The sequence below is a fragment of the Lepisma saccharinum genome, chromosome 3 (genome assembly GCF_977018435.1).
Source record: "Lepisma saccharinum chromosome 3, izLepSacc3.1, whole genome shotgun sequence".
NCBI classification, from domain to species: Eukaryota; Metazoa; Arthropoda; class Insecta; order Zygentoma; family Lepismatidae; genus Lepisma; species Lepisma saccharinum.
In genome coordinates this window covers 136,231,022-136,375,200 of record NC_139231.1, presented here as the reverse complement: position 1 = coordinate 136,375,200, position 144,179 = coordinate 136,231,022, and the positions used below count along the sequence as shown (strand labels likewise).

At 38.2% G+C, this 144,179-nt stretch overlaps 1 protein-coding gene across 2 annotated transcripts; it reads left to right on the top strand.

Moving 5' to 3' along the window:
- Positions 1 to 28,655: 28,655 nt before the first annotated feature.
- On the top strand, positions 28,656 to 83,009 carry LOC145986017 (uncharacterized). Of its 2 annotated transcripts, none has more exons than XM_083120188.1 (5): positions 28,656 to 28,790; positions 76,207 to 76,414; positions 78,623 to 78,807; positions 80,984 to 81,071; positions 82,852 to 83,009. In XM_083120188.1, the coding sequence occupies exons 2-5, from the start codon at positions 76,232 to 76,234 to the stop codon at positions 82,867 to 82,869; spliced, it is 474 nt and encodes a 157-aa protein (XP_082976314.1). In that variant the 5' UTR covers positions 28,656 to 28,790; positions 76,207 to 76,231; the 3' UTR covers positions 82,870 to 83,009. The 2 variants fall into 2 exon arrangements, with proteins under 2 accessions (XP_082976314.1, XP_082976315.1); XM_083120189.1 differs by having other exon boundaries at positions 28,674 to 28,785.
- The last annotated feature ends 61,170 nt before the right edge of the window (positions 83,010 to 144,179 follow it).

Below are 144,179 nucleotides of genomic sequence, written 5' to 3'. Positions count from 1 at the left end.
GTTTTGCACAGCATCAATGTTTTCTTGAACAACAACTGATTTTGGACGACCTTCGCGAATCTCGTCGGTGAGCGAATGGCGGCCACGATTGAATTCGTTATACCAGCGTTTCACAGTGGCAAAGGATGGGGCTTCATCGCCAAATGTGGAAGTAAGTTGATCGATGCACTCTTGTCTTGATAATCCACGTCGAAAATCGTAAAAAATCATCGCACGAAAATGTTCACGAGTTAATTTCATTTTATTGTTGTCGCGCAATCTCCAAGGCAACATAAACAACACAAATGAAGCTATTGACAAAACATTTGAAGTACATTATGGTCAATAATGCCAGACGATTCCGTGCAAACTTCAAATCGCGCCTAACTTCAATCAGTGTTGCCAAGGCTCAAAATATAAATAGTCGCCCTCGTACGTTTTGTCGGGACACCGAAGTGAACTTGGCGTAACTTGGGGCTTAACTATTGGAAGGAAAATCTTCCAGTCCAGTACCACATTGCTAAATAACTTTCATTTGTTTGCACAATCATAAAAATTACTCTTTAAATCGCGATTTAAATCAGGTGATTTAAAAAAGTCCCTGATTTAAATCACTTGAAAGAAATAATTTATAGAATAACGTACATATGGATTTTATAGATATCAAAATCATATTTGGTAGAAGTACATTAATCTCGTAATCATTTGATGGCGTTTATTAGGTTCTAAGAAAGGAAACAAAATAGGATTTCTGATGGGGTGAAGCTCATTCGAAAGGAAATGTAATATGCAAACTGCACACATACTTAAATTTCTCTTAATTTAAAATTCAATAATATTTATAGGCAAAAATAGCAAATATTTTATGTAGAATAACATACATAATACTAATCATGTTAAAAAGTAAATAAACTGTAAATAAACATGGTAGCTGATATTTTGCAAACTACAATTAAAAACTGCCAAATTTAGCTACAAGGGCTATAAAAAATATTTTAAGTTACAATTATATAGCACATCTAGAATGTTATAATTTCACTAGAAGAAAAGTTACTGAAATTATTGTATAAGGGCGGTTCATTAACACACTCAACAAACATTTCCATAGTAAATTGGGTAAATTCATATAAACAGTATCAGAAACATAAAAATGCATATTTACATATATTTTTTTATTGGCTTTAATCAAACTGTTCAAATATTTTACAGGGCCGTTACCGGAAAAAGCATTTATAAAAAAACATATCTATATGTATGGTGCCAAAAAAAATACAAGTAATTTTAAGCGTGCTTTTTTTAAAAAAAAATCTATTTAAATAATAAAATCATCATAAATGAGGTTTTTTAAAAAAATAAGAATCAATTTTTATCCACCCTGCTGGTCCCAGGAAGTTAACAAAAATACCTGTAATTTGCAAACTTTAATAAACCTGAAAATTAGGCGGGAAAGGGGGGGGGGGGAGTTGCTGTCAGCCTTCCTTGCAATCTTCACCCCAAGGCTCTCACTTATCGCATGTAAGCCAAACACCTTACAAGTGAAGCGCCGTATATCGTCGTCTGACGTCAGGTTAAATGGTTTCGTTGTTAGGCTAAAAATGGTATTTATGCTAAGAAATATACCTGACAAGCCTAACCTAACTACGAAAGCATTATGCACTTGCGTCAGAAGATGAAATACGACACTTCACCGAGAAGGTGTTTGACTTACTTGCGATGAGTCATATCTTTTTCGTCAGAGATCAATTTATCGCAGCCATCCCCTCATTTTTTTTCGACTTCGACGCGTAAAATACTTCGTTGCGTTGACGAACAGGCAGAAGCAGCTAATACGGTACCTCCTATCAGGCTAACTAGATTAATAATTATAATTAATATATCTGACAGTTTCCCTGTGAAATCGCGATGGAATTGTGTTCCAGATTACGATCATTCTGGACTTGGCAATCCTGGTAAATATGAGACACAACACCATTTGTGTTAGAACATCAAAGTACAGCAGCAAATATTGACAGCCTTGTCCAGATTAGTTTCCGATAATGTTGGTAAGTAAATACTTTGATACAACATTCTTCTGTGCATAATTTTCATGTCATTTTTGATAAACCGTTCTTGCATTTTATTTTGCGGCTGGGATTATCTTGAAGAAGTTACCAGTGACGGCGCCAGCCTGATACGTATAAGTGCGGGGGCTACAGAATTCCGTTTCAAATTCTCGGGGTGCTAAGTAACATGGGTGTAATTTGGGGCCTAATTTTTGAAGCTGTGCAGAATCGAAAAGTTTTCCATTCCCCCCCCCCCCCAAAAAAAGTGTCAGAGATCTATTTTGCTAAATAACTGTTACACACAATTGAGAAATCATAAAAAAAATATGTCAAGTAAAATACGATTACTATGTATTTTTTCTTTTCCTAAACCATTATTTAGTGGAATAATATTACAGACTTACTTTTCATATTGGCAGTACATAATACACTATAAAATAACTACACTCACTCTCAACTCTCTGGATATACCACATGTAACATTTTTCTGTGTAAAGAGTGTGAATACTTCTTTGCTGAAATGAGAGAATTAACCACAGCAAGAAACTACAATAAGATACCTCTGTTTTTATGAACAGCTGCAACATGATCTAGAACCTTGTTTAAATCCAAGTACGTTGCAAGATGTTTCTAAATGGGCAGTATAGACGGACTCTCTTTACCAATCCTATTTCGAAGATAACACTTGATTTTCCGAAATCTAGGAAATGTTATTTCACATCCAGCTGTTGATGTGGTATGCATATTCAAATGACACAAAGCTTATAAAGTTTGTAAAAGGCAGTTTTTAATGTTTCAACCATTGCAAGCAGCTGATAAAGGGTTTTTATTTTGAGTTTTCTTTCTGCGTCGTAGCGTACCAACTGTTGGCCATAATTTTTCGTAGGGAAGTTTGGTTTAATCCATTCGGACTTTAAACTGTCCAAGACTAGTAGACTTAGATGTCGTAGTTCAGAAAAGCAGCACTTTCTGAATTTAACTCAAATTAACTGTCCTTAGTAAACCTTTCCTTTAATTTTGAAATTAGGTGATCAGGAACTGGAAAATACACTAGTGTCCAAAATTAAAGCAACAAACAGAAATCCTTTCCTCGTGTGATTTTTTTTGTTGAAAAATTTGCCAAGTTTAACCTGTTGCTATCGTGATTTTTTTTGTTGAAAAATCCTGGCAAGGGTGCCCACAGGGGGGTTTTATGGACCAGGTTGCGCCATCGAGATTTTGGGGAGGATCTTTTTCCCTTCAAATAATATAAAATTCAACATTTACATCTTTTCCAAAATATATGTAAAAATTTTACACCTTAAATGCACCATATTTAATCCATTAGATGAAGAAATGAAAGTGTTTAGGGCATTATCAAAGGGGCCCCGTATCGAACTCCTATATATTAGGCCTTAATTGACACGTGGGTTCTGAGGGGGATTCTAAATTAAACTTTGAGGGGGGACAATATCGAACTCTAGGTCTTAGATCATGGCGAGTACTTTAGTTAGAGGGGCATTGAGCATTAAATTGAAGGGGGTATCCAATTCTTGTGTATTACTATTGTCTTGACTGTTGCGGAAATTCTGGTGTGGAGACTGAGAATTAATTTTTTGGAGGATGCAATATCCAGTCTTCAATATCAACAGTAAGTCTAAAATTGGCATGGAAATTTGGGTGCTAGGATTGAGTATGAAATTTAAAGGGGGAGATAGAAAGCTCTTGATAAAGTGTTAAATCTTAGATTGTCAAGGGATTTCTGTAGTGGAGAGAGAGTTCGAACATAAAATTTGGAGACTGGATTTAGCGATAAGGCATCCACACGTTTTCGACCCCGAATGTGCCAAAGGAAAAGCTGGAAAAGACTAAATATCTCGGGATCTTAAGAAAGTATTGACACCCCATTAAATTAATATTCTTCAATGTTAAGGGTACTGATTGATTTATTGATTTGGTGTTTTAAGTCCACTTTATGCACTCTAAGGCTAATCGGGACTGAACCCACAGTTTAAAAGGGATCCACGCGATATTCTCGATTATTATGAACGATTTTAGGGGTGGTCTTAAGTGATGGCACGCCTGTTTAGGGAAGAGGGCAGATCAATTATGATGTTCAGTAAAGCTAAAAAAAAAGGTTACTTTCGGTAGACAAGCTGTCGTAATTAAATATTTTGTGGGGATTACGATATGGTTTAAGGGTGCGAATGATATGATTTGGGGGAAACGCATGACATAATTTTGGTGGGATGCGCCATTGGCCTTGGGGGGGATGGGCACCCCTGAATCCTGGCACATTAAGGTTAGTTTATTTTCTATCTTAAACCAATTGTCTATGACATCATAAATATTACTATCACCTGATCGTATTATGTGGTCAAATGGACACACGGGAAAGAATTTCCGTTTGTTGCTTTAATTTTGGACATTAGTATATATACCTAGGTATATATATATATCTCTAACTTTAATATTCTCTTCACATGTAGCTTTCTTGCTTTCACGTGCTATAATCGAAATGGGCTACTATGATGACAGTACGGCAGAAACGATTTTCTAGACCCAAAAATAATAATTAATTAACATGTACGTCTAAGCCTACGGGAAATAAAATTGCCCAAGTGTGCAGGATTTTGCACCATATTCCTGTGTTTACTTGGTTGGGTTTGTATTAACATCCACTACATAGGACATTTTTGTGATTAACAGGCGATAATAACTTTCGCTTAGTTCCTTTAATTAATTACACAGAGGCTAGTCGAGACGAGACTTGCAGCTTATAGTGGAATCCGAGCCACTTAATGAACTGTGCCTCCACACGAACACGGGCGGGGAAAACTTGATTTCAAGGCAAAAGGCTTTCAGCTAGACTACTGTGGAAGGGGCCTCCCCCATGGCGCAGTGGTAGCGTCATTGCCTTGTAATCGCGGGGTCCCGGGTTCGATACCCGGTGGAGGCACAAGTGGTTCGGATCCCACTTTAAACTGTAGGTCCAGTCCCGATTAGCCTTACTGTGCATAAAGTGGACTTAAAACAACAAATCAAACCAAACTACTGTGGAAGGAGGGGCAATATTAATATTTAATTTGTCTACTCCTTGCTTCCATACCTCTCGGATATTTGGAATGATAAGGATATATAATGAAACGAATAAGAGAACATTGCTAATACTCATGCCATTGCCAGTACTCGAATGAGGAACTAACAAACAGAAATGAAACTTGACGGTTCTTCAGATGTTGAACGTCCTCCTACTTATAAAAAATCATTTTTCACACTGTAAAACCTATTCTTAAAAATAGTGATTCGATTTATAGGGGCTAATAAAGATATACATTTAGGTGTATACGCATATATATTTTTCGCTTGGACCTCCAACAACCACACATGCACTGAATGCATTCACCTTCCAAGCAGGCAGCAGAGTATCATGTCAAGTAGCAAGTTTGGCTGCTCATGATTTGTGAATTACTCAGTATAAAATGATCAGTGGCCGTTGTTGATCTAGTCAGATGTACCGGTGCCCCTCCCCCTTACGATTTTACAACCCCTGGTAATAAAGTAATCTTGCGATCTTACTAAAGTAGGAAATGTGCTTGAACATTGTAATGGTCTTGCCCAGTTTTATAAGGGAAAATATTATGTAAGAAAACTTCTAATTTTTCTTATTTTCGGTCGACACGTACAGTTCCTGGAAGTTACACAGTATCAGACCCTCGTTAGCTTGCCTTCGCCTTGCCCCAAGTTGCACAAGCCTGACCTAGATCAAAGCCTGCAGCCCAACAGAAGAACTTCTTTCAACTTGTGTTTGCAAACAGACTACTACAAGCACATAGCCACGAGACTATATGTAACAACAGTGCGGATCCAGATTGATTTGATTTGATTATGACACAAATAAAAGGGTTGAAATCCGTCCCAGGACCCAGATACTGTATTTAGATTACCAATAGAAGCCAAAACGTGTACGAACTAGAAGATAACTTTGAAGGAAAGGATTTCGCAGTGTTATAAGGTAAATCATTAAATCTTCCATATAAACCAGTAAAATTAAATATGGAAGTGATTTCAGTAACGACAGTGATCACACACACACACACACACACAACAACAACAACAAAAACAAACACCCTGGCGATTAGAATGTTAAAAACTAGTGCAGCTTTCGAATAGCTTCGTGCTGAGTATGAAATATTGAGAATGAAAATTTTTTTTTTTCGAGACTCAAAGGAACTTTACGTATGCGTACATTGCGAAACCGATTTTATACACATTTCTATTCAAGGGAGTAAAGATGTATGTGAAACGTGGCAACACCGCTCGCAGTAACAGTTTTCACGATTCAACGGACATCACTGAGTGCCATGTTGCCACGTCCCACATAGTACATCTTGACTCCCTTGAATAAAAATCTGTATAAAATCGGTTTCGCGATGTGAATTGACAATGATTGGATTTTAAAAGCCTATTCAACACTAATATTGTATTTGTAGGACTATTCAATGCTAAGAAAACGTGGTTTCGCAAAATAGATAAGAACTGTTTTTTGACAAATTTAAAAAATCTGAAAATTGAGATGAGTGTTTAAAACCTTTCTGCCTGCACAGTACTAAAATTTCATCACGATCGGACAAACCGTTTTTTATTTATATTATATAGAATTTCGAAGAGCGATCGTTTGCAAAACTAAAAAAAATCGGTACTTTTCTTGTTCTCACGGCAATCAAAAATAGAAGGCATACTCGAAAAAAAATCAGTTAGCATAGATTAATGCAGAATTTAAAAAACTAAATTTTGGTGTAACTTGTTTTTATGTAGGTCTAGTGGTTAATTTTTAATTAAAGTAAAAACTCGAGTATCTATAATTTTTAATCCGGCGGTAGACGGGTAGTGTTGGTGGTGCGTAATGTATTGCTAGGGATACCAGACGTTCTGTTTTTGCAGTATTTTTCCTGTATTTCACCATCTGTTTTGTGCCTGATCTACAACCCGCAAACCCCACAGTGCGGCAGGGCCCGGAGACAGGTAAGCCTCTAGGGGGCCATCAGCCATTGACATAGTAGAGGGTTCGGATATGTGTATGTAAAAAAACTTAGTTATTCAGGGGTACAGAAACTAATACAATATATACAGGTAAAGGTAAAGTTCCCTGTGCATATAGCACCGTGCCATGAAGGCACATCTAGAGAATGTGGGGGTACCGTCGCACGTATTTTCGATTTCTGCCATCTTGGAGGTGATGTGATCAGCACCACGTTATCGCCTTTACTCCCCCGCCCCGGATACCATTTAATTTGAGGCTGGATGGGCCCTAGAGCCGCTTTATGCTGGGACTAAGCCGGAAAAATTCCGACCTTAGATCACCCATCCCAGATTGCGTGGCAGTCAGACTAGAATAAAATCAGGCTAGAATTTCACGAGAAATGCCGGGTTGACGGTTTCTTCAACCTATCTTTAATCAGGAAAACAACATGACCGTGATTGTAACAAATGTATCATTTTCCAGGTGTGAGAAAACAGTGTACTAGGCCTATGTATATCACATAACCCTCTTCCCATTTAAAAAAAATCGAGTTTGTGTGTGTGTGTAGGTAGAGGGGGGGCCTTTGGAAATATTTTGCACGGTGGCCCAAGGCTTGTAGATCCGGCACTGTTCAAGGTGCCCATTTTGTCCTATATTTGGCTACTAGCAGTTTAAAAATATATTTCCCACGAGGGAATGCAATTATAAATGCACAAGTTGACTATTAATGATAATTCCCTTAAACTCTAATTGACCTAGAAAGGGATTTAAGTCGTGGTTGTCGCCAAGAATTTTGTAGGAGAGATGTCAGTTCATTGATGGTTTAACGATAAAAAATATAATGAATAATTGATATTATTTCAAACTGGAAATTAACATCAGAAAACAGAACTGAAGATAAAGTGACGAAATATGCAAGTTCAGGCGTGGTTTATACATTTTTACTCTACTTTCAAGATAATTTAAATGTTAATTGACTGAAATTATATCTTTTAATCCCGACTATTAAATAATAGTACTACCTGATTTCAGTTTTAGCAAACCAACAGCAAACCAACAGCTCACGGAAGTTATACATTTACCATGTGGCATATTACCAGCAGTTCTATAATAGGGCATAGTGACAGGTTGGCTGTTTTCATAGTCACTCATACTTTTACCAGGAAACGTATCGAGTTTCAATAGTAATTACAAACCTGCGACAAGAAAGTTGGAAAGGACAAACACACACAGCAGAGAGCTATTAAGACAGAGAGAAGTTATTCAGACACACGGGCACCATGTATCTATATAGCATCGAAACAAAAAATAGCCCATGTAATTTTACAGAAAGCATGTAATTCCTCTATGGATGAAATGCTTTGAATGTAGAAATCTTTTTTATTATACGTTTGTTACGAGCTTTTAAACACGCGTTTGGATGTAACATTTCGGATAGTTTGATCAGTGTTAGAGAAGATGATGGCTTCGAATTAACCGGGTGACATCTAGGATTTACAATTATAATTTGGTAGATTTTTAGTCAAAAAATTGTGTCACGTTTCATAGTTAATTTAGTTGTTAGGCGTCAAAAATACCGTACGTCCATTTCGATCTGCAGCCGAGAGATCGGGAGAAACGTGGCGGGCGGCGCTGACGGAGATGCCGACATTTGCGGCCTGTAATGCCCGCATATTTTTATGGACATATGCAGACATTTATATAAATATTGCAAAACTAGCACTAACCTGTGTTATAAGAGTTGTTCAAAGTGATGTCCACCTACATTCACACATTCCTGGCATCGTTTGATGAAATTTTGATTCACACGCAAAAGTTCTTCTTCCGTAATTCTTCCTAGTTCTGCCCTTATATTGTCTTTTAGTTCGTCGATGCAATGAGGGTTATTTCGGTAGACTCTATTTTTCAAGGTTCCCCACAAGTAATAGTCACATACGGTAAGATCTGGCGAACGTGAAGGCCATAAACCTCTTGAAATTATTCTGTCATCAAACACCTCCCTTATAGCGTCCAAAGAATCAGCGGCGGTATGGGCTGTGGCCGAATCTTGTTGCAAATACCCATATTGTCTCTCATTATCTGATAACAACTGAAAAAACGGCGCGAGTATTTGTGTGCGGTACCTCTCTGAATTTATTGTGTCTTCAAAAAATATAGGCCCTATTATTCTTTTGGCACTTACAGCACACCACACACCAATTTTTGCATCTTGTAACGGAACTTCGTGTATTATTCGGGGATTTTCAGTGCTCCAGTATCTATTGTTCTGTGAACAAACATGACCACGCAAGTGAAACCGTGCCTCATCCGAAAAAATTATTAACTGTGGATCAACAATACCATCTACAATATTCTGCAAAACCCAATTACAGAAATTTACTCTACTTACGTTGTCGGGGGGCCGTAATTCTTGCACTATAGAAACTCTGTACGGTTTTAATTTTAGTAGCTTAGTGGCTGTATGTGCTGATGATTTTGACACGCCCATCTCCTGTGAAACACGGCGTAGAGGTTTGTTTGGAGAACGTTCTAACGCTGCACCAATTTCATCGAGTTTTGCTTCGGTTAGAATCCGTCGTTTTTGCTTAGGTGTTTTAAAATTTAACGATCCAGTTTCTCGTAATTTAAGGACAAGACGTCTAACCGTATCTCTATGTGGAGGTGAAACGCCTGGGAATTTCTGTAGAAATTACCTACACACGTCTCGACACGAGTCTGTTTTCACGTAAGTGTCATACATAAAAATTCTTTGTTCTAACGTGAACCTTGCGGCTGGCATTCCAATCGTCTGACTGACACAACACACATACACACTGCAATAACACAAACAAGTAACGGCAAGTAACCAAGAATAACACTCTTACGCACAGTACGAAATTAACACGCTCTTGGTTACATCTGCCTGCCACTATATTCACAGCTCTGTAGTCGCGAAGGAACAAAAAACTTGAGCTAGGAGATTTCGGATTGCAAGGAAGCTCACGAACACCATTAGCTTTTAACGGTTCGTCTGCAGCGTAATCTTGATACAGTGTTGCACATTCGAAACCTCCAAACGATCCCCATCGACACAAAACTCTTTCAAGGATATAAACTTAAGCAGGACGTTACTGGTCAAAACTATGATTAAAATGTTTACAGAGTATTATCTGTGGCTCTTAATATAATTTCTAAAGCGTATTTATTTGTGTATATAAGGGTGGAACTTGGAAGAATTACAGAAGAACTTTTGCGTGTTATAACACAGGTTAGTGCTCGTTTTGCAAGATGTCCACAAAAATAAGCGGGCATTACAGGCCTCAAATGTCGGCATCTCCGTCAGCGCCGCCCGCCACGTTTCTCCCGATCTCTCGGCTGCAGATCGAAATGGACGCACTGAATAACATTACTGACAAGATTCATTTTATAATTATTTCTTTAAATTTATCCTGTTATAATTGAAACATTGATTAATTGATTACGATCATTGATCGTAAAATTTCTGACACAAGATTTGCTGTGTTTTCTTTGAAAACTTAAAATATTGTAAAGGATGTGAAAGAGCAACTTTAAGATATTCTTGGATATAATATCATAGAATTAGTCATATTCTTATGTATTCTTTATATTGCACATTTTGAAAGCAATGTACAAAATTAAACACATGTTTAATAAAACATTTATTCAAATTGATTGAAAAATATTAGGGTCTCTGGGTCCGATGAAAATTCATTTCAAACGTACAACTTTCATATTTGTCCAGAAATAGGTACTTGGTGAAACTCCGCCTACAAAATTCGCTTGCTGTACGTGTACAGTTGGAGTAAACAAAGCAAATGCTGTTACCAAAACAAAGTAGAGCAAACTAAACACAGAGTAAATTAATTTTTAACTTTTCGCAGGGACGTAGCTAGGTTGATCAGTTTGGGGGGCCCAAACATAAGATTTTTTCTATCAAACTATTATAAATTAACAAACTATTTATACACCATATGGACCTATGCTGTATACATACATTATATATGTATATATGTGTATATAGTCTTGGAAAGAAAAGGGTGGTAGCATCGTCGCCTGGTAATCAAGGGGTTCCGGGTTCGATTCCCGGTGGATGCTCATAGTGGTTCGGATCCCACTTTACACTGTAGAACCAGTCCCGATTAGCCTTACTGTCTATAAAGTGGACTTAAACACCAACTCAATCAATCATTAAATTGGAAAGGAACATCATTTTCTTCTGTAGCCCCGAACAGTCTACGGATAGCTATACTCTCGCGAAATCCACAGCAATTATTCGGGAAACTAAATGCAGAACGAACTCATTAGCTTAATGGTTGATACACCAAGAACAATGTTATTAGTTTTTAGATTTGTAAATTTGCTGGAAAAAAATTGAGAAGTAGATAAAACCTTTTTCTGTGGTTTTAGATATAAAGTGCTGGAACTATGTTTACAAGTATTGGCAACAGTGCAAATATGAAATGTGTGCGTAATGAGTTCAAGCTAGGCATCTCATGTATACAGTTCATACCGGAATCGAATCCGGTATCTCTTAGTTCAAGGGTGGGCCCGAGTCTTCTATGGCATCTGATTGTTCACTTGGGAAATGACGACGATAAGAAATTATATGCACACGTCTAATTTCTTAAAATTAATCTTATTTGTGTGTGGAAAACTGATTTTATGATGGCACTGGATAAAACAAAGTTCCCACACGCTCAAATGATTTCACTCTCGTATTTGGTTCGGCAGGTTCAACAACCTGCCCGGGTTCGATTCCCGATGGAGACACATAGTTGTTCGGATTTCACTATAAACTGTAGGTCCACTCCCGATTAGCCTTACAGTGCATAAAGTGGACTTAAAACACCAGTTCAATTAATCAATCAATCGAAAGGTTCAACGTTCGATCCCTGGTGGTCAGACCGGTAGCCAAAATTTGATTTCGGAAGGGGCTTATCCCTTATCAGCAGCCGCCATCTAAAGGCGAAAAGGTTGGGGGGAGGAGTAAATGCGCTGAAGATGAATTTCTATATGGTATATTGCAACTTACCATATACAAGATGTTTAATCCTGTTAATGAAGTAAATTTAATTACTACTACACATTATTAAAATCAGATATTTGTAGGATTTCGGGAAAGGACTGCACCCCCGAGCCCCTTCCCTGGGTATGTGCCTGCTTGTATTAGTTCGAAAATTTCTGTGCTGTTCCAACATCGTGAGGACAATTTGGGAAATACTTGAAAGCGGTATGGAAGCAATTCTGTTCTCTGAAACTATGGGACTCGATGTGATGACCACGTGCAACCGAATGAAAGAACTCTTCGCAGGCCTTGTGCCTCAATATTAATTTTACTGACTAATTGTAAGTTTTTCTCGTCCTCCTCGATGACGCAGTGGTAGCGTCGTCGTCTTGCAATCAAGGGGTCCGGGGTTCGATACCCGATGGAGGCACATAGTGGTTTGGATCCCCGATTAGCCTTATTGTGCATACAGTGGACTTGAAACACGAACTCGATAATTGGAAGGTTTTAGAAGAACTAAACATGGCTTTTTATGCATCGTACAACTTTGCTTCTTTTCACCCTACTTTTACAATTTTTTTCCTAAGAATTCCACTGACGTGAGTATAACACGCTACCAAACCAGAGGTCCAAGGTTCGGACCTTGGACAGGTATGGTTGTATCATGTCTGTCCCATCGCCATTCCTTCGGCTCGTCATTCATCCTCATCGTCGCATTTAACCGAAGAAGTAGAAAAGCGGCGTAATATAGAAATATATATATAAATGATTGATTTGGTTTATTTTACTTCGCTTTTGTGACACTTTTTGGCTAATCGTGAAGATGAAGATGACGATGAGTGATGTGAAATTGATGAGAGGACCAACATAAAGAACACACACGCCCAGTCCGGGATTCGAACCCAGGACCCCTGGCATCGTAATGCACCTTGTTAACCACTGCACAACAAATAGAAACAGAAAATGCTTGATAAGGTATTTGCTTCTCCATAACTCATGATTATATTATAAGTATTATTCGCTGTATGACTAGGGATTAATTATATTTGTATGTCTAGCCAACCTTGCCACCTAAGCAGCAGCAGCTTCCGCATTTGCAGGTGGAGGCTAAATGAAGAAAAATCACAGAAAGTCAGAAAGATATACACATTTTGTAACATAATACTTATAGAGCATGCAGACGGCTGTAAAAACAATTGCTACATACCTAGTTTCCTTCCTTAATTGAAACGTGGTTTATTCTTCATTATACATGAGATCAACCACCCTGGGAGTCGAACCCAGGATCTTGTGTGGTAGTCAGACTCTCTTTTAGAATGCCAATATGTTGGATATTTGGTCGATCAGTCGATCCTGGTCCATTGTTTCCAGAGGAAGACAATCTGGCAGCTTATCATTCGAAAGTTTACGCGCGATGTAGGAAAACGAGATCGCAAACACTTCGTGATGCTATCTTCTCGCGTTTACAGAAGTTTATCACCGCTCGGACAAGAAATCCTACTTCAAACTGACAGATATCAACTATCCACCAAATCAACAGATGAACCGACCGCTTCGATGTTTCTCCGAATTTTCTGAAAGTGGCCTTTCCCCCCTTGCAGGGCAGGTCATTAGCAGGAGGGTTGAGTGCATGTGAGAAGAACCGCTACATCATTCATTCCCGCGCCGAAAAGGGACAAGCAATAGAATTCTGTTCTTGGAATTTGAAACGCATGGGGATATCTTTTCTGAACCATAAAATAATTAACGCAGAAAGTTCTAGCCACCCGTAGCTAAATCTTCCTGTTTGTGTCGTCCATTCGGCGCCCATGGAGCCAGTGCAGGGCCAGATGAAGAGAAAGTGCGGGTTTTGGGGGGATCCTGGATCTGGTGTACAGCGGGGAGGAAAAGTACATTTTCAATAGGTCTCAGACTTCCCTGACCGGGGCGGACCACAAAACCATTAACTGCATCCCCTCCCAATACATATGTTTGTGTTCAACAAGCAAGAAACAGGGAAATAAGAAAGAAATGCCTTGCTTGGGTTCGTGCTACTGAAAATTGAAGACGTGTTTCAAACTGCAAGCAAAATTTACTGAAGAATTATTTTGCAATATTTGTCATCAAAGCAAAATTTCCAGCAAATACAGAACAGTTTCCCGGGGCCACGTGGACGTTTGCCGGGGCGAGTGCCCCCCTAACGACGTCCTTGACTTTTCGCATTTTTCGTTTAGTCCTCAACGCTCTGTCCGGATGATAGAGCGTTTGGAGAAGCCACACAAAGCTTTAGTAACAAATACTGGAGCGAAATACAAAAAGTTCGTCGCGCAACAATTTACCCGATTCTGTACTCGAGCCCAGCGTTCGAATGATAGAGAACGTGCTCTCTCCTCAACTGTAATGACCACAACGTCGGTGTTCATTTGTTTCTATCTGTGGCGAAATTTAGCTACCTCCAGGCACCCACCTTCGTTGAGAATATTTGATTTTCTGGCCAAGGTGAGCAGGGGCATATTCTCTATATTACCACGTTCACCACTGGTAAACTACAGTGTGTCCCAAAAGTCACTGTGCACACACGTTTCACTGCCCAGAGATTGTCATGGAACATGGATCCAGGAAATGTCAACGTACCGTGATGGGTAAGGGTGTGGTAACTAGAGGAGATTTTAGAAATGATGCAAACAGGCGATTCTCCGGAAAGTTATTCTAAAACTCACTGTTCATGGTAACTCCGTTCGGTACTGTGCGACAATAAACGGAAACGATTTCGAAGTCGTAGGCAACAAGAAGTATCACTTCGATGTTACCGAGTGGTGCTGGGTGGAACTTTAGTGGTCTTGGCAAATCAGTATGACGAACCACTGTTAAATATGGAGGTGCCCATTGACACAAGATCTCTGTGACACTCAACAACATTTCTTTCGCATACAACTTGAATTTTGATGAACGCAATTCGTTCTTTCCGTGAGAAAATTGTTTTAAAGCCGCCCGCCCACTACTAAAAATTTCTGCAGTCAGCATAGTGCTGCCGCCACACGTCAATCTGTGAAACTACGACGTGTCACGTGCAGAGGCGCGAATAAAACCACTATCTGAAACCACGATTAATTTTCGCTACCAGTAACAAACAATTAACGTATTGTTCAGTAATCATTTTTTTAACGATCCTCGAACATTTAATTTTAATATGTGAGAAATTGCTCTATGCATATCATGCAAACTAAAAAACAAGCTTTGAAATCTGATTTTAAGTAAATTATTTTAATAAACTTAGTACGGCACTTATTGTTATGCAACGCAAACTGTTGACGACCGTGTTTCAACCATGGCTTTAAGCGGGGAAGGAGAGTGAGCCCACAAGAAGGTGGGCGAGTGGCAATTTTAAAAACACGCGCGCTACGAATTCAGTTCTACAGCTGCAAACAACGTTGTCGGGAGACAACTGCTTGTTCCTTCCTGTTTTCTATGTCATGCTTGGCAGAGGCAGTGTTGCTACACGAAGGGAAATTTCCTTTGGTGAAGGTAAATCCAGGTCCAAATTTCTGTGAAAAAGGAAATCGAAATTGGCGAAGTACTTTTGTTTCTTTCCTCTTTTTGTTTTACTTGCATGCCTGCATTTGTTTTTTCTCTTTTTTATATTTAATTAATCTAGATGGGGTGTAAAAGTGCTCGAGTTATGGCCCCACACTTTCTTGATCACGGCCGAAGGAGAGGGGATGTGATCAGCACCGCGCTCCTGGCCACCTTTACCATCCAGGTACCCAATTTATACGACGCTGGGTGGGCACCGGAGCCGCTTGAACAGGTGGAAGTATCCCGGTTCTCCCCCTCCGGGGATCGAACCCGGGTCTCTCGCATGGTAGTCAGACGATGGAGGTGTATAATAAATAAATACAATAAATAAGAATTGATACGGTAAACCAGGTTAAACCTTCTGGATACGCCACTGGAGCAGACATAAAATCCACCCCATAAATGATTTCGTTGACCTGGTTGTATTACCCCAACAATCGCTACAACGTAACAATGATCTCTGTTGGTCTCAGGTGACTGATTAACTACACGAACACAATCAACTATATGGCCACTAATGCTGCCCCCAAGTAAGAAGAAACAATGTATTTGGGACATATATTGTAGAGCACTTTCTCTTGATTTCCTTTGCCATTAGTGATATGCATTCATGATAAATCAATCACGCAACGTTCCTTTGGTTAATCATGCACAAAAAGAGATTCGACCTATTGTTGGTAAGTGTTATGTCGGTTATCTGCTTCAGGACGGATAGTTCGGGCAATAGCGATGTACGCGCGTATTCTAATCCAATATATTTACGGACATGGACGTCCGTAGGATTTTTTCCAGGGAGGGGCAAGGAAGGTATTTTTTTCCAGGGGGGGCAAACAAGGTAAATTTTCCCCAATAATAGTGTTTTTCCCTCAAAAAACATTGCTTAAATTTGAATTTATCATATTCATGCAATAATTAAGACATATAATTGTGGCTGAAATGAAATTATATATAACGCCCATGTTTACGGATATATTGCCATGAGAAAGTAGAAAGTTTTTAGTAACATAAATATGATGCTAAAGAAAAAAGTAAGGTTTACAGGGATGCCGGATCAAAACATTGAAATAAATGAAAAGAGGCTATTGGTGGACTAAGAATGAGCCTCATATGAGTAATGTTCATCACTAGAGGAAGCTATTTAATGATCTAAATGCTAAAAGGAAATGCCCAATATAAATATATTTATAACCTAAAGTAGTAAACAAATACCATTTAAAAATGCTCAAAAATGTTAGAAACATTTCCCTATTATTCTTTGACAGGCAGTGAGTTAATTTTAGGTTAATTTGAGAAGGGGGTAGTGCCCCCTTTACACTCCCTGTTAGAAAAAACAATGCTTATTGCAGAACTGTCTAATAACTATATGCAATTTAAATTAATTTACAAAAAAAATATATCCTCTATTGTTCCTAGAAACACGAATTCCAGTGGCTTTTCAAAACAAATCCTCACTGAAATAAACAATAAACATTTAGATTATCAAATAAAAATGATTGATTGTCTATTGTCTGCTAGTCAAGACTTGTACCTTTAGAAGGTCCTCTCTATTTCTACTGAAACAATTGGAACATTCTGAGAGCAAGCAATATCTCCTGGTTTTAATTCAGTCAGCAATAGATAAACTTTCAACTAACATAAGTTACGTGTGCACATGCATTAAAACCCTTAGTCCGCCGCCGTTGCATATATGCAACAAAAAAAAGTATGTCTCTTGTAGCTGCTGTTGCAGATATGCAACAAACAGCTTTAGATACAATTATCGAGGGTTTGCCACATTTATATTTGTATATTGAGGTTGAAACACTTGACAGTTCGTTCGGGAACATGTTTTGCAATCGTGTTTACGAAAATTCTAAAATTCCTCCCCCCCCCTTTTCTCGGAATATGTCACGTGTTTCCGCTCCATAGTTTGACACACACAATAAATGCTTGGTATTTAGGATGCTGTTTTCTTCCAAGCTTTCACCGCTGTGATTTAGCACTTATAAGGCACATATTCTTCTTCGTGTTTGGACTAGGGATGGCCAAACGGATCCGGATCCGAAAAATCCGGATCCATTCGGATCCGGATACAAAAGTTACGGATCTGGATCCGGATCCGAAAATTCCGGATCCGGATCCGAAAGTTTCGGATCTGGATCCGGATCCGAAAGTTCCGGATCTGGATCCGGATCCGAAAGTTCCGGATCTGGATCCGGATCCGAAAGTTCCGGATCTGGATCCGGATCCGAAAGTTCCGGATCCGAGAGTTCCGGATCCGCGGATCCGGATCCGGGTCTGAAAGTTTCGGATTTGGATCCGGATCTGAGAGTTCCGGATCCGCGGATCCGGATCCGGGTCTGAAAGTTTCGGATTTGGATCCGGATCCGAGAGTTCCGGATCCGCGGATCCGGATCCGGGTCTGAAAGTTTCGGATCCGGATCCAAAAATTTCGGATCCGGGTCCGAAAGTTTCGGATCTGGATCCGGATCCGGATCCGAAAATCCGGATCCGGATCCGAGAGTTTCGTATCTCAATCCCATTATAATATTACCACACCTTAGTCCTACAAGAATTTTTTTCAAGTGTTGTTCCTAAAATACTTTGCTACGCATCGGCTAACACACTCGTGCACAAATGTCCGAGGTGATTTTGTAAATGCCATTAAAACGAATATGTATTCATTCGAATGTATTGGAAATGAAAACACACATAAATGTGAGACATTCCATTCGAGGATGAAACCTTTAACACATATAACAAGATAGAAATGTTATACAAAAATTATACAATTGTTCTACAGTTACAGTTTTACAAATTAAAATAAAACATTATAATATATGCAGTGTTAAATAATTACAAAGTGTAAGACTAACAAGGGAGGTTATCTAAGTATCCCCCTCCGATTTCCATGAAACTTGGCAGTAAAGTGGGGCCCAAAGGAAGAATTATGTGTTTTTATTGTTTCAGCTAAAAAACGGTTTTAGGGGGCAAAACCCCCTCAAATGTCAAGATGAGGACAAATTGAAGTGAGGATCTGACCTCTGTGTCTTTCCGATTTCCATGAAACTTGGCAGGTGTATAGTAGGGCCCAATGGAAGAAATACGTGTTTTTTTGTTTCAGATAAAAAACGGTTTTAGGGGGCAAAACCCCCTCAAATGTCAAGATGAGGACAAACTGAAGTGAGGATCTGACCCTGTGTCCCCCTCGGATTTCCATGATACTTGGCAGGTGTGTGTATAAACGGGCCCAAATGAAGAAATACGTGTTTTTTTTGTTTCAGCTAAAAAACGGTTTTAGGGGGCAAAACCCCCTCAAATGTCAAGATGAGGACAAATTGAAGTGAGGATCTGACCCCTGTGTCTTTCCAAATTTCCATGAAACTTGGCAGGCGTATAGTGGGGCCCAATGGAAGAAATACGTGTTTTTCTGTTTCAGATAAAAAAACTGTTTTAGGGGGCAAAACCCCCTCAAATGTCAAGATGAGGACAAATTGAAGTTAGGATCTGACTCCTGTGTCCCTCCCATTTCCATAAAACTTGGCAGGTGTATAGTGGGGCCCAATGGAAGAAATAAGTGTTTTTTTTTTGTTTCAGCTAAAAAACTGTTTTAGGGGGCAAAACCCCCTCAAATGTCAAGATGAGGACAAATTGAAGTGAGGATCGGACCCCTGTGTCCCCCTCCGATTTCCATGATACTTGGTAGGTGTGTGTATAAACGGGCCCAAATGAAGAAATACGTGTTTTTTTTGTTTCGGCTAAAAAACGATTTTAGGGGGCAACCCCCCCTCAAATGTCAATATGAGGACAAATTTAAGTGGGCATTTGATTTATGTGTCCCCCTCCGATTTCCATGAAACTTGGCAGGTGTATAGTGGGGCCCAAAGGAAGAAATACATGTTTTTTTTGTTTCAGTTAAAAAACGGTTTTACAGGGCGAAACCCACTGAATTGTCAAGATGAGGACAAATTGAAGTGGGGTTCTGACCCCTGTGTCCCCCTCAGATTTCCATGAAACTTGGCAGGTGTGTGTATAAACGGGCCCAAATGAAGAAATACGTGTTTTTTTGTTTCGGCAAAAAATTTGTTCTAGGGGGCAACCTCCTCTCAAATGTCAAGATGAGGACAAATTGAAGTGGGGATCTGACCCCTGAGTTCCCCTCCGATTTCCATGAAACGTGGCAGGTGTATAGAGGGGCCCGAAGGAAGAATTACGTGTTTTTTTGTTTGAGCTAAAAACTGTTTCAGGGGGCAAAATCCCCTCAAATGTCAAGATGAGGACAAATTGAAATAAGGATCTGACCCCTGTGTTCCCCTCCGATTTTCATGAAACTTCGCAGGTGTATAGAGGGGCCCAAAGGAAGAAATACGTGTTTTTTTGTTTCGGCTAAAATACTGTTTTAGGGGGCAAAACCCGCCTCAAATGTCAAGATTAGGACAAATTGCCGTGGGAATCATCTGACCCCTGTGTCCCCCTCCGATTCCCATGAAATTTGACAGGTGTATAGAGAGGCCGTATGCCCCCTGTTTCTTCCTATGCCATATTTACGTGGTTTCGGGGACAGATCCCCACTTCAATTTCTCCTCATCTTGACATTTGAGATGGGGGGGGGGGGGCTCTATACACCTGCCAAGTTTCATGGAAATCGGAGGGGGAGACTTAGACCTCCATTGTAAGTGTATTAATTAATTACAAATCGCGCACGCGAGCACACACACTATATATATATATATATGTGTATGTATATTATATATATATGTATATTAGCAGGTAACAATATGTTATAAGCACATTCTTACTTTCCAAAGAAGCGCATGTGGGATGGCAAAACGGATACGGATCCGAAAATTCCGGATCCGGATCCAAAAGTACCGGATCCGAAAGTTTTGGATCCGGATCCGAAAATTCTGGATCCGGATCCGAAAATTCTGGATCCGGATCCGAAAGTTCTGGATCCGGATCCGAATCTGAAAATTCCGGATCCGCGGATCCGGATCCGAAAGTTCTGGATCCGGATCCGGATCTGGAAATTCCGGATCCACAGATCCGGATCCGAAAAATTTTAGGATCCGGATCCTAAGGATCCGGAACCAACGGGATCCGGATTTCGTATCCGCTAGGATCCGGATCTGGCCACCCCTAGTTTGGACCTGGTGATCCAGCTGAAGTATTGGCGGGAGGGGGGTCAAGGAGAGGGGGGGGGGTTGGATGAGGTTTTGCGGTGTCAGCTTTCTGTCGCCTCTATGTTAGAAATGCAATGAAGCTTGACGATAGCCAGAGGCCACAAGCGTGAGTCTATCCAGAAGTATAGACAAAACAAACGATTGCAAAGGCTCCCTCCCCTCCTCTGTTAGGAAAGGCCTCCCCATAATCGATTCTGAGCAGTTCGTATCATACGTATAACAGCTCATCGATCTCCCTAGCATTCGTTTCCTTTTGGACATATTTCCACAAAGAGCCGAGTCAACAGGGAAGAAATAGATTCACAGTAGCTACACAAGATGCAAGTGCGAACGAAAAAAAGCAAAAGTTCGGGTTTTCTTCCCAAAGTAGCTGGAGAAGAGGGGGCAAACTCCACGTTTTTATGTTTTTTTAATAAAATTCGGGGGATGCGAAAAATTATTCCTCTTTGCTACCTCGGCCTGTTTGTTCGGCTGAGGAGCAGACGGCACGAGAGTATCGGCAACAGTGTGCCAGCGACGATCTGCTGTTAGCCCACGAAGCGCTCCTTGTAAGGCCTCCTGCAGTATAGTATCAAAAGAAATGGGTCTCATGATCGAATCCCGGCCTGGGTGTTATTTGTGAGTGGGTAGGTTCATTCCCGATTAGCCCACCGGAACATATCTAGACCAGGGGTTTCCAACCAGCAGCCCGCGATGTCTTCTTTTGCGGCCCGCGAAGCCAGTTTGAAAAATACATTAATTTTATGTATTTTTATTAAAATACGTTCTATTTATGGATTTCCTTAAACAACTGGCGTTTCTAACAGATATCACATGTCATCTGAACGAACTGACCTTGAATCTGCAGTGAAGAAATCAGCTGGTGTCAATGGGTTTTGTAATAAACTGATGATTTTCAACGTTACTTTGGAGAGGAATAATCTGGTCCATTTTCCAAGCTGTCGGCGGCTAGTTGAAGATGAAGAAACACTGGACTTTTCTGAATTAAGTGCAAATATTAAAGAAATAATGGATGAGTTGACTCCAGATTTAAAGATTTTGAAGAACTTAAAAGCAGCATCCAGCTATTTAGCAATCCTCGTGGCGTTAATATCGAAGAACAAGAAGCTTTTCTCTCCAATTTGAATTGTGTGATTTGCAAGTCGATTTCCTTCAAACTAGGCAAGAAAAGGGGTCAGAGTTTTTCAAATACCTCTCAATGGAATACTTACCAAACCTTCGTAGTTTTGGGCAAAGAATGACATCGATGTTCGGCAGCACATTCACGTGTAAAGTGTTTTTCTTCAATGAAGTTAATCAAGAACCGCTCCAGAAGCCGACTGGCAGATTCTTCACTGCTTCACCTTCTGAGACTTTCGAATACAGAAATTGAAGTGGACATTCCAACTTTAATAAAAGAAGCTAATCGGCCTCAATTTTCACATTGAACACTTACTATGAAGGATTCTTATTTGTATGGTGTGTTTTTCATTTCTTTAAATTCATCCATAAGTATTGGGTTTTTGTGAAATAAATTGTAATTATACAATTTTGATTTGTGATTCCATTGTTTTTATTGCCTCATTTTAGAAATTTAGGTCATGCGAAAGTACTACATTTTCTGTTCAGTACTTACAATTATTGTAATTTTTAATCCCCCCCCCCAAATGCGGCCCGCCAATCAACTGCTGGATATAATTTTGGCCCTCGGACCTTTTGAAGTTCAATTCAATTCAATTCAATGGTCTTTATTCTTGGGCGAGGTTCAGCAAATGCTGATCTACCACCTAACCCGACAAAGAAAAATGTAGTAGAGTACCTAGGTACATTATTATACATGAAGATTATAAGACACTATATAAGTAAAATAACATAAAAGAAACTATAAAGAAAAACTACTACTACACAAAGAAAATCACAAAAAGAAAACAGATGACAAAATATATACAGTGCGTGTGTGCTAATAAATGAAAAGATAATAATATACATGTATTAACTTAGTTTCGGTCCAGTTTTTTCAATAATTCACAGGAAACAGTTTTAATCATATGTGGTCTTACTTTGCTTCTGATCATCAATCAGTGAATCATATTCTGCCCTACGAAAGTGTTTGTAGTTCAGTTGTTTTATTTCGTTCGGGAGTGCATTCCAGATTTTAGGTGCCATGTAACTGAATGAAGATTGCGAAACAGAAGTTCTGCAGCGAGGTATATGGAGATTAGCGGCGCTTCTGGTGGAGTAAGAGTGCGTTTCACTCCTGGCTTTAAGCTTTACACTCAGATAGTCCGGGATGTTTTTATTTATAACATTGCAATTAATGCAGGTCATGTGCAGTTCTCTCCGTCTTGCCATGTTGAGAATTTCGTGCTGATTAAGCACAGGTAGAACGTGTTCGTGATTTTTAAATCTGTAGACATACCTCATGCATGCATTTTGGACTTTCTGAATTTTTCCCGAGAGCCTTTTTGTGATTCTTGGCCCGTAAACAACATCGCAATAATCGAAAAGAGGATATATTAAAGATTGGACCAAATTTAATTTAATTTTGGGTGAAATAAAGTCAACAAGCGTGTAGAGGCTCTTTAGCACTGAATATCCTTTACCGCACTGTTTCAGTACATGTTCAGACCAGTCTAATTTTTGATCCATGGTCAAGCCCAAATTTCGTACTGTTTGCGTTCTTCGTTTCAATTAATATTTTGCATTCGCTGAGATTTATTTGTTTCACGAGATTATTGTTTCCAATAATAGTAAATGTAGATTTATTTAAATTTAGAACTAAGCCATTTGATTCACACCAGTTACTTATATTTTTCAAATCCTGATTTAATACTGCAATCGCATTTTGTAAATTAAGTATATCTGTCGATATATACAATTGCGTGTCATCGGCATAACAGTGCACGTTACAATATTTCACTGACGTAATCAAGTCGGCAGCTGCTAACGTGAATAACAAAGGACCCAGGATTGAACCCTGAGAGACGCCAGCATCCACTAGCAGAGGCGACGACAGTTTGTCTGTTACTACACGCTGTTGCCTTCCACGGAGATACGTCTCGAACCATTTGAGTGTTATTGGAGAGAATTTGTAATATTGTAGCTTTGCAAGAAGTAGTTTATGTGGTAGCGTGTCAAAAGCTTTGCTGACGTCAAGTAAAACTAACAATGTTACATGGGATTTGTCCATTGCATGGAAAATATCGTCGGTCACTTTCAGGAGAGCAGTTTGCGTGCTATAGTGAGGACGAAAACCGGATTGTTGCGGAGGAAGAATGTTATAGTCACCAATGTACTTACGAACTTGATCGTTTACTATTTTCTCAATGATTTTTGAGAGTACCGGCAAAATACTAATGGGGCGAATGTCACCATGGAAACCACTGTTCTAGACTTAAGAACGACTTTTGTTAGCGAAGCGCTGGTTAAGCTTGTAATCAAGGATTCCCTAGTTGGATTCCCAGTGGAGGCATGCAAAATTTCAAGATCCAAATTTGAGGGGGATGAGGTCAAAACGGCGAAACTGAAGCAAATACGAATCATCAGGGTTCGGGAAAAGTCCCTCGGACGTCACGGAGGTAGTGATTCCCATGAGGGTTGCATCTGCGTTTGACGGAAATCAATGTGCACGAACAGCACTTTGGGAGCTTCATTGGAAGCGTGAACAGTCAACATTTCCAAAGGGAAATCAGGGCAACAGGATGGACGATCAAGAGCACTGCATGAATTATGCATGGTAAATATTTACATCCAATTCGAGACTCAAGTGTGCAGTGATTTGGTTGACGTGTGCGAGAAAAGCTGGCTGAGGAATCCTCCTGTTCGACACAATGACATTTCGATGAACGTCTGCTTGATTTTACGTTGGCACAATATGAATTCGGTGCCCTTACGGTTACCGTTTATTGTGTTACAATGTAGCCATATTACGATTGTTTAATACGCGGCGCAAGTTGAACGCATGGTATTAATGGTAATGTCTACACATTTTTAATTTACCTGTAAGCATAGCCTAAAACGGATTTTAACCTCGGGCGGACCCAGAAGGGAATTTTAGTAAGATTTTTGACGATGTTATCTTTGCCATCAAGTGAATTTGCACTGTCCTAATGATGATGTTTTATGTCAATTTGTAATGTATTTCGTCGTATGAGAACCAGAGGATAGTATGGTAAGGTAAATTTCCCCGTGCATACAGCAAGGTGCCATGCAGGTACATTTTAGGGGACGTGGGGGTAGGGTCCAGAGGCGAGGCGTCCGGTCATCGGAAGATGAGGCGATGAACAAGCAAAATAATAAAAATACTGCATTTTATATATTTTAGAGAAGAGGTAATAAAAAAATAAGTCAGAATACTCGCATATTTGTGCGAAGTAAGCCAAACGACAGCATGAAACAGCTCGAAATACGCAAGAGATTCCTCTACCTCTCGCGCCGAACCCTCCCGCCAAGTTTCCTATTGAAGGCAATGGTGTTCGTCGGCCCAGCTCATCGCAGAATGGTGCGAATCTCTCTGGTCTCTGCCGGTGCCGAACGCTTCCGAACAGTTACACAGGTCCAACGACCTGTACTTTCCCCCACTCTTGAAGGTCTGAGTCATAACAAGCACATTTTTCAGCCCCCATCCCCATGTTTATAGCCACGGCAGGGTTTCTCTGGAGCCATGAAAATTCTTCCGAGTGTCCAGTGGCGTGCTGAAGGAGGGGTTGGTGAGGGTCATAATCCCTGCTTAAGCTGAAAAATTCCGATCTTTGATCACCCACCCCGGGTGGCAGTCAGACTAGAATCAAATCAGGCTACATTTCACGAGAAATACAGTGGTAAAGGTTAATTCAATCTATCTTTAATCAAGAAAACGTTACGACTGCATGATTGTAACAAATGTATCATTTTCAGGTGTGAAAATGGAATATTGCGGTCACCATTATGGCGGACGTCAGCTTGGAACACACCAATGAGCTTCCCCCTAAGCCTAACCTGTTTCAATCATGACCAATTGTACCCAGCCTAACTCCTTTACTTTTTATAGGGGGTGTTAGGAGACTTTTGAATCACCCTATAGGCCCTTGTCAACATGAGATTAAAAATTACACACACACATACATTATATATGTGTATTGATGAGGTATAATGAGTGAAGTTAGAGAAGAGGCTCGTTTAATGCTCTCTGCACTCTGTTCATTAATCTGTCTCCTTCATCGACTGACTGCCTTTAGGTATCCAAGAATGCGCCGGGTTTCTTAATGCCTCCGTGCTGAGGTTATACGGGAGGTTACGAAAGCACACCTCGCCGATAGAGGATTTGAGGAGAATAACCTCTAGAGTGCGCGTCAAATCTCCTGCATATGGCCTTGAACGACTGAACAGCACCAGCGAATCACGGACGTGCGGCGTTGCCTAGTTCAGAAGCTGTTTCACCTCGCTACTAAATCGTGTACCTGTCGCTCGGATATAAATAGATTATTTCAAGTGTCAGTAGTTCAACAGATGGAAAGATAATGAATTTGCGAGTATGCAGGAAAAACAAGCGTGATTGTAGCTTATACCGTTCCCTCTGTAGAAGCAATGTTATTATAAACGTATTTGCATTGTATCCTTTTTGCTCTCCCTTCGTTCCTGTTGCATTCTGATACTTTCCGATTAGCTAAGGGAACAGGGCACGTTCGTTCCCAGTGATGGTAGAAGAAGTTGACGAAGAGGATACCGTCATTGTTCGTTTTTTTTTCATGTGTTTAGTGGGTGTGTGCAGCATGTCGTTGAGTAAACCAAGTGGTAGTGATGGCGAGAGAAGAGGGAAAAATACAGTGTTGTACGAAGCCAGGCACGACAGGTGATTTTTCAGGTGTACATTTTTTTTTTTTTAAAAAAAAAAGAGTGTTCGAGTGACGAACAAAGAAGTAAAATTGACTTTAAGAAGTGCCAGGATCTAACAGCTCAAGCGAGTGGTGTGAATCAAGCTACCGTTTCTCGGATATGTTCGGGGGCAAAACAATGTGGATCGGGGCCTGCTCCAATGTTTCAATAACCTAGACTAGAAAGCACATTAATATACAGAAAAGAACGACAAACTTAGATGACTTTGAAAAAAGACGTAGTTCGTAGAACAGTCTTTGAAATTTACGATCGTGGCGAATTTTCTACTACCAAAAAGATAACGTACTCTTTACGGGACAAAATATCTTACAAAGGCTCTACAACTTCCACCTTGAGAATATTGAAAGAATTATGCAGTCCCTAATCAGGTATGTTCTTTTCTCCCATTAAGTTTATTATATGTTATATTATCTAATGTTCCGTGACAAGGCGTTTCGCTCGACCACGCTCTCTCTTTTCCGTGTGAGATTTCGACATGGCACCGCTGCAGTGCTCTGCTATTGGCTATCGCCATATGCAGGAGATTTGACGCGCACTATAGTCCCGCAGTTCTATAAAAGAGAAGTCCGGAAGAGAATCGCTCTCAGTTTACTTAGATAATTCTTTCGATACACTTGTCGCGGGATAAAGGAGGAACGTCGGCCAAGAGTCAAAGTACGGACTCTGACAAGTTATGGACACAACTTACATCTTCGTCTAGGAAAGGACTCTACAAGAACAGCGGCAGGAGAACAGTGTGGAGAGAGCATTCTCACTCAGTTATACTTCATCTTTTCCTTCAAGACCGGGGCGGGTCCTTTCTCAGTAGTTATGAACCGCAAACCTATCACTTTATAATTTAATACATCCCGGTGAGTCTTGATCCCCGATCTTAATTTGAGTCACACTTCAATACATATAATGTGTGTGTGTGAAGGTAGGTTGGTAGAGAGGGCCTTTGGTAATATTTCGCGGTGGGTCCAAGATTTGTAGATCCGGCACTGAATGCAGGCTGAATGCTTGCGATACTTAGCACTTCTCGCTTCTACACGTGCATGTGAATTAACCAAGCCTACTATGTGGCAAGACGTTTTCGTTTTACTAATGTTGTTATGCAGCAATGCACTTTTGAAAAGCACGTGCTTGAAAAACTTCCTCTTCCAAGAGGCGGTAAAGGGTACACTGTCTTGGAATCTTGTGGATCAAGCCCGCGCGTAACGGTATAGAAGGGGAGAAAGAGTGTGGGCGGAGCAAAGCAGTGTTCGCTGCTGTAAACGGCTCGCTGCAGCAGCCGCGTTTTCTCCTCCATGCACTCATTACCCGTCAAACATTCATTGGTCGAGCCCACTCGAGTCACTACTTGCGCCGAGACTTGCTTTCGTTCGCTTCCTCCAGAGATTCCCTGGACAGAGTGTACTTCCGCTTAAGATTGATTGATTTGCTTTATTTCACTTCGCCTTTAGTGCCACTTCTGGCTAATTTGCGAAGAACGGGATGAGTGATGATATGATGAAATTGATGAATGGACACTCACAAACCTCAATGCCCAAGACGGGATTCGAACCCGGGACCCCTGGCGTCGTAGCGCGATGAGCTAACCACTCCACCACTGGGGCCGGCCACTAAAGATTGTATTCACAAGCTTTCTGTGATGACTACACTGGTCTACGTGTAAATGCAATTGATTTCCAATTTGGCCAGTTCTAGTTTAATTCCGCCGACAGCGACAAAGGCTAATTCATGCAACGTTGAGAGTCAGAAATGCCCGTAATTCCCCACCCTCTAACCGCCCAACGTGCCATATTCAGATTCTCAAAACGAGAAACATATTTTCCATTCCTCCACAGCACTGGATATTCTCTGCCATCGCAGGGGAAAAAAGAAGATCCAATTTCGTATAAATTCATTACACATAGATGGAAACAGAAGGAAAAAACATGTTAAACGGGAAATTTGTTAACTCGGCGTCGTTTGCAAAACAGAGCGTGTAAAGAAGGAAGATTTATATGCTACAATCCGAGAGAACCAGATAACGAACGTCGCGATGAAATTTATAGTCTTGGAACGTGCTGTTGCAATTTCACGAAGCACTGGGAATGCTTCAACTGCACTTGGTGTCTCTTCGTTTGACGCTGGTCCTGTTGTGGAATTTCCTAAATCACGGCTGAGCTGGAGCGAGAAGAAATAAGAGAACGGCATCCAAAAAATGTGACGTAAGCGCAATGTGCTAATGTTCGAATTTGTTTAAGTATTAAAAAAAAATTCTCAGCAGATGGTGCTAACGTTAATGCTATATACTTTTTTAACTATTCAGTTTTCTAGTTTTAGACTTTTTGCTCCATAGCTTAGAGTAATCGTCCGCTGATTTCGTTACGAATCACTGAAAGCAGACAATATTCTGTAGCATTGGCGTCTTTAAGGAGGGTACATCAGGGTTTAACTCTCCTATAATTTTTTGGGACCCCTAAAGTTTTTTATATTTATATGATCTCCCAGGAGTCTGTATAGCAAGCGTAAGAAAACAAGTCCTCTGCGCCAGTAGTGACTCGAGAAGGTTCGACCAATGGACGCGCGAGAGATAAAGGGTTTGCATGGGTGGGGTAACGCGGCTGCAGCTACCAGCCGTTTGCAGCAGCGCGCACTGCTTTGCTCCGCCCACTCGCTTTATTTCCTTCTCCACCGTTCCTGATGCGCAATGGACAGAGTCATAGGCGGATCCAGAATTATTTTTAGGAGGGCACAATATGAATAAGTCCAAAAATAGCACAGCGTAGTATATGACTTTGGGAATAAAACGTGTAGCGTTTTATACATATTAAAGTCAGCCAAACTATGCTACAGTAGCGCTAAGCTTTATGAAACTTCGGATAATATGCGAAGTACAGGCTTCCCCGTAAGATAGCCTAGCGACACTAGCGCCACTGCTCCCATGTCAGAGTTTCAAATGCCTTTGTGGATCTATATATCATGAGTTTTTTGTGTTCAAAAGTGTTTAGTTTAGGTACACTTTCCGTCCAGGTAAGCTAATCGAGACTGGACCTACAGTTCAAAGCAGTTTTATGAAGTAAAATACTTGTGTTGAAAGTGATTTAATGAAGATACAATGAACGTTGAGTAAAAGGACAAATGTCACAAATATCGGAAATAGTTTAGTGTGAAAGAGAGAAAGGGGGATAAAGTGTGATACATCTACTTTATCTCTATTAGTGACAATATATTTAAAACCTATCTCCGTATTTTATACTTTGAGGTCTTCCAAAATGGCTCAGTGTTAACGTGATCTTATGCAATCAAGACGTCGTAGAATCTATTTCCGGTGAGGCACATTCCAGTGTCCAGCAAATCTAGTTTGAAACATTTCATTATATTATTTGGCTCTCTGGAAAAGAATCAAACCAGGGGGTTAAGGACGAATTCTATGATATTTGTTCAAGCACTGTTTGTTGTTGCGATGCAACGATATCATTACTTAAAATAAAATGTTGTCTTTATTTTGGGCGAGACACGTGGTAGGGTGCCCTTCCCGCTAAATCCGCCAATGGAGAGAGATAGATCAATCACAGAAATAACATAAAATTAGGGCTGAGCCGATACCATACCGAAACCGATAGTTTGAAAACTGCAATAAGCAAATTTTTTTCAAAATATTGATCAATATTGATGCGTGAATATTTCTCTCCAACTATATACATCATTTTTCCAAGAAATTTGTTTTAGAATATTCAAGAATTACATCAGAATATGTTATGTATAAGGGTTGCCCAAATGAAACTATGACTTTTGCCGTAGCGCCGTAGCTTAACTACGCAGAGCATTGTGTTTGCTCTGGTAGGTGGCGTTGTATGTAAGAAGAAGGCAGAAGGTGTTAGTGGAGCCGAAATTTATAGTCGTATGAATAATGTGCATGGGAATGCGAGTCTGTTACACAGCACAGTATTCAGATGGTGTGGCGAATTTCGTGACGGACATGTGCGCAATGAGGACATGCCTAGACCTGGTCAAGCACACTTAGCCATCACCGAGGAATCAATCGCAGCCGCAGACAACTTTGTAAGGGTGAATCGCCGAATGACCACCCGAGAAACTGCAGAAACATTGTCGGTTGGGATACCACAGGTGTGCCGTGATCTGCTGCGGCGTTTCCGCTGGGAAGACCTCGACCATCCTCCCTACAGCCCCGATCTCTCGCCCTGCGACTACCAAATCTTCGGCCCACTAGGAAAACATCAGAAGGACCGCCGGTTCGCCAACGATGCTGAGGTCCGTGACGCCGTTGAAGATTGGTTCCGCAGTCACCCACAGACGTTCTTCGCTCACGGTATCCATACCCTTGTGACGCGCTGGGACACTTGCTTGAACAGACAAGGTGACTATGTATAGAGGATATGTCACCCATGGATCAATTTTACTTTCTGTATGTTCATATATTCCAACCAATAAATCATTACAGAAAAACCAAGTGTCTCACTTTCATTTGGGCAACACTTGTAATAAGAAATAAGTAGTGGGGTTTGTGGTGGGGACAGCACCACTTACAAGTGTAGAAAGTATGAACCCCCCCTTAAGCAGTTTTGCTATACTTAAAACAGGCTCAACATGCCCATATGAGCTTTTTGCTCAAGTGTGGAATCTTGTCTAATCCAAGATTTTTGTAAAAAAGCCCTCGGGAATCTCTCAGAAAGTATGACCCCCTCAGATTGATGAGGCTATACTTATAAAAGGCACTTCTGAGAGATTGTTGTCCATAAACCTGTCAAAAATATGCTCCTCTTGATGCCCACACCTAAAACTAAGCCACATACACACACACACACACACACACATACATATTTATTTCTGGTTTAAGTTCAATTGGATACCAGGTTCACTAATATTAAAACAATGTAAATCTTCTAGAATTGCTCCGTGACTCTCTCATTTCTTACATCATAAACATATGATTTTTCACCTATAAGAATGACACTGCATATGGTGTCATCGGGTAAAGCCTCGTGGAATTCACAGATAATTTTAATGTTTGTCCTGTCATTAACCACAACTTGTTTTCTTTTCGAAGTGTTGATTACAAACATGGGTCTCCGTGCTTTGAATTCATCTGGTGTGTAATACATGTCAGTATTGCCTGTAGTGACTCTTTTGAAAGCCGAAAAAGCTTCATATAATTTAAGAAAATCATCCTTGGACATGTCTAAATTATAATTTTCTCTAGGAAAGACCTCATTTCTCCCATTTTTAAGATATATGTTCTTGATGTTGCAGTTATCAAATTTGCTTGAATTTTTTTCCTGATTGTTGTGTCTCCCAGTCTGAAACAGTACCACTACAAAATCGGGCATGTCAAATTGAATACTGGAGAATGAATTTGTTGCATCAAATTCATAATAAGTACCAGATGCGGGCTTCTGTACGCATTGATATGTATAAAATTGTAGAAGAATCTGTGGATTTTTTACTATATCTGCTTTGTGTTTAAGAGCATAACTGGCCTCATATTCAACAACCGGGATTCTTAACTCCATAGTCTGAATAATGCATTTGCCCTCATCAGGTAGGGTATTGGGCAGAGCTTCTCCTGTAGGGTTTAATGTGCTGTACCTCATCAAAGCATTATTATCATTTGCAGCTCTTCTAAATGTAATTCTTAACCCACCCTTCCACATAATTTCTTTGTAATCCGAGAAGAATCCTGGCAACAGGCGCATAGGGAACAGCACTGTGTGGTTCTTGGTTAATATTTTATCACCAGCTTCAAATCCACCTATTTTGTAGTATGAAGCCTCGGTTTTGGATAATTTTAATGTGGCCAAAGCTGTGGAGGTAATGCCGGGATAATCTATTCTGTTTATAACAACGCCATGCTTTCTGATCTCAATTTCAGAGAACAGATGCGGCACAAAATTGTCCACCAGTCTTATGTTCGAATTTGCCGGGTAATCTGTTCCATCGAGCTTTACAACATCAAATTTGATGTATAGATCTGCTCTGTGGGGGTGTATAAAGCCATCCCCTACATCAAGATCAACCTCTATTTCTGTGTTGGGTTGATTTAAATTTGCAAATGTCCTCCTGTTTGGGGGGAATGATTGTAGCTCATAACTCTCAATATTTTCCATTGTATGTATTTTTATTTAAATGTTAATCTCTACGATTGCAGTTGTTGTGGCTCCAGCAAAATCAACTAATTCTTCTTTTTCATTAGTGACCATCAACTCAATGTAATCTATTCTGTTATGGCACACGGGAAAATATAATGTTGGGGATGGATTGTAGATGATGGGCTCCATAAATTCGGAATTAGGCTTGAATGTTGCAATGATGCCAGTTTGTTTGTGAGTGCCTATGCCATTTGATTTGGTGATCATACCCTCGGCCACATTACAGTGAATATTCAGAGTCTCTATGGCTAAGAATTTGGGTATATTCATAGCAGTGTGTTTGATGGCCGGTTCGAGTTTTGTGTTGTTCTCAAATCCTAATAGTTCTCCTATAGTACCCAGATGCACTGTATCCGTAGCAGATACAATCTCTACTCTGTGAGTGACAGAATTTTGACTTAACACTACACCTCTGGGTAATTGAGCATTTAGAGTGGACAGATTATACTGCCCTGGAGTGATGACAATTTTTTGATCCCCTACTGCAATTGTGTTGTTGTGGTGAGTAATATTAGGGATCAGGTACATGCCGTAAAATGCTCTGAGAGCTATTGTTTTGGGATACGCTATGTCATCATGCAATTTGAGTTTCAATATTGAATTTTGGCTGGTGAGATGGAATACCCCCATGATGTTTCAGATACCACAAGGCTTTTTGAAAATTTTCAATTGATGGTTTATTTATTTGAGACATATATCTGAGAACAGATAAACACAAATGTCCGCAATTAACATCTTTGAAGTTTTGAACACGGGCATTATTGTAATAAAGATTAGATGATTTTAAATATTTTACTAAATTTTCAGGTGGAACACCTCCAAATGAATCAAACACAAATGCCTCATCGTTTAAATATTTAAGATAACAGATCCAGTGAGTGCCCTGATTTTTGTACTCATCCAAATTAACTATGCCACACTCTTTGTTGAGTGGTTGTTCCGGTAAAGAATCAGACATGTACACACCTCTAAAATGTTTGATGCCCAATGGCTTGATTAAAGCTTCAATATCTTGGTTTGTAAGCGGCTCTTGTTTTTTTTAAACTTATTCATGGCTCTCTTAACACCTTTGCCTTTTTTCTCCATGGCCAGGTTATGGCGCCTCTGCTCATCTAATTCTGCCTTATTTTTCTTGGCATCTATTACTGTTTTTGCTATGGCAGCTGATCCCCCGGCCAAGCTCCCAACAGCCCCGAGAGCAGCTAAGATGGCAGGGATGGTAAATATGAAACCCCCCACATGTGATTTTTTTCTAGATTGCTGTAATTTTTTTAATTGGGGGGTGCTAAGCAACAATTTCATACCATGTCCTTTTGCAATACAAGAGCCTTTTTTCTTCCGCTGCTTTTTGGTTAAAAGACTATCAATAGTTTTAAGAGATTTGAGACCTGCATAAGGTATTTGATACATAACACCCTTGGCCTTCATCCTATGTTTATTATATACATGTTCACAACCCCCACCCCAGTTTTTGTTTGGTGCTCATAGCTATGGTGGTTCCCAATGCTGCTATTTTTTCACTCAAAGAAGCATCTTTGCTTACAAATCTACCAAATGCAGCCTCTTCTAATTTCTTGTCTGCAACATGTCTCTTGTCAAGATCAGAATGTGTGTTGTATGCTATGTCATGGTCTCTACAAGCAGCATCTAGGGGATTTACACCAGGGTCACCTCTGTTTAATCTATGATCCAATTTTGTACCGGGACCACAATACTGATAGCCTGGAATGTGTAGTTCAAATGGCAACTTGTTTATGATGTCATTAACCAACCCCCGACCCTCGGAAATATTCCAAAATTTGGGGGGTAGAGTATTAATAATTTTTATGAGATATCCAATCCCCTTAGGGTCATTCACTATAAAATTAGACAATTTGGTGCTTATCATGTCCATAATTCCAACCTTTTCATTGTAAAAATTGTGGTTGCCAGCATTTTCTTCCCCAGCTATCACCAATAACCTATCTACAAGTTTCCTGACATCATCAACCCACACAAATTCTTTAGGCAGGGTGTTGTATTGTTTGATTCCACTGCCAGTCTTGATCTGTGACCATATGGGCTTGATTAAATTATTGTATTTTGCTCCACTGCTAGACTTGACTCTTTTTTGTGTGGGATCATTGTTCTGGTATAGAGCATCTGATTTTATTAATATTTCTTTGTAATGTTCATAATCTTGATCTGTATAGCTGCCAGGTCTCTTCCTAGTCATCAGTTCCCACAATCCAGGTGTGCCGGGGTACTTAACAAAAGCACCTTTTTCTCCGAGACGAGATTCTGAATAAACAATCAGATCATCCCCCATAAAAGTTACTCTGAAATTACCGATTCTATGAATAATGCTGCCATCAAGCTCTGTGTCAGCATATAAGCCAAACACCTCATCTTTGTTGTCTTTAGGTGTGGTTAAATATTTTTGTGCAAGAAGACCCAATTCAATAGGATCCTGTGTAGCTTCAATTCTTCTAGGAGCAACAGGACTAGGTGTATGAATGCTGGAAAGTGGGGTGAATGGATAATCTAATATGTTCCTAGCAGCTACAGGTACAAGCTCTGTGATCAAATCTTGATTTTGCTCTGTAACAGTTTTGATATTCTTACCTAAATTATTAATAGCATCAATTACAGGCTGTTCTGTTTGTTTGTGTTTTTCATAAATTCCACGGTTCTCTGATTTCCATCCCTTAAATCTTTTTACAAGATAATCTCTTAACTTAAGATCATCAATGACTGGTCGTTTCATGGTTGTTTATTTATGTCTCAACGTCTAGAAAATCGTTGATTTTATTTCTGTATTTGCCAGTATTAGGTGTTCTTGTCATATCAATTGTGACAAACCCATAACTGTCCTGGTTCCAGCACTTGCTGCAAAATTTGGAAAAATCATTGTAGCTCAAGTCCCCACCTACATATTCATCATGTATGTGTTTGAGGTTGGTATGATCCTGATGAAACACGCATATAAAATTGCTGTTGTCTCGGATCAGCTGCTTCGGTATTTTTGAAAAAGTCTGTGCCAGGTAGAAGCAATCAATGTTTTTGTGCCGCCCCTGTGTAAAGAAATTTCTAACCTTGTTTTGATTATCCAGTATAATGTCATCAAACACAACAACAGAATTATCGAGACATTCATGAAGTGGCTTAACATCTGGTTCAAAAGTGGCAATATCCAGTCCATCATATAGCTTCATCAGCTGCTGATATTTTAATTGTTCCAAGCTCTTAGAGAAGATATACAAGTGCCTGTTTTTCCAGTCTAACCAGTTGGGTGCCAATAAAAAATTATCAACCATTAGTGTAGTTTTACCACAAGCAGATGGCCCAACAATAAGACACCTAATATTATCAGGCAGCAAGTTGCCATTTCTCTTATTCTGCTGTTCAGGTTCTGGCAGCCTCTTTATAACATCCCAAGTGCTCATATTATCACTTTGTCTGCATCGATCCAGCTGTTTTCCGGATGACCCAGCCATTTGACAAGTAACTTGTTGCCTTTTCTGCGGATGATTTTTTCTATGAGATATGTGTCAGGCTGTTTAGTTTTGCTGAGCTCTTGTTCATAGAACCTGCCTTTGAGAATTTCTCCTCGGTGATCTTTTATTATATATGTGTTAAGGGTCCCGGGTTTAACTTGAACCACTGTAAATAATTCGGTGCTCCAGTTTCTAGTAAAGCCTCTTTTGAATAAGTGCTTATATTTGCTGATTCTTACTTGATCACCCACCCTGTATTTGGCCTTTCTTGTTGTTGGCTGGTATCTAGGATAATAAACAGTCCTGATCAATTTTTGCTCATCAGATGAAGTTACTTCAGAGGGTTTCATGTTGATTGTGGAATGGACCGAGTTGTTATATTTATGTAGAAGTTCTGGAAGAATATTAAGCCATTTATAATTACCTTGGAGGGTAAATTGTTTATACATAAGATTTTTTAAGGTTCTGTTGAATCTCTCTACAATTGAGGCTTTGAGATCACTGTAACTCGAGTAATGTTGTATTGACTGGCTTTTAATAAATTGTTGAAACACTGAATTATAAAATTCTTTGCCATTATCTGTTTGCAAATAGCGCGGTGATCTTCCTGAATGATTGATGATTGTCCTGATGGCTTCTGTAACACATGTTCCAGTCTTGGATTTGAGTGGCACAGCCCAGGCAAATTTTGAAAATGTGTCTATTACAGTGAGTAGATACTTGTAGCCCTTGTTGATTTTGTCTAAGTTTTTCAACTGCCCACTTGCCAACTCAATCAAGTCGCTCTGCCATAAATCATCTATGCCCTTTGTGACTACTGGGAGTCTCTTAAAATTATGTCTGGCTTGTCTGTGTAATTCATCAACAATAATTTGTCTAGACATAATATGTAAACAAGAATATTGCAACTATGGGGTGTTCAGCAGCTGATACTACAGGATTTTCTAAATATAATTTGTCCCCTATTTGTATTTTAAATTCCAGAGTACCATCATCTTCAGTATAGGCTGTTTCTAATGTATTGGGGTCTGTAAAATCCTCTAACTCTACACTGGTGATTTTCACTTTGTTGTCAGCATTTGTTATTGATAAGGTGGGGTAGTGGTGTGCCTGTGGTTGATGCCAATATTTGATCTTGATTGGTCTCAATGTGCCCCCAACAAAAAACTGGTAATAAAATTGTGCAGGGGACAGCATATATATTTTGCCACCTGGTGTAAATGGTGAATCATATTCTTTGTTGGGGATGCTGTACAATTCAAGAATTACTGTATGTTTTGGATTCTCGATTATGCCTGTTATTTCTTTTTCTGCTGTGAGCAATCTGCTTGTTACAGATTCAAGGTGATCATTGATGGTCCTAACAACATCATCATGGCCTGGCTTTATTTTTATGTCCACAGCAAGTCTCTTGTATTGTTGCACAATCTCTTGAAGCTGGGTGGCAAAAACAGACAGAGCATTTGCTTGATTGGATTCCATGGTCCCTAGCTGTTGCTTGATATTAGCTACAATTTGTTGCAAATTTTCAACAACTGCCAATTTTGAATTTTGAGCAGTAAGATCATGGACCTGTCTTCTGATATCCTCAAACAGGGCATGCAGTTCATTAATATGTTGATTGGTTGGAAGAGTGGCCACTGTCTGTGTGAGTTGTTTGATCTCTGCTTGGATATTCTTGATATCTTCTGATTTCAATATCCTATTCACTGCCCTCTTTATATTTTTAAGTTCCTGTGATGTGGGAAGATTTGAAACAGTATTCTGCAAAAATTCAAGTGCCAATTTTACATTGTTTAATTCAGAAGCATCAGCCACATTTTGCATAGCATTTTGGAGCAGGGCTATATCTGCCTGAGAGGGTGTTGATTGTTGTAAAATTTCAAGTTTTGTTTGGATATCATCGATCAAGTGATGAAAATGAGATAGTTCAGATTCGGTGTTGAGGTTTTCAAGCTTTGTGATCTGATGCTGGACACTGACAAGGGTATCTACAATCCCAGGCAATCGGGATTCTAGTACATTTGCCAAATCACTTTGCACTGCTGCTATTGTACCTTCAAGATGGGTTATGGAACTTTGAATTTTTCCAAAATCTTCGTATGTTTCAAGTTGCAGCTTGATGTTTGCAACACTCCGAGTTATTGCACTCAAAGCATCAGAAGATGGCAAATTGTTCATAAAATTTTCAAGTGTCTCAATTTTTTCTTTAACCTCGGCTATGGCATTGTTCAGGGGGTCCAGATTAGGTATCTGGAGTGACTGAATCTGTTCCTTTAGAGTGGAAATCACTAGATCAAAATCTTCCTGTGATTTTATGCTTTTGACAATTGTTTGGAGCTGTGCCTGGACATTATTTATCTGCTCTTCCAATTGCTGTTTCAATTGCTCGGAGTTGTTGGCCTGGGTCTTAAATTTGGCTTGAAGAGCTGCAACAGCTTCTTCCAAACTTTGAAAATTATCCAATGTTGCCAGATCAGTATATTTCTGAAGCAGCAGTTTGAGTTCAGAATCAATTTTAAGAAGAGGGTCCATGCATTGTGATTGCAAATTTGTAATTTCTAATTGAAGACTGGCATTGAGTGTGGTTTGTAAAGCTTGCAAATCACTTCTCAATTTCTTGACTCTGACATCAAGCATCAGAATCTCATCACTGTGATCTTCATGTCTTGTATGGCCAAATATATCGTTAGGCATTTTTGTTTTATTGGTTATTTATTATAGAGTATCTGATTCTTAATTCTATAAAAAAGGGTATAAGCTTGTCATAGGATCCAGGGACCTCAATATATAAGCAGTCACCAGCAGAAACAGTATATACAGTGCCAGAAACCATGTTTGAGTGCTTCATTCTATAAATATTTCTCCCTACTGAAATCTTGACATCACCCTCAGGGGTTGTAATAAATTGCAATTGCCCACCTACAGGTAATTGGTAATGATTTAAATTATTGTTAAATATGTACAATATTTTCCCTGTTTCTTCATCATTATCTGTAAATATGCTGTTCAGATGAATAATTAACAAGCCACTCAGTTTAGACAGCATATCAGAAGAGGGTTGTGGTGTTGGTAGCTCCATAATACCTTGTTTCTTGAACCCAAATAAGTTCATAGGCATGTTTATTTATTTCAAATCATGCTCTGTAATTGGGCATTGATCCCCATTTTTCAAATCACAATGCCCCCAAGGTAAAGTATGCATGCCGCATGATAAAATGCATCTCTTATCATCATGTGGGTCCAGGGCCACTTTTCTTACAATATTTGAAGTCAGCAAGTGATCCTCACTCTGAATTCTATTTTCTGATGTTCTGATTGAACTCTGTGATTTGATGCAATTTTTATAATCTTCAAACACAAGATCTTTTTCCACAGTAACTCTGCCAATACCCTTGGCCTTTTTGACAACAGCACTACATGTTTTAAAACTGTACACCTTGGCACTTAACCCAGCAAATGCCACAATAGCATCACCACATGTCTCATCTTTTAACTTGCCAGGCACCTTTTTGTTGTGGGGTTGAATTATTGTATGTTCACTGGTATCAAAGTATTGAAACAATTCAGGCTGTGACATATCTTGATAAACATCTTCTGTTTGAATATCAAGAATAAAACTATCCGTATCCATGTACAATAATTTTACACGATCACCATAAAAAGGTTTCAACTTATCATAATACAATATTAACATATGTAATTTGGACAATTCCAATATCGCAGCCCCTACGTAAATAGGTTTATCAAACTTAATCTTTGTTTTCATCATGTTGAAAAGTGCCATGTGCTCATCATAAATTCTTCTGTAATTGAAGTTGGGCTTTGCAACCAATTTTTTGCTCCGGCTGGGGTCAGTAATTATTTTAACATCGGTATGTTTCCTGACATTTTCAATTGTTTTGCCATACACTGAATTCACCATCAATTTAAACAAGCCCTTATCAAATTGGCTCTTTGCAGATGTTCGAAGCTCCGTGTTTGTATCAATGTATGGTTTCAACCATTCTGAGTGCCTGAACCTCAAGACTTTGCCAATTTTGGTCACTTGGACACCATGATGCATCAGGAACTGGAGGTTTTTGTAATATATGACATAGCCCTGTTTTGGCTCCAGGGTCATCATGAGCTTCTTCTGTTTAGAGCCAGGTGAGCACTGAACCTCGGGAATTGGGGGCAGATCAGAAAATTTCTTGTGCAAATCATCAGGAATTGTCAGATCAACCTCTAAGAAGAGGCCATATTCACTGTCATCAAAGTCCTGAAGATCCTCAATATTGAAATCTTCAACCCATTCAAGCCCTGCATATGGCAGTTTATCCATCATAGCGTGACCATAGAGGTTGTTTGCATCCACATACAGTATAAAATTTGATGGCCGTGCAGGATCATAATCAGGCATATGCTTGTTATTTGCTCTGGCATATCTCTGGGAACATTGCACCATCCCACCTCTTATACATTTCTCCATAAACAGATACATATCTTGATCGTGGATCAGATCCAATTGCTTTTTGGTGTTGAAAAACATTGCAGACCATGCTAGGCCCGGGGCACTGTAAAAATACACTGGGTCCAGTTTATAATTTTGCATGGAAGATTTTCTGAATGCTTGCAATATATCAGCTAAGAGAGTGACATCAAGTTTTAAATATGCCATGTGATAATCACCAAATGTCTTGCATTTTAAATTGTCCCACATCAACTGGGCATGGTGATAATCTTCATCACTGATTCCAGATCCTCTGATTCTGCTGTAAAACTCTTGTTGTGGTGGCAGGGAACATTCATCAAATTTAGAAGAATCTGTGACATAGTCATATGGATATACACCCTTTCGCCTAATTAATTTCAGGTCCTGATTTGGAAACAATGCACGTGTGATTTTGAATTGATCATCAGATAATTGAGTGGCCAGTGTATCCAGGCTAGCAGATAAAAATCTGTAAGAATCAAGAAATCTTATGTGAATAGGAACACCATCAACTTTAATTATCTTGCTAATAGATATATATTTTTCATCATTTTCAGCTAAAATATTTAAATTCTGCTTGTCAAACCCCTCGTACCTGATCAGATGATGGAAATCATAATTGGATGCTCCATGGCAAAATATGGGGATAAATCTTGGTCTCTTGATCTGAATATTGCAGCTATTACACAGGGCCTGTTTATATCGACCATCTGTATGAGAATGGTGATGAACCTTGATATTTGTATCTGAAAATTCAGAATCACATACCGGGCATTTTTCTGCATTGTTGAAATCCTCAATCTGTTCCTCTGTTAAAGGCAACATAGGTTTTGATTTTAATAAGATGTTATATGCTATGTCACGGCACTCATTTTCTATTCTATGTGCAAATATTTTGATGGCATCTGGTCCCATGTATGAAAATTCTTTAATAACAACACCATCCTGTACAACCACATAACAAAAGCTGGAAGGTTCATGCAGCTGGTATGGTGTAGCTGAAGATTCTTCGGGATCTGGGCTACAGAATGCAAGAGATTTGAGATTTGATTCGGAATCCCAGACAATATATACAGGGTGTTCCAACAAGGCTTCATACTTTTTGAATTTGCAATTTTCACTTGGATTGGGCATCACCATATGAACAGGTTTATGGTTGCCACAGTATTTCAGATGCTCAATTAACTTGTTTTTAGCAATTTCTGCACTCTCTTCACAAACACCATTCACCATTTTTCTACCATCAAATTCAGTTAAACATCTTCTGCACAACTTGAATATTTTTTTATATTTGTCTAGTTGTGTTCTCACCAAAGCTTCAAGATTATGTATCAGAGTGTAATGATATGTGCCATCCCCTTCAATTAAGAGCAAATCAATCGGAATAGCAGATTGATCATCAAGTGTACTGATTCTGAGAGGTGCTATCGGGCAATTGCCAGTGGAACAAGTAAATACATTAATAGATAATTGCTTGCCATTGATGTGCCTGGCCCTTTTTTCAAATTTATCAATATTCTGAACAGACATTGGATATTCTAAACCCTCCAATGCATCGTCAAAAAGATGTTCATGCTGTTTGTAATAATTTATTCTCTGAGGATTTCTTGAAGCTGGAAACAGAGCAGCTAATATACACCACAAAAAGCATTTCTGGTCGGTGTTTTTTATATTGACCACGGCTCTTTTGTTTTTGATATTAGCAGGTAATGGCAGATATGTAGAACCTTTTAATGGGCTGAATTCAGAAATATTAACATATAACTTGTGCGATGAACCGCATAGGCTCCATCCGGACTCTTTTGCCGCAAATTCAGAGTGTTTCATGTTCAGTTGATCCATCAATCTGCTTATTATTGTGTCTAAATTTGCGTTTGAATATACCGGTACAGTTTCTGTTACGTGGGGGTGTGTAAATTTTGTGTCATTTGGTTTCTTATATTGTACAAACAATTTGAGGGAGAGCTTATAAGAGCCATTTTGTACATTTAGAATTGCCTGCAGATTAGGATTTATACTGTTCAAGAAATTCTCAATGCCGCATCTTGGCTCCGATACAAACCGATAATCCCTAAGTTGGCCGTTAAAACTGCTACGGATGGGTGGTGCATGGCGTGGCTGCTTTGCTGCTCTGGCATTAACAGGTACTTCGTGCCTTCTTTTCAGGCCAGATGTGGATGGTTGAGGGGGCAATGTTGATGACTGTACAGAGCAAGTATCTTTATGTTTATATGTGAAATATTCCATGTTATATTTTCTATTGCATTTGGGGCAAATTTTTGTGGGAGTTTTGTATTTGTCTGGATTACAAATTTTTTGATGCTTGGCCCAATTGGGGCTGGATATATTCTTATTGCACTGATTACAATATTTTTGATTTGGCATTTTTGCTGTTGTTTATTATATACAATTTCCTGGGTTTCAATTCAAAACTTTATACTGAATAAAAATATCAGTTGGGGTTCAGCACTGTACTTTGTGTGTGTGTATGTGTGTATGTGTATATACACTTAATATTTTTGGATTTGGTATTTATATACAATTTCTTGGGGTTCAAATCAAAGCTGTATGCTGGATCAGTTGGGTTCAGCACTGTGCTTTGTATGTGTATGTATATATGATCTTATTTGGGTTATTCCGCCAATCCAGCAATGGTGAAGAATCTGCACTGTGCCCTGGCTTTTATAGTTTTACAGAGCCAATAGAAACACTGTGAGGGTGCATTCAGAAACATGAGCTATTCTCTAACATTTTTGCCGAAGTACTTTCTTCTGAATGCACATCCCGTTTTTCTGCTGAGCGTACATGCAATCCAGATCGCAGCGCCTCCACGCTTAGGCGAGCGGAATTGTCTGGAACTAATCAATTTTGTAAAGGATCGCTGCTCCAAATATTGATCGACACGCCGGTGCTGGGCTCGAAATGAACTGCTCGCAGTGCTGTTGCTTCAAGTGCCGCCCCGCGGGAATCTGAGAAACTGCCCCGAATATTGATCCGTGTAGAGGATCTGCGCCATGGCCAATTCCTCTACCGGAAAATGTAAAATATCCCAGTTTCAATTCAATCCATTTATCTGAATCGAAGAAACCAACAATTCACATATCCCCATATCATTGTATGCTTGTCCTATTGGTACCTCTTTTGCTGTTGAGCAATTTTCTTGAAGAGGCAATTTTATTGAACAAACCTAATAGAACAAGATACAGCGGTATGAGAAATATGTGAATTAAAGATATTTTAGTAATATACGACGTCTAAGAAAGGCATATTCGGCTCCAAAGTACTTTGTTTATTGCTTATTACCATTCCCTATTACTGGCAAAATAAGTTAAAAATATTGACATAATGAAAAAAATTGACTTGTTCCCAAGTGTTCACCGAGTTCAGGCATTTGTACATAGATGGCTCTGTTGTTGGCAAAAAGAGTTAAAAATATTGACATATTAAAATAATTGACTTGTTCCCAAGTATTCACCGAGTTCAGACATTTGCACATAGATGGCCCCTGTTGTTGTTGCTTATTTTTTTGGAATATCTCTAAAACAGGCAAATTTTGTTTACTGTTTTCTACAATTGGCAATACTGATATGTATTAGACACCATTTGTAGTGTCATTCTCATAGGAGAAAAATCATATGTTTATGATGTAAGAAATGAGAGAGTCACGGAGCAATTCTATAAGAATTACATTGTTTTAATATTAGATAAACAAATTGAAGCTGGTATCCAATTGAACTTAAACCAGAAATAAATATGTGTGTGTGTGTGTGTGTGTGTGTGTGTGTGTGTGTGTGTGTGTGTGTGTGTGTGTGTGTAGGGGTAGGTTTGGGGTGTAATCAGAAACATAAGCTCTTCTCTAATATTTTGATGAAGTACTTTCTTCTGAGCGCACATCCTGTTTTTCTGCTGAGCGTACATGCAATCCAGACCGCAGCGCCATGCCTCCCGGCGCGGCGGCGGAATTGTCTGGAACTAATCGATGTTGGAAATGCTCTGCTCGAAATATTGATCCCACCCATACTGCAGCGCCATGCCCCAGCGCGGCACTCTCTGGAACTAATCGATGTCAATAAGACTGCTGATAGAACTGCCGGAGCTCTGCTAATAAAACTCAGGAGGCAATAGAACTACCGCTCCAAATATTGATCCTACTGTTGCCGCTACCAGCACCGCGCTGCGGGGATCTGAGGAACTTGCTCAAGTATTAATCCCACCTCGGTGCTACCAGCACCGCGCTGCGGGGATCTGAGGAACTTGCTCAAGTATTAATCCGGCAATAAAACTGGGAGCTGTTGAGAACTTAGGTCGGAAGATATTAATTCCCCCGGCAGGCAGGCAGTTCTCAACAGGGGTAACTTGAAATTTTGTATACATATTCTACTAGAGATTCTCTATATTTTATGTGTCTGTAATTTTTATAAATAGAATTTTCTGAAAAATACAATATTAACAAAATTTTGAAATCTATACATGCTAGGGCACTATAACAGTTACTATACTTAAAATATCATACAATATCAAGAGGGGCATATTTTTGACAGGTTTATGGACAACAATCTCTCAGAAGTGCCTTTTATAAGTATAGCCTCATCAATCTGAGGGGGTCATACTTTCTGAGAGATTCCCGAGGGCTTTTTTACAAAAATCTTGGATTAGACAAGATTCCACACTTGAGCAAAAAGCTCATATGGGCATGTTGAGCCTGTTTTAAGTATAGCAAAACTGCTTAAGGGGGGGTTCATACTTTCTACACTTGTAAGTGGTGCTGTCCCCACCACAAACCCCACTACTGAAATACAGTTTTTGTGCAAATTAAAATGAAAGTTTGAATTTTGCCTACTTTCTAGGATAATTAGATTCCGAGAAAATATCACGCCGCATTTTTGCGGACCCCGTGAAACACCAATACGTAGGAGAAGTATCGGTTGGTATCGGTAGATGAATTCCAACCGATAATTTCCGATACCTATACCACTGGTATCGGCCAATACCGATCCATCGGCATCGGTATCAGCTCAGTCTTACATAAAATCACAGTTAAAAAGAATTGTGATTTTTAAATAGCAACCACACCGTGAAATTACATTTTTCTATCAGTAGACGGTAAAACTAAATGCTGTTTCAAGATGATATATTCTCTAAATATGTTATGGTAAACTTTGTTTAAACTGGTCCGTTGTTTTCTAAATTGTGCGTTATCTAACAGTCAGAAGGTATAGACTTTAGTACAGTGTCTCTCAAAAGTTTTAGGACAACGACATTTTAAACTAGGCAACCCAATTTACACAAAGCGTTGGTGGGTTGCATGTAGAGTTAGGCTCAATTTCAGGGTTGCCACATGCACAATAGATATTTATAAAATACGCGAAAGAAATAAAACAAACACGTGAGAGAAAACGAAAGGTGACAAAAGAGAGGAAAAAGAGAGAGCGAAAGGAGAAGAGGAAAAGTAGAGGAGAGAAGAAAGAGAGGGTAGACGAGGAGAGGAGATGTAGTGAGAAAAATGGAAAAAGATTCTAGGAGAGATGAGGAAAATGGAGCAAAGATGAGAGAAGAGGAGAGTGGAGAGTAAAGTAAAGGAGAGAAAAAGAGAAGAACGAAAAGAAGAGGAGAGTGGAGAGTAAAGTAAAGTAGAGAAAAAGAGAAGAACGAAAAGAAGAGGAGAAGAGTGCAGTGGAGTCGGAAATCTAAGACAGGAGAAGAGATGCGAGGTGGAGATGAGTGGGATGGAGATAAGATGCGAGAAAAGTAGGGAAGGCGATATGAGATAAAAGCAGAGCGAGCAGAATGAGGTGAGAGGAGAAAGAGAAGAGAAGAACAGAAGGGACTGAAGAGAAGAGGTAGTTGCAGAAAATATCGTCTCAGCGTCAAGAATTGATGCATTGGTCAAATTATCGACATGAAACATTCAATAACATTTTGAAATGTATTACATAGGTTCGAAATGCTTTTTGGCTTAGTTCAGAACAAGATAAAATCTTCCATGTAAGATCTTTGATTTTACCTGCGATTATACCACTAAAAACATGAATGTAATTTGAATATTTATAAGAATCATCCAATTTTTGTCCACTTCTCGGTTCGTTGTAATGGAGACTTTGCAATTGAATATTTCCCCTCCCCCCATCGATAATTCCAAACTGAATCATTCCGTTTCACACGGCGTGGACAATGAACACAATGGGATAGGTCTAAAACTTACGAAAATGTTCTGCCACCGGAAGGGTTTGAACCTACGACCATCAGATTGACAGTCCTGGACGGTAAACACTACCCTACAAGCTTTCGCTCCTAGAAGTAAGTAGAAGGAGCTGACCAATGTGAAATGTAGATGCAACTCTCCTCCTACATGTAATGTGCAAAGAATACTTGTTTGTAACAAAGAAAACGAAGGTAGTACGACTCGGCGAAAAGATTTAATGGAGAATTTCACATGATGAAAACTTTTCAATCGATATTTGCGGAAGTATCCTTGCATTGAACTCGTGTGGGAAAGGGGTAAAATTAGTATGTCCTGAATTGCCACTAATATAAATAGTTATTTCATTACTATTTGTCAATGCATTTGAAGCAGTACACAATTATCGTTAGAGTATCATAATTCACGATCTTATACATGAAAATATCCCTTTTAATGTGTGTCAATTCATTTATTTGTTTATTTTTTTATAAATTCCATATGCAGAACAATGTAGCCACTATACACTGCTATTACAAATAATGTTACCATGCTCTTGTTTATAATAAAAGGAGAATTAAAAAAAAAGAACACCTAGTAAGGAGGATCGAACTTGGGACCGCTGGCAGCCCAATCGAGAACTCTAACCACTACACCACGCCCTTACCTTCGATTGGACCAACAATTTTTAAGTATTCTGTCCCTCCAATATTGTAAATGTCGTTGGGTATACATGTAGTTGACCTTTTACTTTAATTTTGAATTGCTTTCTTGTAGTATAGCAGATATCTTCGAGAAATAATTTTCGAAGTGATGAAGAAAAACTAGAATATTGGTAGTTGCGAAAATGCGAGTTATTTCTTCTAACTTATTATTGTGATTAGACATTATTAATGGAAAATATCTAGAGGCTTGAACATTGCAGGACGATGTTCTTTTCCTGTGATACTGCAACAGACGAAATGCTTGTTTACTGACGCAAGTCTGGTGTTCAGAACAGTCTTATGAAATGTAGTTGCTGTTGCGTAAGGTAACACGAAATAATTACACCGTTTGCGAACTACCAAACGTTAGACGTAAACAGGCGGAAAATTTTATTCATAAAAAAACTTCATATTTGACAGTATTAGTCAAGAGAGACTCGTGGGACACTGTGTTAAGGTGCTGGAGTAAATACTTCTTACTTTTCTTCCTCGATGAAGAACAATTCTTAAACTAGAGTAACAGTCGTTCTGCTCTTTTTTATTTCTTTTAAATTCTTCCACATTCCTTTCATTCATTCGGTTAAAAATAAATAATAATATTGCTTGCATTTCTGTCATTGACTTAGACCAGGCCCATACGTAGGATGTCTTTGAGTTAGGGCCCAGACCCAAATATATATAGCCTATATAAGAGAGAGGGGCTGTTGCGCAAAGGATTATTATTATTATATAAGAGAGAGAGAGAGAGAGAGAGAGACAGATATTACAAAATAGTTCAAATAGTACGAGTGCCATTGAAAAGTCATGATAGTTCTATGTTTAGAAAATAATATATTTATAAATTAAATGTTGCGTACTAGGAATTATTATTACAATAAAGAACATGTCTAATTGTGTGTTAAGAATAAAGAGACATTCTCGCATCACGATTGCAGTTCGAAAAAGTCGGGACAGGGATTGAAAGTAACTCACTGTCTGACTAAATCGCTGAATCGGACGTCTCGTAGCCTTGCATCAATGATTATAAAACTAAAACTACCCAATATTGTAGCCTGAAGACTTTTGCGCAAGGAACAGATTCATTTATGTAAGAACAAAATTGAAATTTTTACACATTTCTAATATCGACGATGTTATTTTCGTAGTTATTGATAGGTTCACATTTAAATATTTTTTTCAGGGTTCGAGGGGGGCATGGCCCCCATGCCCCCCCCTGGGTACTGGCCTGACGTAGACAGTAGGAGAGAAATTTTGGAGAATCTTTCTATTAACTTTATTATTTACATCCACCTTATGCTCAGATAGGTTTATTGACAATCGTGAACTTTTCGTTTAATATTTGGTTTTAAACGACGGGAGAATATTGGTCAAATTTCCTTTCGTGCTCTTTTGAGAGAATATATACTTCTACAATAGCAATCGCGTTCGGAAACGGTGAAAGAAAAATGACTTGGTTTTCAAAGGCAGACAAGCTTGGTAACGTAGCTTGCTGGCGTTCAAAGTGACTCACTCACGCTATTCAAGGCCGCTTCTTATCGCAAAACGCACCCAGCAAGTTACAAGTGACCAGAGTCGAATTTGAAAGAGAATCTGAAGAATGATAGATTTCATCAGAGGCGGCTAGTTCAACATGCAATAGTTTAAGTCATAATTTCTGACAACCAAGAAACCTTATTCAATAAGTATTGGGATAGTAATACGTGTATCCGCTCCTTTTTAACAAAGTAAGCTCGAAGACAATCTGTATTCAATTTGTATATATTGGCAAATTGGTCAAGCGGAGGTTGTTATAAGGAACTATTTCGTAGATGTTCATGTAACCGTTATAAAATTACAAATAAAGTATATTCACAAGCTTAGATATACTAACAACGAAGAAATAAATTCAGAGTTAAATTTCAAATGCATGTGTATAGAGTAATTCTAGAAGTACAGAGCTATATCAGAGTATTGAACTTCTTTTTGCAGGATAACGTTTACAATATTCACGCGACAGAATAATTAAGAACTCCAAGGGAAACAAGCCTCTAGATATTTTCCATTAATAATGTCTAATCGTCCTCCTCCGTAGTCGAGCGGGTTAAGGCGTTCACTCGTCTTGAGATCGTTCGCTGCGGGACGGCGTAGGTTCGAATCCGGCTCTGGTCGGAATTTATTCGGCCTACGTATAGGGCCGGTGGCAACCCACCATCGTGAGGAAATTGGGGAGCTCCGAGTGAGTGAGCGTAACCCGGTCGAGAAGACCTACAGTAAACGGTTGGGGGTTCGTCGGGCTGATCACCCGTCACCCCTTTACTGGTCTAAGAACTCCACGGTCCAACAAGGTGACGGCGGAACAGTGTGGGAGGGAGACCAGCAGTCGGTAGGTAAGCCAAGGCCCTTCAAGGTGCTGTAGAGCTGTGGGTTATTATTATGTCTAATCACAATAATAAGTTAGAAGAAATAACTCGCATTTTCGCAACTACCAATATTCTAGTTTTTCTTCATCACTTCGAAAATTATTTCTCGAAGATATCTGCTATACTACAAGAAAGCAATTCAAAATTAAAGTAAAAGGTCAACTACATGTATACCCAACGACATTTACAATATTGGAGGGACAGAATACTTAAAAATTGTTGGTCCAATCGAAGGTAAGGGCGTGGTGTAGTGGTTAGAGTTCTCGATTGGGCTGCCAGCGGTCCCAAGTTCGATCCTCCTTACTAGGTGTTCTTTTTTTTTAATTCTCCTTTTATTATAAACAAGAGCATGGTAACATTATTTGTAATAGCAGTGTATAGTGGCTACATTGTTCTGCATATGGAATTTATAAAAAAATAAACAAATAAATGAATTGACACACATTAAAAGGGATATTTTCATGTATAAGATCGTGAATTATGATACTCTAACGATAATTGTGTACTGCTTCAAATGCATTGACAAATAGTAATGAAATAACTATTTATATTAGTGGCAATTCAGGACATACTAATTTTACCCCTTTCCCACACGAGTTCAATGCAAGGATACTTCCGCAAATATCGATTGAAAAGTTTTCATCATGTGAAATTCTCCATTAAATCTTTTCGCCGAGTCGTACTACCTTCGTTTTCTTTGTTACAAACAAGTATTCTTTGCACATTACATGTAGGAGGAGAGTTGCATCTACATTTCACATTGGTCAGCTCCTTCTACTTACTTCTAGGAGCGAAAGCTTGTAGGGTAGTGTTTACCGTCCAGGACTGTCAATCTGATGGTCGTAGGTTCAAACCCTTCCGGTGGCAGAACATTTTCGTAAGTTTTAGACCTATCCCATTGTGTTCATTGTCCACGCCGTGTGAAACGGAATGATTCAGTTTGGAATTATCGATGGGGGGAGGGGAAATATTCAATTGCAAAGTCTCCATTACAACGAACCGAGAAGTGGACAAAAATTGGATGATTCTTATAAATATTCAAATTACATTCATGTTTTTAGTGGTATAATCGCAGGTAAAATCAAAGATCTTACATGGAAGATTTTATCTTGTTCTGAACTAAGCCAAAAAGCATTTCGAACCTATGTAATACATTTCAAAATGTTATTGAATGTTTCATGTCGATAATTTGACCAATGCATCAATTCTTGACGCTGAGACGATATTTTCTGCAACTACCTCTTCTCTTCAGTCCCTTCTGTTCTTCTCTTCTCTTTCTCCTCTCACCTCATTCTGCTCGCTCTGCTTTTATCTCATATCGCCTTCCCTACTTTTCTCGCATCTTATCTCCATCCCACTCATCTCCACCTCGCATCTCTTCTCCTGTCTTAGATTTCCGACTCCACTGCACTCTTCTCCTCTTCTTTTCGTTCTTCTCTTTCTCTCTCCTTTACTTTACTCTCCACTCTCCTCTTCTCGTCTCCTCACTACATCTCCTCTCCTCGTCTATCCTTTCTTTCTTCTCTCTTCTACTTTTCCTCTTCTCCTTTCGCTCTCTCTTTTTCCTCTCCTTTGTCACCTTTCGTTTTCTCTCACGTCTTTGTTTTGATTTCTCTCGCGTATTTTATAAATATCTATTGTGCATGTGGCAACCCTGAAATTGAGCCTAACTTTACACGCAACCCACCAACGCCTTGTGTAAATTGGGTTGCCTAGTTTAAAATGTCGTTGTCCTAAAACTTTTGAGAGACACTGTACAAGCATTTACATTAAACACGAGCCCAATATCGATTCTAGGGACCTCTAGTGACAAAATTTTCAAGCTTTGGCAAGCTGTTGTTGCATTTATGGAACACAGTCCAACCGCCCCCGTTGGATTGTACGATATTGAGGACTGTTAGCCTCTAAGCCTTCTCTTAAATGCTCTGAGAGGAAAATAGAAGATTTTGTGTTCTCAGAAGCTACAGAAACAGCAAGAAATACGTCGCAAAGCGATTTTCAGGCCTTCGTTTACTCTGCAAACACAGTGTCTGGATGTGTCTGGTAACGCAGACAGATAAAGCGACGGGTAAACTTTAAGCACTGAAGTGTGTCTCAAGTGAACAAAGGTTTATAGTTGGACGGACCTTCTGTGTGAAAATAATCCTTTTCATAATTGATAGTGAAAGATTTGTCTAAATGATTTCTGTCCGAATTGTGTTTGTCATATAAAAGTAATTGTTCTTCCATTTATAAACTGTGAACCGATTAGAATTTAAATTACTTCACGAAAAGATTGAAAATTCATGTTGTTAAGTTTTCAAGTTCACTTTATGCACATAAAGGCTAATCGGACTGGGCTTATAGTTTAAAGTGGGGATCCGAACCACTATGCGACTCCACCGGGTATCGGACCCCGGACCCCTTGATTACTAGGTGATGACTGATGAGTTTACAACAACACCACCGAGGAGTCCTGAAAATTTTACATGTTTCGATTCTGATAAACGTTAAGTCAAAGATAAAGAAACTACATACTGCTGTAGCAAGAAGAGAAATCCTCCCTGGAACTATCGCCGAGTTTTCAACCAAACCATGTCTTTGCACTTAAGACCCTCTACAGACAAAGTTCTGTTTTAAATAGCTTTAGGGTTACAGTTTCACGATAATGAAGCCTACAATCGTGTTTCTCTTGAAAATCTGGCCCTCTTTCATATGTCACGTGCCCATTCTCATATAAAAATTGAAATTTAATCCAAGATGGCGGGCTTCAAGATGGCTGCAATGTTGATCACAAACTCTTTTATCACCTTCCCTGTATTATGTATAAGTATGTTTTATTCATGTTTCACCAACGATATTTGTTTGAAATTAGTGTATCCATACTTATAATACCAGCTGAGTTAATTAAATATGGTGGAAATTCATTAATATGTCAAATTCATAAATTAATTTGTTTAATATGGAATAAAGAAGAAATCCCTCAACAGTGGAAAGAATCCATAATTGTTCCTGTGTTTAAAAAAGGTGATAAAATGAACTGCAATAATTACCGTGGAATTTCTCTACTCTCAACAACATATAAAATATTATCTAACATTCTTTTAACAAGACTAACCCCATATGCTAATGAAATTATAGGTGATTATCAATGTGGATTTAAACGTAACAGATCAACTACAGATCAAATTTTTCACATCAGACAGACACTTGAAAAAAAGTGGGAATATAATCAAAATGTCCATCAGCTATTCATTGATTTCAAAAAAGCATATGATTCAGTCAAAAGAGATAAATTATATAATATACCTAGTCATATCATAAATACTGACACAACATTGAAAGTGAATTATGACGAAAGTGTTAAAGATACTTTAATGTCCTGATTGTATAGGTTACTTACAGGTCTAACGAACACATAACACCAATCATTTTTCAAAATGGCCGCCTTTGGCCTTCACACAGGCCTGAAGTCTCTGCGGCCACTCATCTACAGCATTACGCACTGCCTCCGTAGGGAAAGTCGCCACTGCCTTCACCATGGACCGTTTCAGACTGTCAATATTGGCATGCCTCCTCGTACAGACCATGCCCTCAAGCACTGACCACAATTTGTAGTCCAACGGGTTGAGGTCAGGGCTGCTAGCAGGCCAATCAGCTGGAGCAATGAAGTCCGGGACATTGCTCTTGAGCCACTCCTGGGTAGAGTGTGCCTTATGGGCTGGTGCGGAATCCTGTTGGAAGGTCCAATGTTGGTTCCTGAACAAAGTGTCACTCAAAGGCTTCACAACAGAGTTCAACACAGTATTTTCGTACACTCTGGCTGACGTTTTCACCCCTTTTTCACAAAAATGCAGCTTGGTGGTGCCATCATACGCCACGCCCCACCAAACCATGACTGAGGCCGGATGATGACCCCTCTGGATCTTCGGGGCTTTCTCCCGAGCTTCGTGGGATGTTGACGCATACACCCGGTCATTTTGGCGATTGAAAGTTTCCTCTATGTTGAATATCTTTTCATCTGTGAAAATAATTTTCCTGTGGCCATTGTTGGCGTAACGCTGCAGGAGGCGTTTTGCTTTTATCACCCTCTGCTCTTTCAGACGTGCATTGAGGAAGTGACCTGTACTTCGCCGGTAAGCCTTCAACCCCAAGTCACTTCTTAACACACGAGACACTGACATTTTGGGAATGTTCAGCTCACGAGCAAGCACTGCCTGCTTTCGTACAGGATTTCTCCGAATACGGGCTGCCACTGCTTGCACTAACTTTTTGGTTCGTACGCTGCGTGGGCGGCCTTGCCTTGGGCGATCATCAACTGTCCCAGTCTCCGTGAATCGCTTGATGGTCCGATACACGAAAGATTTGCTGATATTCAACTTTTTAAGTGTTCTGAATATCATGGGGGCTGTTTGACCCACTTTATGGAGAGCTATTACTGCCACACGATTTTCGTAATCGCCCCACTCCATAGCTACACTTTTACGAACACACTTCCTCTATGACAGATCAACTCACAATGGCCCACTCCAGCCTCTTGCACAGGAAGGTTGGCCGCGACCTTGAAAACCGATTGTACACACTGCCTCAAACTTTGTGTCAGTATTTATGATACGACTAGGTATTAGTAGAGTTTGGAATACCTAAGAAGCTTGTTAGTATGATAAAAATATGCACCAGTGAAACAGAAAGTAAAATTCGTGTGGGTATTAATATGTCTGACAAATTTACAATTCATGATGGGTTAAAACAGGGAGATGCATTATCTCCATTGCTCTTTAATTTTGCCTTAGAATATGCTGTTAGGAAGGTAAACGAAACTAAAGAAGGACTAAAATTAAATGGTGTGACTCAGTTGTTAGCATATGCAGATGATGTAGACTTACTGGGGGATGATGTGAATACAATTAAGAATAATGCTAAAATATTTTTCAAAACTGCTAAAGAGATAGGTTTGGAAGTTAACAAAGAGAAAACTAAATATATGCTTACAGACTGAAACCAAGTGTTAGGTAATAATCAAAATCTAATTATTGATAACAACTCGTTTGAACCAGTTACCAAATTCAAATACTTAGGAGTAATATTAAAGTAAAGAAAATTATATTAAAGAGGAAATAAAAAGTAGGCTTAATTCAGGAAATGCATGTTACTTCTCTCTTCATAAACTTTTGTCTTCTCGTTTAATATCTAAGAAACTAAAAGTTAAAATATACAAAACCGTAATTTTGCCTGTAGTATTATATGGGTGTGAAACTTGGTCCCTTACATTGAAAGAGGAACATAAATTGAGAGTATTTGAAAATAGGATCCTTAGGAAAATATTTGGACCTAAAAGGGATGAGGAGACAGGTGAGTGGAGAAGGTTACATAATTTAGAACTACATAATTTGTATTCATGTCCAGACATTATTAGAATAATTAAATCAAGAAGACTTAGGTGGGCAGGCCATGTGGCACGAATGGGAGAGGAAAGAGGAGTTTACAGGATTCTTGTTGGGAAACCTGATGGTAAGAGACCAGTAGGAAGGCCAAGACGAAGATGGAGGGACAACGTCGAGATGGACCTAAGGGAAATCGGTAGGGATGGAAAAGAGTATATAGATCTTGCTCAAGATAGGGACAGATGGAAGGCCTGTGTTGCTGCAGCCATGAACCTTCGGGTTTAAGAAGGCTAGAGAGTTAGTTAGTTAGTTATACTTATAAACCACCGTGTGTGATGATAACAAAGAACTGGGAATATTAGTTATGTCAAATGAAGGATAGGAGTAACAAAATGCAAAAGTCCTCAACTATAAGACAACAGCAGACAACCTAATTTGACAACTGTCTATACCACCTACGTATATGTTCATATTTTGCAGATCAGCGTATTTATTTGTGTGTATTTGTGGAAGGAGCCATATTTTATGAACAGAATCATGTTCTGTCTTGACCCCATTTTCCCTACAACCCAAAGAACATACCTTGTTAAAGTTCCAAACGAACTCTTGAAGAAAGCCTCTTTCTATCCTGTGTGAATGCAACCATGTGGTAGAGATTCATGGTTGCCACTTACAGTAGTATTTTCTGTTGGAAAACTACACATGCTGCGGGCATACTGGTAACCAATAAGAGCAAGATGCGCCATCAGGAATAAGAAATGTGCCTTTACCGACCTCCATGGCAGAGTGGTTAGCGCAGCGCAAGGGGTGCTGGGTTCGAATCCCTGCCTGAGTCTGAGCGAGTGTTATTCCATCTTTCATCAATTTCATCACATCATTCATCATCATCATCTTCACGATTAGCCAAAAACGGCAGAAAAGCGAAGTAAAATATTCCCAATTGGATGATTTAATAGCTTATGCAGCAGTCAGCTCACGGGAAGATCCCCAAATGAGGGGAGACGGGGTGCAGGAGTAAAGGAAAGGACAGGTCTATTTGCAGATTTTAGGGATAGCAGAAAGTCTTCCGCTGAGGTCTAGTGTCCTTCAATCACACAATAGGCAATAGGTTGCTGCTTTTTTCAGTGTCCAGAATACTTTTTTATTGTTTACCCTGTACAATATTTAGCCACTGTTTCAAAGAAGTTTAAAGAGAATATTGGGTTACTAGACGTCCTCTTTCCGGGTCACAAAAATGGTCCGGGCGGATTTTTAGGAAAATGGGTGAATCTCCTCTCTTTTGGGGTATAGACAACTGCCTCAACTTAAATTCGTAATAAAATATTATATTTGTAAATAATTGTTAATATTGTTTTTGTGTTCAACTTCAAATGAATGAAATACAACACTTTCAATTGCATGCGCAAGGACAAGAAACTCTTCTTTCAACAAAGAAAAATTGTTGGACCTTTGCGTCTCTTCTGTTGTAGACACCGCGCCGCATGAGGTTTTCATTTAAAAGCATATGCGACATCTACAGCAGCTTGCTGTGAGACCCAAGTTTCTACCAATAGGTAAGAATATGGGAGATTCCTTTGATTTGAGTTTCGTGACTTCAGAATTAAGAAATAAACCGTAATTGTTAACTGCTGTGCCTGTACTGTTCTTTGTTACATGGTTGTGGAGGTTTCACTTAGCGATCTGATGAACCCCGACACGCTGCGTTAATAGTCACGACTTAAATAACTGTTTCGCGACGTTAATATTGGAAAACAACAACTTCGAAGCAGAATGTCATATTTGTCCACCAGGAACATTCTTTTCAGTTGCTAATGGCATTATATAGGGTACATTTTCGATATAGGTACTATTTCGATCACCTGTTCTAAAAAGTCGAATATTTTGCTTCCTCTTACTGACAACGCTGATTTGAGGAGTGAGAGTTGTTGCGTGGGGTGTCAGATGTGTTGTGTAGAAACATAGAGAAATTCTACGGAAAACCCGGAGAACCAGACGTGATTTTGTATCAGATGTGATTTTGTATGGCAAGGTGAGTACGTTGTAGATAGAATAGGTGCTTTGTATATAAACTCTGCCTGTCATTTTGCGTGTCCCGTGTTTATGCTTGAACGTAGGACAGCGAAATTCAGGTCAAACGTGGACAAGCATGTGGTGGCTGTAGCCTGTGATAAATGTAGCCATCAGTAGCGTAGCGTCCTAATACGCCCATACGCCCGGCGTTCCCTGATTTAAAATTTTAAAAATGCGTAAATGCTGTAAATATAAAGTAAAACGTGACTAATTATATACATGTTTGAGCATAATGGCATTATAAAAGTTATTTTTCGCGATCCGTCTACAACGCTCCACTAACAGCTCTCCTTGTAGCATTTCTCTAATGTCTCTGCTTGCCGGACGCCGGCTAGGTTTGGCGTACAGGACCATGCCTGCTTGGAGGCAGAGAGAAGGAGGGAAAGCTTGTGGCTTGGATCTCTACAGCACGGGCGAAATGCTCTCGCCATACGCTGGCGTACGGAGCGGAGCACCTGATTGGTTCTAGGGGCCATGTGACCTTTCCTGCCTTCCGATTCAAGGCGCTGTACTTCCGATGCAGACGACAGAAGTAGAATTTCTACCCTGTTTTTCGTGCTCGTGCCTCTGCTCGTGCTGTGTGATGCTACAATACGCAATATTGACTGACGTATCTTTAATGACCACTGCATTGGGTAATTAACGCAAGAACAGTGAAGTACATTAAAAATTAAAAGAACAAAACAGTTTTTGTCAAACAAGTTGATAAAGTCCTCGTGGTAGAAGTTCAGCCTGTGGCTGATCTATCACCTAACCCACAAAACTATTTATTTAAAAAAATATTTTTTCGTTAGTATCTAGCCTAATATTGTGCTAGTGGAAATGTTTAGCATTCGTTTCAAAACTCTTAACATCGTATGATCTCTTGACAAAATTATTTTAAAATGTTTGTCAGCATTCTCAAGATACAATAAACAGTGGTCTGAAACTCTGAATTACTACTAATAGGCACTGTTACGTCAGTAGAGTGTACGATTGTTGGATCATCCACCCACCTTCGTGTCAGAGTGTTTTGCACAGCGTGCTAAGACGCCAGAGGTTTCCGGTTCGAATCCCGGCCTACGCATGTTCTTTGTGAGTGTCTCTTCATCAATATCATCACTCATATTCATATTTGCGATTAGCCAAAAGTGGTAGAAAGTGAAGTAAAATAAACCAAATCAATCAATAGTTGTATCATCCACAACAATGAAGTCTACTGTTGTTCTAGAGGCGCTTGTGATTCAGGTAGGTTTTTTTAATTACTTGCGTCATGCCGAAAATACTGTTTTGCTACACATGTGTTATACGTGCGGAGCAAAATACTCCGAATGGTGTACGGTGTTTCTGACTTATGCAATCTAATTAAAAATGGTATAAAACACCAGTGCTCCAAGCATTTATTGCACACTGAGGCATCTTATTTTCTAGATAAAACAAGCATGGATCATGTTTTATCGGAACCCGTCTGACTTAATGTAATAAACACAATGAGATTTTAAATAGACAATACATATGTCGGCTAATTCCATAAGTAAACTCTTAAGCAAAAAAAAGAAGGCCTTTCCTTCTAACTTGGCGTTCCCATCCGAAATGCTCATGCTACGCCACTGGTAGCCATATGGTGAGAGATAAGGGAGCTATAGAAATATTTGTTTCCATGCACAAAGTGGTACATATTTGATCGATGGAAATGGTACAATTTCGATCAGCAAAGTGTACAGTTTGGGTTCCATTACCGTAACGCGTGCAACACATTAATTCAAAAAGTAAATGCGTTGTTCAATTTATTGTTATAGATGCCTCGCAAAAGAACACCGATGAAGGTATGTCTACAGCATTCGCCCGGAGTTCTCGAAAATGCCGTGCAGAGTATTCTAGAGGGACACTTATCTATACGCGGAGCATCGCAACTTTATCATGTTCCACATGCCACTCTCGAAAACAAAGTAACGATGGCACGTCAAGAAGCGGCGGGTGTTCCTTCCCTTTCCAGGATTGATGTTGATTGTTGGCCATCCAACAGTTTTCTCAAAGCAGATGGAAGATGCAATTGTGGAGAGACTGATGTATTTAGAAGGGCGAAGATTGGGATTGACACCGAAGGAAGTGCGGGTAGCTGCGTAACGATGTATGCAGTCAGAGTTATTATACTAACAGAATATGCAGTTTGCTTTTATTTTGCTCCTGTAAGCCTACGCCATAGAAGAAGTTGCACTTGTAGTATATATTAAGGAGGTGATTTCTAGTGGGAGATGCAGTAAACTTCCCTTCGCACTTTTGGACTTACAACGACCAACATCCGTGACAGAGTGGAGAGCACAGAGTTTCTTTCTGTGGTCATTCGGCCTCGGAAGAAATATTTGTTGTCCATTTTGAGCTCTCAAAAAATCAGGTTCTGAGCTGGAGATATATTTCCTTCATTAATGAAAATTGGTTGTTCATATTTCGTTTCTTTTCCTCTCTTTTGTCATTGGCTCTAAAACAAATATAAAAAGAAAACGAGCAAAGAAGGTCGTGTCTTTCGGCACGTGACAGGCATTTTTAAGCCAAGGACAACAGTCTGTAGAAATGAAACAGGCGATATAATTAGTGACAGTAATGAAATTTTAGAAAGGTGGAGAAGGCATTTTAATGATGCATTGAATGGCAGTGCAGATATAGCAGGTATGCTGGAAGAAGGATTAAATGAAGAAGAGGAAGGAGAAGAGGGCATAGAAAGTCCAAAGTTAGATGAAGTATGAGAGGCAGTCAAGATATTGAAAAATAGTAAATCACCTGGGATAGATAACTTGCAAGCAGAGATGCTTAAGCACGGAGGCGAGAGTGTCATTGGAGGCTTGAAGGAAATAATAAACATAATCTGAAAAAAGGGACAGATGCCAAGTGAATGGAGGGCGGGTATCATAGTACCTATCCACAAGAAAGGGGACATAATGGAGTGTGCAAACTATCGTGGAATTGCATTGTTGAACGTTGCATATAAAGTATTGGCAAGAATTATATATAAAAGACTACTTCCACATGTAGAAAAGTGCATTGGACCATATCAATGTGGGTTCAGGGCAGGAAAATCTACAATTAACCAGATATTCACCTTAAGGCAAATACTGGAGAAAACTGGAGTTTGGGATAGGAACGCACCATCTATTTCTTGATTTTAAATCTGCATACCATAGTATAAACAGGGCCCAACTATATCTGGCAATGAAAGATCTTGGAATTCCAATAGGATTACTAAGAATGGTGAGGATAACCATGGAGGGCTCTAATAGTAAGATAAGAGTAGGAGGACAACTCTCAGAACCTGTTGAAATAGAAAATGGACTAAGACAAGGCGATGTGCTGTCCTGTTTGTTGATTAACATTGCCTTAGAGAAGGTTATACGGGAAGCTCGGGTGCAAATTAGGGGTACCATATATTATAAGTCAATCCAGATACTAGCATATGCGGATGATGTGGCCATAGTAGGAAGATCTCTACATGCAGTGGAAGAAGCATTTCTAGCCATAGAAAGGGATGGAAAGAAGATGGGATTGGTGGTGAATAAAGGGAAGACTAAGTACATGACAGCAGGTAAAGCACACGGATATAATGCATCACCGACCATAACAATGGCTAATTATACCTTTGATAGAGTGGATTCCTTCATCTACCTGGGTTCTGTTGTGACATATGAGAATGATTCACAGGAGGAAGTAAAGGCACGACTTATAGCAGCGAATAGGGCATATTATGGACTACAGAGACATTTTAAGAGCACCATATTGTCCAGAACAACTAAGTTAATACTTTACAAGACACTGATAAGACCTGTATTGACCTATGCTGCGGAAACTTGGACCAGTACAAGGAAAGATGAACAGCTGGTAGAGACCTTTGAAAGAAAGATATTACGAAGAATATTGGGACCAGTATGTGAGAATGGAAAATGGAGAAAGCGATTTAATAAGGAGCTCTACGACTTATATCAAGAACCAACAGTTATTGGTGTAATAAATGCTACAAGATTAAGATGGGCAGGTCATGTGATGCGCATGAGTGATAGTGACCCTGCAAAGAGAGTGATGTTGGATAGCCCAGGTGGACAAAGGAAGCGAGGAAGGCCTAAATTAAGATGGGTGGATGGAGTGGATGAGGATGTTCGGAAGCTCCAGTATAGAAATTGGAAAGTTGTGGCAAAAGGTAGAGATAGATGGAGACAAATCACAGAGGAGGCCAAGGTTCATCAGTGGACTGTAGCGCCATAAGAAGAAGAAGACAGACATTATATTTACGACCATATTATATCCCTGTTTAATTTCAACGATATAGACGAATGTTGGAGTGACGAAAAAATTAACGAACACAATAAGAGGTCTTAAATATTACCCAAGCTTCGAACATGGAGGCCGGCCCCAGTGGCAGAGTGGTTATCACATCGTGTTACAACGCCAGGGGTACCGCGTTCGAATCCTCGCCTGGGCATGAATTGTTAGTGTTCATTCATCAATTTCATCATATCATCACTAATTCCCATATTTGCAAATTAGCCAAAAGTGGCACAAGAAGCGAAGTAAAATAAAGCAAATCAATCAATCGAACGTATGATTTGTTTGGATTGGTTTGGTGTTTTAAGTCCACTTTATGCACAGTAAGGCTAATTGGGACTGACCTGCAGTTTAAAGTGGGATCCGAACCACTATGTGCCTCCACCTGGTACCGAACCCGAAACCCCTTGATTACAAGGCGACGACGCTACCACTGCGCCATCGGGGAGGCCTCTCGTTTATCAGCAAGGTTAATTCGATGTTAGCGTTATAAGACATTGATATTTCTGTTTGTCCTAATGAGAAAAGAAATGACAAAATCCGAGAAATGTAAGAAATGATAAAATATGAAAAGCGTTGTATACTACCGCTTAGGGTTATCTCTTTCAAGAAAAAAAGTCGACATGGCGTCTGACTACCCTGCACGAGACCCGGGTTCGATCCCAGCGGGGGGAACCGGGATTTTCCCACCTGTCCAATCTGCTCCGGCGCCCAGTCAGTGTCGTGTAAATTGAATACGTGGAGGAAACTTTGGGGGGTAAAGGCGGCTAGGGGAGTGGTGCTGATCACATCACCCCCTTCCCCTTTCGGTCGTGATCAAGAAAGTGTGAGGCCCTAACTCCACATCCCTTATACACCTTCATTTGATTGGTTTGATTTGGTGTTTTAAGTCCACTTTATGCACATTAAGACTAATCGGGACTGGACCTACAGTTTAAAGTGGGATCCGAACCACTATGTGCCTCCACCGGGTACCGAACCCGGGACCCCTATACGCCATCATGGCGTGGTGCAAAGCACAGGGGAGCACTCCACTTTACTTTTACTTCTGCAACTTTTGGATAATCGTAACCATGAGGGTGAGTAATGATGCGATGAAATTGATGAAGGAGCATTGATAGAGATCACTAATGACCAGGCGGGAACCCGGGACATCTGGTGTTGTAGCGCGCAGTGCTATTTGCATAAATGCTTGTCTTGGAACAAGAAAAGATCTCCTACACTAGCACATATTTATACCAATATTATAAGTTATAATTCTTATATTTAATCCATGCCACACATTCTAAAATTACATCAGTGATACTTCTGTACCTTACTTGGCCAATATACCTAACTTCGGTGTACACCAGACTCGCATATGAACTACTTTGTACATGCCGAAGTTTATAACATTTTTTTTCATATAAGAGTTCTTTCACACATAGATCAACATAGATTCAATTCTGTTTGAAATATACTCGCCTATGTCCTTTACCACTAACAAAATCTTATATCACGTGTGAATCGATAGGCTATCAGTTCCTTCCTAACTTTACCAAAACTATATTTAGATGTCAGTTAATGTTAATATATAACACTTGCACTCACAATTAAACTTCTTATTACAAACAAAATTGTATTAAGATCATAATACTTCTTGACTACACGAATTAACAAATTCACATTTCCAAAATCACTTCCATTATCCACCAACATTCATAATATCTCTCACCTCACAACCCACAATCAAATGTTTTAAGGTTAGTCCATAACCATAACAGAGTACCCAATTGAACAAAACAAATTACGTCATAATAGACAATTAACATATTAAACATATCAAACACTTAAAATGATACAATAAGTGGGTCCGCATCATGGCATCCTCCCACAAACAAAAAGAAAATTAACAAAATGAAAATGGAGTAAATTTCCTTTTTAGTTCTTATTTATAGTCATTCTTCCACCTTCGCAGCAATTCTTCCCTTCTAGAATCAGAACAGCTAATCTTCTTTAGATTTTCATAGTTCTCTCGTCCAACCACTTTCTTCGTCCAGGGATCCATCAGAACTGAACGTGGCTCACAACTTCAGGAACGCGAAATGAGACGACTTTTTGGAGGACAACCACCGAGAAATATCATAGCCAATTCTAATAATTCGTGGTAATCATTTCTATGGTGTTTCTGACATAACTGTTCTTGTAGAAATTAGAGCACGCTGACACGGAAATTTTCGGTGCCATGTTCTATTTCACTGCACTGTTTGTTGTCTAATATCGAAATCTTTCAAACAACTTCCCATCTGCTCCGTAAATTGAACCCAGAAAGTGGTTTAAATCAGAATCAAACATTGTTTCAAGATTTGTAAAGGCACCACATATTCAACCAGTGTTGCTTGCAGTGTACCCCTCGGCTATTTTATCTATGATCAAAACACAACGCTTGTACTTTTTTCTTCTATGCTCCATTTGTGCCCTGCTTGGTAAATTGCTACAGCTTATCTTCTCCTGTAGATGTTGGAATTTCATGTATACTTAATAATTGTATTTTTCTGTGAAAAGTAACAAATATGAGTAGTCTATCACCTTGTCTACGCCAGATATAGCAGGAAGCAGCTTGCTACCATAGTGTAACACCAAAGCATGCAATCTGCAAGATTGAATTGTCCTTTAACTTCTGCTTATCTCTTTCCCTGAATTATTTCCGTCGATGTTGAAATGAAGTACGATTAATAATAAGTTTCGTGATATATTTGAAAGCTTCTGCTGCAGCCATTAGAAGTTGATGTGAATTGCTGTCGGATACTTTGCATCTGTCTAGTGCTTCAGACAGACATGGAGTAAAAGAGAAACAAAGAAACAATGGTTCTCAGTGAGTTGTACAAGAACACACTAAAATGTTAACGAACATACCTGTTTTTATACCTGTTGCAACGTGAAATCTGTGTCTGAACTTAGAATCTGCCTTACTGGCACTAGAACTTGAATTGAACTGCTATTATAGGTCTTGTCTAGTCTTACAGTGGTCGCTCTACATGCTGGCAAGGGAAGTTATTAGGAGAGGGGAAGCGATCAATCCAGCGCGATAAGAAACACAGCAGCCTGTAGAACGAGGTGACGTAGTTACTCTCGGCGCCACCACTATTGTATGGTTGGTCTGCGTCTCTGCGACGTATTTCCCGCTCCCAACTTCTCTTGGCAGCATGTAGGTCGCCTGCCGTAACCAGAGACCTGCACAAGACCTGGAGCAGACCGTTCGCGATACATCGCTCCTAAAATGTCATGTAACCTGCGCAACACCCTCGCTTGAGCACCTTATCTGACCATCTGCCCAGATCGTTCTTGGCAGGCATTGTAGACCCGCCGGATACCCGCAGTCTAACGATACCTAGTAGGTCTCAGTGCGTTCTTTCAATCAACTGCAGACCCCTCCCTCTGCATGAGACGTAGTTGCTTCGAGTAGAAACTGCAAAGGTCACACAGCTGTCTGCAGTGTTTCCAACTGCAATAGATTTCCTCTACTTAGAAAGGAAACTCAATGAATCGTAAGCCACATCGCTAATGAAATGAGATTTAAGAATGTTGCTACTTTTCCCCCACACACATTGAAATAGGTTTTCCGCGGTATAGGCTCCATAATAATATGTCGTAAAGAACCAATAATCCAGGGCACTACTGGAACATGTCACGTTCGACGCCGAGGTCGCGAGTAGAGCAACACACTGTTCTACTGCAAACACCAGAGCCGTAGCCAGGCAGGGGCCAGGGCCATTGCCGTTACCCTCCCCTCCCCTTTCTGAAGTTTGATAAACTACTTTGTAAAATTTGTTTGCAGTGACGAGTGAAAATGTAGACTGCAGATATTATTTTGCTCAAAACTTGATAAAGGTTAAATTCACAAAATACAAAGAACAGATAGGCGTAAATTTATTTCATCTGATTTACGAGTGGAAGTCAAAGTAGCAGGAAGTATTAGAATATTTTCTCTCAGCTTCAGCTATGAGTGGGAAGTTATTGAAAATATACTGTTAACTATTTGAACAATATTTCAAGTTTTACTGTGTCCTATATTAACTTAATGATTACACACACACACACACACACACACACACACACACACACACACACACACCCCATACACCCACACACACATAATTTACTTTCATATAATACTATTAAACCTTTGAAAACGGACTTGGTTTATGAAGCCCTCCCTGATAACCCATGAGCTCCCCCCGCCCCCACCCCGCCAATCAATTCTGGCTACGCGCCTGCAGAGGCGCAACCACGAATTTTCGTTTGGAGGGGCAATTACCTGGATAAACGTGCCAATAACAATAATAGTAATAAAGTAACATCAAAGGCATTATTATTCTCATAAATCATGCAAAAAGGGGGTGGGTAGAAGTCGGTTCAAACGCATTTCTGTTGAAACAGAGGATTTGAAATATTTTTTCAACGCGTTGATATTACATTAGCTAATAATGAAAAACAAGCACACAAACTGTTTTCGAAAGAAAGAAAGTGCATGATAAATGCATTCCGAATGTACATATGGCATGCAAAATCTTCATGTACAATATTTTCTTTTCACATATGCATATGGAGCGACGTAACAGAAGAAATATATATGCAACATGTTAACACTAAATTGTGTACGTATTCAAAGTTTATTTAATGCATATTTAAATACATTACATAATAAATTCATCAATCTTATAACAAACTAACATTGATAGCAATGTTGGCATGGGCCTCTATGGCACTGTATGTTTTAAAACGTTTTTCATTTAGATCGTTCGACTCCTAGGGCCGACTCCCACTACCCCCTAGATATGGCATTGAACTTGATGAGACTGTCCTTAATATATTTCTACTTTCATAAAATATGAAATCAAGGGGTTGCAATTGCCTCTCCGTTCCCTTCTGCAGGTGCCCTTGGCCGTCTGAAAGAAAAATACAAGAAAAATATGAAAACTAATTCCATCTTGAGTATCCTTTGGCTCTGCTACTCTTGAATTCTGCTAGCCTGGTTTTTCTTGTACTTTAATGTTTACCCCCCTTGCCCACCCCCGCTAGACTTCATTTTCTTCCAAGGTTAATGAGCAATGCCCCCTGCCCCCTGTGGTTGCGCCACTGCGTGCCTGGTTAAGACACCATGCAATGAAAATCAATTAGTTTTCGATGAGGAGTTTTTTGTTTGCCCGATCATTCATTTAAATAAATGAAGCTGTAATAGTGCGTGCATTTCCTGTCAATAAGATAAAAACTGCTTACACTGAAATAGTTAAGTATATAAATTCTTCTTAGAAAGCTCCTCCTAGGACTTCGTAGGATTTAGAGCTACGTAAGTAGGTAACACTGGCTCCAGCTGTCCACGCGGTGAAGAAACGCCTGGAACAACACGCTATCGGAGGGTGGTTTCCTTCCAGCAGGTTTTGCAGGCGCCCGGGTCTTGTTGAATGATCAGTTACCTTGTAAGCGTAGAGCGCCTTGAAGACGAGGAACCCGGGTAAAGACGCAAGTCGACTCGTTGCCGTGGGCCGGCGACCAGGTAAACCTGTTCTCGCGGGGCAAGAAGAGCGGGTAGGCAAAATCCTGACTTTACAGTGCTCTGGCCGTAACACTAGACAAGACCTATAGATGAATACTTGAGTTCGTTAGGCACATCTGGTTTGGAGCTGTTAGGTTATATATCCAAGTTACTATAGCTGCCGCTAGCCGCTCGTTGTTAAACTGTGTTGTTTCGAAAAGTGGCCAATGAATCACTGTTTACTTCATCACGGTGGCTCAGTCGGTAGTTCCTCGGTGGACGCCGTTGGTATTGGACGTGCTGATAGCGTTCTCTGGTAGTGCGTTCCCCGAGTGCAGCTAGTGAGTCAACTACGTCTGAAAAATCGGACTTGTAAAATAAGAGACAAATCGATAAACTTGTAAGTACTATAGTGGCAAGTAAGAATAACGAAATGAATAGGTTAAATACGATAAAGATAAGCTTTCCAGTGAATGCTCCTAAACCGAGGGTAACGGATATACATGAATTTATTCACGGACAATTCCGTCTGCATGTTGACGAATTGAAGGGAATACAACTCCCGACAATTTTGCGTTGTGTGTATATTAAATTTGTGAGAGAAGCGACAATGAGAAAACTATTAGAACAACATGGGCCTGACGTGGAGTTTCGTTACGCTGATGGCAATAATGTGAAAGTGTCATTAGAAGATGCGGGAAGGGAAGTGAAATTTGTACGTGTCTTTAATCTCCCATTGGAAATGGACGATGATAGTGTGAAAGAAAAACTGCGAGAATTTGGAACTGTCGATAGTGTAGACAAAGAAGAATGGTCAGGAACTTTCGATACCCAGTGTATAATGGAGTTCGAGTGGCTAAAATGGAAGTCACAAAACCAATACCTTCGTTTATAGTAATACGCTCGTTTCAGTGTCACGTTATCTATGATGGACAGCAACGGACGTGCCAGATTTGTCACGAGCCTGGTCACGAACGTAGGATGTGCGACCTTCGTCAACCCACTGTCCTGAGAGTTCCGCTCAGGCACGGACGAAACTAGTCAAGTGGCGCAACAACGAGAAGGACCATACCTAGAAGTTCCATCCAGTGAAACACCTTCTACTAGCCTTGAGAATCAGCTGGAATCAACTGAAATACATACAGAAAGACACCCTAACCCTCAGAAGGACGAAACACCTACCAACCCCGTAGAAGACACCACGAAAGAAGCAGAAGTGGCAGTGGCGGCTTCGAAGATACCAGAGGAAGATGGTACACCATGTTTGGTAACTAAGAAAGAAAACTCCAAACCGGAATCAGTGAGAGAAGTAGTAGTAGAGGGTGGCGTGGTACGCACCAATGACATTAAGGAACAGAAGACAGCAGAAAGACAGGAAGAACAACAAAACGCAATGGGAGACGATATGGATAGTGAGTTAATTACTGATGAAGATAGTGAGAGTAGTAGTGTAAATATGAAAATGGTAGGGGAAAATGTAACTGGTACAAAAAAAACGGACTAAAAGTGCGGCGAAAGTGAGCGACATGAACTTAGCGAAAAGAAGATCTAAGCGCAGGGTAGGTGATTTAAGTAAATCAAAACAATAATTTAACAAATAGTGTGGCATTGATAATTGGTGTGAAATATTGCATATATAGCCAGAATAAGATTAAGGTAAAATGAACTGGAAAAGAGTATTTTCTTATAATTCTATATATATTTATATATATATATATATATATATATATATATATATACATATATATATATATACACATGTAATCCTTATTTTTTCATTATACATTCATAAGATGTTGACCTATACAGTGGCTACTATTAATTATAATAAGTCGTGTAGTAATATTAAGCAGGAAGCTTTACTAGACTTCCTTAAAAAAGCATATGTGGATATAGCCTTTTTGCAAGAAATTGGAACTCCATATTTAGAAGATGGTAACATATATGATGTGTATAATAATTTTACTCCACAAAATCATGGTACAGCTCTCTATATTCGTAAAGGAATACCGATACAACAGGTACAATGTTACTATTCAGGAAGAATAATAACAGCAATATTAAATGGAATAAAACTTTGTAATATTTACGCACCTTCTGGTTCACAAAACAGAACACAGCGGAACAACTTCTTTCTAGAAGACGTGGCGGCGGAATTAAGTGGTAATATTACATCTATCATCTTAGGAGGTGAATTTTAATTCAGTTCTAAAAACTATTGATCAAAAACCAGGTTACAACTACTCCCCAACTTTAAAGGCATTAATAGATGGATTACAATTAGTTGATACATGGGAATATGTTAAAGGAAATGAAAAAGGTTATACGTACATCAAACCAAATCATGCCTCGCGCATTGATAGAATTTATGTATCTAATAATATTAAGCACCATGTTTCTAATGTGGGAACTTTCCCAATTTGCTTTACAGACCATTTTGGATATATTGTTAGGATCAAAATAGATTCAGATAATATTTGTAGAGGACCAGGTTTCTGGTATTTAAATAAAGCATTGATTCAAGACAAGGAATTCATAGTACGTTTTCAAGAAAAATGGAAGACGTGGTCAACAAGAACTACTTATAAGATAAATCTTGTGGAGTGGTGGGATAGTTGCTTTAAAGTAGAATTCCAAAAACTTTGTAAAAACTATGGAAAACAAAAATATCAAGACAGAAATAGTATGTACAATTTTTACTATAGTGTTTTGCATGAATTAAAATATCAAGTATTGCAAGGTAAGTCAGTACAAGATAAAATGAAGCATGTTCAGGCGATATTATTAGGATTCCATAGAAATAAAATAAAAGGTATTCAAGTAAGAAGTAAGGTACAGCCCTTTGATCACGGAGAAACAACCACATTATATCATATAAAACAAGAACGAAATAGAGGTCAGAGAAAAATTATAAACAAAATTAAAAACAAACCTGAGAAAGAAATTACAATGCAATCTGAAATTCAACAAGTAATAAAGGAACCTTTTCAACAAAGATTTGAAACAGAAACGATCGACATAATAGAGGGCAACATAATAATAAATAATATACCCACAATACTTCAGGATGAAGATAGAAATATATTAGAAAAAGAGTTTACTCAGGATGAAATAACTAAAGCGGTTTTCAGTTTACGTGGAAATGTATCACCAGGTATCGATGGTATTACAAGTGAAGGTTATAAAAAGATATAGCCTACTATAGGACCCACAGTAACTAAGTGCGTTCAAGAGGTATTTCACAAAATTAAGATAGGAAAAAATGGTAGTACTGGAGTGACTGTTTTAATACCTAAGGTAAAGAGACTGATAACAATTAATGAATACAGACCAATTAATCTAATGAATGTTGAGTATAAAATCTTAACAAAAATAATATCAAATAGGTTAAAACCATATATGTTATTGTTAGTAGGTAACACACAATATGGAATGCCAAGTGTGTAACGTGCAAGTTGCCGGATGCTTTTATTCTATTGGGGCGAACTGGACCTCTTTTGTTACAACAATTTCCTAGAGTCGTGGATCGAAATTATGTGCATCTCGGCATACGTCACAAAATCTAAATGGGGGGAGTGATTTAGCGATGGGAGCGTAACAGCATTCATAAGTGTATTCCCAAACAATTGTTAATGCATATAATATTCAAGGGATGAAACAGTATTCCCAATTAAGTCTTCAAAAATGCGTTGCGCAAACCCTGCAAAATAATTATGTCACTAAACTATTACTACACAATTTCAAGCAATCTACAAATCGCTAACTACTGTACCATACACGCTCTTACGCACTAGTAAGTATTAGCCCGTAGCAAATTGGGAAGGTACTTAAAGTAAATTGTATCAAGAGAAAGTCAAAGACTCAATTTTAACAATTTAATAACAATAGTGTAACTCATTTTTGGCATTCTAACAATCAACAATGATTTTGAGCGTAAACTGCTCAGTAATAATCAATGAATTCAACAACAAATTCAAAAAGTGACAATGCATCAAAGGTAAGTCAAAAAGGCATATAATTTATTTTGACTCACGTATATGTCCAAGTTTTAAGTTTCTTTCATTTTTTTATTTTTTTTATGTTAATCAAAAAACATTCATTTCATCATTAATAATAAATAACTACTAATTGTTCGTGATCGCAGATTCATAAAAAATGGACGAAAACCACATTTTTTGAAAAAGAAATAAACGTCTCCAAGAAATTACAAAAAAATCTTATTGGTACGTACAAAAGGTTCCACCCCATTAGATGCTCATTCCCAAATTAAGTGTTACATTGCCTCGTTCAATTTAACAAAGTTTTAACCAAGTCTAAACGACCCAAAAGGGGGGAAATGTGAGGAGAAATGACGTTAGCGGAAACTTCGTCGCGATTACCTAATGTACCTTTTTGCGACGTGTCTTACAAAAAATGTCAACCGTTGCTCCAGTTAATACAAATGTGAATGCAAGCACATTGCAGAATAACCGATATGATACACTATTTTTGCACCCGCGTATTTTGCGTTTTCCTTTTATCTATTTAAAGTGAGGGGCAGGTAACGTGGTATCGAGATGAACAGTTATTTTACGACAAGCCGTATTCAGTTCTCTATTACGCGTATTTTTGTCTTTTTGGACAAAGGAAAGTTTTATTTCTGTAATATTTCGTAAGTAACTCACGCGAATCGTGCATCGAATATTGAATTCATGCTTTTTGTCTATCGCACATCAATTCACCACTAATATAACAAAACCACTGTTGCCTACCTTGTTTTTGCACATTGCCTCTCTCGTAGTCCTGGAAAAAGGGGTGCACAACTTCCTTCACTTTTTGGTCGTCAAATCCTCTTAGACCAGCGTACGTCTTGCTTGGGTTCCAACGTAGTACATTTTTGATTGCCAATTTTACTCCTAAGTGCAGACTGTCAAAATGGCCTTTTTTTTACAATCCGCGTTTCCACATAGTAACACGTAGCGTAATTCAAGAAATAGCGCTTACCGTCTTTTCAACAAATGTTCCGGAACTGTATTTAATGGATCGCTTGCAATTCATCGCGTGTTATAAGTAACATGGTATAGAACGTCAATGTTCAAAGTTTTGTTACCGATGATGCATTTAAAGCGTATCGAAAGAGTAGTCGACGGAACCAAACGCAAAACACGACTGTTGCCTCTACGTGCACATGTCAGATGCTATTGCCTTCCGTTGATTTTAGTGGGCGTGTTTTTTTACGATTTGATAACTCGAGAGTGATTATAGGAGCCATCTGTCGTAAATGATGAGAATTAAATCATGAGCGATTTTACATCGCGTATTTTTGAGCGGAGCATTTATTTTTCAACAAAGTTGGAAGTTGTAAGATTTTTGCTAATTTACTTGCAACAAATCGTTACAAGTGTTGGCACCATACACCAAGCATTAATGATAACTAGAGATATAATAGCAACATATGAAGAGAAGAATGACACTGACGCATCTATTTTCACCTTTGACTTTGCATCTGCATATGATTATGTTAGCCACAAATACTTAAGATTAGTTTTACAAAAACTTGGATTTGGTGACAAATTTATTAGTTGGGTACAACTATTAACTAAAAATATATATATTAAGGTACTTGTTAATGGGTTCCTAACATCGACAATACAGGTGAAAAGAGGAGTTTTACAAGGATCCCCGTTAAGTTCATATCTGTTCATGTTTTCTGAACGTAATTCAAAGAAAATCGTCATCTCGGAGATATTGTGAAAATAACTTACATGTATGTGGGTATATGGACGATGTAACAGCCTTCATTAACTCGAAGACTGATTATGAGGAAGTTATAGTCTGTCTAAATGAATATATGGAAATATCAGGTGCAAGAATTAATTATAAAAAATCGTATTTGTTGCCACTGGGACAGCAAATCAACTTAACATATGGACGTGAAATTGTAACTAAAGATAAAGTAAGTATATTGGGGATAGTTTTTTAGAATAAATTTCAATCGACGATCAATATAAATTTTGAAACAATAATAAATAAGATACAAGGTTTGATTAAAACCAATGTGTTAAGAAATTTATCGCTTATATCACGAGTGCATTATTTAAACAGATACATATTCGCAAAAGTTTGGTTTGTTGTAGCAGTCTTCCCTTTGTCAAGAATTTTTTGCAACACGTTTACGATCGCTAGCTACGTATTTCTTGTGGCAAGGTCAGGTTTTCAGAGTGGCTTATAACACTGCAGTGCAACAGCGAACGGCAGGTGGATTGGGACTAATGCACGTGGAATGGAAAGCAGCGGCATTGTTCAACACGCGTAATCTTCAGATGCTTATACAACAACCAGATAGCTACACAGCGATAGTGCTAGGATCGATCCTCGATAAAATTCCCTTGACCTTGCCAATGCACACAGCAGCTATCCCGAAAAACTTTGCTTATCTTTTACCTTCTATTGCAGAATGTGTGTACAGACTGGGAGCAGGAAGTACGATAGGGAACCTCCAAGTCAATGACTTGTATCGCCAGGAACTTGACCTAAATGCGCAGTCAACGAAAGTAGATCAACAAACTCCCAATAAGGAATGGAACATAGTATGGACGAATGTTTGGGCGAAACATTTAACTAACAAGGTTCAATCCTTATAGTACATATTAGTACATGATAAATATGATACCAAAAGTAAAAGACATAGATTTCAATTCAGTGACACGTCATTATGTAATGTGTGCAATGAGGAAGATACAATAGAACACAGAATATCTAAATGTCGTCACGCAAGTACCATGTGGCAAAAATTACGAAACATGTTAAGTAGAATATGTCGTACATCAACAGCTAATTATACGACACAGACTGTAATAATACCAGATTTTAAGTATTATCCTAAAACCAAATGGAAAGCAGTACAATGGCTTATTAGCAATTCTATTTACTATACTTTAAACTGCACAAATATTAAGTAGGGATGTAATTTTAAAAATTTCTTACAACAAGAATTAATGCAAAACACTAGACCTATTGTTTATAACAGAAAGAATTATGCAAATTTCCTAAAAGTTGTATGAATAAAAATAAGGTATCTTATTTTTAACAATGTTCATATAAAATGTAATTTGCAAAAATAGTAATTAAAAAAAAAAGTCGGTAACGCGTCTGACTACCATGCTAAAGGTCCCGGGTTCGATCCCCGGCCGGTTCAAATCCGGGAACTTTTCTAACGTTGGAAGCGGCCCCGGCGCCCACCCAGCGTCGAATAACATGGGTACCTGGGGGAAACCCTGGGGGGTAAAGGCGGCCAGGGGCGAGATGCTGATGACATCACCCCCACTCCCGACCGGATCAAGAAAGTGTGGGGCGTTACCCCCACATCCCTTATACGCCTTCATGGCGTGGTGCTAAGCACAGGGGAACACTTTATTTTTTTTTTACTTCATCACTAAATAATATTCTGTGTTAAACATGTTGTTTATTGCATAAATCAATTTCAATATATTTCTGATTAGATATAGCAATTAATTTTAACAATTTCAAAATCATTACTATTAAGGTTAAAATTAAAGAAGTAGTATGAATCGTTTGATTGAATTACCTGGGAACTGATGAGAATTTTTGAACTCTCTTTGCCATCAGTTTTCCATCCACACTAATCTGAGTTCATTTCTCATCCGCACAATGAAACAGTACATTCAACAATGCCCGCCGATATAATATTTTGACAAAGCAATATGAGTCGTTGCTAGCGAACTTCATTCGGCACCAAATGTATTTGTTAGTTGAAGGCTGGGGGTGGTGAAAAAAACTTAGATGTCGGAAAAGAGGGACCGAATAGATGGGATAGGAATTCCCTCTGTCCTTAAGATGGGAAGAAAGGTGTACCACCTGGGTGACGAAATGAGTAGAGGGGGCTTTGGAATTATTTTTGGCACCACGCGAACAGAACCAACGCTAAAACAGGACCTGGTCACTAAGGTCGTCAAGGCCCAATTTGATTCACGGGAGATCGAGGTAATGACTACATTGAAACATGAGGGACTTATGTACCTGACCGACTATACTAAAATTGACGGGCTGGAATTCCTCATTATGCCCAAGTGCTCGTCAGATTGTTTCAAACGGTTAGGTGAAATTGTGGCCATGGGTGAAATAGTCTTCATTCAAAAAATAAGGTGAGTGCAGTAGGCAACTTGCAAACCTTTTATTACATGAATACTGAAGAACTGAAAACCACGCGAGAACGCATTGAAGTAACAGGAACCGACAGGATCGAGTAGCTTTTGCAAACTTTCAGTGTTCCCTTCAAACGTCAGTTGCATTTAGTTTATAGTCTACTCCTTTCAAGTAAGACTACGATGCACTACACCTCTTGTCTAGTGTCTGTCTTGTCCACTTTTTTGACTCGAGGTGAAGTACAAATTTATCCCGATATCCGGCTGGTGAAGGGAGAAAGATCGTGTTTAGCCGAGTAGAAGCTGTACGTAATAAGAGCGGTGATCTAGTTCAGAAGATTCAACAAATGCATGCCTGCTGCTTGCATCGTTCATTTTATTGGTTAGACGTTAGAGAGTACCACGTGATCATACACCACTCTGTCATATTGCCTCCGCTGCATATCAAGTTAGGCTTAATGAAAAACTTCGTAAAAGCTCTGGATAAAGAAGGTGAGGCCTTCAATAATTTGAAACACATATTTGTTACATTGAGTGAAGCAAAGCTGAAAGAAGGCATATTTGTGGGACCACAAATCAGAAAATTGTTTAAAGATCCAATCTTTGATGCTAAGAACTTTTTATCACTTATACACTAGAAATTTAGTATTACTTTTGTTATAATTTTATATATTTTTAAATTACAATCTGTGTCTGTTTTTCTTAACAAAGATTTCTTCTGGCTTAAAGTTGTTTATTGCAGTTGCAGATTACAGGTACTCTCATTTTACCCCTTAAAAATCTCTAAAGGTTCTAAGTTTGTTCCGAAACAATGGATGTGTTAATAAATGTGCTGTTTAATGAAGATATTCTTATTTGCAGACCGGTCTTAGAAGGTTTGGCATGGATGCACTCCCGTGGATTCTCCCATAGAGATTTTAAGCCTCAAAATATATTGATCACCGAAAAAGGCAAGTGGATTCTCACAGACTTCGGCCTGAGCTGTCCGTGGAGGTCCAAGGGAGGATACCTGACGCACCATGAAACATGTTGCGGTACTCAAGATTATATGCCTCCGGAGCTGCTTCAGGTGAGGTAGTCTTAAGAAATAAATATGTAAATGTAAATGAATCACACCATTAAGCAGTGCATTTTTTGCTGGCGATACGGAACGGTACGCCATATCGGCACCTTTTTGTAGCTGAGAATAAAACACACTATATTTTATTGTTACGAAAGAACTGTGTGTGTAACTACATAGATGCACGAACATACATCACATTATTTTTTAGTAAAGTAAAGTAAAAAAAAAGTAAAGTGTTCCTCTGTGTTTAGCACCACCCCATGACATAGTGGTAACGTCGTTCGTTGAAAACAAGAGGGTCGCCGGTTCGCTCCTCCGTGGAGGTACATTCCGCAGTGGTACGGATCCCATTGAACTATAGGTCCAGTCCCGTTTAGCTTTTATGTGAAAAAATAGACTTCCCCTTTAAACGTCCATGAGCAGTATTGAGCATAAAGGAAAGGTTAGTAATGGGAGGAGTGAAGAGGGGGGAGATACAATTGAAGTATAACTTATTGTGGAACAATGGGTGCCCTCAAAGTTCCTAAGTAGGGGAGGAGAGTCTCACTTGGCCTCCAAAAGTATTGCATTACGAAAAATATTGTTCTTATTAATTTATGTATAATATTTGCATTCCCTCTTTCCGTTCATCTTTATTTCTCGAGATTTTAATCTTCCTTCCTTTGTTTTAGACTTTATTTATTCTTGCTTACTCTCTTGTTGATCATTTTTTACACTTCCTTCTCTTCGGTTTTCTGTCTCGTGTTCTTGTTTCTCACCTCACTTTATTTCTATCCACAGGGTTCAATTTCTATTTCTTCCCTCTTTCCTTCTCTCTCTCTCTTATTTTCCTTCTCTCTCTCTCTCTCTCTCTCTCTCTCTCTCTTTCCTTCTCTCAATGCTTCTCTGAAAATATCTATTTCACGATAGACCGTGAACTTGAGGTTACACAATTATCATTAGGTGTTGCACTGAATATATACACTCCTCACAACAAGTTTGAAATATTATTATGTTAGACAATAGGTGATAGGCACGGTGGCATATGTAGGCCAAAAGACGAGAACGTCCACCAGACAGATACCATGTTTTGTTGCATTAAAAGGCTGTGTCTATCCCTTATTGTCTAACGTAAAAATATTCCAAACTTTTTGTTTGGACTCACTAGTTTCACACAACTACAAAAACTACAACATAATATAAATTATCGAGTTGCACGTATGTGCTAAAAATAAATTGGCCTATAGTGTAAAGTGAGAAATGAACCACTGAAAGCGCATCCTACGTACATACCACCTATAACCACCGAAAAACCTCTACAAGGTAATTATGAGGAACGTCAGATGTTTATTTCTCAAAACAATCTTTTCACGCTGCAGGTCGAAATTTATATAAACAGAAGCAGTATTCACAACAACATACGATATTATCCCTATAATATGTGGAAAAATATTGAAATATTAGAACACCGCATCTTCACAAGACTCTTATAAAATGATTTAGTGATTTCAGTAGGATCATGAATGAATGAATTTGAAATTTTAGGTGGTTCAGCACTTAGGATTTTTTTGCACCCGTCACATTATGCGGGTGTCATAACTAAAATATAAGTAATAGAACGTAACTATAATGTCAAGGGACTAAAATATTCTTACCTGGGTTAAAAGCTAAGGCTGTAAAGGGGCACTCAGCACACATGAGGATAAAACACAAGACACACACAGTTCTACAAGAATTAAATTGGCCGTAGGTCCAGACGCCAGAGCCTCGGTAGTCTGCAAAATGCAGTGTATGGTGTACTACGTGGAAGTGAGGTTGACAATTGGGTGTACTACGTGGAAGAGTCACACTATACACCCCAGGATCACGAAGGGAGAGCCTATCAGCAGAAAATAAAAAAATAAAATACCTCACATGGCTACCTACGTAAGATGTCTTTTACAGAGGTACAGCCAACGGCAAATATAATAGTGGGCAAATTGTCCATCACTAGTTTCATTCTTTTTTTAAATTTTACTTCCTGTCCTTCTTTTATATATGGAACTTTGTTGTATGGTTCAGATATTACCCTCTGCTTATTTGCGTTTTTATACAAATTAATTTGGAGAAGTTGTGGAAGAAACACTGACCGAAAATGGTAATGGGTAATTCGCCTACTATTTCTTTTGCCGTTGGGTGTACTACATAGGTATCTTCAGAAACAATACTAATTTTAAAATTCTTTATTTTCTGAAGGAGACGGTCAGGAAATATAATCCCCTGAAAGCGGATACATTTGAAGTCGGAGTTACCCTCTTCGAACTCAGAATCGGGAAGACACCGTTCTCCGGCATGTCCTGGCATGAACAGCTAGAAGCCAAAGAAAATAGAGATTTGATATTTCCCTGTAAAATGGACGATGATATCGTTGAGGTTATTTGGTAAGTGAGAAATAAATTTTGCGTTCGACAAAATCTAGGAAGTTCAAAATTTTACTAATTTAGCAGGAATTATTGATTTGCTTTATTTTACTTCGCTTTTGGTGCCACTTTTGACTAATTTGCGAAGATGGGGATGAGTGAGGATATGATGAAATTGATGAATGGACACACTTAAACATCCATGCCCTGGCCGGGATTCAAACGTGGAACCCCTGGCGTCGTATCAGCCACGAAGGCCGGCTACTTTAGCAAGACTTTGAACTACAACTGGCCTTCCTTAAAAGTTAAAAATTGTGTCAATATTCAGATAATAAAATAAGGTAGCCTACCATGTGCATGTGTTCTATTTTTCATCTTAAATTTGTGAACGTTGCATATCATGCTTCAAATTGGGTATAATTACAATGGTTTCGTTCGTGTGCATCTTTCAAATCAAAGGAAATTGTACCGTACGCACTTAGCACGCTCGTTTGAGTTTTCGTCTTAAGTCCATTTTAAGCACAGGAAGGCTAATGGGGACTGGACCTACAGTTTAAAGTGCTATCCGAACCAATTGTGCCTCCACGAGTATCAAACCCGGGACACCTTCATTAGATGGTGACGATATTACCACTACGCTATCGGGGAGGCACTTAGCATGCTCGTATTGTGATATTTCATTACGAGTCTACAGTCGAGTTTACATTAAAAATTATTTTGCAAAAGTTGAAACGAGCGAAATAAGGTTGCGCATTTCTATACTGCTGGACAAAAAAAAAACGGACACCTTAATATTTGACATCTGAATTGCAATGATATATTACAGAATGTTTGGCAGATCATGTAGTACAATATGCACTATTCATAGGCCCGGACTTTCTTTATGCATTCGTACTTAATTCCGTTTCTGCAACATTTAGTTAGCCTTTCGAATCAGAATTTATGCGTTATCACAAAAAATGCAAGTGTCCGGTTTATTTTGTCCAGCAGTATATATAGCATTATTAAAAAGATCTCTCACTTGATACTCCAAGTGTGAGAGTATACAAAAATGATTTATTTAATAGATTAGCATATATCCACAGCTATGAAGAATTACACTAATTTACCTGCACCGGAATTTAAATTGAGTGTCCTTGTGAATTCATTTGTATTACATAAACCTTTTTTTCCTGTTTCCAGTATTTCCATGTCATAGACCATCACTAAACACACCTTTTGTTGCCTTCAAACATCAACAGTGTTGCCACTGTACCTCATATTTTTTTTAAAACACCCATTTGGACCGGTACGCCTTTACGAGGCATTTCAGGATTGGCTATACGCGAAAACGATCGGTTTTCTTCTCTGAACTATAGATGGCGAAATAGTCCACCTACCCAAGGTGGAAATTGACGTCCAAATTTCCGTACGAATGTTTGACATGCAATTTTCCATGCTTTGTGGAAAAATAAATTTACACTTTCACTTACATTTGGCAACACTGCATGAACAACACTGCACCCCGTTTGTTGTTTCTATGTTTAAAAATATCTACTTGGACAGGGCTAACATTTGGTGTATGACTTATGTATGTACAGGTTTCGGTTACAAAGTAACGCCACTCTTAATTCCCAGTTGCGCCGTTCGTGGGACACCCTGTATATGTTTTCAAACCCATTTGTTTGACGGAGATAAACATAATTCTCTTTTGCCGGGCATAACATTTTCTATGAAGGGGACCTGGCTATCCCCCCACCGTTATCGCGCTGCGGTTGTTTCCTTCTGATACAGAGGTTACAAGAATGAAGGCACCCAATGTCCCACATCTTCATAATTTGCTTGAAGTTGAATATCTGATAGCGGCGTTGTTGCTCTTTTTACCGACAAAGATGACCACACAGAAAATTAGCTGCTTTCATTTGCTCATGGTTTCCACAATGTTACGTTATAAACAAGATAATGCCTAACTGCACGCGAAGGGCGAGTACATGGCAGGGATGAAAACTTGAACTAATTATAAAAAAAACAACCTAGAATTTCAGATTTATTAATATAGACTAAACATCGTTTATTGAAATTATAAAGAATAAAATCCGGGAATATATAAATATGTTGAGGTAGGCTACGCTTCCGGACCTCACAGAACGAATCACTAATTGTAGAATAAATATGCTTGATAAATATATGGGTTGAAAGTTTCTTCTTTCTTTTTCAGGGCAATGATCAATCCTTCTCCCGTAAAGAGGCCAACAGTTGCAAAAGTGATGTTGTTCCCGTACTTCAAAAAACAAGGGAAGAAACTGGTAAGTTCGTAAATCGAAATCAGGCAAAACTGAGTTTTTAAGACATTACGTTAGTGGATGAAGTTTATTTACTATATATTATTTTCATCATATTATTTACTAGTTAGCCATACATGTATCTAGGGTGTTCTGGAAAAAAGCATTCGACTCAAAAATGGATATTTTACAGCAGGCAGTTATTTATGTTTAACATAACATTTAGGACATATTATACATGTTGCATTATCACTGTTAAGAATCTTTACACATGCCCGACATAAAATTATACTAATATTTTATTTAATCGATTCATTGTGACTTAAATGAAAGGAACAGACAATCGCAGTTTGTGTCTTAGGTGCTTTTTCCCCGAACACCCTATAGAAATGATGAAGGCGGCATTGGATTAGGAGTAACAAAATCGCACAATTCTCGCTTTTTTTTATCTAATTTTCCGTAGTAAACTTACTTTTACGAATATATATTGTTAAATAAACATATTCTAGTGATAATTGCCGGCCCCCCGTGCCGTAGTGGTTAGCACATCGCATTACGACGCCAGGGGTTCCGGGTTCGAATCCTGTCCTGGGCATGGATGTTTGCGAGTGTCCGTTCATCAATTTCATCATGTCATTACTCATCCCCATCTTCGTAAATTAGCTAAAACTGACACAAAAAGCGAAGTAAAATAAATGAATCAATCAATGATATTTTTTGTTTAACCCTTTCACACACGAATAATGAAAAATTATTTAAAAAATATGCCTTGCTTTGTCTGTTCTATATAGGTACAAATAGAAGAAATATTTTAAAGTTTTATTTCATTTCCATATGTGAAAAATGAAAAGGTCTCATATGAGGCTTACATGAAATAAGTAAATCAAAATGTGGGTTTAAATTAGTTTTATTTCGTTTTGTTTCTCACATAATTTTTGCAATAATTCTGGACATTTTCCTTGTTTTTAGTACACATTACACAATTGTTACAGTTGTATTGAAAATTTACTCACATTATAGTTGTAATATCACAAAATGTTTACACAAATGATATATTTGTATGTTTTGGTACAAGAAAATGTAAGAAATATTTCTATCTTCACAACCACTCTTTAAAGTTTTTATGCAACATTTATTATAATATTAATTAAAATTTAAAGGATTCTCAATATTGTTATTACATCGTACTTAAGTTTGCATGTTGGGAATATAACAAATTTCAGTGCCTACTTATGATAGCTTAATTTCCACTTGGAGTTGAAATCACAAATTACATTTTATCTTGTGTGGAAAGCATGAAAACATTCAGGACACAGTGGTTCCTTACATCGCATACACAAATACCTTGTTTTTCTTTTACAACCATGTAGGTGGCACTTTGCAGCATATTTTTCATTAGTTTTACGTGGAAATTGTGGCCCTTCATCTTTCCGGAGTTCATTTGATGCCTTAACTTTCACCCTTCTCTTAACTGCAGGCTGCATTTCTCCTGAAGGGCGACCTCTTTTTTGTTTCCCGACTCCACTGAATATCAAAGAACAAGCAACCGAACTCTTGAATTCGAGCAAGTCTATCTTCTTGTTCTCAGGATCCATTTTTCATAGAATCCATGCATTCACAATCGCAACATGTAGTAGGTGGTGGAATAGACGTAGGTACCATCTCTTATGCCTGAGAGTGTGTGGATAAAGTCCCACAAGATAATCCATTTTGTCCACACCTCCCATATACATATTGTACAGTTGGATTGCATGTGGACGTCGAATGGATACCTTTTGATTCTCTTTCTTACTCCATCTTTTAGCCTCACCAATATGTTTAGAGCTGTGGAAGAGTCACTAGAGGTCTATACATGATTTTTAATAGTTGAAACGCCCTTGAATGAGACGCACTTTAAAACTACGTGGTCGCCAAAAAGCCTCTATGGAATTAAGGTATAAATTGTAGAATGCTCCTTGTAAATAATGAAATAAAGTAGTTTTCATACTGTGCAACTTGTGATTTTTTTCCCTGTATGTTTTTAGAAAGTCTGAGGACTACATCACCAACAGCTCCAAATTCTTTTGAAACTTCAGAGCGATTACCTTTTGCTCCTTCATAAACCTCAAAATCGTACACATAGCCACTTACACCTGCTAGTACCTAAATTTTGAAGCCCCAAGGATGAGGTTTTCCTCTTATGTATTGTTTTAGTGAGGAGCGCCCTTTGAACGGCACCATCATTTCATCAATGGCTTCTGCTAGACAAGATGATTTAAATACACTGGCGAAATGTTTCAGTATTGGCCTAATTTTATACAATTTATCTGATGTACATGTCGTTGAATTGTCAACGAAGTGAAGATATCTGCGAATTTCACGAAACCTATTCAAAGTCATGTGGTCAGCAATTAGTGGAAGTCTCATACCATATTCAGTGCTCCAGTACTGATTAAGTCTACTATAATGCAAGTATGTTGTAGCAAAATTTATGCCTAGAAACACTTTTAGCTCCGGTACGGTTAGTCCAAAATTTTCTTTACCACACTGTATTGCATACAAATTGGATTGAAACACAATGTTTGACATCAAGACATCTGGGGAAAAGTGAGTAAAGAAATCAACAGGCATGTTCCCAGAGAGGGTAGATTGATGATTCTCAGAAAACCGAAGAAGGTTCACTGCATGGGAGTTATCCTTGAAGCTTTTTTGAAGGAAGTTCTGATGAAGGATGATCACTTGTAGTAGAGGTAGACTGAACATCATCCGTATCTGGAGATATATCTTGAACTGGATACATATTTTCTTTGTGCTCAGCATCTAGAACCCACAATTCATCTTCTGACCCTGACAAGTCACATTCAGAATCGGAAGGTAGAGTAGGAGGTAATCTTCCACTTCATAAGCAGCAAGTATCGAACTTTGAATTACCTGCAAGTATATAAAACAATATATATAGGCTCATTACATTGAAGAAAAATATACATATATGACATAACTTAATCAGGAATTCCTGATAATAGTTTCGTCATTGTATGGAAAAATATGGAAGGAAATGCTATCATAAATATGCATTAGACTGCCTACAGCTGATGTGGAAATGGAATTGATTTCCGTGAAAATCCATTCAGTTCTGAGATAAGCATTATCTATATTCTGCCAGTGAGGAAATGTAATAAAAGTTCAGTGTAATGAACTACTGAGAAGTACAGAATTTATAAATACTTGTGATACTACGGAAATAATGAGTCTTGTTATTTAAAAGTTTATGAAATTATTTCACTCACTTTTCCAATTGAGTATTATTCTTCTCTCTCTGGTCTACATGGTTTGCCTGATGCAGGTGCACTGCTTGTGCTAGGAGCTGAGTTGTCCATGGACTTTTCAACGTGGTAATGATCTAGAACATAAAAGGAATACGTAAACATCAAAAATTATTACAGAGAATGAATATCCAACTGAAATACCATTTGAAACATAATTTGAATGTGTTGATGAGTGATGAAATACAAGTAATTCACTACAACATAGCAATGGTACAGGTACATTAGTTCGAAGAGATGTTTTACTCTATTGAATAGAATAGACCTCATCTGGGGTCTTTGAAAGATTGCTTCACTTCTGCGTTTGTTTCCCCTAATGCAGATAAGCCTCACATGAGAAATGTCATTAAAAACTGATATTTTACAATTATTTTGAGACATTTGGTGAAATAAATTTATGTGCTATAAGTTTAGAGTATAATAAATGTAAATATCATAAAACGTACCTAAATTTTTAAATTTCTCCTTCACAAGAAAATATATATCTTTCCATACTAGCAGGAATGGCCACTTTCCCTCCAAATACTGCTTCTAATTCACCACCAACCGTCGTATACACCAACGACATCTGCCGGGATTTTTTTGAATGAACTAGAAGACTCATTTGAGTCTCCTCTACAATATGGAAGTCAAACCAACTCGAGTGTAGTTACACGCTCCAGAAAAAGAAGTGATTTGAACCTCATATGAGGTCAGTGCGTGCGAGTAATTACAGGTATCTAACCGGATTCAGAAAACGGCGCCTGCATTGTAATGTGAAACAAATCCACTAACCATTGTATAAGCACCGTAATGTATTGTTATAAATCTTACTTGTAACCATTTTTCCCGCTTGCCTACTTGAGGCTTAATTGTGTATAACGGTAACTTTGTTAACTGACAACAATCAGTCGCAAGCTAATCATGTTTGTTCCCCTTTAAAATGCAGTGTATTCTTGTCAATGAATATATGCGTAGAATTTTGGCTATCAATCTGCAATATTATTGAATTTCTATTTATTTTTTGTCTATCTTTCTGTTGAACAACAACTGTGACGACAAGTTTACAAATACACTTAAACGTTATCAGAAAACTCCCAGGTTCGGTACCTGGTGGAGGCACATAGTGGTTCGAATCAAACTTAAAACTGTAGGTTGAGTCCCGTTTAGCCTTGCTGTCATTAAAGTGGACTTAAAACACCAACTCAATCAATCAATTATAGGAAAACTTTTCTTTCCAAATATACACTTCTCCACAAGTTAACTAACCGCCATGAAATCGTTAATGTGGCAACGTGGTTCTTGAGCACCAACAGAGAGTAGTCACGTTATTGCAGCACACAATTGCTCTACAAAAAACACAGTGGAGTTAACGCAAATGTTGATTTTTAATCGCCCAAGGTAATATTGGTATTGGCTGTGTGTGTGTGGAGAAGTGAACAACAATAGGCGAATCGTGAGTTTGGGGGAATATTTCTGGATTGCACACACAGAATCCAAACTGTGTGGAATAACACATTAAAGTTCATAAACTGCTAATGATGCACTTTCGTTGCATAAAAATACATACAGAAATGGATTAAAAGGTACTTTTATCAGATAATATATCGTGTGATGCACTAAATGCATCACTTGAGAAGGAAAGACACGACCATTATAAGGTCGTGATTATTTGATGATGTATAAAGCAGTTTAGAAAGTGGGCCAGAGATGGCAGCACTCAAGAAGACGTCTGCCTTTGTGAAAGAAGAAGGTGGAAAGCGATGATGTTATAATGAAAGAAATAAATGAACTTAGCACAATAATAGGATATAAATAAGGTGGAAAGGGTAATTAATATTCAGTAATAGCATAAGTGATCATTATATAAAAGTAAGGAAGTCGAATAGTAATTACGATTCTGAGTCTATTTCGGTTCCCACGAAATGAGAGTTTCGTGCGGCTTTTGGGTTGTTCCCAGGCAGGCACCCAAGCACTTTTGGTAGGCGCATCTATTGCAGCTCCAAGTTAAGGTTAGCGCCGGCCAGGCGGCGATCTTTAACTAACCCCTTTCTCTTTGTCTATCTGGAAGATAGATTTTCTTAACATTTCCGTCAATTTGTATAACGAAGTATATACAAAGATACAAAGGGAAGCGTATATAATGATCCACGTACAAGTAAAAATCAATACAGCCAGGATCTAAAAGGTTCATTATCAAGACCAATGAACAAACCAAAAGATGTAAATAAAGAATAAGGAAAGGGTGATGTTACATAGATGAAGAAACTTATGTAGAATCAGGAATTTGTAAATAAGGATATAAATATAAGAAGAAAATGCTTTAGTAATTATAAGAAGAAGAAGCCTTAACAATTACAAGAAGAAGAAGAAGAAGTCCAAAGAAGAAGATGCTTTAGTAATTATAAGAAGAAGCCTTAATAATTACAAGAAGAAGAAGACCAAAGAAGAAGATGCTTTAATTATAAGAAGAAGAATCCTTAGTAATTACAAGAAGAAGTCCAAAGAAGAAGATTGGCTGCAATTAATAAGAAATAAAAATAGAAGAAAAAATATTGTATGAAAAGATTTCCAAAGTATTTGTATATGTTATTCAAGAATGCATTACGAATTGTACCCTCCGTTAAATCTATTGTTTCTTTCCATATATTCGTAGTGTTAGTCACCCTGATCTGTACCCAGAGGTATCTCATTGTTTCTACCCTGTGCTAAGCTGGCAGATGCTCACGTGAGAGGACGTGGCAGCATTTGTTGAGTTCCTGTCATGGAGTGGACTTGCAGTGCAGATTATTAAAAAGCAGCGTGTCCTTGTCGCTGTCAGTTGCACAACACTGGTTGTAAGGTTAAGAAACTCATTTTACGGGTAAGTTGGTTAGAAGTACAAGTACGTTGTGTACACTGGACAATAGACGCACGACGAATTCAAAACGTATACAAAAGCTTAGACATGTTCAATTATCTTTGAAATGGAAAAGTGAGTGAAATATAATACTATAAAACTAGTGATATTGTTATAATTTATGCTGAAATGAGTCTTTGACAACAAATCTGCAGAAGTAAAGGTCATATACAAATGCTGGAAAATTTGTGTGCTATCATCTTTGCCTCTACGGCTGAGAGATTTGTGGAAGACCTATAATAAGGCGTGTCACTTCTGCTTGCACGAATTTACTTCAAACAGTAATAGAGCTATCAGACTGGAGAGGCAAGCGATATGGGGATTTCACACCGAAGTGACAAGCGACAGAAGCATTCAATCTAAAGCAAACCATTCACCACTATGTGTGAGCGAAAGAATAAGGCAACGGGATGCCTGGTATTGATAAAACAACACAGTCCGAGCGACAAGCGAGACTTGAATCTTGTTGTGTCGCTTCGGTTAGGAAGGTTTTGATAATTTCCGAAGGTTATTTTTCAAGTGGCACGTGTCAGTTGTCGCTTCAGTCTGAAGGCTCTCATTGGAACCAAATCGACACAAGCTGCACGTGTCACTTGGACGTGTTACGACGCGGCAGATGGAAGTACTACGTGCACCTCGTTCTACAGGCTACTGCATATCTTATCCCGCTGAATTGGTCGCTTCCCGACTCCCTTTGCCAGCATGACTACACGCCGCCGTAACAGTATAAAAAACCTATAGTAACGACGGGCACGAGACATGGCTGTTGCATAAGGGTACTTAGTTTGGCCCTAGGCGGATACAAACTCGTTTTATGGGAGCATCACATAAGAACATTTACATTATTTTCGAGGGGGGTAAAGTTTGGCAAAATCTGTTTTATTGATTGATGAATTGATAAATGAAGCTGTTGATATTTTCTACGGATTAATTTATGACTTATTTGATGAGTGCGTTCCCCTTAAAAAATTACAGAACTCAGCATATCCTTGCTGGTTTATGCCTGTTATAGTGAAAAAAAAATTAAAGCTAAATCTTACCACAGGTTAAAATGGAAGAAAAGTGTTACAAACAAAGAATACCATAAGGAAAAAGTCCTTCTGCTCCGCGCACAGGTTAAGAAAGACATAACTGTAGCTCACACTAATTACATAAAACAGTCTGAAGACCAGATAAGTGCCGACCCTTCTCGATTCTGGTCATATATCAAAAGTAAAAAGTCCCATCAAAACTGCGAAGCTATTAAAGTCGGCGCAGACATATTGACAGACGAAAATGACATCGCGAATGCCTTTGCAACTTACTTTCATTCTGTGTACACAGCCGAAAGTGCTAAATATGACGTAAATAATCTGAAAATAGCAATTTCTAACGAACAACTTGGTATTTTCACTTTGCGTAACATCCACAAAATACAAGCTGCCATCAAGAATTTGAAATCCAAATCAACGACCGGGCCCGACAACATACCACCATACATAGTAAAAGGATGTTGCGATATTTTAAAACATCCCTTGTTGCAAATTTTTAACCTTTCTCTCGATACCAATACTTTTCCTTCAAAATGGAAAACATCGTCGGTCTGTCCTATCCCCAAGTTTCACCTTTTGCTAAAATATTTGAACAAATCTTTTACAAGAGGATGTTAGCACACGTCAATTCAGTTATCTCTCCTTATCAGCATGGATTTACTCCAAAGAGGTCTACTACCGTAACAAACTTACCTAACTTTACCCATTACGCATGCAATGTACGTACTAGATAATACAGGACAAGTCGATGAAATATACACTGATTTTACTAAGGCATTTGACAAAATTGACCATGATATATTACTACAGAAAATTGATTCATTCAATATTTCACTTAATACTTCAAATTTCTTTGCTTCATATTTAGCCGATCGAACGCAAACTGTAATATACAGGAAAATCAAAAGTCGCCCCTTCATACCATATTCTGGTATTATCCAAGCGTCCAATCTTGGACCGCTTTTGTTTCTATTACTTATCAACGACTTGCCCAATTGCATACAAAATTCTCAAAAGTTGCTTTTCGCCGACGATCTTAAGCTTTTCCACGAAATAACTACGTATGAAGACTGTTTGAAATTACAGGAAGATGTAGACAGAGTGATCTCTTGGTGTAAAAGTAACAAGTTGGATCTTAATCCAACAAAATGCAGCGTAGTCACTTACACAAAACGCAAAGCACCTTGTGACCTTCGACACCAAGCTCAAATTTAATAAGCATATTGAAACTGTTACTAACGACGCTTTCAGAAACTTAGGTTTTATAACCCGGTTAAGCCACTACTTCATGAAAATAGAACCAGTGAAAATACTTTACTATTCCCTCGTACGATCAAAACTAGAATATGCGTCAGTAATCTGGAATCCCACTCAAATAGACTTAATTCATAAACTAGAACGTATTCAGTCAAAGTTTCTTAGATATCTCAAATTCAAAGCCTGTGGAGAATATCCAACATTCGATTCATACGATAATAGTAGTATAGTAAAACAGGAATACCAACACAGATTTTTATAATTGGTCTGTTTTCATAAAAAATATCCCAAAATAGAATCAAAATAGAATCAAAATAGAATCAAAATATCAAAATTTTAAATTATCAATTTTATTTAAAAAATTAAAATAAATCTAGAAATCTATAAAATAAAAAAGTTGATAAAATTGTAGAAAACCAGACAAAATCGCATTAAAAAACTGAAAAACTAAAAATATATTAAAATATGCAATGACACAAAAAACATACTTCATTATTGAGCAAAATAGCCCAAAATAGGCCCAAAACTGCTGAAAATATCAAAATTGTAAAATTATAATTTTATAAGAAAATAGCGCTGAAAATGTCAAAATTGTGAAACTACCCATTTTCTAAGATCCGGTAATTTGCCGGGGTTAAGAGGTAATGAAAAATAATTACAACTCTAATACATTATGGTGTATCAAATTCAGTGTTACATGGTGATCCAACACTAGATTTTCTTGTTTTAGAAATAGTCTAAATGGCGATCTAATTACAAATATATCATCTCTCTTATGTTTTTTAATTTTAATATTATTTGAGCTAAATGGAGGTTGTGAATTAATATATTTTTCAAGAGTTTTCACATTGTAATCACCTGGAGGAACTATTAACTTTTTTATTTTCCCATCTTCTTCATATTGTAATATAGTTTCGGGTATAGTAGCTGACGACATTATTTATATAAAATTATTTAATTAGAACCACTATCAATTAAAAAATACAATTTACTGGATTAATATATGGATTTTTGTAATTCTTTCTTTTTACTTCATAGTTTATTGTTCTTATAGAATAGTAATGAGTATCTGTAGCGAAATAAAATGTATGCCAATTACTACCATCGTATTTAATTGAATGCTTATTGGCTTGTGCAATGATATCAGTTAATGGTAGAGTGTCAACTGCAATTTCACTATAAATATGATTTGTATTTGCTTCTTCATTAATCATTTTTGCATTTTTGAATAAGCTTTTAATAAGCTTGTATCGTGTTTCTTCAACACTGATTCAACAATGTCAATCATTATGGTGTCTGATCGTAACAACATGATATATTTATAAGAAAAATATTATATGCTAAATACTATTCAAATTATTACAATATATCATAAGCAAATTAAAGGAATGGTATAACGCTACTGTTGGTTTATCTGATCTGAATATTGATTTTGAATTATATTTTTATGACCATAGCTTAACCTTGTAAATCTATTTATAGCTCGACCACAAGGAAAAAAAACTTCCGTCCAAGCGTTCGCGCAACTTCCCTGCCGTTATCGGTGTTCGGGGCAGTGTTGCCAGGTCGGATTTGAAAAAGTCGGGAGATTGTTCTTTGGGAAACCAGAAGATCTGCTACAAAATCCGATGATCTAATAATTAGTAGCGGATGAACGACGTTCTTGGGAGCGGAGGGGCGGCATAGGGGGGAGCAAGGGGAGTGGCGCTGGAGTGGCGCGCATTGTTTACGGTGTAAACGTCACAGATACTTTTGTAACAATGGTGCTAAACCCAGCACCCTGTGTTTGGCGAAAATATACCGAAGATGTCCATTTCAGGAGTGGACATGTTTCAAACAAAAGAAAGTAAACCGCCCGAGGGAACCGACCAACATCTTTCATCTCTTCCGCATTTTCCGGTTAGAGGGTGCGTGGAAAACACCCTTAAATTTGCCCTTTCTCAGCACCGACACAAGGGGTTTGCGATGCCTCTATTATCGCGAGGAATTTTTATGACAGGAAATGGTAGAAAGTTGTGTTCACGGCGATTTTCCCCAATCTTTCAAGTCGAATGGTAACAATAACAAATCAATTTGCCTTCTGCTGGTGTTCGGTGTACAGCTATCGATAGGGGTGGGTACGCGTCCTGCACCATAATGAGAAAATGCATTACGAAAGAAATATATTTGGTGAATTAGACAGCATGTCTTCCTCAATAATTCAAGATAGTAACGCTTATGCTCCTCCGTAGTCGAGCGGGTTAAGGCGTTCACTCGTCTTGAGATCGTTCGCTGCGGGACGGCGTAGGTTCGAATCCGGCTCTGGTCGGAATTTATTCGGCCTACGTATAGGGCCGGTGGCAACCCACCATCGTGAGGAAATTGGGGAGCTCCGAGTGAGTGAGCGTAATCCGGTCGAGACGACCTACTATAACGGTTGGGGATACGTCGGGCCGACCCCCCGACTATTCCAATACTGGTTGAAGATCTCCACGCTTAGAGGTGACGAAGGAAAGTGTGGGAGGGAGACCAGCAGTCGGTAGGTAAGCCAAGGCCCTTCATGGGCTGTCGCGCTAAGGAACGCTTATGCTAGGGTGCTACCCATCCTCCCCATCTGCTAGAAATACACACACACATCCACAAACACATACATGTATAACAAAATTTTCCCACGCTACGAAGTCAGTGTTTCTACCTCGTAAGGCAAGGACGTTTCACTGTGTTTGTGTCACATCATCCATTTCATCAGTTTTTCATTCATCCATATTGTCGTACTTACCCGTAGAGGCACAAAAGCGACGTAAAATAACTAAAATAGAAATAGAGTTTAGGGTGGGATAAAATACAGCCATCTAAAAATAGTAATGTAGTAAAAGTAATAAAATTATGTCCTAGCACAATTGAGTAGCGTTTGACATAATTTCACAGTTCCACTCCACATTTCCCCTCCATGTTCAAGTAAGATGAGCGGGAAACTTGTTTTTAAGCTGGCCGTTGGAGGTTCCATAGCAATAGTTTATTAAGGAATTCTCCCGAGAAATCAATAGGCCTGGCAACGCTGACGTGAGCCAGCGCGAATGTTGGTTCCCCCTGCCCTTTCCCGCACCCGCCGGCGCGATGTGCTTCTGCGCAGGTTTTTTTGCTTGTGGTTCCACTATAGCAAATACTTTTTATCGTCGTATGGAGATAACCCAACCTTTGTTTCTTTAACTGTGTACATCTGAAGCTTATTTGAGTGTATGCGATATATTTCATCTTGCGTCTGTATCGTGTTAAACAAACATTTTTTATACAATTCAAACTTAATTTTTTCTATGTTAGACTTTTTAATTCCCTTACACACTTTTTTATCTGTAATATCATTTTTAAAGGAATACATCTTTGATCTCAATCCAATAATCTCTCTAATTGGTATACCATTAAACTCATCTTTAAATATCCCAGGTATTTTGTTATTGGCTTTAGGTATGTCTATTGGAAAATTGTCTGGATAACCACTTGTGTCAAACCATTCTATATTTTGTTTCATTTCTTCATAAAAGTTTTCAGTTTCTATATATATTATAAATGAATCTGTATCAGTTTGTAACGTTTTTATGTTATCATCATATTTCTTTTTTAAATACCTATAGTAAAACCTATACATTAATAATTTTGACAGCTCGAGTATGCAGAATCCACCAAATATGGGTTTATTTAACTTTACTGTCATATTTCTCCCATGAACTAGCACTATGTTTTCATTAATAATAGTTCTATTTTGATATTTTTTTAGAGTTTACTAATTTGAGATATCTGTCAGGTGTTTTTACAATATCAACATTGGTTCTAGCTTTAACATTCTCCATCTGTTTACCATACACGCTGTTATTCATTAATTTGAAAAATTCCTTTTCAGAATCATTTTTAGCCAGTTGTCTAAGTTTTGTATTTTTCTCAATATATGGTTTTAACCACGCTACTTGTGTATATTTAATTCCGCTATGTATGTTAACTAACTCAACACCAAGACTAATATATTCTTTAAGTATTCTATAATCAACTATGTAATGTGTTTTATCATACAAAGTGCACATAAGCTTTATATTTTTGTCTGATGGTTTGGATCCAAGATTTTTCTCAATCATGTATTTTTGAAACTCTGACAAATCATCAAATTTTGGTGAAAAATGTTCTGATGCAGGTGCGTAATCATTAAATGTGCCATGCAAGTGTTTAGGTATTTTAAGATCAACTACTAATGAATATCCTGTATCACTTTCATCGTTAATATTCAAAATATTATTCCTAACATAGTCTATTTCTTCTGCGGTCATCCACTTATGATTTTTAACGAGTAATTTTCTAGACATAGCCCATCCATATAAATTATTTGCATCAAGATACATTATAAAACTAACATGTTTTTTAGAGTTGTATATCCCTTTCTCTTCAGCTTGCTTTTTAGATAGTTTAACAACTTTATCCTCCTTTTTTATCATAGAAGTAGCAATTATTTGAAACTGCGTGGGGGTTGCTTACCATACTAATGCCACCTCTAATACCCTCTGCCATTAAATCATACATTTCCTGATCTGTGTATAATTCAAGTTCTTGTCCAGTTGTTTTTAAAGCAGCAGCCTCTGCTAAGTGTGGCGCGCTTATATAATATGCTGGATCTAGCTGATAATTTTCATAACACATTTTTCTAAAGTTTGTAAAAACATCATGTAATAAGAGAGTATCTAATCTAAGATATAAATTGTGGAATTCACCAAAATTTTTGAAGTCAAAGTGATCCCACATTCGCTTTAAATATTGATATTTTTTATTACTTATTTTTTCCCCAGTTCATTTCGAAACAAAACATTCCTGTGGTGGTAATGATGTATATTTAAATTTATCGTATGTGTCAACCCACTCATATGTATATTCCCCTTTTGTCAGTAAATAAACTTTAGCTTCTAGGCTTTGATCTTTATATACTTTATTAAACAATTCAAATCGTGTATAGTTGCATGCAGTAAAGATCTCTTTATTGCAAAACTCGCAATCATCACATGCGATAATACTATTGCGCACAACACGAAGTATTGGGTCTTTTAATAGTCTATGTTTTTACATGTTGCGCAAAAAGCCGAGTTTATGCCTAATTCATTTTTAATAGCTTTATCTAATTTTATACCAAGAAAAGCACATGTATCTATAAACCTAACTTCCATGTATAATTTTTGTATTCAACCTTTTTTTCATACTTAAATTAGAACCCCCATTTTTACAAACCTTACAACTATCAACTAATTCTTTAAACTTTATATTCCATAATTTGCATTTAGTTTGATCATATTTTTGATTATACTCACCAACTTCAACTCGCAAAGTAATGTATTTGTAATTTTCGCTTGTATCAGGAAGAATACGTATATCTTTTTCGTTTTTGCATAAGTTTACTATCCACTCTATAAATATTTTACTATCATACTTAAGGTTGTGTATAAATATAGGTATGAATCTGGGTAGTGTTAACTGAAGATAACAAATGGTGTGTGCTGCACCTCTATATTTACCAGTGGTATGACAGTGATCGTAATATTTGCGATTATCGTCTTTAAACTCACCCCCACATATGTAACAATGTGTTGCTCTTTCAAATTTTTAATTGACTCTTCATCATATATAGCAGGTACGTTTTTATTTATAAAATTAGTGTAATACTCTTTTTCTAAATTTACAAGATCTTTATTAAATTCTTTCATAAGCTCACTTTTATCATCACTTCTTTTTAGTATGTTATAATCATCTCTCATAAATGAATAGCTGTTTGGGACATGTTCAGTTATAATCTCTTTGTTACTTATTTTTAACCCTTCTGGTGTTTTCTGTGTTGTCTCCATATCAAAAGTATAGTATATGGATGGAAGAGCTCAACACCACATGATTTATATTTTTTTATATTATTTTTTTCTCTTGGCATCACTATCTCAACTCCACTATCTTCTGTATTAGATTTACATTTTGTAATGTGACTGGTATAAGCTTCCTTTTTATCAAATCTTTTATGACATTTTGGACACGTATCAATGTGCTGATTTCTATTATGAATTTTACCTCTAATAAGTGCATCATATTTTTTTATTCCTACACAATGATATATTGCTGGGACATAATCGTCACAACCAAATATACCTTTTGAAGGTATAGATTCGATAGCTAATATGTTTACGTGCTTTTTGTTTGGTAGATCTATATTATTACTAGTGTGCATTGTGTAAACCTGTTCCTCACCTGTGTTATTATGAATACCATACACATTAATAGAAATGTTGAGAAATGCTTCATACACTTCAATGTTTTCAGATGTGAGAGTAACAGGATAAGTCATAATTAATTCATTATATTTTTCAATATTATAATTAGATGGTCTATCAGGATTTGTTTTTACAGAATTTAAAATACTTTCTAATGCGTATTCGAAACAACGTTGATCTTATTTATTTGCACATTTAAATTTATTGTTTTTTTACATTTTTTACATTAATGCAATATTGTTTATTTTTCATCCATTTTGGTAGCTCTATCCAAGTTCCACCTCTTATTGGATGATGCACGTCTCTACTAAGCACGGTATACCTTACTCGATCAAATCTAAATTTTGTATTTCTATAAGTCCATTGTTCAAACTTTCTCAAGATCTCATTTGTTGCCGATTCATATATAGTTCCCAACCTATTTCTAGCTGACCTTTCAATATTAAGAGTACGACATCTAAGATGCCACGTCTCTGTACTTACTACGTCTCCTGTAGCTTGGTTTAAGATATGACATTGAAAATGTGTTGTGAAATAAATAAGTAAATTTGGGTATTTGTCTAAACCACTATTAATATACTTAATTACCTTATTTTTTATTTCGTTAAAGTGTACTATAAAATCTGTGTTATTGTTAGAAACAAATGGAAAATCACTAACCATGTCATTAAAAGCTCTCCTTGGTGTAGCTAAATATTCTGTTATTATTTGGTTTCTTCTTTCTCTCTCCTCGGAATCCACATTAGTAAATTCGCCATTATTTGAGACATTGGCAAATGGTTGATAATGTGGAATCGGATTAAACACATCATCATTTGAATTTAATTCTGCAAATGGTAATTTTTCTAATTTAGTTCTTATATAGAACTTAAGGTCATTCTCTTTTTTATATTTACTATATTCAGTGATACCATTTTCTCTAGAAAACCTTATTAAATTAGCTCTACTTTTAATAGTATCTAATATATCAACCGGTTGTGCAAATTCTAGATTACTTTCTGAAAATGGTTTTAGATATAACATATACTTGATAAAATCCCTTAGTGCCACATTTGTTCTATATTTGCTGTATCCTTTAATGTTATGTTGTTTGGCAATAGCTTTTAAATTAGGTATTTTCATATTATCTAGATCCATTGTGTTATTTATACTAGAAGTATTCTATTGAACTGTATTATTTTTTATTTCCATTTAATAAGAAAGAAATATCAATGAAAACTTTAGCATCCTGTAACTACACGAGATTCTTCTTTTGTTTGTTTAGATAATTTTACTAATAATTCGTGGAGTTTAGATTTTATATGTCTTTTAAAATTCAATTTTGTTATACATTTCTCACATGGTTCACAATATACTTTTTCAAGCAGCTTACTATTAATTAATTTTTGACAGTCATGACATGTATATCCATAACCATATTTAACGTTCTTATTTTTAACAGTTTTACAGGTGGAGCACTTTCTTGTAATATCCTCCATTTAATAGTAAAAAAAAAATATTACTTGCAATAATACTCTACACATAAGTTATTGAATATTTTTTCATATATAAATACACAATGCCTGAACAAAAGAGAGTCCAAACGCCTAAACAAAAAATGAATACTATTTTAAAAAAATGATTCAACTTTGACAGAGGCTAGTATTCCATCATTTAAGAATTTATCTAATATGAGATCAAGACAATTAGCAATGCAATTTCTAACAATTAGAGGTGATCCAGAATTAAAACAGGTTACTTTAAAGGATTTTTCTAAGAAAAATAAAATTGGTGAAAATAGAATTAGATAGCAAATAAAGTTTTTAACTGGTGAAACATTAATAACATTTAATAAATCATCTAATAACATTAATCATATAACACAATCATATTAAATCTAGACAGATACCAGACAGGGAAGATAGTGTTTTAGAGCAAACATCATCTAAACAAAAAACAAATAGAAAATCTAAAAATCTCATTGCAGGCGTTTCAGAAAGTGCCTTATTGGAAAAAATAAAAAAGAATACAACACAATCAGAAGAAAGCGATGAATTAACTACTTTACAAAGACGAGTAGGTATAATTTAATTCTAATAAATGAAACTAGAAGAGTACACACAACATTATGTGCAAGATGTTAATTTCCTAAAAGAAGTTGAAAAAACACAAAGTGATTTTCTTCAATTACCAAATATTGCAACCAAAACAGAAGCCGCCAAAGTTCTAATTATTGGTAAACATAAAGCAGAACGGTTTGTAAATGATTGTTTAGAAGTAATGGGTGAGCAAGATATAAATATTGAAAAACAAGGTGCTTATATAAAAAAACTTAAAAGGTGAAAATAATTTTTTACAAAACAAATTAGATCAAGAAGGAATATTATACGAAAAGGAATTAGATAAGTTTAAAGAGAATAATGCAGCTTTAATGCAATATACAAACACAAATAAATTGCAACGAGGATACCAAGTATTATTAAAAAAGGCACAGAGAAATCAAAAAATATAATGTATATTATAATTAATAAAGCCTCTAAAAATATTAAAATGTAATTACTTCGTTTATAAAATAATATTTTCATTTTATCTTTATCTAAAGTATTATCTACAAACTTAATATCTTTTGTATCCATTTATTAAAGAATTTTAAACAACAACATCCTTTTCGTTAATCCAACTGTTGTGTGAACTATCAAATCCAAGCCACTTAACATAAACCATATCTCCTTTCTTGCGTAATATTTTTTCAACCAAGTATACATTGGGGTGTTTTGTTTTCTGTAGTTCTTGTTCATAAAAAGTGCCAATAATTTGTTCGCCTTTGGAGTCCTTGAGATGGTAATATGATGGATCGCTTTTAAACACGCTATCAATCGTAAATATTTCAGTAGACCAGTTGGCTGTGTATCCTTTTTCGAATATGTCTTTTATCTTACTAACACGTACATGATCACCAACTTTATACTTGGGATAACTTTTTGTTTCCTCACTACGATACACATTGTTGTAGATCATTTCTTGATTCTTTAAGCTGACATCAACTGGTTTCATTTTGATAGTGCTATGTACTGTATGATTGTAGTCGTGCAATAATTTTTGTAATATGTCGATCCATTTATAATTACCTTGCATGGAGAACTGTTTCCACATTTTTTCTTTAAGCGTTCTATTGAATCTTTCAACAACAGATGCTTTGACATTTGTATAAGTAGAATAATGATTGATATTATGTTGTTTCATAGACTCTTTAAATTCTTTATTGTAGAATTCTTTACCTTTATCAGTTTGCAGATTTCTAGGAATACGATCCTCAAAAATGTGTTTAAAAGCGTTTGCAACATCTTTACCAGTTTTGTTCTTTAATGGTATAGCCCAAGCTAGTTTAGAAAATACGTCTATAATAGTGAGTATGTACTTGTATCCCTTATTTATTTTAGAAATGCCTTTAAGATTACCAGAGTCCATTTCAGCCAAATCAGCTTGCCATACATCATCAATACCGTACGTTATTACTTTTCGTGTTTCATATTTTTTTCTAGCTGGTTTATGTAATTCATCTATAATTTGATTTCTTACGTTTCATGACTGATGGTGATCCATCACTGATTCATGTTTAACTCCTTGTCCAATTATGTTTTTTTAAACATAGATTTTTTGGATCCACATTTCTTACAATTTGACAACACATATGATCTTCCATTTTTAGCCTTTTTTGGGACAGGATTAATGCTGTTGGTATTTGTTTTACACTTGACACAATATGATGTCATTTATTTATTATAAAAATGTGCTGTTTTAGGGAGTTAGGAATATTTTTCTATCAACAATATTAACATGTGCAAATCTTTCCAATTCCACTATGCAATAAATATAATAATTTTTCGCTGGATTAGTTCGTAATCTCCATATGAACTTCAATTCATCTGTTTGCATGCCGCTAAATATGTTTTCATCATTTTCTTTAGTTAAATCGAAACAAATAATAGGGTAAACTAATCCAAAGTCCTTGTATGAGACACAAGTTGCTTCATCTGGCGTTTTATAACCCATGCTTAGAAAATCTGCATATAATCTAGAACAATCCATTGAGTTAGGAGTAAAATCGCATGTATAAGAATACACAGGTAATTGTTTTCTATTTCGTAATATATGACAACTTTCTAGGTCCATGTTATCAAATATCATTTGAGATTTAGTGAACGATGATTCGCGATCTTCAGCTGAAATCACAATATAAACACTACTAATCTTGTATTGATTAGTAATTACATTGAACGTTCCAGAGTTTGAATTTTGTAGATTGCTTCTGTAACAATTAATCGTGTTCCAACCATAAGCTAAATTAGAATTCGGTTTTGCAATTTGCCCTTCAAGGTGACTTAAAACCTGTAATGAAGGTTCAACTTCTGGTATGAATACACTTAAATCTGTTATTTCATAATCATAATTTCCGTTTTCTGTGGCATGTAAGATATTTTTTACGTAGTTCTTTTCCAAATTTATTTTTATTTCACCGTTTAATACTTTATTTACATCTCTAAAAAATCTAAAAATATACTACAGTGGAATGAATTTACAAAGCGATTTACCATCCTTTGTTAGCTGCCACCTTTCTAAATAACCTTGATTAAAATCAGGATTGTGCTTTATTTTGCTTACAACTGCTTCAATTGATTCGTCAAGATCCTTCAATTTCGTTTCTTTATTGTCCTCATTATATACATATCTCTGTGTGTCAGCTTCGTCAGAAGTATCTTGGTACCAACATAATTGTGTTGCTTCTGTATTAGAAACATCTCCTGAGAATTCGATTAGATTTGACACAGTCGTAGCAATTCCTGGGAAATCTACATCTTCAATCAATTGATTTTCATATGTTAGTTTTGCTCTCTTAAAATCATTTATGCCATTATTCGAAACTGTTGCTTTATTGCTCGGATAATTTTTAATTTTTGATTTAACGAATAAATATGCATAATGTCCATTTTACAATTATTATTTCTAATAACTATCTCATAAGATGTTTTAACACTTACAGTTACATTGTTTTCTTTGTATTCAACATACGTAAAGGATTTTGTAGATTTATCAATAACTGATGGTTCAAAAATGTTCCAGTATGGGTTTATAACTTCCATTTAATATAAAATAAAATTCAAATTAATACCTTTAATCCATTTCCCGTTAATTTCTTAATAATACGTTTTGATTTTCTATTTAATCCTTCTCCTCTTAAATGTTCGGCAAGGCATTTTTCTTTCATATTTTTCACAATGGGGGAAATTATTTCCGATTTAACCTCATTGAAGGTAGGAGTTTTTCTTGCAGATAACACTTTCTTGATGCCTTCAGATAATACTGTTTTAATTTGATCTTTATTGTTTCTTATTAACGGATTAAATATATTTCGGAAAACAAATATTTATAAAAAATATTTCCACCTCTCAAATCTCTATAATATTTCAATCCCATTCCATGTTGTTTTTGGAACAACTGATTATTTGAAGTTAAAATTGCCATTTATTATAAAATTAAAAATCACAATCGTCGTATGTCGAAAGTAAATGATAGGTTTCCACCATTAAAATCAATATCTCTGTCAAGTTGATCGCTAATCCTAATTCTAATTTTATATATAAAGTTATTACTGTTAATTGGTTATTATTTGGGGTTGAAAGGTTCAATATTGATTAGTGATCCTGGGTATACATTAGGAATAAAAGTATAAATAACATCGGATAGAACATTATCCATATATGAGCTTCCAATAATATCACAGTGAATTAAGAGTTTATCAACATCTCGCGTAATATTAGCCATGTTCTGGGCTATATTAATTCTTGCATATATCTTGTTTTTTCAAATCCTAGTAATTGATGTAAATCTCCTTCATAAAATCTAACACAATAATTGCTTTCATTTATAATTACAATAAAACGTTTTACAGCGTTGTTAATATCAAACAAAAAAAGGTAATTTATCGGTTTGGAAATAGTCCTCTAAATAAAAGTTCAGTTCTTCCTCATCATACAATCCCTTTGGGATGGTCAGTGACTTCCATGTTTCCCCTTTGTCATCAGAAAACTCCAATTTATTGTTATTAAATTTGTCGCTGATATTATCCCACGAATACCACAAGCCACATTGTGTTAGAGCTATCTCATAATCACCATCTCGAATATCGATTGGGTTATTTGCATAATTTACCTCAAAATCACTCTGTTTAGATGTTACCTCTAAGAGACTCATTTATGGACATATAATTTTGGAATATTTTCTTATGTTGACTTTTACTAATCAACTTTTCAACAAGCAAATAATCGAGAATATCTACTATTTTGTTGTGTACTTCATCAGAATTATTTCCAGCGCACTTTGAACTTAAAAGTAATTGCAACCTATCAACCACTTTATTTGGATCAGAATATATTCCTGTTCCAGGTTGAGCAAGATATTTGGGAATTTGTTGGATATTTTTTTAGAGCTGTTTGATAAATACGTAACTGTGAATCTATTTGCTTATAAAGTTCTATTTTCTCTTCGTCATTTGCTCTAACAGCATTAGTTTTGTGAGCGCGATACTGTTTAATAAGTGTACCATATTTGTCAAGAAGGTTTTTTATTTCTGTGGTTTGCTCGGTTTTGTCACTAATAGTTAGTAACTCGCTTGGTTTGGGAAATTTAAATTGAATTACGAAATCTTCATCTATTCCAGAGTTTAGATCTAATTATAACGGCTTTTTTTCTTTTCTTTCATAGGATATTCGATACTCGCTATCACTGCCTCTTGAGGGTTGAACTGTTTTTTCGGTAATAGTTTTTTGAAATTTCTCAATTTCATTTTTCGTAAACTGTTCCCTCATCTGGTTCTGTACTATTCTGTCCCTGACTTTACTTCGGGATTCTAAAATTGTCTTGACTGCTTTCTGCACATTCATTTATACGAAAAATAAAAACATCTATAATTTACGTTAACGTTTACGAACGTCGATAATTTACGTTAACGTTTACGAACGTCCATAATTTACGTTAACGTTTACGAACGTCGATAATTTACGTTAACGTTTACGAACGTCGATAATTTACGTTATATAAATGTCCATTGTAATTGAGCATTACGATCTGGATGAGGACAACTATATTAACACTGATAATTTAGCACCTCAGTGGACTTTTAAATACTTAATTTGCGGAAATTCGGGAAGTGGGAAGAATAATTTATTGCTAAATTTGGTTCTAAAATATCTATACTTTGATAATCTATACGTTTTTGCTAGAGATTTGGATGAACCATCCTATCGTTACTTGATTAAAATATTCAATAATCAAAAAATAAAAAATAAAAATTTCAGTAAATTTTCTTCAGACCCGAGTGAAATTATTAACGTTGATGAACTTGACGATAAAAAAACAAAACTTGGTAATTTTCGACGATTACGTAACAGTGAGAGATCAATAAAAAATCGAGGATTTGTTTATTCGAGGTAGGAAACGAAATGCTTCAGTAATTTATCTAACGCAATCGTACTTTGACGTTCCTAAAAAAAACGTTTACAGTGTAACTACATTTCGTTATTTCCTTCCTGTGCTCGAAAAGACGTAAATCTAATTTTGAAAGAATATTCGATCGATGAACGAGTTAAAAATACTTATAACGAAATAACGAAAGAACCATATCACTTCTTTACCATAGATTTCAAAAATCCGAAAATAAAGTATAGAGAAAATTTCACACCTATAAATGAATCACTATATTCCGAGAAAAAACAGAACTAAAAGAGGAGAAAAAAGAGGTCCTCCTGGGGTTGGATTTAAACTTACTCATAATGGAAATTATGACATCTCCGAAAATACACTAATAAATGTTGCTGATGCGAAAGAAGAAACTGAAGTTGTAAATTTGAGAACTTTAAATAATAAACTTCGGGATTTGGAAATTTTACTTGAGAGAGGTGTTAACGATAAATTCCAAGAAGTGGATGTGAAAATAAAGAATATTTTTGATTACATCAGCAATAACGTAATGCTGTTTGACGACAATAGGTTTACTGCTCGAAATAATCGTATTAAACTTGTTGAATTTCCTGAAGATTGATATGACGCTGCAAATAAAAAGTATGTAGATGAAGAAACTTTTAAGATAAAACCTATTATATTAAAAGATAGATTAAGAGTAAAAAGACAAGTATTTATGGTAAATTTATCATTTGTTAAAGAATATACTCATGCATATATATCAGTACATAACGTTAATTCCAATTTTGGTGATGTGTTTAAAATAGAGGGTTCATTAAAGCCATTACGTTCCATCAGCTTTTTGAAAATCACTTTTTGTGTTACAGAAAATAAAAGTCAGAAAAATGTGTGGTTTGCTACTGAAGATTCACGTAATGTAAGGACTAAAATAATGAAGGGCCCAGAGAGTGATACTGTTGCCTCATCTAATATTGAAGATAATTTATATATTACATGCAATATTGAAAGAGAAGATTTAGAAATAGGAACTTTGAATGTTGCTTGTAAAATACTTTTTGAAGCAGTATATATATAAATGAACATATTTTTATATAAAATAAATGGAGTATAATGTATATCTATCAGAATGGCAACTCTCAAAGTTAAAAAAAATTAAGAGTTCTAAATTAAGACTTGAATTTGAATTTTTGAATTTATTTGAATTTAAAATTATGGGTGCGTCAGCACTAAGGTTATTTTGCACCCGTCACATTATACGGGGTCCAGCCCCTTATCGTTACAAACAACAACTCTATCGTTGCACAACTAAAATCACAAATTTTAAAATGTTCTGACTTTCGTTAAAAGCTGAGGCTGTAAAGGGGCACTCAGCACACATAAGGACAAAAGAACAGGACAATACAAACAAAATTTTACTGACCATGGGGCCAGTCCCCAGAGCCTCGTTAGTCTTCAGTCCAGGGTGCACTAACGTGGAAGTGAGGTTGACATTTGGGTGTACTATGTGGAAGGTCACCCCTTACACCCCAATTAAGATTTGACTTAACCAAGCAACCAAATTATCGAATAAAATTAACTCACCAACAAATTAAAAAATATGAAGCTGCAAAAAGAGATAAAAAGAAAACGTGTACTATCGATTTCACATCTAATCAAATTGGAGGATTTCTACCTGCTTTAATTCCATTGGCAATCGCAGCAGGAAAAGCTTTGGGGCTTGGTGGTCTAACAGCATTGGGATCTTATGGTGTCAAGAAAGGATTAGAAGCCATCGGAGGGAAAGGTCTTAGAAAAAATACAAAAAAAGGAGCAGGTTTTTTTTTAGTTGAAAAAAGAAAATAAGGCTTTCAAATATAGATATTTTGGAGAAAATGAAACATGGAAAAACTTTCAGAGGTGTGTTCCCCATTGACTGCCTACCAAAAATGATAAGGAAAACTGAGAGCGGTATTGTAAATTTTGATGCATCTGATTCACCTGGGAGTCACTGCGTGGCGTATTTTAATTCCGAACCTAATATATACGTTTACTATTATGATTCGTTCGGTTTACCACCTCCTGAAATAATAAAAAGATATTTGAAAACAAGTAACAAACCAATTAAGTATAATTCCTCACAGTTACAACAAAATAATAGCATGTCATGTGGATTGTATTGTATTAATTTCATTAAACGTGTTACCAGCGGTGAAAGATTTTACGACATTTTACACAGTTTCGAACAAAAACCTAGCAAAAGAAATGAAACTCGAATTCATAAATTATAAATGGAAATACCAAATAATATCCCAAGAGAAAAATTGATTCAGTTATTAGAATCAATAATAAACCAATATGAGATAATGTTAAAGAAGAAAAAAAGAGGTATAATGCTTTAAAATATTTATATTATTGTTTAATCACTCTATCCATAGCTTTATCAGCTGCAACTGGATTTGTAAATGTTTTAATGCCACTAACCACATCTACAATTATCAGTACTAGTTTTACAACCATTTTAGCAGTTATCACCGGATTAAGCACTAAATTTAACTTGAATAAGAAGAAAACGGATTATAAGAACATAATTCAGCTGATCAAGAATGTTAAAAATGAGTTAGAAATTCTATTAACCCTTAATGGGGATATGAATGATGAATATATTAAAAATCTTGTTGAGAAAATCAAAGATAAATTGTTTAAAATAGTTTAATAAAGAAGGATGAGTTACATGTTTGAGATTTTCAAAAACTGATAACACCATTCAATTCTAAGAAATATTCTATTAAAAATAGCATTTCGAATTTTTAAAATCGGTTAATAAATAAGAAAGATAGAGCATTCTTGGTTAGTATAGCGTGCGATGCCCCTTAGTATTAGACCGCCCGCTCGACTTTCGTAACGTAACGGTTTGATGAAAGTGTAACAGCTTAATCGAATTGTAACGCTCTTAACCGAGATTCATCGTGTGTTTATTCGCCGTTGCTAGACCTGCGCGTGTAGCTAGATTTTAGCTTGTTTAATATTTCTACGAAGGAATGAGAATATTTGGGACAATTGATATTAAATAATTGCAGATTATTTCTTCCCGCTCTTATTAGTTGGTTAGAGAATTCATTAAATTCATAGAATACGTTATCTTTGAAAAAATACAACATTCCGTTATTGTATCTGAAAGAAGAATCCATGTTTGGTGGTACACCGGGGAAATTTCTGGTTATTAAACCATGCTTCTTGGGTCTTAAAGTGCATTCGTCTATTTCCGTAAAATATAGGTCATTATAAAATATAAACGTGCGCCCAGAATAAGTGTTTACAACAGTATGAATTCTGGATCTTGAATTGATGCCAAATTCTGCTAAAGATTTAGGATAACCGTCTAATAAAATTAAACTTGGGTAATCGAACATGTACTCTATGTGATCAGAAGTATCCGGACACCCACCTGAAAATAAAGTACAAGTTTGGGCAACCCTCCATCGGGAACACTGGCTATCAATACACTGTTGGCCCACCCTTAGCCTTGATGACAGCCTTCACTCTCGTAGGCATACTTTCAATCAGGTGTCGGAAGGTTTCCTGAGGAATGGCAGCCCATTCCTCGCAGATCGCCAAAATGAGAAGATGTATTGATGTGGATCGGTGTGGTCTAGCACAAAGTTGGCATTCCAAAACATCCCACAGATGTTCTATGGGATTCAAATCAGGACTCTGCGCAGGCCAGTCCATTAGTGGGACGTTGTTGTCGTCAAACCACTCCCCCACAAGCCCTGCAGTATGGATGGGTGCTAGGTCATGTTGAAAGACACAATGATCATCCAGGAACTGGTCTTCGACGGTAGGCAGCATGAAAGGTGTTAAAATGTCAACGTAAGCTTGTGCCGTAACATTGCCATGTAAAGCAACAAGGGGGCCAAGTCCCCTCCAGAAGAAACATGACCACACTGTAACCCCGCCACCCCTAAATTTCACTGTCAGCACTATGCAGGCTGGTAGATGTCGTTCACTAGGCATTCGCCACACCCACACCCTACCATCGGATCGCGACCTTGTGTACTGTGATTCATCACCACACACAACGGTTTTCCACTGTTCTATGGTCCAGTTTCGACGCTCCTTGCACCACACGAGGCGGCGTTTGGCACTTGTCTGTGTGATGTTTGACTTATGGGCAGCTGCTCGGCCATGGAAACCAAGTTGCCGCACCTTGCGCCAAACAGTAATGGTGCTTGGAGTAGATCCTGATGCAGTTCGGAATTCCTGTGTGATGGTGGCGATGGATGATTGACAATAATGCTGTACGACCCTCTTCAACACTCGATGGTCTCTGGAGGTCAACATGGGAGGTTGGCCTGAACGCTCTTGGGTTGTACACATCCCTTCACTACAACATCGGAAACAGTGGACAGATGGATGTTTAGGAGGGTGGAAATCTCACACACAGACTTCCTAGACAAGTGGCACCCAACCAACTCAACTGACCACTTTGAAAGTCTGCGAGTTCCTCAGACCATCCCATCTGCTGTCACACACTGTCTGAAGACTACTGAGTTCGCTGACTATGTGTTCCACGCGGTAGATGGCAGTACTGTGTCGCCCTTTATGATAAACACACGTTTTGCGGTGTGTCCGGATACTTTTGATCACATAGAGTATATCATATTTGTTTTCTGCTTTTTAATTATTAATACTATTTGTCCTGAGGGTCTTTGATAAATTGCTGTAACTCTTTCAAAATCTGATGGTAAGAACGTTAAGCAGTCAGTGATTCCTTGCGGTCCAATCGCAGCTGTAGAATTATCAAGTCCGAAAATCCAAACCCATTTGTCATAAAACGCGTACAAAAATTCATTTACTATTACAAACTGATTAATATTCGTTAATTCGCATAATTTACGTTGTTCCTCTGCCGCCTGTACTTCTTCTTCTTCATCTTCGACATGTTTGCCTTCGATAGTTTGTTTCTTTTTCCCATATAAAGATTGTATGGCGAGAATATCATCATTATGTAATTCTATTTTGTTTGTGTTAAAAGCGAACATGAGGGAATCTTGATTATTATTATGAGATATTCCAAGAGCATGTCCATTTTCAAGCAACAAACCCGAGAAAAGATTTGTTTGGTCACCAGGTGTATTATCGTCTACTTGTAGATACCATGATTCGTCTTGATCGAGATGGATTTCGATAGGAGTATTCGCACTGTTCGGATAAGTTGCATGACCTAAGACACCTCCTTTTCCATCTAGTACAGAAGAACAATAACCTCCTATTTTATGATTTCTGTGTGGATTCCCTCGTTTGTTAGATATAATAATATCGGGATTTTGTGAGTCCACTTCGAAATTTAAATCTGTGTGCTGGCTCCACGTTTTAAAAGCGGCCTCAGCTATTCCTTGGATTTCCCTATTAATTATGGCATAATACCATTTAATTGTCTTACTATTCCATTTGTATCTTAGCATGTAAAATTGCATTTCATCATCCTGTAACCCACACCTGGGACGATTAATTAATTCTAAAGTTGGTGCATCCAAAATTCCATTTGACTCTAAATGATTGTATTCTTGAAACATTCTTAAACACTTTGAAACGTAAGCGAATCTATTTGCGTGAGTTCGTTCATGGTATTAGGTAAATATCCATAATTATGGAGATACGTTATTGCTGATAAAGTCTGATTAAGTTCACATAACCCAAAATTTAAAAATAAAAATAATGGAATAAACCTACTCATTTATTATTGACAAATTTATCTCTTATAAATGAACCAGTCATCACACAATTACCTAGACGCTCAAGCAGTGAAATATATGCTTAATATGTCATTGGAGTATATCAAGATGAATGACTTAGAAATAGGTAAACAGTATGAAATTACTAATGGAGAAAGTGTAAATACAAAGCATAGCCAAAAAGTCTGCCTTACATTAGATAACAAATACAGATTACATTTACCGGATCGTTATAGTAAAATGTTAAATAATCAAGCTACCCAAACACTTGTAAAAGATCAAACTAAACTGTTATATAAAGGGAAATCAGACTAAACATGAGATAGAGTTTATTTAGATAATATAAATGGAACAACAAATGAAAGAGTTGATTAAATGGTATGCATATCCAGAGGTTCGACCCTATGTTGTTGAAGAATTAAGCAACCGTAAAACAAGATAATCTAGTGTTGGATCACCATGTAACACTGAATTTGAAACACCATGATGTATTACAGTTGTAATTATTTTTCATTGCCTCTTAACCCCGGCAAATTACCGGGTCTTATAAAATAGGTAGTTTCACAATTTTGACATTTTCAGCGCTATTTTCTTATAAAATTATAATTTTACAATTTTGATATTTTCAGCAGTTTTGGGCCTATTTTGGGCTATTTTGCTCAATAATGAAGTATGTTTTTTTGTGTCATTGCATATTTTAATATATTTTTAGTTTTTCAGTTTTTAATGCGATTTTGTCTGGTTTTCTACAATTTTATCATTTTTTTTAATTTAGAGATTTCTAGATTTATTTTTATTTTTTAAATAAAATTGATGTTTTAAAATTTTGATATTTTGATTCTATTTTGATTATATTTTGGGATATTTTTTATGAAAACAGACCAATTATAAAAATCTGTGTTGGTATTCCTGTTTTACTATACTACTGATAATCTAGTCTCAGAGACCAAATTCAGAAAACTAGCACTCCGACGACAAGTAAATGACCTGCTCTTTCTGTATAAAGTAATTAGCGGTATAATAGACGATTCCAACTTATTGTCAGCCGTATCGTTTAATGTTCCCAGTTCCACAACACGTCCCAAGCACAAAATCTTCCATTGCCACAGAGCGAGAACATAAATTCTTTCTGCCTCTCCGGTGTGGAGAGCGTGCAACTCTTTCAACACAATTTCATGTATAAATAACACAATTGATATTTTTGCAATGAGTTTATACAATTTTAAAAATACTATTACTGGAACACTGAATCTATTGTAGTAATATTATGTAATTGGAGCACTATAATTGGGCTCAGCCTGTTGAGCTCTATCAATCAATAAATAAATAATTTACTTTATTTTACTTCGATTTACTGTCACTTGTGGCTAATCCCGAAGATAAGAATGATGATATGATGAAATTGATGAAAGGACACTTACAAAGAACACCCATGCAAAGGCCTGGAATGGAACCGGGGACCCCTAGCGTTGTAGCGCGCTATCATAACCACTCCGCCAAGAAGGTTGGCTAAAGTTTGTTTTAGGTCAACTCCGTGTTCTCGTAAGGGATTGGGACTATACTCTGTCTCAAATATCTCTGGAGCAAGAGAACGAAAACAGGTCTCTGCGTAAGTAGTGACGCGAGACGGCTCCACCAATGAACACGTGAGAGGAACAGAACTGCGTGGAGTGGGGGGAAAGCGACTGAAGTTACCAGCCTTCCCATCTACTGCTTTGCTCTGGACAATAGATTTCACTCGCTTCTCTGACGCTATGCGCGGGGCCTTGCCTCACCGTTAGCTGGGACAGGGTATAGATTCGGCCCGCTTTTCAGACACTATGACACTATGCATGGCCTTTCTCCAGAGATATATGAGACAGAGTATAGACCTTGATATTGAAATGAAATCGAACAAATTCCTCTTCACCGGTAAACGAAGCTCGTTACTACATGTTTGTATTAATATTAATAAGGATTTTTTTTTTAAAAAAATAAAGATATAAGTTTAAGCTTCACATTCTCAAGAAACATTCGACCTCATCATTGTAAATTTACGTATTATATCTTCCACTAAGTTCCTCTTTGTGGGTATCCCAAATGGCTTTAATTTCAGTTTAGCGTCCTGTAATCAAGATGTTCCAGATTCGACTTACAGTGGTGGCACATTTAAGTGTCCAGTCCCGATTAGTCTATGCTCTGGTATGTGTTTTATTTCTTGTCAATAAAAATATATTACAGAAAGTACCTGTAGATTAGGTTACAGGACCATCTATGCCTCTTTGAAAATAATTATGACGTTTCACAATGCTTCAAGTAATTTCTTTTGGGAAGGGCATGTGTCCCTTTCGCTAAACCCGCCAGTCCTAATACAACTCTAAATGCATTAGCCTGTTGATTTTTCCATCACGCAATCAATACATGAGACAACAATCTCTCTGTCAAGAATTGTCTCGTTCTATAACCTCTCAAATATTGCAGTTTTCTCTAAAGAACATTTTTGAAGGCGTGGCAGCATAGGCGGACCCAGAGTTATTTTTGACATGGACACAGAATATAAACGAGTCCAAAATAGCATACTGCAAGATGTTTCTTTGGAAATTCAACGTGTAGCGTTTGAAGGTATTGAAGGCACCCTTACTATGGCATATCGCGAGTTTATTTGTGAAAAATGTTGCGCAAAATTTCCTTTAGGTCCACCTTGCGTCTAGGTAAATTAATCGACATTGGACCTACAGTTGAAGAGGGATTCATTTCACTGTACTGTGTATCTTCACTTCGAACCAAATATGAGACCTTTTCATTACAACGCGACAGCGTAAGCAGTTCTTGTGAACTACAGTACTTGTTTTTACAGTGATTTAAGAAAGAATGAAGATTGACAATTGAAAAGTAACAGAAGTGTCACAAACATCAGCAATACTTATGTGAGAAAAAGGGAGATAGAATTAAAGAGAGACAGGATTAAAGATAGAGGGAGAGAGAGAGAGAGAGAGAGAAAGTGATAGGGATAAAAGGCCACAGAGATAGAGGAGTCTGGGACAAGAGGATAAAGAGAGAGAGATACGAGAACAAGAAGAGAGAGAGAGAAGCAGGAACGAGATGAAAGAGAACAAGAAACTTGGACAAGTGGAAAGAGGGATACAGGGACAAGAGAGAAACAAACTTGGACAAGAGCAAAGTGAGAAAGAAATACCGGAACAAGAAGAGAGAGAGAAATAGAAAAATTGGGACGTGAGGAAAGAGAGAGACTGAGACGAGTAATGGAAGAGACTGGGATGTCATGCACGCGCCCAATATATGATGTACAGAACAGACAGGTACACTGTATACACTAGAGTGCTGCGATGAGAGATTTCACTCAGGCGGCAAATAGTTCGTACTAGGACACTAGATGGCATGCAGAATTGATAGGTCTTGAGCTTGAGCGATAAACGCTCGGTCGAGCGAAATACACTCGAACTCTCGAACCCTATTAGTACATGTATTTCCGCCATTTGTATGTGGTAGTGAGCCCTCAAATATGGATCGTGAAGTAAAAGTCGAAGTGAAATTGAGAAGTAGTGATCATTAATCATCATCTCCATGTTAAAATGCAGTTTTGTATACCTTACCGAGGTATGTGAAAATGAAATACTAGATGACTATAGGCTGAAACTACCTAGGCTGACATTTCATGATTTCACAATTATTGTCCATTAAAATGATGTTCGATTGAATGTTAATACTGCATTTTATTATTTCGCAGAATATGATTATCCTTTTCGGTAAGTGAACAATGATGTACATGTACAGTGGGATCCGTGAGTATTACGGTGCAAATTGTCCCTGACTATTGAATGATGCGATCATTACTGGATCCTTTTTATGTTATAAATTGTGTATGGCTATGTATTCCTGTACTTTTGGGTTCTTGGCCGTTGGGGGAGCGGTAAGTTTCCAGTAACGGTTTAGGTCATTAGCGGGGCCTATAAATAGGAAGGGCAGGGGAGCAGTCGGCCTCAGATGTTTGGCGGAGTACAGCAATGTATTTGTATTTGTATTTATTTACATTTTCCTTGTGCGAGCTGTACGCTGTACGCACTACATTAATTTTACATTACACACACTTTCTCTTCCCTCAAAGTCGTGTATTAATATTGTACCTTCTTTACGTTAGTAAACAAATAACTCTTAGCAGTTGATCAGATACAAAAGAAAAAATTAAACATAATTAGTATATTTTAACAATCGAAATATTGCACATGCAAATAAAGTTGTGTGTCCGGTTCATTCGGCCTCCTGTCTGGAGACTTACTTGAATTTGAATTTCTTTGTTGAATAATGTGAAAAACAAAACAGAACAGAACAAAACAAAACACATATACATTGCACACTGCTAGACCCACAGTACACGTATTACACGCTCGGTTCACTTTGCGCGGTTTCTTCGTTCTTATCGCTGACCGCTAACGCCTTTCCTCGTCGCTCCCTCACTTCCCACAAATATCTCCCCACTCGTTGCACTATCTCACTTATGATTCCTCTTCTGTCTTCTACCACTTCCATTATTTCCCTCTCTGTTACGTTCTCAACCCACTTGTCTCGTAAATCACGCGTAGAGGGGCAGGCAGAGAGCAGATGCTCGCCCGTCTCTCCCTCCCCGCACAAAGAGCATATAGTTTCCCCTGCTTCATTCTTAATTTTTACTTGTTTCCAACCCCCCAGTCTGAACCATGCTATCCCTCCCCTTTCTTTTTTGCCTACCAAGTTTATGTATCTTGCTTTCCCCCAATCCCTTGATTTCAAATGATCTCTTAGTGAAGTCTTCGTCTGACAGTCGGCTAGTATTTCTTGCCTGTCTATGTCCATAAGTCTCCCTCTAATTTGATTTTCAACTGATGTATCTACCCTCCCTCCTGCTTCCCAAACCCACCCCATCCCAATAGAGTTCAACATGTTTTTTATATCCCTCGCCCAGTTCCGTGTATTTTCTTCTCTTACTTGCATTATCAGACATTGACCCTTAAGTGTCGTGTTACCCTCCCTTGCTAGCTGAAGCCAATACTTTAAAGTTCTCATCCTAGCTTGTACTGTCTCTTTGCTTAGACCTAATTCTTTAAGTACCCCACAATTGGCAGTACTTCTACTTACACACAACACTTTTTTGTAGTATTCTGTTTGAATGCTTGCGACTGTGCTCCCTCCTCTTGCCCCCCACAGTTCAACCCCATAGTTCAAAGTTCCTGTTATTATTGACTTGTACAAACCCTGAATCACTGAGAACGGCATTTGCGGTACTTTACTTATGGTACGTATTACTTGGTCTATTGCGAGCTTTGCTTTGCTTTTTCGTGTCTGTATATGTTGCGTCCAACTTCCAGTCATAGATAATGTTACTCCTAAGTACGTGAAACGCTTGACAGGCTCAATTACTTCCCCCCCGTAATTCCATTTTTCTTGTTTGCTGAAAGTATACCCATTTTTGAAAGCCATGATTTTAGTTTTTTTAATGTTAACTGTCATTTTGTATTTTTGGCACCCCTCGTATATGCTATTTAGTCCCCTTTGTAGCCCCTCTATTGTCTCCGACATGATGACTATATCGTCCGCATACAAGAGTACAGGTATCTCTTGCTCCCCTATAGATGGGGTTGCGCCCTGCTCCCATGATACTTCGTTCGCCACCCAATCAATGAAGAGAGAGAATAAAATTGGCGACAGGATACATCCTTGTTTTAACCCGGAATGCGAGGGTTGTAATGATGATACTCTGTGGCCATCGCATCTCACACAAAATTGTACGTTTTCATAAATAGCTTGTAGCGCCCTTATCATGCGCGCCGACATTCCTTTTTCTTGCAGTTTCCCCCACAAAATACCCCTGTGAACTTTGTCAAACGCCTTCTCGTAATCAATGAAGCACGCGTACAACTTTTTTCGTTTCTCTTTAATTCGCTCAAGTACTAATGTGTGCAATATGAATATATTATCTAGGGTACTATGCCCTTTCCTGAATCCTGCTTGTAAAGGGGAAATTTTATCAAATATTTCTGACCACTTTTGTATTCTACGGTTTAAAATATGCGTATATATTTTGCTCCATATTGGAAGCAAAGAGATACCCCTAAAATTGCCCGCTTCGCTCCTATCCCCCTTGCCTTTATATATAGGGCAAATTATTGATGTGGCCCAGTCCTTCGGGAAATGTCCCTCTTTGAAAATCTTATCTAGTAGTCTACGGATATTTTCTAACATATTAATGTCTTCCCCAATTGCTTTAAAGAAGTCCGTTCCGATATTATCCAATCCAGCCGCTTTCCCTTTTTTCAATTTCCCAATCGCCATTCTTAGCTCATCCACTCGTATATCCTCATCAAGTATCGGTATGTAGTCCCCTAGGAAGTAACGTTCCCGTGCAATTTCTGTTCGAGATGTCTCCCCCTCCCCTCCAAGTAAAGAACGACAGTGAGATTCCCAAATATGTGGCTCAATATGCACCCAGTTGTTTTTCTGACCCCTCAATGTACGTAGAACTCCCCATAATGCCGAAATATTCCTCTCCGAGATTGCCTTTCTAATTTCTTCGAATTTTTCAACTTGCCATTTTTCTTTTTCTTGCTCTAAAATGTTGTTATACGCTCTTCTGACCATGAGGTAGTTATTTCTGCTCTCTTCGCTATTTGTGTTTCTGTAGAGTTTCAAAGCTCGGTCCAACCTTTTCTTCATTATTTTGCATCTCTCGTTGTACCACCCCCCCTTAACATGTTTGCCCCCCTTCCCCTCTCCCTTTAACATATGACTTCCGGCCCTTTCGAGAATATGATATCCTAATCCCACTGCTTCCTGTATATTATTTCCCTCGATGGCTGTTTTAAAACGCTCTTGCAACATTTTTGTTACGTCATCGGTCATAATTATCTTGTATTGTTCCTCCCCCTCTTTAGTCCACACGTATTTGCGTAATATTTTCTCGGGCTCCAACGCAAGTTTGGGAGTGTCTACGTTACTATGAGTATCCCACTGAACGTCGATTTCAAGTGGCATATGATGCGATTGCGTTTGCGCCTGGACGTGAAAACCCTTAATTCTTTGTAACAGTTCGAGGGAGCCAATAGCATAATCAATAGTACTACTACCCCCCGCCCCCACGTATGTGAAGTGCCCCGGACAGTCTGTGAAAAATTTCCCATTTAATATTTGGAGCTTATGTAACCCGCATAGTTCTAGGAGTTGCCTCCCTCCCGCGTTTACTATTTTATCCCTGCTTTGTCTAGGTTGTCCTAAGTACATGCCGTCATGAGTCGTTTGGTCACTATCTTGCCCCCCATAGACGTCCCAGGATACCTCCTCTTCCCCAATTCTGGCGTTTAGGTCACCAGTCACCAAGAAATTGGCCCCAGGATGTTCTTCCGTCAGTTGTTGAATAGTTGCCCCTAAATTGTCAAAATGTTGCTCTGAATAGAACTTGGAGCTTGGGGGTTGTCTGTAAACTGCCAGCACGATTAAGTTCAGGGACCCCGCTGCAAAATGGATCCCCAGGATTCCCTCCTTATCTATACATATCTGTTTTATAAACTTTTTCCATTTTTGTTTGAAAATGATTGCCAAGCCCCCCGGGTACCGCCCTCTGCTGGCCCTTCTACGCGTGATTTTTGAGAACCCCTCCCCCCATGACTCTGGCATGTTATTAGAGCTTCCCCACGTTTCTACGTAACACCGTATATCAAATTGCTCCACATACTCCCTAAAATTCTCGTCACAAAATCTTTTTGCTAGCCCTTCTACATTCCATACTACCACCCGTAGCCTGGGATCATCGTTCGGGTAAATTTCCTTGGGACCCTCCCCTTGAGACCCGAATAAACTGTTCCTGCACAAACTTTCCCCCTCTTTAGAGTCATTGACCCTCTTACCTTCTCTGTCGGTTTGGTCACTCTCTCCTGCCGCCTGCAAGTTTCCAAAATTAGACGCCCCCTCCTCCTCTTCTTCTACGTCCGGCGATGGCCATCATATGTGCAACCCTCCGCGCCCCCTGCGGGTGGCGGGTGGGATCCTTTCTCCGTCATCCTGTCTTCGTTCCCTGAGGCGAGGGTCTCTTTGCGAGGCACTCCTTCTTTGGCCCTCCTGCTGTGAGGTAAACTGTCCACTTGATGTCGATCTCCCGTCCTGGTTGCTCGGCGTTGCCACATTGCAGTCCAGCGTCGTCTCCTCTTGCCTCCTTCGTAGCTCCTCCAGAGTCCATGGCCGGCCGTTTATATATAATGTCCTGTATTTGAGTTGCACTTTGCTGCCTTCCTCGCGAGCTTGGGTCATGAATGTCTTGAGTTCCCTTCTGTGCTGGCGCGTGTCGTACGAGAAGTCCTCTGCCACGCTCACTCCCGCCTCCCGGATATCCTTCGCTCTTCGTAGCACCGACGTCCGGTCCTTGAAATGTCCGAATCTCGCGATTACGGGCCGCGGTTTGTCCTTCTCTCTTCTCCATCCCAGCCTGTGGACACGTTCGAAGACCCTGTCGTCCATGGCGATGCCCAGACTGTCATTTAGTACTTTTTTCAGGGTTTCTTCGGACTCCTCCCATGTTTCATTTTCCTTCTCCGGCACGCCATAGAACACAAGGTTCGATCGTCTGCTCTGGTTCTCCAGAGCATCCAATTTCCCCTCCATCTCGTGAACTTTGTCGAACAGCCATTCTGTTTGCCTCTGTGAAACCGCGAGTTGCTTTTCTAGTTCACTATTCCTGTCCGTCAGTGCCTGCACGCTCTCCCTCAGCTTCTGAATTTCCGATTTTAGGCTTTCTTGACCCGATTGGACAAGGTTGTAAATGTCGTCCAACGACCTCTCCGGGCCCGGATTGGGTTCCACGCCTGCACACAGTAAGAGCACAAGAACCACCACGCCATACGCTAGAAAACAGTTCACTTCCTTTTGTCCCTCTTTCTGTCGGCCCTTTCGCCCGAAGCCGCATAGACCGATTCGCATCCTCCAAGTGTTGAGGTCCACCCCCATCACGAAAAAACTGGCAACGTCGCACTCAGGAGCACTTTTCGAAACGTCCTTCTCCTTCCACCGCTAACACTGAAGTCCTCCAGCAATGTAAGAGGTATGTTTTTCTCTGAGGGGAGCGGCTGGGCGAGATTTCTTTCCTTATTATGTGAACCGACGGCGGGGATGTTAACTTTCTTTCTTTTAATACACACACTTGCTCTTTTCATATTATTCCAATAGTTTATTTCATGTGGGAAACCGGGTACACAACACACATACCTTCAGCCACCTTTTTTGGTACTGAGGGTTATATTTTTTTTTACTCGTGGAGCCAGTGGCTACGCGAGTCTACACACTCTCTTCGGGAAGGGGGTACAGGGTACACCGGAATGTAATTTTGTGAATAACGGCCAAGAATTAATTTCTGTAAATATATTATGAATAAACCTATATATATATATATAAAAGGAAATGGGCGTTAAGTTGTAATTTGAAGAGGTACGTGTCTATTGCCTAAACTAGCATCCACAGAACTTCAGGTACTGCAAGTTTTGAACCTCGGGACAAGGATTCAAAAATGTATGGTTGTGTATATTGTGTATGTTGCTGAGCATCAGCTTAAAAGCACAAAATATACCGATACATACTGGGGGCTCAGTCAGGGATATTTTTTGTGAAAAGTACTGAAGGCATTAGTTATTGTGAAGTGGAAAGAAAATAATAGAAGACAAAATGGCAATTCAAATAGACAGGGAGCTCATTAGCAAGTTGCTAGGCAATGCGAACTTGGAGGGAAGGCCTGAGGAAGATATTGTTGGGGAACTTGAGAGACTTTCTCTAAACCGTACGCAAGGAACTTCGGCAAGGACGGGCGAGGAGAAAATGAGCAAAATCTTGGAAAAAAGCAACATTAACATTCCGATCTTTAAGGGAAACGTCGGCGATGTAAGTCCACACGATTATTTGTATGAATTACGAAATTATCAGGAAATCATGGAAATTGGGGATACTTTTCTCTTAGATAGAATCTTGCCGCTTTCGTTGAAGGAAATCGCTGCAGATTGGTTCAGATTTTCGAGACCTTTCGGCACTTTTAGGGAATTCGAGAAGGCTTTTCTTGAGGAATACTTTAGTGTCGATTATGATTCGGAAATAGCAAGGATCATTCAGAACAATTACCAGTCACCAGACCAGTCTCTTCTTGCATTTATTCGACACACCAGGAAGCTTTTCGCAATGAGGGAGAAACGGAGGACAGAAGACGAGATTATCCAGCATGTTTTGAAATTTTCCCATCCTAAATTCAGAACGCACCTGTACGATAGAACCTTTGCAACCTTAAAAGATTTGGAAACCCATTCTATGGACATTCAAAAGAGACTGTATTCAGAAGCTCTGTACTATTGTCCTGAACTAAGAGATAGCAGTTTACCACTAGCGTCAACTTCAGGGAGTGTCGCAAGGCAATTAGTAGCTGCGGGGGCAACAAACCCTTTCGGCCGCGTGGGAACAGAAGTATCAATGAGTGCCATAAACCCGGGGCTTTCCAACCGCTTGAGCCTTTCCGGGAATTTTGGAACCCCGTCGAGAGCAGAAGAACCGACGAGGAGAAGGGGGTATGATGGTCGGCAGAAAGGCGCCACCTGTGCCGTCTCTGAAGATACCGTTAGACCAGAACAGATAACTCCGGTTCTTGCACACGTAGAAGGAAAGCAAAACAGGGGGAGGAATAGGGAAATACGCAACTGCAGAAATTTCACTTCTGGCGACAAAAAACCGTTAGTCACCTGTAAGGTTCAGGGAAAGGACTTCACGCTATATTTGGATTCTGGTGCGTCTGTGAGCACCGTGTCTGTTGAGATCGCAAGATAACTGGAAAAACAAGGAAATAAGATTAACAATAAACGTATTAATATTTCTTTGGCAGTAGGCTCTGTACAATCATGTGGGGAAATGTATCTTACTGTACATTTGAATGGGATGAAATTTAATCATAAATTCGTCGTTCTGCGGAATTGTTTCACGGGATTCATCGCAGGTCGTGGGTTCATAAGGAAGGCCGGCATATCGCTACATTTGAAGCAGGGAGGCTACAGTTTTGTGGACAGTAACGTCATTCATTTATTTTCTGCGGAGAAGAGGGAAGTGGGAAAGAGGCTTCCGTTCTCGCAGCAGGGGAGGACGTTGACTGTGGAAGCTGGAGCTGGGCTAACCGCGACGATGACTGCGACGATGGAAAGAAATGAAACTGTAGCTGAAGCAACCGCGACGATGGGAAATTGCAAACCACACCCCGAAACTGAGGACATGATTGACCGTGTGGAATGTTTGACTGACACTGTGCAGAAATCAGTTGCAGATTTCAGCGCTTTGTGTACTGAGGAAAGTGCGAAGCAAATGAGGAAGCAACAGAGGGAAAATTTGCTTCGGAGCACAAAACTGCCCATGGTTCGTCTCTCTGGAACTAAAGATATGGAAAATTCTTCATTGTTGCCATTCTCTGCCACTGAGGGAAATGAAGAATACAATTCTGAGGAGCCACGTAGCTTTCTGGACACAGCCTCCCTCATTTCCGAGCAAATGAAAGACAAGTTTCTTGCTGACGTAGCGAGGGCTACAAGGAATGAGGAGGTGGGAGGAACGAAGAAGTACAAGGAAAAGGTGAAGACCCAGGCCAAATCTTCGTACTTCGACAACGAGGGAATTCTTAGGAGAAATTTGCCTACGGAAAAGTACAAAGAGAAGGGAAAAGGGAAAATATGGGCACCTACTTCTCTACGTTCGCAAATTCTCGTGTCGTTGCATGATAATGCATTCGCTTGTCATCCTGGGAGATTGAAAACGTTAGCGAAGGTTAGGGAACAATACACTTGGATAGGGCTAACTAAAGACGTTATCCAGTATTGTAAGTCGTGCCAGCCATGCTGCGTATTAAAAAATGACAGGAATAAGCAAGATTTCATGTCAAGTAAGGAGGAAACGAAATTCAGGATAGAAGACGCCAAGAAGAAAGCTTGTGATAGGAAACGCCGCAAATGCACGTTTGAGGTGGGGGATATAGCTTGGCTTAAGGAACATTATATCTCTGGTAAGGCCCGCAGAGTAACCAGTAAATTCTCGGAGAATTGTGCTCCACGCAATTGTGGAGCAAACTTCGGCAAATACTTTCAAAATGAAACACAGCGAGGACGGAAGAATATCGAGAGCCAACAGTGACCAGTTAAAGCCTTATTCTTCGCCACTTTGCAAGGAAAGTAGCCGAACGCAATTCAGCAAAGAGAGCGCACGTAACTTCGGCAGGAGGAGCAAGACGAAGATATATCCCGGATGCGTTACAAGCTGAGAAACAGATTCTAGTCTAATTTCAAAAGGGAATTTTTTTTGTAAATATTGTACATAGGGACTTACCTATCTTTTCTTTATTCTATCTTTCACTTATTTTCTCTATCCCATACCTCATACAGTACTCATACAAAAGTGTCGTTCCGCAGTCAATTTCATCGCGAAAGTAACGCAAAGTTAGTGCGTATTCTTTTACCGTGTAATTTCGTCGAGAAGTCGCAGTTCGGTGGCGAGTAAACGCAGTTCTAGCGCCGAGCATAGCAGTGACATCTTCGGATGTAGAGCCACTTCGATCCATTCATGTGGAAACCGGTCGAAGCGGTGACTTCCGATCTCGGCAGGAGCGCAGAGCAGTGGCGTTGCCGGGAGTCGAACCAGCAGCCTTGGTGACTTGGATGGATTTCCAGGAGACTGTCTCTCATTGGTCCAGGAGGAAGGATGGAAGAGATGCTGAGTGGGTAAGAATCGACGTGTGTTAACCAGCTCCAGTGCTGAGGGAAGTTCGCTGATTTCGAAGTACACTTGTGGACAAAATTAGAGTGAACATTGACTGTCAGTGTCGTGTGATCTAATGAAAGTGTGTTTGTAGTGAACAGAAACTCCGGACAAGTGCTTTGTGTATATTATTATTATTATTCTAGGTTACAGAACTTTGATTTTTCTCTCTTCAGGAAGGGGGGACTATGTAATGATGCGATCATTACTGGATCCTTTTTTATGTTATAAATTGTGTATGGCTATGTATTCCTGTACTTTTGGGTTCTTGGCCGTTGGGGGAGCGGTAAGTTTCCAGTAACGGTTTAGGTCATTAGCGGGGCCTATAAATAGGAAGGGCAGGGGAGCAGTCGCTCTCAGATGTTTGGCGGAGTACAGCAATGTAAGAGGTATCTTTTTCTCTGAGGGGAGCGGCTGGGCGAGCTTTCTTTCCTTATTATGAAACCGACGGCGGGGATGTTAACTTTCTTTCTATTAATACACACACTTGCTCTTTTCATATTATTCCAATAGTTTATTTCATGTGGGAAACCGGGTACACAACACACATACCTTCAGCCACCTTTTTTGGTACTGAGGGTTATATTTTTTATTACTCGTGGAGCCAGTGGCTACGCGAGTCTACACACTCTCTTCGGGAAGGGGGTACAGGGTACACCGGAATGTAATTTTGTGAATAACGGCCAAGAATTAATTTCTGTAAATATATTATGAATAAACCTATATATATATATATAAAAGGAAATGGGCGTTAAGTTGTAATTTGAAGAGGTACGTGTCTATTGCCTAAACTAGCATCCACAGAACTTCAGGTACTGCAAGTTTTGAACCTCGGGACAAGGATTCAAAAATGTATGGTTGTGTATATTGTGTATGTTGCTGAGCATCAGCTTAAAAGCACAAAATATACCGATACACTATTTACATTAATTTTTCCTCTTGCATCCTGTGCGTCTTTAAGCAATGGATTTTTATGTATGCCATAGGCGTAGTTAGGTAGGAAATAGGGAGGCTCAGCCCCCCTAGAGCCTGACATTAGCCCCCTATCCAAACGCATGCAGCATATGCACAAAATAATTAAGGAAAGAGAAACTGCAGAAAGAATTAGAAAATTTGTCATGAAACTTTCATATGTTGCTCTAGTAGAGGGACAGTCACACTTAAGGAAAGAAATTCAAATTATATTTTGATGCAGGCAGTATACAACAGAAGTTAGATTCAGGGGACAATTTATTCTCTATAAAAGTTGAAGTTCATGTGGATTTTATACACCATATGTAGAGTAGAACGACTCTGAACGATTTCGAATATTTTCGGTTGCAGATCAATAAGACGTAGTCGATAATAAAAACTTTTGAATTTACTGGAATCCAGTATATTTCCTCTAAAGTATCATGAAACATTTCTACAAAATTGCAAATAGTTTGTCCATTATAACAAAAAAATGTTACTACATAACTTGTTTTGTTCAGAGCCACCCCGATAAGCGGGTGACTCTGTACGCACGGCGGGTGAGAATGAACAAGCTGAAGAAAACTTAAAGCTAAAGCAAACACAAAACACACATGTATATTCTTGAGCTTGTGCAAGAAGGCATGGTTAATGGTTACTAAATGGAAAATGAAAAGAACAAATAAATCCAGAACACATAAAATCCAAAGATAAGGGTTTATATATGCAGATATTCTGCATTCCCCTCCAGGGAACCCCGCCTTATATAGTGGAACCAGGAGCAAAACAACCTGCGCAGACCCACGACTCCTGTGCACCGTACCCCCGCGAGTAGGGGGAGGGGGAGAGTGGACCATGCTTCCTTATGGCCCGAGGTGGAGGGAAGAAGGGAAAGTTGCGCGGAGACTTTTCGTCCCAAAGTTTTTTTCCTTGTGGTCGATCGCGGGCTGAGGGGTTTGCGTGCTTTGTTGAGGCTGAGAGCTATGCCAGCGGTAGATTTTCTACCAGCAGGGTCACCCATGCTGGACAGGTCTCAGAAGAGAAGCCAGACTAAGGCGTTCTGCAGCGTCCCATCTTACCAATTGTATCCTATCCCAATATTCCTACCTCGTCCCTAGTCCCGTCCTCAGGGTTACGAGGGGGATGGAGCGGATTCCTCAGCCGTAGTGATGGCAATCGTTCTAAAGAAGCAAACCTGATACAAACCCTGGTCCTCCAGGTTGGGGGTTGAGCATGGGGCTAACGACCCTATCCCATAAAACAAACATTGTTACGGAACTCAGAAACAATGATAGCCGGATGGATTCTATCGAAAGACACAGGCATGCTAAAGGACTACGTAAACGGAAGAATGATATATACCTGGCCACATGGAATGTTAGAACATTAAGTAAACCAGGTGCATTGCAAAACCTAAAGGAGGAAATGAAGAAATACAGAATAATAGTAGCGGCATTGCAGGAGATCAGGTGGCAAGGAAATGGAATGTTATCTACTGGGGATTATACATTAATGTATAGTGGAAGCAGTGAAAGTACAAGAGGTGGTACAGGATTCCTACTAAACAATAAATATAAAACTGTAGTAAAGAACTTCAAACCAATAAATGAGAGGCTATGTACGCTGAGAATGAAAGCCAAGTTCTTCAACATTACCTTAGTATGTGTATATGCCCCAACGGAAGAGGCAGAAGAAGATGAAAAGGATGGATTCTACCAGCAGCTGGATCAGGTAATCGATCGTATACCAAAACATGACATTAAGATAATAATGGGAGACTTTAATGCCAAGGTTGGACGCGAAGAAGCATTCCAAGACGCTATATGAAAGGAAAGTTTGCATGAAATTTCAAATGATAATGGTCTGAGACTGATAGATCTGGCTATGTGTAACTTAATGGTCATTAGAAGCACCTGGCATCAAAGGAAGAACGTGAGGAAAATGACATGGTGTTCACCAGATGGTGTAACACAAAACCAAATTGATCATGTGCTGATAGACAGAAGACATGCCTCTGGTATACTACAAGTAGATAGCTGTCGAGGAGCAGACAGTGATTCGGACCATTATTTAGTACGCATTAAATACAGACAGAGAATAGCTAGCTACATATAGGGATGGAAGAAGAGCGAACGTGACCTCAAGGTATGATGATGAGAAGTTAAAAAGAGATGAAGCCATTGCCAAACAATTCCGTTTAATGGTAGGCAACCAACTACAACAAAGAAGTCAAAGGTGGGAAAGCGAAAGTATTGAAGGGAAATGGAGTATAGTAAAGGAGATCCTACATGAAACAGCACAGGAAGTGCTGGGAGAGAAGACGAAGATCCGAAGAGGTAAATGGTTTGATGAGGAATGTAGAACAGCAATAAATGAAAGAAATGAGGCACGAAAGAGAATGCTTAATAGGAAAACCAGATATAACACAGAAGAATACAGACTTAAAAGAAAGGAAGCAGACTGTGTGTGCAGGAGAAAGAAATGATGCTTTGAGAAAGAGTGGATTGAGGAACTTGAAGAATATAATTGTAATCAGCAAGTAAGGAAAATGTATATGAGGGTGAAGGATATAAGGAAAGGCTTCCAACCGAAGACAGCTTTCTGTAAAGACCAAGTAGGAAACCTAATAGGCGGGAAAAATGAGATCTTAGAGAGATGGGCAGAATACTTCAGTCAGCTACTTAATGTGGAAGATGGGTTCCAAGATCTAGAATTGAGTGATGAAGATGAGTACCCAGAGGAGGACCATGATGACGAAACCGGAATATCTCCAACACTAGAAGAAGTTAGAACAGCTATTAAGTCTCTTAAGAATAACAAAGCGCCAGGGATTGATAATATCACTGCTGAAATGGTTAAGAACGGAGGAAATCAACTAATAAAGTATATACACAAATTGTTATCTGATATATGGGAACATGAACAGATGCCCGATCAATGGAGTATGGCAATAATCTGCCCTATACATAAAAAGAACGATAAAACCTGCTGTGAGAACTATAGAGGTATAGCCCTACTGAGCGTAATATACAAAGTGCTTGCAAAGATCCTAGCAGGAAGATTGTCGCCACCGACTGAGGGAATAATAGGGGATTATCAGTGTGGTTTTAGACCAAACAGATCCACTACGGATCAAATCTTTATCATCAGGCAGATAATGGAGAAATGTTACGAATATAACATTAATATTCGTCAGTTATTTATAGACTTTAAGCAGGCATATGACAGTATCATACGAGGAAAATTGTATGAGGCAATGAAGGAGCTAGGGATCCCAAGCAAGCTAATAAGATTAACCAGAATGACGCTTAGGGGTACTAAATGCAAGGTGAAGATTGAAGGAGAGCTCACAAGGGAATTTGCAGTGAACCAAGGTTTGAGACAAGGAGATGTGCTATCTACGATATTATTCAATATAGCTTTAGATAAGATCATGAGAAGAGTGGGTCAAGGGTGTAACCCAGGAGGAACTCTCTTCAACAGAGTGAACCAAAATCTAGCATATGCTGATGACATTGATATGATGGCACGAAGATTGCAAGAAGTGAAGGAAGGACTGGGAAGATTGGAGAACACAGCTAGTGAGATGGGACTCCAAATAAACCAACCCAAGACTAAATACATGTTCCCAGCGCGAAATATGGAATTCAGGGAAGGCCAACATATACAACTTAATGGAGGCACCTATGAAAAATGCAAAAGTTTTAAATATCTTGGAACATTAGTTACCATAGATAATAATATTAAAGAGAAAATAAAAGCAATAATTGCAGCTGGTAATCGAAGCTATTTCTCACTGTTAAGAGATTTCAAATCTCGCAGCCTGAGTAGAAATTTGAAAATCAAAGTATATCAGCTAGTCGTAAAGCCAGTAGTGACATATGGAGCAGATACATGGACTTTGGTGCAAGCGGATGAAGAACTTTTGCGAAGATGGGAAAGAAGGATATTGAGGAAAATATATGGGCCAGTAAATGAGATGGATAATGGCGAATAAGGAGAAACGATGAAATTAGAGCACGCTACAAAAAAACAGATATAGTTTCCGATATAAGAAGCATTAGACTGAGGTGGCTAGGACATGTGGAAAGAATGCCTGAAGACAGAGCGGTGAAAAAGGTATATAAAGGGACACCAGGAGGGAGAAGATTAAGAGGAAGGCCAAGGAAAAGATGGTTGGAGGACGTTGAGGAGGAGGATGGGAGTAAGACGGTGGAGGCGTCGAGCAGAAGACAGAAGAGAATGGGCTATCATTGTGAGAGAGGCCAAGGCCCTTTAGGGACTGTAGCAGCCAAGGAGTAAGTAAGTATTCTGCATTGGCCACACGCAAATTCTCCGCTGTGTCCTGAACCAACACAAATCTCATGGAACCAGACGTGACATGTCTGGCATTGTATCCAGTCACCCAATGCTGATGAACCAGATGAAAAGTAACCACGTCCACAAAATCCGCACATATCTTCCGACGTTTCGGTGCGCTTTGTTCGAGATATTTGCATTTTCTGCTTCTCTGGTTGCTACGTTCTTTGGGTTCGTGGGTAATATGCCACACGTTATGAGCGCCACTAAAATGCTACGCCCCTCAGGCAGGTACTTAACTTTATATAATTATGCCACAGCTACATGCTCTTTACTGTATTCTCAGGGATATGTGTTCTTTATTTCGAGAGTACGAATAAGAAAGCTGACATATAGCCAATGGATATAATGAAGTGGGAGTCTGTATTCTGAAACTCAATTTACAGAGAAAAGAGACGGAAATACATAGTTTGCTATATTTATATTATTTAACAAGAAATATCTTCTTCCCTTTTAATCAAACTTATTAAAGACTTATTCTTCTTCTAATTGGCTAATGGAAAACTTCTTCTTTTAATTGGCTAATAAAAAACTTCTTCTTCTTCTAATTGGCTAACGGAAAACTTCTTCTTCTTCTAATTAGCTGATGGAAGGATTCTTCTCCTTCTAATTTGCTCATGGAAAATTTCTTCTTCTTCTAATTGGCTAATGGAAAATTTCTTCTTCTTTTAATTGGCTAATGAAAGGTTTCTTCTTCTTTCATTGGTTAATGGAAAACTTTGCTACCTTCATTTGGTGCAAAGGTACAAAAACCTTAATCTTAAAACTCAGCTAGCTTATCTACAGGGTAGGGTTCTTTGTAGACAACGAAACCAGATAGGATGCCTTCCAATGGAGACGTTTAAACGAATATATTATTTAAACACAGGATACATGGAGTAAGAATATTTACATGATAAGCTACATTCTTCTATAATTTTCTCGTTTACAATCAATTTTCATCTCAATATTCTTTTTATTATTTATTTTCTCTATTTGGATATTCTTCTATCTGGACTTCCTTCTCAATGGACAGATCTGGATCTGGACTTCCTTCTTAATGGACGGTCTGGATCGGAACCTCCTTCTCAATGGACGGTCTGGATCGGGACTTCCTTCTCAATGGACGGTCTGGATCGGGATTTCCTTCTCAATGGACGGTCTGGATCGGGATTTCCCTTAATGGACGTTCTGGATCTGGACTTCCTTCTTGTCTTTTTTGTGAACTTCCCTCTGGATTTCAATTTATTTAGGTTTTGGCTATTTAACGAATTCCTTTATCCTTTTCCAACTTTTTCCTTTCAGCTTTGGGAATAATACTAATATCCTCCCTTGGGGCTGCAATTGGAACGCGCCACCACTAACTAGGTACAACAGAGTGTATACTTGGTGCAAACGATTTACACGCGCATCCAAGTAGGTGCTACGGTTACACCGCGCAACCAAAAAGTGCTGTGGGGCGTCGATCAGAACGCGCTCGCCACTGATGTAAACAAAATGTCCCCTATGGGAATGGTAAATCAATCAGACAGATGCAATATCTGTTCAAAGACACAAACTTGTATCAGTGCTTTGACTTCCTTAATTTTCATATTAACTTACATGTGATCACTGATTTGATTTATAAAATATATATATTAATTTACTTCTTTCATAATTATTCTTTGTCTTCTTATAATATATTCTATTGTTTTTCATCTTTCCAATTTGCTTTGTTCTTATTTATAAAATTATTCACATATATTATGCCAATTCTTAACCTTGCACGCCTGGTGCTGCCATCTCTATTCGTCTTTGGCAAACTATTCACATTACTTGGTCCTATTGGGTACGTAATAACTTATTCTTCTTTCATTGGTTAATTGAAAACTTCTTCTTCTAATTGGCTAATGGAAAATTTCTTCTTCTTCTAATTGGCTAATAAAAGGCTTCTTCTTCTTTCATTGGTTAATGGAAAACTTCTTCTTCTTCTTCTAATTGACTAATAGAAGGCTTCTTCTTCTTTCATTGGTTAATGGAAAACTTCCTCTTCTTCTTCTAATCAGGCTATGTACAAATCCATTATTAATAATAATAATGTAAATTTAAGCATTCTTAATGCTGGGGGTATCTTTTATCTTTACTCCTTGGATCCTCATTACTGATTCCCTTGCATTTCTCATAAATGTATCGCGACGATGACGATTCTTCTATAGCCACCAGCGTAAACTCCTTCTCCTTTTCTGATATGTCGTATTTCAGACCTAACGGGTCGTGGCTTATGGCAGGAGGTTGTATCGTCTCCCCTTCTTCTTGTTTCATTCTTTCAAGCATAAAATCTTGCACCCTTCTTCCTGCTCTCTTTCCTCTTTTCTTGGGCATCACGGCCTAACCAAATATATATTATAAAAAAATGTTTAGGGGCGTCTAACTTTGGAAAAATAGCGCCACCTCCTAGGCCAACCAAAGAGAGGAAAACCACAGATCGCTAACTGGAAGCGCTAGCCGTGGCCTAGTGCTGCTAACGAGAAGCGCAACCAGAAATGTTGCTAATTTATCACAGTGCCACCAAGGACAGAAACGAGCTAAAAAACTGACAACCTTCTCCTTGCCAGGGCTAAGAAAAAAGATTCCGATCCAAAGATCAAAAAAGGACACATTCTTGTAATCGTTTCCACAATTATAAACTTTCCTTAAATTCTCATATATGAATATATTTATTTATTGTAATTTCCAGTACAGCAGAAGCCATTTTAAACCGGAAAGACAGAACAGTATTACAGTGCCCTAGTGTTAAAAAGAACACACGAAACAAGATAAAAATAAAATAAACAAAATATAAACTTAAACATAAACATAAACAAGCCAAGACAGTACCAAGGTAAACAGATTACTTTCACAATGCATTACTTATGTACAATTTTTTCTAAGTTGGTGTTAAAAGACGAATATGAACTGAAAATATCTACTTGGTTTCAGATGATATTGAATTGGTTCTGTAGCCTATGGAATAATGAACGTTGTATGAGTGATAGTCTGGGAGTTGCAGTGTGGAAAATCTACTTGCTCCGTGTTTTATGTCTCGGCACTCTGAGGGAGAGTTCGTGGAGGGGGATGCTACATCTTAGGTTTCCATTAATGATCTTATGTAGTAATTTCATATCTGCAACGTCTCTACGTGATTCTGAAGTGTTTATGTTTAAGATTACAAGCAGATCTCTCTTAGGTAGGTGTCTCTGGGCCCGCACTCTATATCGAACGATGGAGAGGAAAAAGCTGAGAACACTCTCGATCTTGGAGGTATGAGAAGGGGCAGCCATGTTCCAGATGGGTGAACAGTATTCTAGAATGGGGGACACAAAAGTTTTGAAGTAAATTGAAAGTGCTTTAGGATTATGGATTTCGGTGAATCTGTAAAGTAAGCCTAGCATACGGATTGCCTTTTTTGTGATGATATGTGATTATCGAAAGTTAGTTTAGAATCTATGGAGATATCTACATCTCGGTGTTGTGCTTCTTTTGCTAGAGGGATGTCGGTGAGTGTATAATTACCTTTATATATACTTTATATATATATATATATACTATATACTTTATATTAGTATATTAGCCTTCAAGGAGTTCTGACGTGCGTGAATAGCTCTCTCTTTCCGCTTGAGTCGCCCGCTGTGAACCGCATGTAAGAGGGTCCATCTACCCAACTCGAGCTTGCACGGAGGAGGGAATACTGCAGCAAAAGTACTTACTTTGTCGTAATTTTTTTAATTGTTAAGAGTAGTATTCCCCGAAAAATGGGAATCAGCTAAGCTGACTGGCAACGGATTGAAAACTCCATCTCGACAGCCATAGCGAAGGAACTAAACCAACAGTTCGGAGACCTGGACAGACGCATCGCCCTGGTATTTGCAAGGGATGCGGTGTTGAAAGAAATTAAACCAGCGCTGACCACTGCAATTAAAACTGCCGTGGAGGATGCCATTCAAAGGTAAAAAACGATCTCGAGAGGAAAATCTCCGAGCTAGACAAGCAAGTGAAGCAAGTGCGAAAGGATCTGAATTCCCTGGAACAGTATGACCGTCGCCTGAACCTTGTTTCTCATGGCATCAACGAAAGTGAGGGTGAAAAGTGCGAAGTGATTGCTTCAAAAATCATCAATGAGCAGGTGAAAGTGAAAGTGTCACAAGATGTGTTTCATCGTGTTCACCGACTGCGAGCACCGCGACGGGATGGCAAACCCCGGCCGATCATTGCACGCTTTTTCACCTACGCCCAGATAGACTTGTTCTACAAGAACAAGAAGAACCTCAAGGCTACAGGGACAGGTATTTTCATAACTGAAAACCTCACAAAAGCAAATTTGGACCTTTTTCACAAGGTAAGGCTTAGTAAAATATTCGAACGAGTATGGATAACCGATGGAAATGTACTTGCCCTACACAACGGAAACGTGGTTAGGATTAGTGACTCGGAGGACATCGCAAAGTTCAGCAGAAAGTAACGCTGTTCCGCCACACACCCCTCCTAACCGTGGTGTGTTAGTAGTGGGTTTTGTGGTATGGACGGCGCGAGAAAGGAAGAGCATCCCCTCAAGCAGCTTTGCTACACTTAAAACTTGCATAACATGAGCATATGAGTTTTTGAGCAAGTGTGGAATCTTGTCTAATTCAAGATTTTTGTAAAAATGCCCTCGGGAATTTTTCAGAAACGAAGAGCTTCCTCAGATTGATTTGTTTATACTTACAAAAGTTGCATCATCCAGATTTTTGTTTATAAATTTGCCAAAAATTGATATATTTTTGGCCACACCAGAAATTAAGCTTGTAGTATGTTTTTTCTGTCAAAATCCCAGGAATCTTGAATTGATATCTATTGGGTTCTGAGACCGAGTGGAGTGTGGTGCATTGCCTTGTAATCAAAAGGCTCGGGTTTGAGTCCTCATAAAATCTGATGGCAAAATGTTAATATTGTTGTTTTGTAAACAAAGGGGCTTTGGGTTCGAGTTCTGATAGATGTGGCATTCCATACGTGAGATTTTGATGCTAGTTAATAGCCCCCAGATCTTAAATTTAGTAAAATGTTGTATAACAGAGCAAAATTATTCTCTATTAAGAATCGCCAGAGTTTTGTTATCTGGGAGCTCAACAATACGGGGCAAAACTGCATAATCAATACAATAGAATGGAGGTCACGTAAACATTGCATGTTCTTTCTAATCTTTTTCATCAGTTCCATGTTCTGGCCAACAATAAATTATTGCATGCCCGTGAGTTGTATGCCAACAGATAAAATCTATACTGCCTCTTTTCAGAGAGTTATTTATTATTAAAGAGTAATTGCCTTCATTCTGTTTGCCTGAGTGATTATATCTATTGATATTGCCTCTATTGTGTCTTTTCCGAGGGGAAATTACATGTTATTTGTCATGGGACTCAAAGAGAAATTATTATCTACACTGTGTACTCTTTCAGGGAACCATTTCATCATATTGAGGAATTGCCTTCTCGGATATTATCATGCAAAGGTTTGGTATTGTCGCAACAAAATAATTGCAAGGGCAGATGTACTGGGTAGGTAAAATGGGTAGGTAACTGACGGTAAAGTATTGTTTTATATCCAAAGGGTTTCTGTGTTTAAATCGTGTTTCTAGTTCGAGTTGCTGTTTTAAGTCTATTTTATGCACAGTAAGGCTAATCGGGACTGGCCCTACAGTTTTAAAGTGGGATCCGAGCCACTTGTGCCTCCACCGGGTATCGAACCCGGGGCCTCTTGATTACAAGGCAATGACGCTACCACTGCGCCATGGGGGAAGCCCTGAATCGTGCTTCTAAAACTGCTCTGTGACCCGCTCATTTCTTACATCATAAACATATGATTTTTCACCTATGAGAATAACGCTACATATGGTGTCATCTGGTAAAGCCTCGTGGAATTCACAGATAATTTTAATGTTTGTTCTGTCATTGACCACAACTTGTTTTCTTTTTGAAGTGTTAATTACAAACATGGGTCTCCGTGTCTTGAATTCATCTGGAGTGTAGTACAGGTCAGTATTGCCAGTAGTGACGCGCTTGAAGGAAGAAAAAGCCTCATATAATTTAAGAAAATCATTCTTGGACATGTCTAAATTGTAATTTTCTCTAGGAAATACCTCATTTCTGCCATTTTTAAGATATATGTTTTTGATGTTGCAGTTATCAAATCTACTTGAATTTTTTTCCTGATTGTTGTGTCTTCCAGTCTGAAACAGTACCACTACAAAATCGGGCATGTCAAATTGAATACTGGAGAATGAACTTGTGGCATCAAATTCATAATAAGTACCAGAGGCAGGCTTCTGTACGCATTGATATGTGTAAAATTGAAGAGGAACCTGTGGATTTTTTAGGATATCAGCTTTGTATTTAAGAGCGTAACTGGCCTCATATTCAACAACGGGGATTCTTAGCTCCATAGTCTGAATAATGCATTTGCCTGCATCAGGTAAGGTATTAGGCAGAGCTTCTCCTGTAGGGTTTATTGCACTGTACCTCATCAAAGCATTATTATCATTGGCAGCTCTTCTAAATGTGATTCTTAACCCCCCCTTCCACATAATTTCTTTGTAATCCGAGAAGAATCCCGGCAACAGGCGCATAGGAAACAGCACCGTGTGATTTTTAGATAATATTTTCTCACCAGCTTCAAATCCGCCTATTTTGTAGTAAGAAGCCTCGGTTTTGGATAATTTTAATGTGGCCATAGCTGTGGAGGTAATGCCGGGATAATCTATTCTGTTTATAACAACGCCATGCTTTCTGATCTCAATTTCAGAGAACAGATGGGGCACAAAATTGTCCACCAATCTTATATTTGTATTTGCCGGGTAATCTGTTCCATCGAGCTTTACAACATCAAATTTGATGTATAGATCTGCTCTGTGAGGGTGTATAAAGCCATCCCCTACATCAAGATCAACCTCAATCTCTGTGTTGGGTTGATTTAAATTTGCAAATGTCCTCCTGTTTGGGGGGAACGATTGTAGCTCATAACTCTCAATATTTTCCATTGTATGTATTTTTATTTAAATGTTAATCTCTACGATTGCAGTTGTTGTGGCTCCAGCAAAATCAACTAATTCTTCTTTTTCATTAGTGACCATCAATTCAATATAATCTATTCTATTATGGCACACAGGAAAATATAATGTTGGGGATGGATTGTAGATGATTGGCTCCATGAATTCGGAATTAGGTTTGAATGTTGCAATGATGCCGGTTTGTTTGTGAGTGCCTATGCCATTTGATTTGGTGATCATACCCTCAGCCACATTACAGTGAATATTCAGAGTCTCTATGGCTAAGAATTTGGGTATATTCATAGCAGTGTGTTTGATGGCCGGTTCAAGTTTTGTGTTGTTCTCAAATCCTAACAGCTCTCCTATAGTACCCAGATGCACTGTTTCTGTAGCAGATACAATTTCTACTCTGTGAGTGACAGAATTTTGACTTAACACCACACCTCTGGGTAAGTGAGCATTTAGAGTGGACAGATTATACTGCCCTGGAGTGATGACAATTTTTTGATCCCCTACTGCAATTGTGTTGTTGTGGTGAGTAATATTAGGTATCAAGTACATGCCGTAAAATGCTCTGAGAGCTATTGTTTTGGGATATACTATGTCATCGTGTAATTTGAGTTTCAATATTGAATTTTGGCTGGTGAGATGGAATACCCCCATGATGTTTCAGATACCACAGGGCCTTTTGAAAATTTTCAATTGATGGTTTATTTATTTGAGACATATATCTGAGAACAGATAAACACAAATGTCCGCAATTAACATCTTTGAAGTTTTGAACACGGGCATTATTGTAATAAAGATTAGCTGATTTTAGATATTTTACTAAATTTTCAGGTGGAACACCTCCAAATGAATCAAAAACAAATGCCTCATTGTTTAAATATTTAAGATAGCAAATCCAGTGAGTGCCCTGATTTTTGTACTCATCCAAATTAACAATGCCACACTCTTTCCTGAGTGGTTGCTCCGGCAAAGAATCAGACATGTACACACCTCTAAAATGTTTGATGCCCAATGGCTTGATTAAAGCTTCAATATCTTGGTTTGTAAGCGCCTCTTGTTTTTTTTAAACTTATTCATGGCTCTCTTAAAACCTTTGCCTTTTTTCTCCATTGCCAGGTTATGTCGCCTCTGCTCATCTAATTCTGCCCTATTTTTCTTGGCATCTATTACTGTTTTTGCTATGGCGGCTGAACCCCCAGCCAAGCTCCCAACAGCCCCGAGAGCAGCTAAGATGGCAGGGATGGTAAATATGAAACCCCCTGTATGCAATTTTTTTCTAGATTGCTGTAATTTTTTTAATTGGGGTGTACTAAGCAACAATTTCATACCATGTCCCTTTGCAATACAAGAACTTTTTTTCTTGCGCTGCTTTTTGGTCAAAAGACTGTCAATAGTTTTAAGAGATTTGAGACCTGCATAAGGTAATTGATACATAACACCCTTGGCCTTCATTGTAGGTTTATTATATACATATTCACAGCCCCCACCCCAGTTTTTGTTTGGTGCTCATAGCTATGGTGGTTCCCAATGCTGATATTCTCTCACTTAAAGAAGCATCTTTGCTTACAAATCTACCAAATGCAGCCTCTTCTAATTTCTTGTCTGCAACATGTCTCTTGTCAAGATCAGAATGTGTGTTGTATGCTATGTCATGGTCTCTACAAGCAGCATCTAGGGGATTAACACCAGGATCCCCTCTGTTTAATCTATGATCCAATTTTGTGCCTGGACCACAATACTGATAGCCTGGAATGTGTAGTTCAAATGGCAGCTTGTTTATAATGTCATTAACAAGGCCCCGACCCTCAGAAATATTCCAAAATTTAGGTGGTAGAGTATTAATAATTTTTATGAGATATCCAATCCCCTTAGGGTCATTCACTATAAAATTAGACAATTTGGTGCTTATCATGTCCATAATTCCAACTTTTTCATTGTAAAAATTGTGGTTCCCAGCATTTTCCTCCCCAGCTATCACCAGCAACCTATCTACAAGTTTCCTGACATCATCAACCCACACAAATTCTTTGGGCAGTGTGTTGTATTGTTTGATTCCACTGCCAGTCTTGATCTGTGACCATATGGGCTTGATTAAGTTGTTGTATTTTGCTCCACTGCTAGACTTGACTCTTTTTTGTGTGGGATCATTGTTCTGGTATAGAGCATCTGATTTTATTAATATTTCTTTGTAATGTTCATAATCTTGATCTGTATAGCTGCCAGGCCTTTTCCTAGTCATCAGTTCCCACAATCCAGGTGTTCCGGTGTACTTAACAAAAGCACCTTTTTCTCCCAGACGAGATTCTGAATAAACAATAATATCATCCCCCATAAAAGTTACTCTGAAATTACCGATTCTATGAATAATGCTGCCATCAAGCTCTGTGTCAGCATATAAGCCAAACACCTCATCTTTGTTGTCTTTAGGTGTAGTTAAATATTTTTGAGCAAGAAGACCCAATTCAATAGGATCCAGAGTAGCTTCAATTCTTCGAGGGGCAACAGGACTAGGTGTATGAATGCTGGAAAGTGGGGTGAATGGATAATCCAATATGTTCCTTGCAGCTACAGGTACAAGCTCTGTGATCAAATTTTGATTTTGCTCTGTAACAGTTTTGATATTCTTACCTAAATTATTAATAGCATCAATGACAGGCTGTTCTGTTTGTTTGTGTTTTTCATAAATTCCACGGTTCTCTGATTTCCATCCCTTAAATCTTTTTACAAGATAATCTCTTAACTTAAGATCATCAATGACTGGTCGTTTCATGGTTGTTTATTTATGTCTCAACGTCTAGAAAATCGTTGATTTTATTTCTGTATTTGCCGCTACTGGGTGTTCTTGTCATATCAATAGTGACAAACCCATAACTGTCCTGGTTCCAGCACCTGCTGCAAAACTTGGAAAAATCATTGTAGCTCAAGTCCCCACCTACATATTCATCATGTATGTGTTTGAGGTTGGTATGGTCTTGATGAAACACACATATAAAATTGCTGTTGTCTCGGATCAGTTGCTTCGGTATTTTAGAAAAAGTCTGTGCCAGGTAGAAGCAATCAATGTTTTTGTGCCGCCCCTGTGTAAAGAAATTTCTAACCTTGTTTTGATTATCCAGTATAATGTCATCAAACACAACAACAGAATTATCGAGACATTCATGGAGTGGCTTAACATCCGGTTCAAAAGTGGCAATATCCAATCCATCATATAGCTTCATTAGCTGCTGATATTTTAATTGTTCCAAGCTCTTAGAGAAGATATACAAGTGCCTGTTTTTCCAGTCTAACCAGTTGGGTGCCAATAAAAAATTATCAACTATTAGTGTAGTTTTACCACAAGCTGATGGCCCAACAATAAGACACCTAATATTATCAGGCAGCAGCACTCCATTTATCTTATTCTGCTGTTCAGGTTCCGGCAGCCTTTTTATAACATCCCAGGTGCTCATATTATTACTTTGTCTGCATCGATCCAGCTGTTTTCCGGATGACCCAGCCATTTGACAAATAACTTGTTGCCTTTTCTGCGGATGATTTTCTCTATGAGATATGTGTCAGGCTGTTTAGTTTTGCTGAGCTCTTGTTCATAGAACCTGCCTTTGAGAATTTCTCCTCGATGATCTTTTATTATATATGTGTTAAGGGTCCCGGGTTTAACTTGAACCACTGTAAATAATTCGGTGCTCCAGTTTCTTGTAAAGCCTCTTTTGAATAAGTGCTTATATTTGCTGATTCTTACTTGATCACCCACCCTGTATTTGGCACTTCTTGTTGTTGGCTGGTATCTAGGATAATAAACAGTCCTGATCAATTTTTGCTCATCAGATGAAGTTACTTCAGAGGGTTTCATGTTGATTGTGGAATGGACCGAGTTGTTATATTTATGTAGAAGTTCTGGAAGAATATTAAGCCATTTATAATTACCTTGAAGTGTAAATTGTTTATACATAAGATTTTTTAGGGTTCTGTTGAATCTCTCTACAATTGAGGCTTTGAGATCACTGTAACTCGAATAATGTTTTATTGACTGGCTTTTAATAAATTGTTGAAATATTGAATTATAAAATTCTTTGCCATTATCTGTTTGCAAATAGCGCGGGGATCTTCCTGAATGATTGATGATTGTCCTGAAGGCTTCTGTAACACATGCCCCAGTCTTGGATTTGAGTGGCACAGCCCAGGCAAATTTTGAAAATGTATCTATGACAGTGAGTAGATACTTGTAGCCCTTGTTGATTTTGTCTAAGTTTTTCAACTGTCCAGTTGCCATTTCAATCAAGTCGCTCTGCCATAAATCATCTATGCCCTTTGTGACTACTGGGAGTCTCTTATAATTATGTCGGGCTTGTCTGTGTAATTCATCAACAATAATTTGTCTAGACATAATATGTAAACAGGAATATTGCAACTATGGGGTGTTCAGCAGCTGAGACTACAGGATTTTCTAAATATAATTTGTCCCCTATTTGTATTTTAAATTCCAGAGAGCCATCATCTTCAACATAAGATGTTTCTAATGTATTGGGGTCTGTAAAATCCTCTAACTCTACACTGGTGATTTTCACTTTGTTATCAGCATTTGTTATTGATAAGGTAGGGTAGTGGTGTGCCTGTGGCTGATGCCAATATTTGATCTTGATTGGTCTCAATGTGCCCCCAACAAAAAACTGGTAATAAAATTGTGCAGGGGACAGCATATATATTTTGCCTCCTGGTGTAAATGGAGAATCATATTCTTTGTTGGGGATGCTGTACAATTCAAGAATTACTGTATGTTTTGGATTCTCGATTATGCCTGTTATTTCCTTTTCTGCTGTAAGCAATCTGCTTGTTACAGATTCAAGGTGCTCATTGATGGTCCTAACAACATCATCGTGGCCTGGCTTGATCTTTATGTCCACAACAAGTTTCTTGTATTGTTGCACAATCTCTTGAAGCTGGGTGGCAAAAACAGACAGAGCATTTGCTTGATTGGATTCCATGGTCCCTAGCTGTTGCTTGATATTAGCTACAATTTGTTGCAAATTTTCAACAACTGCCAATTTTGAATTTTGAGCAGTAAGATCATGGACCTGTCTTCTGATATCCTCAAACAAGGCATGCAGTTCATTAATATGTTGATTGGTTGGTAGAGTGGCCACTGTCTGTGTGAGATGTTTGATCTCTGCTTGGATATTCTTGATATCTTCTGATTTCAATATGCGATTCACTGCTCTCTTAATATTTTTAAGTTCCTGTGATGTAGGGAGATTTGATACTGTATTTTGTAAAAATTCAAGTGCCAATTTTACATTGTTTAATTCAGATGCATCAGCCACATTTTGCATGGCATTTTGGAGCAGGGCTATATCTGCCTGAGAGGGTGTGGATTGTTGTAAAATTTCAAGCTTTGTTTGGATATCATCGATCAAGTGATGAAAATGTGATAGTTCAGATTCAGTGTTGAGGTTTTCAAGCTTTGTGATCTGTTGCTGGACACTAACAAGGGTATCTACAATCCCAGGCAGGCGAGTTTCTTGTACATTTGCCAAATCACTTTGCACTGCTGCTATGATACCTTCAAGATGGGTTATGGTACTTTGAATTTTTCCAAAATCTTCATATGTTTCAAGTTGCAGCTTAATGTTTGCTACACTCCGAGTTATTGCATTCAAAGCATCAGAAGATGGCAAGTTGTTCATAAAATTTTCAAGTGTCTCAATTTTTTCTTTAACCTCGGCTATGGCATTGTTCAGGGGGTCCAGATTAGGTATCTGGAGTGACTGAATCTGTTCTTTTAGAGTGGAAATGACTAGATCAAAATCTTCCTGTGATTTTATGCTTTTGACAATTGTTTGGAGTTGTGTCTGGACATTATTTATCTGCTCTTCCAATTGTTGTTTCAATTGCTCAGAGTTGGTGGCCTGGGTCTTAAATTTGGCTTGAAGAGCTGCTACAGCTTCTTCTAAACTTTGAAAATTATCCAATGTGGCCAGATCAGTATATTTCTGAAGCAATAACTTGAGTTCTGAATCAATTTTAAGAAGAGGGTCCATGCATTGTGATTGTAAATTTGTAATTTCTAATTGAAGACTGGCATTGAGTGTGGTTTGTAAAGCTTGCAAATCACTTCTCAATTTCTTGACTCTGACATCAAGCATCAGAATCTCATCACTGTGATCTTCATGTCTTGTGTGGCCAAATATATCATTAGGCATTTTCTTTTACTGGTTATTTATTATAGAGTATCTGATTCTTAATTCTATAAAAAAGGGTATAAGCTTGTCATAAGATCCAGGGACCTCAATATATAAGCAGTCACCAGCAGAAACAGTATATACAGTGCCAGAAACCATGTTTGAGTGCTTAATTCTATAAATATTTCTCCCTACTGAAATTTTAACATCACCCTCAGGGGTTGTAATAAATTGCAATTGCCCACCTACAGGTAATTGGTAATGATTTAAATTATTGTTAAATATGTACAATGTTTTACCTGTTTCATCATCAAGATCTGTAAGTATGCTGTTCAGATGAATAATTAACAAGCCACTCAGTTTAGACATTACAGATTGTAAATCAGGAGAGGGTTGTGGTGTGGGCAGGTCCATAATAGCCTGTTTTTTGAACCCAAATAAGTTCATAGGCATGTTTATTTATTTCAAATCATGCTCTGTAATTGGGCATTGATTTCCATTTTTCAAATCACAATGCCCCCAAGGTAAAGTATGTGTGCCACATGACAAAATGCATCTCTTGTCATCATGTGGGTCCAGAGCCACTTTTGTTACAATATTTGAAGTCAACAAGTGATTCTCACTCTGAATTCTATTTTCTGATGTTCTGATTGAATTCTGTGATTTGATGCAATTTTTATAATCTTCAAATTGGAGATCTTTTTCCACAGTAACTCTGCCAATGCCCTTGGCCTTTTTGACAACGGCACTACATGTTTTAAAACTGTACATCTTGGCACTTAACCCAACAAATTCCACAATAACATCACCAAGTGTCTCATCTTTTAACTTGCCAGGCACCTTTTTGTTGTGGGGTTGAATTCTTGTATGTTCACTGGTATCAAAATATTGAAACAATTCAGGCTGTGACATATCTTGATAAACATCTTCTGTTTGAATTTCGAGAATAAAACTATCCGTGTCCATGTACAATAATTTTACACGATCACCATAAAAAGGTTTCAGCACATCATAATATAATATTAACATACGTAATTTGGACGATTCCAATATCACAGCCCCTTCATAAATAGGTTTATCAAATTTGATTTTTGTTTTCATCATGTTGAAAAGTGCCATGTGCTCATCATAAATTCTTCTGTAATTGAAGTTGGGCTTTGCAACCAATTTTTTGCTCAGGCTGGGGTCAGTAATTATTTTAACATCGGTATGTTTCCTGACATTTTCAATTGTTTTGCCATACACAGAATTCACCATCAATTTAAACAAGCCCTTATCAAATTCGCTTTTTGCAGATGTTCGAAGCTCCGTATTTGTATCAATATAAGATTTCAACCATCTTGAGTGCCTGAACCTCAAAACTTTGCCAACTTTGGTCACTTGGACACCATGTTTCATCAGGAATTGGAGGTTTTTATAATATATGACATAACCCTGTTTTGGCTCCAGTGTCGTCATGAGCTTCTTCTGTTTAGAGCCAGGTGAGCACTGAACCTCGGGAATTGGGGGCAGATCAGAAAATTTATTGTGCAAATCATCAGGAATTGTCAGATCAACCTCTAAGAAGAGGCCATATTCACTGTCATCAAAATTCTGAAGATCCTCAATATTGAAATCTTCGACCCATTCAAGCCCTGCATATGGCAATTTATCCATCATGGCGTGACCATAGAGGTTGTTTGCATCCGCATACAGTATATAATTTGATGGCCGTGTTGGATCATAATCAGGCATGTATTTGTTATTTGCTCTGGAATATCTCTGGGAACATTGCACCATCCCTCCTCTTATACATTTCTCTATAAACAGATACATATTTTGATCTGGGATCAGATCCAATTGCATTTTAGTGTTCAAAAACGTTGCGGCCCATGCTAGGCCCGGGGCACTGTAAAAATACATTGGATCCAGTCTATAATTTTGCATAGAAGATTTTCTGAATGCCTGCATTATATCAGCTAAGAGGGTCACATCAAGTTTTAAATATGCCATGTGATAATCACCAAATGTCTTGCATTTTAAATTGTTCCACATCAACTTGGCATGGTGATAATCTTCATCAGTGATTCCAGATCCTCTGATTCTGCTGTAAAATGCTTCTTGTGGTGGCAGGGAACACTCATCAAATTTAGAAAAATCTGTAACATAGTCGTATGGATATACACCCTTCCGCCTAATTAATTTCAGGTCCTGATTTGGAAACGAGGCACGTGTGATTTTCAAGTCATCATCAGATAATTGAGAGGCCAGTGTAGCCAGGCTAGCAGGTAAAAATCTGTAAGAATCAAGAAATCTTAATTGAATAGGAACACCATCAACTTTAATTATCTTGCTAATGGATATATATTTCTCGTCATTTTCAGCTAAAATATTTAAATTCTGCTTCTCAAACCCCTCATACCTGATCAGATGATGGAAATCATAATTGGATGCTCCGTGGCAAAATATGGGGATAAATTTTGGTCTCTTGATCTTAATATTACAGCTATTACACAGGGTCATTAAGAATTTACCATCTGTATGAGAATGGTGATGAACCTTGATATTTGTATCTGAAAATTCACAATCACATACCGGGCATTTTTCTGCTTTGTTGAAATCCTCAATCTGTTCCTCTGTTAAAGGCAGCATAGGCTTTGATTTTAATAAGATGTTAGATGCTATGTCACGGCACTCATTTTCTATTCCATGTGCAAATTTTTTGATGGCATTTGGTCCCTTGTATGAATATTCTTTAGTAACAACACCATCCTGTACAACCACATAACAAAAGCTGGAAGGTTCATGTTGCTGGTATGGTGTACTTGATGATTCTTCTGGATCTGGGCTACAGAATGCAAGAGATTTGAGATTTGATTCGGAATCCCAGACAATATATGCCGGGTGTTCCAACAAGGCTTCATACTTTTTGAATTTGCAATTTTCACTTGGATTGGGCATCACCATATGAACAGGTTTATGGTTCCCACAGTATTTCAGATGCTCAATTAGCTTGTTTTTAGCAATTTCTGCATTCTCTTCACAAACACCATTCACCATTTTTCGACCATCAAATACAGTTAAACATCTTCTGCACAACTTGAATATTCTATTAGATTTGTCTAGTTGTGTTCTCACTAAAGCTTCAAGATTATGTATCAGAGTATAATGGTTTGTATCATCTCCTTCAATTAAGAGCAGATCAATTGGAATAGCAGATTCATCATCAATTGTACTAATTCTGAGAGGTGCTATCGGACAATTACCAGTGGAACAAATAAAAACATTAATAGATAATTGTTTGCTATTGATATGCCTGGCCTTTTTTTCAAATTTATCAATATTCTGAACTGACATTGGATATTCCAAACCCTCCATTACATCGTCAAAAAGATGTTCATGTTGTTTGTAATAAGTTATTCTCTGAGGATCCCTTGAAACTGGATACAAAGCAGCTAATATACACCACAAAAAGCATTTCTGGTCGGCATTTTTTATATTGACCACGGCTCTTTTGTTTTTGATATTAGCAGGCAAAGGCACATAAGTAGATCCTTGTAATGGGCTGAATTCAGAAATATTAACATAGAGCTTGTGTGATGAACCGCATAGGCTCCATCCTGACTCTTTTGCCGCAAATTCAGAGTGTTTAATGTTCAATTGATCTATCAAATTGCCTATTATTTTGTCTGAATTTGAATTTGAATATACAGGTACAGTTTCTGTTATGTGGGGCTGTGTAAATTTTGTGCCATTTGGTTTCTTATATTGTACAAACAATTTGAGGGAGAGCTTATAAGAGCCATTTTGTGCATTTAGAATTGCCTGGAGATCAGAATTTACACTGTTCAAGAAATTCTCAATGCCGCATCTTGGCTCTGATACAAACCGGTAATCCCTAAGTTGGGCATTAAAACTGCTATGGATAGGTGCATGGCGTAGCTGTTTTGCTGCTCT

Bases quoted from the DNA above. Each gene is read 5' to 3' on its own strand.
- LOC145986017 (XM_083120188.1), top strand. From the start codon at position 76,232: ATGCACTCCCGTGGATTCTCCCATAGAGATTTTAAGCCTCAAAATATA. The intron at 76,415-78,622 runs GTGAGGTAGTCT...TATTTTCTGAAG, and splicing joins TGCCTCCGGAGCTGCTTCAG to GAGACGGTCAGGAAATATAA. The intron at 78,808-80,983 runs GTAAGTGAGAAA...TTTCTTTTTCAG, and splicing joins GATATCGTTGAGGTTATTTG to GGCAATGATCAATCCTTCTC.